Source organism: Cucumis melo, chromosome 5 (genome assembly GCF_025177605.1).
Source record: "Cucumis melo cultivar AY chromosome 5, USDA_Cmelo_AY_1.0, whole genome shotgun sequence".
NCBI classification, from domain to species: domain Eukaryota; kingdom Viridiplantae; phylum Streptophyta; class Magnoliopsida; order Cucurbitales; family Cucurbitaceae; genus Cucumis; species Cucumis melo.
In genome coordinates this window covers 13,233,902-13,378,080 of record NC_066861.1, presented here as the reverse complement: position 1 = coordinate 13,378,080, position 144,179 = coordinate 13,233,902, and the positions used below count along the sequence as shown (strand labels likewise).

General features: G+C 33.9%; 5 protein-coding genes and 3 long non-coding RNA genes across 16 annotated transcripts; 3 read left to right on the top strand and 5 right to left on the bottom strand.

Annotated features, from left to right (window-relative positions):
• Window positions 1–19,075: 19,075 nt before the first annotated feature.
• On the bottom strand, window positions 19,076–23,340 carry LOC103485766 (uncharacterized). Of its 4 annotated transcripts, none has more exons than XM_008443467.3 (11): window positions 23,154–23,340; window positions 22,946–23,069; window positions 22,236–22,602; window positions 21,757–21,843; window positions 21,355–21,669; window positions 21,112–21,247; window positions 20,836–20,998; window positions 20,483–20,611; window positions 20,067–20,261; window positions 19,851–19,973; window positions 19,076–19,490 (listed from the first exon to the last, which is right to left on the bottom strand). In XM_008443467.3, exons 3-11 carry the CDS (start codon window positions 22,516–22,518, stop codon window positions 19,386–19,388), a joined length of 1,536 nt encoding a protein of 511 aa, XP_008441689.2. In that variant the 5' UTR covers window positions 22,519–22,602; window positions 22,946–23,069; window positions 23,154–23,340; the 3' UTR covers window positions 19,076–19,385. The 4 variants fall into 4 exon arrangements, with proteins under 4 accessions (XP_008441689.2, XP_050940463.1, XP_050940464.1 ...); XM_051084506.1 differs by lacking the exon at window positions 19,076–19,490 and adding an exon at window positions 22,781–22,841 and having other exon boundaries at window positions 19,685–19,973; window positions 23,154–23,302; XM_051084507.1 differs by lacking the exon at window positions 19,076–19,490 and adding an exon at window positions 22,781–22,834 and having other exon boundaries at window positions 19,685–19,973; window positions 23,154–23,302.
• A 22,035-nt stretch (window positions 23,341–45,375) lies between these two features.
• On the top strand, window positions 45,376–46,449 carry LOC127149543 (uncharacterized mitochondrial protein AtMg00810-like). Its single transcript, XM_051085324.1, has one exon. It carries the CDS (start codon window positions 45,376–45,378, stop codon window positions 46,447–46,449), a length of 1,074 nt encoding a protein of 357 aa, XP_050941281.1.
• A 1,883-nt stretch (window positions 46,450–48,332) lies between these two features.
• On the bottom strand, window positions 48,333–54,835 carry LOC103485765 (ribulose-1,5 bisphosphate carboxylase/oxygenase large subunit N-methyltransferase, chloroplastic). Its single transcript, XM_008443466.3, has 6 exons — window positions 54,202–54,835; window positions 54,067–54,095; window positions 53,535–53,746; window positions 52,838–52,963; window positions 51,509–51,913; window positions 48,333–48,845 (listed from the first exon to the last, which is right to left on the bottom strand). The coding sequence occupies exons 1-6, from the start codon at window positions 54,690–54,692 to the stop codon at window positions 48,633–48,635; spliced, it is 1,476 nt and encodes a 491-aa protein (XP_008441688.1). The 5' UTR covers window positions 54,693–54,835; the 3' UTR covers window positions 48,333–48,632.
• A 21,169-nt stretch (window positions 54,836–76,004) lies between these two features.
• LOC127149323 (uncharacterized) lies at window positions 76,005–80,032 on the top strand. Its single transcript, XR_007820792.1, has 3 exons — window positions 76,005–76,291; window positions 76,779–76,828; window positions 79,679–80,032. It is a non-coding gene; the product is annotated as an uncharacterized LOC127149323 (long non-coding RNA).
• Window positions 77,714–79,553, bottom strand: LOC127149322 (uncharacterized). 5 transcript variants are annotated; one of them, XR_007820791.1, is made up of 4 exons: window positions 78,836–79,553; window positions 78,446–78,520; window positions 78,219–78,289; window positions 77,714–78,067 (listed from the first exon to the last, which is right to left on the bottom strand). XR_007820791.1 is itself a non-coding variant. In XM_051084504.1 (3 exons), exons 1-3 carry the CDS (start codon window positions 79,047–79,049, stop codon window positions 78,060–78,062), a joined length of 297 nt encoding a protein of 98 aa, XP_050940461.1. In that variant the 5' UTR covers window positions 79,050–79,553; the 3' UTR covers window positions 77,714–78,059. The 5 variants fall into 5 exon arrangements, 3 of the variants coding, with proteins under 3 accessions (XP_050940461.1, XP_050940459.1, XP_050940460.1); XR_007820790.1 differs by having other exon boundaries at window positions 78,154–78,289; window positions 78,836–79,539; XM_051084504.1 differs by lacking the exon at window positions 78,219–78,289.
• Window positions 80,033–92,338: 12,306 nt separating the features above from the next.
• Window positions 92,339–94,796, top strand: LOC103485764 (uncharacterized). 2 transcript variants are annotated; one of them, XR_536923.2, is made up of 6 exons: window positions 92,339–92,784; window positions 92,861–93,099; window positions 93,197–93,271; window positions 93,357–93,421; window positions 93,524–93,599; window positions 94,523–94,796. It is a non-coding gene; the product is annotated as an uncharacterized LOC103485764 (long non-coding RNA). The 2 variants fall into 2 exon arrangements; XR_536924.2 differs by having other exon boundaries at window positions 93,180–93,271.
• A 7,247-nt stretch (window positions 94,797–102,043) lies between these two features.
• Window positions 102,044–118,726, bottom strand: LOC103485763 (uncharacterized). The gene is made up of 3 exons (XR_007820789.1): window positions 118,417–118,726; window positions 102,369–102,833; window positions 102,044–102,272 (listed from the first exon to the last, which is right to left on the bottom strand). It is a non-coding gene; the product is annotated as an uncharacterized LOC103485763 (long non-coding RNA).
• Window positions 118,727–119,688: 962 nt separating this feature from the next.
• Window positions 119,689–120,224, bottom strand: LOC127143770 (small polypeptide DEVIL 6-like). The gene has a single exon (XM_051084501.1). It carries the CDS (start codon window positions 120,131–120,133, stop codon window positions 119,981–119,983), a length of 153 nt encoding a protein of 50 aa, XP_050940458.1. The 5' UTR covers window positions 120,134–120,224; the 3' UTR covers window positions 119,689–119,980.
• Between the last annotated feature and the right edge of the window lie 23,955 nt (window positions 120,225–144,179).

Below are 144,179 nucleotides of genomic sequence, written 5' to 3'. Positions count from 1 at the left end.
TACATAGGAAAAACAAATTACAAAGTAATAGTTAGAGAACAGAATTTATAAATTGTCATGATAGTTTAGGGACTTAGGAATAGAGCAAAGTATGAGGTGGCCCCTAAAGACACTGTAATCTTATTTATAAATAGTTTTAAGTTCTTTATTTGGTTAGTTGGTGGAGATTTAGTCTTATTAAGCGAATGTTTGTTTAATCTCCATATTTATTTTCTCTTTTAATTATCTCAACAATACTTTTTGAACTAATTTAATTTACTTTATTTGTCAATAGATTTACAATTATGAATAAGTCATCTATGCACAAAAATAGAATATCCAAAGAATATGAGTTGGGTGTGGAAAATTTCATCAAATTTGGATTTTCGAATACAAGTACCTCCTATATTCGTTATCCTTGTTTGAAATGTGGGAATTGTGAAAAGCATAGTAGAAAGAGTGTTAGAGATCATTTATATATTAATGGTATTGATGAAAGTTATAAAATTTGGTTTTGGCATGGTGAAGAACTTTTCCTAACTCATCTTTCTATGGAGAATCTTTAAAGTTTGACACACATGCATGTGAAGAGAATGATGTTGGAAGTGTAAAAGAAATGATTGAAGTACGAGGAGTATTCAAAAGACTCAAATGGATTTGAGAAATTGCTTATTAATGCTGAAAAACCATTGTACGAAGGATGTAAAAAGTACACCAAATTTTCTACTCTAGTTAAATTGTATAATTTAAAAGTTAGATATGGATGGAGTGGTACCAGTTTTTCAGAATTATTTAAAACTTTGAAGGAAATTTTACCAACTACCAATGAACTCCCAAATTTATTGTACGAAGTAAAGAAAACATTAGGTGCATTAGGAATGGAATATGAAAAGATTCATGCATGTCCTAATAATTGTTGTCTCTATAGGAAAGAATTTGCTAATGCAACCGAATGTCCTGAATGTGGTCAATCGAGGTGGAAAAACGTTAAGGATAGAAATGAAGAGAGAAAGCAAATTCCCTCAAAAGTGATATGGTACTTCCCACCCATTCCACGATTTAAAAAGCTATTTAGAAGTATTGAATGTGTTGAAAACCAGACTTGGCATGCTAGTGAAAGAATTGAGGATGGTAAGTTACGACATCCAGTGGACTCTCCACCATGGAAGTTAGTAGACTTTAAATGGCCAGACTTTGGTTTTGAACCTAGAAATCTTCGTTTAACATTGTCAGCTGATGGAGTGAATCCTCATGGTGACATGAATTCTAAATACAGTTGTTGACCGATAGTGATGGTTATTTATAATCTTCCACCATGGTTGTGTATGAAAAGAAAGTACATGACGCTATCAATGCTAATTTCAGGACCAAAACAACCGGGGGATGATATAGGCACATACTTAGCACCACTAATTGAAGACTTAAAACTTTTATGGGAAAATGGTGTTGAATGTTTTGATGCTTATCGAGAAGAAGTTTCAACTTAAGGTCGGTTTTGTTGTGAACAATTAATGATTTTCCTGCATATGGTAACCTCAGTGGATGTTGGGTTAATGGGTATAAGGCATACCTAATTTGTGGAGATAATACAAATTCTATAAGGTTACGACATGGGAAGAAAATAGCATACCTAGGACATCGAAGATTTCTAGCACGCGATCATCTGTACCGACGACAAAAAAAGTCATTCAACGGTAAAAAAGAACTTGGAACAATTCAAGAACCACTTTCTAGGGAGGATGTGTACTTAAAATTGAAAGATCTTGAATTTCCTAAAGGAAAGAAGATCCATAAGAACTTATCGATGAACAGAAGTGAAAAGATTTGTTGGAATAGGTTATCTTCCTTTTTTGAGTTGTCATACTAGAAAGATCTTCATGTTAGACATTGTTTAGATGTGATGCACATCGAAAAAAATGTTTGCATGAATATCTTAGGTACGCTTCTTGATATTCCTGATAAAAGTAAGGATGGGTTGAATGCTAGATGTGATTTAGTTGATCTAAAACTTCGATCGGAGCTTGCCCCTATTAGTAGTGAGAAGAAAATATTCATTCCTCCTGCGTGTTATACTCTTACAAAGGAAGAAAAACGATGTGTTTTGAAGACTTTGTCAAGAATAAAGATTCCCAAAGGCTACTCTTCCAATATTGGAAACCTTGTGTCAATGACAGATTTAAGACTTAATAGTTTAAAATCTTATGACGGTCATGTGCTCATCAACAGTTGTTTCCCATTGCGATAAGATCGGTGCTACCAAAACATGTTCGTTATGCTAAACTAGGTTGTGCATCTTTTTCAATTTTGTATGCAACAAGGTGTTATATGCGCAACAATTAGACAAGTTGGAAGAAGATATTATGGTAACATTGTGTTTATCTAAAAAGTATTTTTCTCCTTCATTCTTCATAATCATGATTCATCTCATAGTACACATAGTTAGGGAAGTCAAACTTTGTGATCCTATATATCTTCAATGGATGTATCCCTTTGAAAGATTCATGAAAGTCATCAAAAACTCTATGAGGAATAGATATCGTTCAGAAGGTTGTATTGCTGAAAGTTATTTAATAGAAGAAGCTATTGAATTTTGTTCTGATTTCTTATCTAGAGTAGATCCCTTTGGGCTTGGGACTCGCCAGTCACAAGACCATTTAGACACTTCAAACATTGGTAGGTCGTTGTCCATGAGAGTTCCATTTAAACCTGAACAAGAACTTCTATGTCAAGCTCACACTAGAAGAAATATAGGCTTTAATGTCAGTTGGGAAAAATGAAAAAAGAACATTAATGTCGGTTTTGAAAAGGTGGACCTTTAATGTCGGTTTTCCACCGACATTAAAGACTAAGCTTTAATGTCGGTTTTAAAACGACATTAAAGGTCCGCCATTTTGAAAACCGACATTAAAGGTCCATTTAAATTTTAATTTTAATATTTTTATTTTGCGAAAAAATTAGACACTTTAATGTCGGTTTTCCACCGACATTAAAGGTCCATTTAATTTTTTAATAATTTTTTTTGTGAAAAAATAACATTCTCTCTCTTACTTTACTCTTTTCGACCATCTGCTATACGAACTCGATTTCTCCAAATCTATTCGATCGTCTCCAAATTATTTTTGCATCACTTGTCTTCTCCAAACGAATCCCCTCAATTTCTTCTCCGATGGCCGTTTCTTCTCCAAATAAGTGATCGACGCCACCATTTTTATCGCCGCCACCAATGTGCTTGTTGTCGCCACCATTGTTGTTCTGATCGCCCACCCTTGGAAACAAATTCGGCCACATTTCTCTCCTTCTAAACAAACTCGTCCGCATCTTCCTCTCACATTCTCATTCTCTCTCTCACATTCACAGCAACGATGGTAATTTCCATCTTCTTTCAAGTGGTTGCGATTTTTTTAATTTGGGGTTTAAGCTGCATGTTTTTTGATTTCGATTTAGATTGCAAACCACCCATCAATCTCAAAATTCAATTTGTTTCAGTATTTGAGTATCTGTTTATCTTGCTATCTTTATCAGTAAATGAAAAAAAACTACCTCAGTTTTTTAAGGGAGAGAAAATTGAAGTTGCAAGAGTGGATCTTTATTAGGTAGCTCTAGTAGCCTCTGAAAACATTACCGAATTGCTAACTATTTGCGTGCATTTCATGTTGTTTCTATAGAAGATCTTGAAATTTTACTTCGGTGTTATTCGAATCTAATTTAAGAAATAAACAATTGCTACAAGAGTAGGACATGAGATATGCTCTTGATCTATAACAAGTGGAATACTGCATTTGGAGATGGATGGAAAACCACCAGCTAGCCGCCATTCTTACGGAAATATTGAATGTTTAAGCTGAAAAAAGATTCGTACTTTTCATTCCTATTTGTAAACAAGAAACAGAATTTCCATTGATTATTGTAAGGAACATTATTGGGAGTGAAATTAACAAAACATAGGGAATAAAGAAATCTCTCAACTCATACTAATATCATTGGGAAGTAATTTGCAAGAAAAGAGGAAGAAAGTGCCGATGAAAAGGTTTAATCTTGACTATATCGAACTGTTTTTGCCAAGTTAGATGCTTATCTTAAAAAATCTTCTGATTTTGCTCAAGCCAAATTTAAAAATGATAGCATTGACAGCATTAACCCAAACCAGTTGAGATTTAGATTCAATAGAGGACCATATAGCAGCTGAGTGATGTTATATCTAGAGTTAACGTTAGGAACCAACTAAAAATTAAAGATTCTGAATAGGAGATGCAAACAATCCAATGAATAAGAGCAATGGAAGAACATATGATTTTGGTCCTCATCAGCCATCAATAAGTACTTTTTATTCCCGTTAACTATTAGTTTTAGGCATCAGTTTTCAGTAATATGAATGATTTGTACTTCTCTGTTAAACATTAATTTCAGTTACCACTCTTTCCTGTGAAAGTATGTAGAACTTAAGTATGCCTAGGATATGTAGAACTAAATTTGATTCTAATAGATATATCTTTTGTTATTATTTTTCGTCTTTTCATTTTACATGATTATAGTTAGAGACCTGATTGGAATACAAAGAATAACACTTCGAACGAAAAAAGTTTCATTACTTTTCTTTTCATATTCTTGTCTAAATGTCTACTTTTTATATACTAAATAATGGATTAAAATATGTCTACTTTTTAGAAAGTGGGATTTATATAATTTCTTTTTTCTTAATAATTTACTTACCAATGATACCAATAACTGTTCTAGCAAGCACCAAAGAAATTGTTTGATTGAATAGTTTGACTCTGCAAATGCTACCTTACAAACTTGAGCTTTTTATAAACTCAAATCTTCATTGCATGGGCATTTGATGGGTCCTACAAAACTTTTCATGACAATTATAGTTTATATGAATCTTAATTTTATTCATGCTTAGTCATGTCACCATTATTAAAGTATACTTTAAAACATTATAAGTTTAGTCATGGTAGAACTTTTGGATTTTTTTATCTCTTATGTATTATCATTTCTAAACTTCGAATATTTTGATAAATTCCATGGAGGTATGAATTAAAAGTTTAGAAACTTAGATTTTTTTCATTAAAATTTAAGTTAAACTTGGTAGTCATAACTTAATGTTAATCGATTAGTAGCTTATTTATTGTTTAACTTTGTGTATAACATATCAATTAGAGTTTTATATATGTCAAATATGTTCCTTACCTATTTGGCACAAAATCAAAAGTATAATAAATCTATAGACAACCCCAAAAATTGAGGGACTAAACTTGAAATTTTACTTAAATTACTTATACTATATTAGAAGGGGAAGAATTAGTACATTCCTTTTTTGTCCCTACATTGCTCGTAAATAAACACTTTGCTCTTCTTCTTCACATCATTGAATTGTTTGTTGATTTAATTCTTTTAGATTTTTCCTCTGTTAAGGTGTGAAGCGGTTTTTGGGGAAGTTTCTGTTTGGCTATCAAGGAAGAAAAATCTTGATTTTTCTTTGTGGTTTTCGTGTTGGTAGACAAAAGAAGTTTAATGTAAGTTTTTCTTTTGGTTTTGTGTAATGTTCATGTTTGTTATAAAGTTTTTTTTTAATGTTTTTAGGTTTTGTTTCCTAATTCATCGGATAGAATTCATTGGTTTTGTGTAGTGTTTTTTAGTGTTTTTAGGGATTTATTATCATGTGTGCATGGCAAGTGGTGGGGTGTGGTTCCATGAAGTTGTTATATATATTGTTTCGGACCTTATGCATTATATTGTATCGATCCCATAGTTGAGTTTTCATTCATATACTCTTTTTTTTCCCGTATTATTCTATCCCATAGTTGAGTTTTGTAATTGTTTGAGTGTATAATATAGAGGCTTTTGGTTTGGGTTATATAGAACTTGTTAGTTTTTGGAATGTGGATTCAGTTTAAGTTTACTTAATTTCGTTGTTTCTCGATTTTTTTTGTAGATTAAATTGCATCTTATATAATATGGATAAGTCATGGATGCAAAAGAATAGAACGTCATCTGAGTATGCTTATGGGGTTGAGATGTTTATTAAAAATGAGTTGAAGCATTCAAAGACATCGAATGTCATGGCCTGTCCTTGTTTAAAGTGCGTGAATGCAAAAACTTTAGATGTTAATACAATTTGAGATCACTTGTTTTTTAACGGCATCGATAAGAGTTATCAAGAATGGATTTTTCATGGTGAATCACTACCAATAAAGAGAAACAATGAAAGTGTCTTTAGTAGTGTAAAAGAAGAAATTGACGAGGATGATGTTGATGACACAATTGGAATGTTTGAGGCTGCACATAATTATTTTAATGACAAGTCAGAAAATTTTGAGGAACTAGTAGATGATGCCAAGAAACCATTATATCCTAATTGTACGAATTTTACCAAAATATTTACGTTGATAAAGTTATATAATTTGAAAGCTAAATTTGGATGGAGTGATAAGAGTTTCACTGAGTTATTACAATTAATTTGTGACATCTTACCTACTCTCAATGAATGCCCTACTTCTACTTACGAAGCAAAAAAAATTTTGTGTACTCTTGGAATGAAGTACGAGAAGATTCATGCCTGTAGGAATGATTGTTGCTTGTTTAGGAAAGAACTGTCTGATGCAAATGTATGCCCCTCTTGTGGTATGTCAAGATGGAAGATTCCTAAAAATTCAAAGAAGGAGGTTAAGAATGTTCTAGTGAAAGTCATGTGGTATTTCTCCCCAATTCCAAGATTTGAAAGAATGTTTCGAAGCAAAGAAACATCAAAATTATTGATGTGGCATGCCAGAAAAAGAGAAGTGAATGATCTATTACAACATCCAAAAGATGCATTATCATGGAAAAAAAATAGACAATTTATGGCCAGAGTTTGGGTCAGAACCTAGAAATCTACGTCTTGCTCTTTCCACAGATAGGGTAAATCTGCATGGAGATCTTAGCAGTAGATATAGTTGTTGGCCAGTTATGTTAGTGACATACAACTTACCTCCATGGTTGTGTATGAAGCGAAAATTTTTTATGTTGACCGCACTAATATCTGGTCCCAAACAACTGGGAAATGAAATAGATGTTTATTTAGCTCCGTTAGTTGATGATTTGAAAATACTTTGGCATGATGGGGTGGAATGTTACGATGCATATCAAGATCAATGTTTCAGGCTAAAAGCTATTTTATTATGGACCATTAATGAATTTCCTGCGTATGGCAACTTGTGTGGTTGTACAGTCAAAGGATATCATGCATGTCCAATTTGTGGGGAGAAAACTTCATCAATTTATTTGCCAAAAGGAAGGAAGATGGCATATATTAGGCATCGCAAGTTTCTACCACGTCATCATCCATATAGGAAACAAAAGAAAGTTTTCAATGGTGCACAAGAATTAGAATTGGCTCCAGAACCATTGAGTGGGGAAGAAATTTTCATACAAATAAGTAAGTACAAACACTCATTTGGTAAGAGAACTATCAACGAAAAGAACAGTGAAATGAGTTCTTCAGGAACTTATTGGAAGAAAAGATCTATTTTTTTTAATTAGAATATTGGAAGTTTCTTGATGTGCGACATTGTTTAGATGTGATGCACATTGAAAAGAATGTCTGTGCAAATCTCATTGGCACATTGCTTGATATTCCCGGTAAAACCAAAGATGGAGTAAAAAGTCGATTAGATTTGGTTGAATTGAACATTAGATCAGAGCTTGCCCCTCAAGTAGGAGAGAAAAAGATCTTTTTACCCCTGACATGTTATACATTATCTCGAGCAGAGAAGTTGAGTTTTTGTAAGACACTATCTGAACTGAAAGTACCAGAAGGCTATTCATCGAACATTCAAAGTTTAGTGTCACTCACAGATTTGAAACTGTATGGACTTAAGTCGCATGACCATCACGTTCTTATGCAACAATTGCTACCTGTGGTAATTCGTGGTATTTTACCGAAACATGTAAGACTTGCAATTATTCGGTTATGCTTCTTCTTTAATGCTATATGTAAGAAGACAATTGAAAGGAATGCAAGAAGATGTAGTTGTCACTTTATGTCTATTGGAGAAGTATTTTCCACCATCATTTTTCACTATAATGGTACACCTTGTAGTGCATCTCGTAAGAGAAATTGAGTTTTGTGGACCTATTCATCTAAGGTAGATGTATCCTTTTGAACGATATATGAAAGTCCTAAAAACTTATGTGCGAAATAGAAATCGACCAGAAGGATGTATGGTAGAAAATTATATTGTTGAAGAGGCTATAGAGTTCTGTTCTAAATTTATTGCTGGAGTTAGTTCTATTGGACTTAACTCATCTGTAATAAAAAAGAATTTAAACATGGATAGAGCATTATCAGCTTCTTCTTTTATCAGACCGAGTAAGGAGCAGTTAGATTAAGCTCATCTTTATGTCATTCAGAATGTAAATGATGTTCTACCATACGTCGAGTACGTGCTAAATCCTATCTATTCTCATTCTATATAAGTTGTTTATGTAATTACTTAATAACTTGTCATTTATGACAGACAACATATGAAGAGTTTGCGTAAGCTTAACTCTGGTAAAGCTCGAAGTAAAAAGTGGATTCAAAAAGAGCATAATTGCTCATTCAGTCGCTGGCTGTCCACACGAGTAATCACTATAATCATACTCTTTTATGTTTGTTTTGGATCTAACTAAATCCAATATATTGTGTAGGTTGCACTTACTCTCAAAGTACCTAAAAATTCTATCACGCCTTCTTTAAGATGGATAGCTCACGGACCTTCTCCAGATGTGGCCACTTATTCTGGTTACATAATTAATGGTTATTACTATCACACAAAAAGGCGTGATGATATTAGGAGAGTTCAAATAGTGGAGTTAGTATAACCGCTACTACGATGCAAGTCTCTAGTTCTAATGACAAAAACCCTGTCATGTCAGATATGACGTTTTATGGTGTAATACGAGAGATATGGGAGATTGAGTACCATCAATTATCTTTTATTTTATTTAAGTGTGATTGGGTTGACAATAGAAGTGGAGTCAAAGTGGACGAGCTTGGGTTTACCATCGTGGATCTCAAACGTATTGGACATAAATCAGACTCATTTATTTTAGCCACTCAAGCAAAACAAGTATTCTATGTCCAAGATTCTGCAAATCCTAAATGGTCAGTGTTTTAACATCTTCACAAAGAACTATTGAAGAAGATTTCTTTGAAGATGAAATAGGAGATATGATTCAAGAGTGTGGTTATGAAACCATTAAAAGGATGCCCAATGTTGATACACCTAATGAGACTGATGATACAAATTCAACTTATATTAGACATGATTGTGAGGGTAGATGGGTAGAGAAGGGTATGTCATTACTTTGCTTTATAATGTATTTATGTTTAGAGTTCGTAATATAATTGATATGCTTATGGTATCTTATTACTTTGCTTTATAATGTATTTATGTTTAAAGTTCGTAATATAACTGCTATATTTATGGTATGTCATTACTTTGCTTTATAATGTATTTATGTTTAAGTTCGTAACATAATTGTTATGCTTATGTATGTTGACTTTGCTTACTAATGTATTTTCATTTTTTGCAGATTCATAGATGGAGGATAGCAGTGAGGATGAAAGAGAAATGCTTCCAGAAGTACGAAAGAAATCATTTGTTCCACGTGGGCCAACTACTATGTCTGAGTTGGCCTTAGTGAGAAATTTTGGGCAAAAGTTGCCCATTCAATTTAATGAACACGAACAACCTGTTGGAGCCACGTCTAAGAAAATGCAAAGTTACATTGGTGTGTGCGTTCGACAACAGATTCATATCACATACAACTCTTGGAAAGAAGTTCCGAATGAGCTAAAAGATAAAATCTATGATTGTATATCGGTATGAGTTCTATTATTATGTTTTTCATATAATGTAGTTTGCTTTACACTCTAAGTTTAACTAAGCTTTTTTTTTTTTTTTTTTGTAGATGTCGTTCGATTTACAACCCAATGCTAAAAATTCTATACTTATGTCTGCATCAAGAAAGTTTCGAACGTTCAAGACCACATTAACTCAGAAGTATATACTTCCGTCTAAGGATCAACCATCACTCTTGCAGTTTCCTCCCAAAATCTATTCTCATATAAATCAAGAAGATTGGGAATCGTTTGTGGATGTTAGACTAAGTGAAGAATGAGAGGTAAATAAGTTTACATTTTCACTTTAATTTTGTTTTGATATCTACCTACAAACTAATACGTTGTACAGGATTATAGTCGTATTCAAAGGGAAAGAAGGTCGAAATGCGTATACAATCACCACATGTCACGTAAGGGATATGCTAATCTTGTCGATGAACTAGTGAGTATTTCTAATTAAATTGAAGAATTTATCTTAATATGTTGTTGTTAATTAAATATCTATCTTTTGTTGTAGAAAATTAGGCATGATGTTTCCTATCGTTCAACTCTTTGAAAAGAAGCACGGAAAGGAAGAAATAATGATTATTTTGATGATGCTACTCGAGATTGTGCCTTTCGGATTGTAAGTATACTTATGATTACAATAAATAATCTTTTGTAAACCTAACTGATGATGAAAATACTTGTATTGTTTTATAGGACGAATTAGTTGCAACAAATAAAAATGAGGACATCTTGACTGACGCATTGGGTTCCAAGGAGCACGATGGACGTGTAAGAGGCGTGGGTGGTTTTGTCTCTCAATCACAATATTTTAACAAAGTAAAAGGGAAGGAGAAAATGTGTCATAAAGAAGAGGATGACTCGAGATGCAAAAGTGACAAGAAGAGAAGTAATCACTCGAGGTCATCCATTGGAAGTATTAATATAGATCTTGATGCCGATGAGGACACACCTACCAATAAAGGAGTGGAGGTAATTGACTTTGTTGTCACTTTTAGTTTTTTAACGATATAGGATCAATTGTTCTTAACTATGCTTTTAATATTTGTAAAGGAAACCATGCCAATTGTCTATAGGATCCATTAATAATATTGTTGCAGTAGCCACGATAGTTGAGGATAACATTGGATGTCCCAATGTTAAAGTTCTAGTAGACGTGGTTACGGGAGAAAATTTGACTATACCCAATCCAGTGAAGGGAAAGATAGAGACTTTAAATCAAGCATTGGGTAACATTATAGAATGGCCTCGTCGGCTTGTTCTATGATCAATGACAAACAAGTGTGTATCTTTTTTTACTATTAAGTTTTGATTTTATTTGTATATATATTTTGAATTTAGAACCTTGGTTGTGATAGGAGCATTTAACTAGGAAGGATGTCGTATACCCTTCAAATTATACTAACGCTAACGGGATTATTAAACTTTTAAATAGACATGTCGTGAACAACATGAAGGATGTAGACATGATTCGCATCCCAATGAACGAGCTAATATTTGGAAGTGACAAATTTATTTATTTAGCTCGTGAAGATTTGTTGCATTACTGCGACATGGTTGAAATTGGCTATATGTGTATACTAGCGTATATTACGTAAGTATAAGACAACTTATACTCATCTTTATCTCCAATACCACTATTGTAGTTAGTTTGCTGATATTTTAACTATGGTTGCTTTTACTTAGATGTCTTTGGGATAAATGTGACTGTGCAAGGAATTTTTTTGTCATTGACCAATCAAAAATATCGTCACATATCAAAGATCGTGATCTTCGATCCAGAAATTTAGCCAACCAGCTAGAAGCAGTTAACTTGGAACAGAAAGTGCTAATTCCATATAATACCGGGTAAATAAAGAAGAGAAACACATTAATAAATTTCCATTGAGCTTAAATGTGTACTCACATTGAAGATGTTGTTTATTGTAATTTTCATTGGATGTTGCATGTTATCGATCTTCGTGAAAATTGCGTTTATGTTTTGGACTCTCTTCGGAGTAAAGTCAATGAAGACATTCATGGAATCATAAATGTGTAAGTGTATTCACTTTATTACTTTTTATTTAAATTTATTGTCTTCTAATGTTTCAAAATATTTAGAGGGTTGAAGACATGGCAAGCGAAACATGATCTACAACGCTATCGATCAACTCCAAAATGGAGACCTGTAAAGGTAATTTGCATTTACACGTAATTATTTTTTATGAAACATAAGATTAATTTGTATTCAATTTATATACATGCAGTGTCCTCGTCAATTGGATTCTGTACGGTGTGGGTACTACGTGCAAAAGTACATACATGAGATAGTGCATAATTCTAGTACTTCTATTACTAGCCTTGTAAGTTTCTACTTTAACTTTTTACATATTACAATTTATGATCTAAACTCATACTTTCCATATCTTTCTATTTGTGTGTAGTTCAATACCAAAAATGCATATAGGCAAGAGGAGATTGACGAGATTCGAACTGAATGGGCAGCTTTTGTTAGTAGATTTGTGTAAGATTTTAAATGTGTTTCTTGGTCGAGTTAAGTTAGTAGTTGCTTTTTGTAGTTAGGTTAGTAGTTGATTTTTGTAGTTAGGTTAGTAGTTGGTCGAGTTAAGTTTTTGTAGGGACAGGTAGTCCTATAGTTTTTTGAAGGGCAGGTGGTCCCGTACTAATTGTTGTTTGTTAGATAGTTTGTACGTATACTTTAGTTAGTGAAGGAACTTTTTATTGTACATATACATTGTTTATTAATCACGATCTTATATATTATCTTTATATTTTTTAGTTTTCACTTACAGTTGTTGGTTGTTTATTTAAATATGTGATTAGAAGTTGGATGATTTTATTTGTTGTAGTACTATGTAGAAGGGTGGAAAGGTGTGCTGATATTTTAGGTGTTGGATGATCGTATTTGCTGTAGTACTATATGGAAGTGTGAAAAAGTGTGCTCGTATTTTAGTGTTGGATCTTATGCATTGTAGGTGTTTATTATTGGTTTGCCATGGATGGCAGGATGTGTTGTTTGATATGTGTGATTATATATATAAGTGGATATATTGGAGGATTTGGAGTAGTTGGACTTATAGTGTTGAATATAGTTGTGTTTATTGATATGTGATTATATGTAGGTGTTGGATGATGTGTATTTGTTGTAGTTCTATATGGAAGTGTATGCTGGAATTTTAGGTATTATTGTGTGTATTGCAGGTGAACTAGTTATAAGGCATTGAGTAGTAGGCATTATAGCCAGTGTGCAAGCCATTTTTTATTTTTTACAATATACGATGACAAACATTTCTAGACGTAATTCGTACTTAAATAATATCGGTTTTGCCGTCATAAAAACTATTATAAATACGACATTAAATGTGTCTTTAACGTCGGTTTAAAAACGACATTAAATATGTCTTTAATGTCGGTTTAAAAACGACATTAAAAACAACTTTAATGTCGGTTAAAAAAAATTAAAGACCTCTTTAATGTCAGTGGAAAAACGACATTAAAGATGTATCATAAGCGACATTAAAGACATCTTTAATGTCGGTTTAAAAATGACATTAAAGACAGCTTTAATGTCGGTTATCCACCGACATTAAAGATGAACCGACATTAAAGACCTTCAATAACACTTCCAAAGATGTCGGTTTATAACCGACATAGAAGGCCTTTAACGTCGGTTTAAAACCGACATTAAAGCTGTCTTTAATGTCGGTTATACACCAACATTAAAGCCCAACCGACATTAAAGGCCTTTAATAACGCTTGCAAAGATGTCGGTCGCCAAGTGACATTAAAGGCCAAATTTCTTGTAGTGTCATCGATATGTGTTGGAAAATACAATTGATGTTCAACCATATATGGAGTAAGTTTATTCATTACTTTCTTCATCGTTTCATTGACTTTTATATAATTAATCTAACTATATTACAATGTTTGAATGATGACTACAAAGAAAACATATGAAAGGCTTTGCAACTACAATATCGAAATAAATCTAAAAATAAAAAATGACTTCAAGAGGAACATAATCGAACTTTTATACATTGGCTATGAGAAGAGGTATAGTGTTGAACCTTGTAATTTAGTTATACATGTTATGTTATGTGTTGAACTTAAAATAAGAATTCTTGTGGTAGGTATCAACTGAGCTTGAAGTTGGAAATAGTGGAGTTTCAGATAACTTAAGGTGGATTGCTGATGGCCCTCATCCTTTTGTTATTACATATAGTGGTTATGCAATAAACGGATGTCACTATCACACAAAATCTTGTGAGAAGAATCGAAGTGTACAAAACAGTGGAGTTAGCTTAGTTGAAAAAACAATGTAAGTGTCTAGTTCTAAAGATAAAAATCCCGTCATTGGAGATGTGTCATTCTATGGAGTGATACAAGAGATATGGGAACTCAATTATAATACGTTTAATGTTCCGGTGTTTAAATGCGATTGGGTTTAGAATAGTGGTGGTGTTCGGATCGATAAACTTGGTTATATTTTAGTTGATTTAAATAGAGTAGGACACAAGTTAGACTCATTTATACTAGCAAACCAAGCAAAGCAAGTGTTTTATGTTGAGGATCCAAGTGATGTTAGATGGTCAATTGTTGAAGAGATTGATACTAAAAATGAAACCCCAAAAGAGTTGAAGAGATTGATACTAAAAATGAAACCCCAAAAGAGTTGAAGCGACGACGAGGACCTACTATTATGTTTGATGTAACTCGCATTAGAAGTTTGGGAGACAAGTAGGTGGTGAGGTACAATGAAGACGGAGCACCTATTGGTGAGAACTGAGCCAAGTTAAAGTCTTTCGTAGGGTCTGCAACCCATTATCATGTCCCTATCACATATACGTCTTGGAAAAGTGTGCCTGCAGAACTGAAAGATAAGATATTCACTACAGTTGAGGTATATATAACTTTAAATGTGCTTATTATATTGATAATGTTCTTGTTGTATGGACACTTAATTAAGTACTTATAATTATTTAGGCTGCATTCGTCATTGATCCAAGATTTAGGAAAAACGTTCTCCAAACTGCAGGTATTTTGTTTCGTCAGTTTAAGAACTGGCTAACAACGAAATACATCATGCCGCATAAAGATGAACCACAATTGCTTCAAGTTCCACCTGAAAAGTATTCCTTCATTGAGCAAAATCACTGGGAAGAGTTTGTAAGGTCAAGGTTATCTGAGACCTTTCAGGTATGAATAACTTTTATAAATGAAAATCATTCAGAAGAATATTTACTACTTTCTCATTAACAAATACATTTGGATATAGGAAAAAAGACAATTACAACAAGATAGACGATCGAAGAACAAATACAATCATAGAATCTTAAGGAAAGGGTATGTCAATCTTAAGGAGGAAATGGTAAGATGTTTAGATGTTTAAGGAGGAAACTCTCATTTTTGTAGTTTGTTCTTTCTTTGTTCCCGAAGAAACTTTATAGAATTTGGGATGTCTATTTAATATTATTTCCTTCTTGTTTGGTTTGATATCTGGTGTAATGCTCCTCTTTGCTTGCGTGGTGGTAGGAGGGGGGGGGGGGGGGGTTGTTTGTTTATTGTAAGGCTTTGTCATTTGGGGGGGGGGGGTGTTTGTTTCTTGTAAGACTTTGTCATTTGGGGAGGGGGGTTGTTTGTTTCTTGTAAGGCTTTGTATATAGTCTGTGGAGTTGCATAAAAAGTTGTAAGTTTGTAAGTTTGTTTATTGTAAGACTTGTCGGGGGGGGGTTGTATAAAAAGTTGTGAGTTTGTTTCTTGTAAGGCTTTGTCATTTAGGGAGAATGGGGTTGCATAAAAAGTTGTAAGTTTATTTCTTGTAAGGCTTTGTATAGTTTGTGGAGTTGCATAAAAAGTTTTAACTTTGTTTATTGTAAGGCTTGGCATTTAGGGGGAGGGGGGAGGGTTTGTTTATTTCTTGTAAGGCTTTGTCTTGTTGTTTGTATAGTTTCTAGAGTTGCATAAAAAGTTGTAAGTTTGTTTATTGTAAGACTTTTCATTTAGGGGGGTTACATAAAAAGTTGTAAGTTTGCTTTATACCTAAAATGGAATACAAGCTAATATGTTTACCACCTGAACTCCATGTTCTCGAATGAAGGAGGGTTCAAATGAAGTTTATGTTGATCAAGCTAAAATGTGGAAGAAAGCTCGAGTTAACAAACAAGGACAGTACGACAACGACGACATTCAGCAAGTCGTCCATAAAATAGTAAGTCATTACATGTAAATCACACATTTCAATTATCCATTACATAAGCAATCATTTCTATAACTTACATTAATTTTGCTATCTTTTTAGTATGAGATATCAATGAATACAGATTCATCGTCTGTGAATAGACACTGTTCGAATGATGTGTTAACCCAAGCATTGGGTACAAAAGAGCACAATGGTCGTGTGCGTGGGGTTGGTGGATACGTTACTCCGACAACGTACTTTCATTCAGTTAAGAAAACATTAAAAGATGAGGCGAACATTCTAGTTGAGAATGAAGAACTCCGTAGGCGAGTTAGTGAATTAGAGCACAAATTTGCTCAAACTTGTCTACACCATTATCTGCACACGGGAGTTGTTCAAGACCAATAATGTTAGAGGGGATTGAAGAGAAGGATAAGAGAATAGAAGTGGAATCGTTAGACAAACCAAAAGAAAATGAAAAGAAAGGGAAGGAGGTGATGAAGGTGAATGAACTAGAGTTGGACGTCTTGAAGGTATGTCATCCACAATTAAACTGGAATGTCTAATATTGTACGTCTTACTGAATGTAGATGTTCTTGAATTAGGAGAGGGACTTAATAAAAATGCCTATAGAAAAAGAAGTTGTATGTGAATCGACATCAACTTTGCCATTAGCTTTGAAGTCGATTCTCAGATATGCTGAGAAGGTAATGGAGAAAGATTCCAACATCACTTTTTCACTACCCGCTGACCTTTTTGGCACTAGTCGAAATAGTTCTGTGCTTCGAGAGGATATCATTGATCTTTGTAACATGAACGAAGTCAAAACGTTTACATTGGTGGCCTATATGATATAAGTCAATTTCATTCCTTTGCATCTAAATTTATGTATCTCCTTTGCGAGTTTATATATTTTGTAGGTACTTGTATTCATCTGTTATTGGTTCGAAAGAAAATGTGCAGTATGTCTTCGTAGATCCGTCCCCAATCTCTTCTAGAAACACACAAGAATCTCGAATTCGAAACTTGTGTAGTAGATTGATGGTGTCAAAAGCAAACCAAGTAGTTCTTGCTCCTTTTAATCTTGGGTAAGTTTAGTTAGGGTATCGGTTGCATTGACAATAAAATAGTACTTACATTTTTGTATAATTAGGGGTCATTGGGCACTCTTGCCATAAATGCGTATGAGGATACAATGTTTTAACTTGACTCGCTAAGGATGACATCAAAAGCAACTACAAGATATGTAACCGACACGTAAGTTTAATCTTTTATATCATGTAGTGCTGTTAATTCTAATGCATGTACAATATTCTAAGATACGTGCAATCTTATCTTGCCAAAACAGAGCAATAGCGAAATTTCACTCGCAAAAAAACATTAATAAAAACATGAAACAAACTTTATGGCGAACAGTAAAGACAAGTATAAATATTTAAATTCATTGTATTTTTTAGATTACTAGCAATTAAGATTAATTTGTTATTCTAATTTATTGTTTTTATATTGTCCACTACAAGTCAGGAGCACTACGTGTGGATACTATGTCATGAAGTATATGAGAGAAATTGTAAATAGGGGAAGCATTGTCATCTCGGATACGGTATGTTATATTTCAAACTATTTCTTTTGTGGGTATAATAATTTTCATGAATACTAATTCATTTATTTTGCATGTCTACAGATTGATACACGAAAATCATACTCACAGGCCGAGTTAGATGAGGTGCGGGTTGGGTTGGTTGAGTTTTTGGGTTCGTACATATGATCTAGGACTTATTTGTCATCTCTAAAACAGAAAACTTTATTTTTTGTGCCTGATCTTTTGAAATGTTCATATGGAGGGGGAGGGGGAGAGGGGGGGTTGATTGATATACTTTTGAGACTTTGTTGAGGTTTAGAGTTTAGGTGAATTATTGATAGGTGAACTGTTCATATGTAGGGGGTTGCCATTATGAAACTTTATGTATTGGGGATGATATACTTTGGAGCTAGGTTAGTTAATTAGATGATGTTTAGTTCAATTTTTGGAAATCTGCTGAAATTGTTTATATATATAGGTTTTGTAAATGATATACGAATATGATGCAAAGTTTTAGAAATGATATGAATGGATGATGTTTATTTGTCATTTGATGTATATTTGTCGTTTATTTGTAGTTGAATTCTTAGACCAATGAGAGCATAATACATGAACAATAATATAAATAAATTACAGTTAAAAAAATGGAAAATTGCTTGACGGTTCTGAAGTGTCATGAACAATAAATTTCTTGACGGTTTGCAAATGTCATAAACAACGAAATTCTTGACGGTTCCAAAATGTCATTAAAAAGCACTCTTGACGGTTCCCAAATGTCATGAAAAAGAATAGTCTTGATGGATACAAAATGTCATAAACAATGACTTTCTTGACAGTTATTAAATGTCATAAAAAATGCACTCTTGACGGTTTTAAAATGTCATGAATATTCGTATTTTTGACGGTTTTTTGTCATTCGTAGTCCTATTCTTGACGGTTCTAAACTGTCATTAAAACTTACACTTTTGACGGTTATAAACTGTCATGAAAAATTGAATACTTGACGGTTATAAACTGTCAACGTTAACAATTCTTGACGTTTTTTACAACCGTCAAGAAAATGGCCTTTCTTGACACTGGATTCAACGACAGTTTTAAAATCGTCAAGAGAGTCAGTTTCTATAGTAGTGAATTGTTGTGAATTTTAGCTTAGTCACGCTTTAGATTTCTTATCTACGACTATCATGTTGGACCTACGTACTCTTTTGTATTCTATATTTATAATTAATAAAATTGTTTCTCTTTTGTTGAGTAAATCATTTTAATTATTATTGGTAATGCTTGTAATTTGCTGAGATTCAATTTGAGATTGAGAGATGAAAATTAAATTAGACTTCGAATGTTTTCGTCACAGGTAACATTAGTAAGGTAGAGATAATTAGGAATTATTGTGCAGAAATTTATGAACGATCTTTAGGTTTTTAATTTATAAATAAATACACGAAAAATATCTAGTGAATTCTTGCAAAATCCAACCATATGAATAGAATATATCTGTAATTTTGTTATAAAATCTTAGCATGAGTAGTTTTTTGGATATGAATATTTATATCCACAGCATAAGAAAACACAGATTTTGAAAGAAAAAAAAAACAATGGTATCAATAAAAATGAATCTCAAGCTTTGTTTCTAAGATCCTATCATTTTGCAAAGGCCTTGGGCTTATGTTTAAATAAATACACTTGTCTTCTATTGTCCCTTTTACTTCATTGGTGATGATAATGCACAGGAATGTTGGCTTTCCAATCATCTTCCAACACTCAAGTTTCACTTACGCACTCATAATTGTAGGTATCTGCCCATGGTTTACAAAATCGATCTTATTCAATCGTAGACAGCACAGCATTTGCTCAGGCAGTTCTTCAGGTTTTTGTGCCTGCCATAACTCGAAACAAATTACTCAGCTTCATTATTTCGTATTTACAACCTTAACAATATCATTTAAATCACTCCCCTAATTTGACTATTGTATTTATTTACTTAATTTTGCGGCTGAATTTTAGATTCTACTTTTACTTTATTTAATCTCTACCACTTCTACCATTAAAAGGATGCTGAGTTGGCACAATGTGTCAAAGAGTTGTACGGACTAATTAGCATGTTACATTAGTACATTTACACAATGTTCTTGAGAAGAACTAAATAGACCCATGTTGTGGCATTTCATTGATTGAAACTTTGGAAAGTTTACATACATACAAGTTGGTGTTACCAAGTTTGAATATAATAGAAGTACCTCGATTGTTAAACCAATGTCAAGTATCCCATGCCTCAGACGATCACGGAATGATTCGAGACCTTTCCTTGATATATAGCTGAATCTATGTATGTCCAAATCAATCTCAAAATAATTTTTTCCCTGAAATAACCATAATGCAAAAGTCAGTCATCAAGAAGCCTAGATCTCTAACATTACTATCAGAATGAACTCAAAAAATGGAAATCATTTTACCCTGAAAAAGTTGTGTTGAGGTCGTGAAAGCACTGGCTTTTCATTATAAGAACTAACTAGCTTTCTTTCAGTAGCACTTAATTGGAGATCTTCAGGATTAACCAACCCACCCACTATTTTCAACCTTTCTCTGAAAGGAACCAAGGATTCCCTTGTGAATCCTTTGACCTTTTCCATTTCATCTTCAATCAACCTCTGATGAAGAAAATCAGCTTTAGATCTTTTTTATTACTATTATGATTATCAGAGCTATCGTTGCAAGTAGCATAGTGGAATAAAAAGTACTTTTCAAATAGAAAGAAGAATGACGTATCATCATATTCATTTCGTTTTTTTGGAAATCTTCGTAGGTAGATCATACATTTTCAAATATCAAAAGTAAATATAAAATTCAAATTAAGTGGTAGAAAAGGAACCTTGATGGTGTCTTGAAAATGAAGAGATATCTCTTCGTCAAACTTGTCATTCAGTCTAAAATACAGTACCAGGCTCATCCCTTCTCCGTTGTAATCACCAGGGAACATGGAAGCTGGATATGTAGGCAGCTAAAACAAAAACAACAAAACGGAATCAAGAGTTCGGCTAATTATGTTTCAATTTGTAACATTCAGGTTTTGTCATCAATATAGCCCATTAAAATAATGAAGGCCAAAGATTTTTCAGAGTAGAACCCATGAAATTATCACATTGCTTTTCCATTTTTGTAATGGTAGACAAAAGCCTAATTCGAAAGCTCATTGAACAGTAAAAAGGTGATAATATAAAAGACCTGTAGGTTAACAATTAATATTGATGGTAGCTTTTCATGTGCTTTCGCATGTGGAAGTTCAATATGCTGAGCAATGTTATTTATCTTCTGCGGGCAGAGAAACAAGTCAACTCCAATTGGTACGTATGGGCTGAGATCTGGAGCAGGGTATTTCTGTTTGTCTCTATACAATAGGTGTCCAGAGTTAGAAAGGAGAAGAAACAAAGTTTAATTTTTACAAATTGAAAAGCCCCAAGATGTGCACACAATCAATGGACGTGAAACTCGTGAACATGCCTGAAATAGTTTTCTCCGCGAAGCTTAAAGACTGAAGGTGATATAGGGGACCAGGACGACGGAGTTAACTTTTCTCCCTTTGCACATGAAATTTGAAGTCCTGCTGTTGGGCGGTACAAAATTTTCTCTGACGTACCTGTGCATCAAAGAGTTATACTTGTATACAAGTTGAACCAACACATCAGTAATTTAAAATCTATAATTAATTAACACAAGTTCCCCACAGCAAGCATGTTTACGTACGAAACTCAGTCCGTTCATATCCGTCAACAGACTTTCTCTTAACAGAAAGCATGATAACTGCCGACTTCTTTTGATTTTCCGGTTGGGTATTAGAAGAACGATTCTTCTCATTGCAACTAGCTGGAGGAGGAAAACAAGGCAGGCAAGTATTCATATTGAGCTCCTGACTCTTATATTCAAAGTTCTGCGCACCCCCATCGATTTTGAGATAACTTTCATAGAAACCTTCATACATACATCCAGTGTCAATGAAGCACGATGTGCTTTCATACTGAAACAATTGAGCATTCGGGTCTCCAATTGAAGGAAAACAATCTGCGATCTCAAAACACATGGTAACAATTTGTGTAAGTAAAGTGTGAAAGAAATCGTTGGCTGTAGCGAAAGAAGTAAAGATTTTACCTCCATGAACACTGCTGAACTCCTCGTCATCAGAGTCAGAGTCCAAAATACTAGCAGAGTCGAACCATGGTTCATCTTGGTAAACTCCTGCAGGTGACACGATTTCAAAATTCACGATTTAGATGAATATATCCAACTTAATCAAAGTAGAATCTTATTTTCCATCCAAATCATCCAACATGGTGGTAGATGAGAGAGGAAAATGAAAAGAATTCCCTTAGGAATTTAAGATACACGGATTTTGTTAAAGTCCATAACTAGTCGAATACATGAGCAGACACGATGGCGGATATTCATGTATGATGAAGACTCGATGTATTTGTATTTATTTCATGAGGCAAGTGTGAAGACGATACGTTACTTGTTCGTTCAAATTCTTATGAGCGAAGAATGTCCACTGCAATAGTATGATTCTCTGTCATGGGATACCAAATAAAGTAATATTTTTTATTCAATGATTGAGAGCAGAAGAAATATACCATTTGCATCAATTTGGCCATGGCTCCAATGCAGCTGCTTCAGATGAAATGTCATGTTAGAAACTTCAGACCTTGCACGGTTAGTCGCAGCTCCCTTCTCAAAATCGAGATGAACAAACTCATTGACCTTGAAACCTCCAGCATGTTTTCGTGAATCTCCGATCGCTTTGATATTAACGTCAGGAATGGTAGCTGAAATCTTACTACGTCGTTTTCCAAATCGTGATGAGTACTTCCTATATGCTTTGAGGTTTCGACTAAGTTTTGAAGTGCAACCACCCATTGTATTAGATTTAAAGTTCTAAACCTCTATGATGATTTAACGAAAGCACCAGGGCACTAAATGCCCACTCCACAAAGAAGAGACCTATAATATAGTCAAAGTCGCAAGTATTACCATTTTGTGGTGGTACATAACAGAAAAATTAATCACATTACGAATTTAGGAGTGTCTGACCAGGCGATGAAGACAGTTTCAATTTGCAATATTGTTTGGCATCATAAAAAAATTGCTAAATCAGTTGCAAATGCAGAAATAAACAGACCTCATTCATAAATCATAAGGACTAACTTGAATTGGGCATTGACGGCATGCTATTCTACATTCTCCATATAGAAATAAAATGAAACCAAAAGTAAAATCAGCCAAATTGACGAGTAGAATAGAGAATAATAGATTGCCATATCCCCATGGAATGGACAGAAGCTACCTTGTTCGACGACAATGGCATTAGAAAATTAACAGGCAACTTCCAGCGGCTGCCTGGAAGAGGATTTGACGTGAATTTAGATGTTACATTGGCATGTTACCGAGATCGTAACACCATTTTGGACCTGAAAAGCCACAGAAAACGTTGAAATTAGATAAAAGAGGTGGAGATGAAGATGATCTGAGATGGGGATTTGAGAGAGGCGTACGTGGAGAAACAGAAGAGCGATTGTCCTGCATAAATGAGGAATCGTCGTTCCCGTGGGAACTCAGATTCCTCCGTCTTGTGAACTCTATTCTGTGTGTTTCAGAAAGTGGAATGGAAGATTTTGGGAGAAGAAGAAGAGAAAGAAGAAAGATAAATGGTATGAAATAAGAACATATATTCCGTTGGATACGGATCTCCACTCTCAACTTTGCGCCAAACTAACTTTCCGCCAACCAACATCTCTTTAAATGACTATTCTATTTTTTAAAAATTTTAAATTTTAGAAGGTGTTTGAGTTTGGACGATAAATGTGATTTATAATAGTCTTGTTATTATAATAGTCTAGTATTATAATATCTGTGTTTACATCGAATATAATACACTTTTTTTTCTTAATTTTATTTTACTAAATATTATTAACTTTACTTTGATCTTCATTTAACTTTATGGATAATGAAGCTTAGCCGATTTTGGTAGACTTATCTACTAAAATTCTTTCCACTCTAAACCTTCAATACTTTAATTTAAGTTCCAAAATGTTAATTTTCAAATCTTTTATTTTTGTACTTGAACTTTAAATATATTTTTAATTTTTTTCTCAAATTTTTTGATAAAATATGAAAATAAATATAGTGAAAATGATATGTAGTCAACCATAATTAATATATAATACTCTCTTCTACACAAGTATGTATACATTATAAATGTTATCTTAGAACAAAATGTGGAACTTCGATTACATTAAAAATATATATAGTTTCAATTATAGTTTTATTTGAGATTGTGTCAACAATTGTAGTTGGGAGAAAAGAAAAAAAATCATTTTTTATTAACAAACTTTAATAAGTATGTAATATGATAACGGGCTAAGATTGTCCCGACAGGTCCCAAGTTTTCTCAAGAAAAATGTTGTTTGGTTTCTTTGTCTTTATTTCAAATTTAAATATAACGCAGTATCTACTGAGAGAGACCAAAATATTTCCTTCAAGTAGTTTTTTAAAATTTGGGAAGAATCTCGAGATCAATCCTAGTCGAGATTAGCCTGGGGTCAATGATATAATTGCTTATGTTCTTAAACTTGGGAACATCTCGATACAACTTTGACCCGGGATCAATTACATAATTGAATATGTTTTTAAGTTCGGAGCAACCTTAGTTTGAGATAATATTACATACATAATGCTTATGTTCTTTAGCTTGGAGCATCTTGGGGCAACCTTAGCTTAAGAGCATATTACACAATGCTTTTGTTCTTTAGCTCGAGGACATCTCAGAGTAATCTTAGTCCGAGATCATATTATATAATACTTCTTACATCCAAAAAGTATCCCATAAGATCTACAACAAAACAAAAAAGCTATCCTGTTGCTGTTTTCCACTGTCTTATAAGAAATAAGAAGTAAAAAAAAAAAAGAAGATAACAATCCAATAATAATCTATCTTGTTTCCTAAAAATGAAATGATTATCCCTTAATCAATCGAGGCTAGCTAGTAACGGAACAACGAAATCTGAAAGAAAAGAAAAAAGCGAAACATCCAAAACCAAAATCCACAGCCAGCACTCCTAAAATCTCTCATTTTTTCTTTCTTTATCTTCTATGATTTTTTTTTTTGGATGGCCACTCAGCTCTTCTTTATATCCTTTTCTTGTTTTCCATTTTTTTCTTTCATCATCTCCCTTTCGCAACTGCGCCTCACCAAGCGCGACGACTTTCGCGGCTTCCACTTCTTATCTAGTCCAAGCGGCCTTCTTTTTAGCGAGTTCGACGTTAAAGGGAAAGAGAGAAGGATGAAATTTTTTGATGATTTCCTTTTGCCTCAAGAATTTCAATCCGGCCAAAGAAGCAACCATTCCATAACTTCACAAATTCATTCCACAAATCCCACCAGAACAACCAATTCCTCCGGTAAATCAACCTTCCCATGAAAATCTCCCGCAAATCTCACCATTTCTTATTCGAGAGAGAGTTTTGACGAAGCGAAGAAAGTATTTTGATGTGTGAAGAGAGTAGGTAAGGGAGATGGAGGGAATCGAAGAATGGAAATGAAGGGAGAGGGAAGGAGAGGAGAACGTAAACAAAGAAAGAGAGAATGAGAGAAGGGGATTACGTGAAGGAGTTTTTGGGGATTATGAGGAGGATTACGTGAAGGAGTTTGGGGCATTACGAGAAGGATTTTGAGGGAGTGAAGGGTGTTTGAATAACCCTAATCCCCAAGGTCCAAACGTGGGTGGACTTTAATGGTTCACTTCACCCCACTCTACTATTTGGGCTAAAATGACCCTTAGTATTTAACAACTTTTAGTCTTTATATTTTAAAAGAGTTTATTTTTTATCTTACAATATCACTTCAAAATTAAGTTTCAATTTTTTTTTATGTAACCATCTAGGAGACATTTTTGTCCCAAGTACAATATTTTGATCCCATGTTAATTATAAAAGAAATGTAGTTGGTGACAATTTGAGTTTAGAAATTTACAAGCTTGTCATACTTTTTTTTTTTCATTTTACAGAGATGACAAAAAAATCGAATCCATATGATACATTTGATACATTGAATATACACATGATACACATTTATATATATAAATGTTAAAAATGATAAAAGGTTAGATTTTTTAAATTTAATGACAATTAAGTAAATATAAAGGTGAGATTTTCAAAGTAAATGGGTAGAAAGTGAAACTCTATTGTGGAGGCAAGATTGTTTAAGAGCTAGCCTCGATTGACCTGGCTAAGCTGAAATGAGAAATGCCCTGAGAAGTTCCTTGCACCCGAATGATTTGCCTACCAGGGATGCTTTCTTTTACCTTGTTTTCATTCATTTATGCACTAGGAGAGGGTTAACTTGAATGATCTAATGTCTCTGATGTGCCTATTTATGTGAAGTACCCGATTCTTAATGTTTGTAACTTAAAGTTCTCTTTCTGTGCGATGATTGTAATTTTTGATGATTCTCTCTCAAATTTTAATATGTTTCTTATAACCACACTTTCACAAAATATCGACCTATTTCCTATAAAAAATGAAAAAAATGTTAAACTAATTAACCTTAGGTGACGATACAATTTATCTTTATTATGAATTTAAGATGTTTAATTCATTTTATAACACTTATACGTTAGACAAAACTTATAACATGCCATGCTTTTATATTTCATGACTCTGAGTCAAGGAAAAATATAAACATACTTTTCTTAAATTAATATAACACCTTACACTAATACTATAGGAAATTCTACAAGTGCATACAATATATTATAACATTTATAATATACTATCAATGTATAAGAATGTTAATCATACGATGAGATTTTAAATCTACATAACATACTTTATGCACAAACAAAAATTAAACTACTTAAAACATACATTAACTGTCACACCCACCCCTAGCAACTTATCTAGCTATATATGCCGAGTTTCTTACTACACGTACCAACCTTCTAAACTTAAAACTTTACTTACTCAAAAGACATATTCAATAACGTTGAAGTAAAACTTCCTTCAAATAGCACAATCGAAAAACTTATAAGAACACGCTGTAATAAAACTCTAGTTTTAAAACAATTTAATTGTACTAAACTATTTAAAATTCTTTACCTCCTCTATTTTAACTCATAATATATAAGTCCACAAAGGACAATGACAACCCGAACTTAAACTGGACAACTGACAGTGATAGGTTCAGCTTTGGGTCACAATCATTACTTGAGAAATGAAAACATTTTGAAAACATTAGTTGAAAGGCTCTGTGTGACTAGCTTTAATAAAACATGAACAAAACTTTAGCTTAAACTTATTTCCGAGTTTCATAAAACATTCTCGTTCATTTATCTTGAAGTAAAGTTCTTAAATAGATTTCTCTTGTTCTTTACTTTACAACTTATTTGTTTTGCTTACTTTACTTTACAACTCATCTAACCACTTTTCGTAGAATTTAACTCGTCCAAACAATGATAGTCTTGATGAGTCATAGTTTCTAGCTAACTCTATTTTGGTAGAATTGAATCGATATAGACAATGACAGTCTTGCTGGAAACAAGGTATAATCAATACTATCGGTACTTAACTGGGTATGATAACTTCTTTTGTCCTTACTGAAGTGGACTTTAAGCACATGATTGCATAATTGAATCAATGCTACAATGCCCTCAAAACAGTGGACCAATTCCTCTGTGCACATGAAAATGATACTTCCTTAGGACATTCAAGTTTATCCCTGCTGTCACATTAAACTATCTTAGGATACTTATCCTTGCTGTCATTACCTTCCCAAAGGGTTCAAACTAATCTTTGTATGTCTAGGGTTTATGGTGATGCAATTCATGCTTATAACAAGTTTTCGTAATACTACTAATAAACATACATCAACTTTATCTAAAATATGCTTTAGTTCTTTACTTACTCATGCTTTAAGTAATCTTTTGCTATGCTTACACTTATGCTTATTCAATCTTAAACTTTGCTTAATTATTTACTTGAATTTACACTTAGATATGCTTAAGAATCACTTATTTTAGTACCATGTTACTTTTTCTTTACTGAAAACCTTTTGAAAACGTACTCTTTCTTTTGCCTTTCATTTAAACACTATTTTCAACTTGTACAAATCTTTAGTTTTTCTTAGGTAACTAATACTAAACTTGTACAAATCTTTAGTTTTTCTTAGGTAACTAATACTAAACTTGTACAAATCTTTAGTTTTTCTTAGGTAACTTACTAATACTAACTTTATAGTTCTACACTAGTTCTTATATACTTTAAAAACATACTTTTACTCATAAAAAATGCTAATTATTTTGCTTAAGTAAAACATCTTTTTTAGACTAATGCTCAAATCATCATCTAAACTTAATTTGTCACTCAAAGTTTTAAGCTATTGCATGTTGATTTTATCTTTCTCTTTATACAGAATTCGCGTGGATGTATCATGAGAAGTTCTAATAATTAATGCGATTAAACAGGTGTCCAGGTTAGGATTATGCAATAAAAGATGTATGTCCTACCTATGCTTTGCTAAATGCATACTATCAACATTTAGTACACATTTTCCTCGCACTTTCCCAAGTATAAGCGAAGCGAGAGGTTTGTTGGGTAAGCTAGGGTCGAACACAAGGAATTTTAAACATTGATATAAAGTTTACTTCTAATTCTAGGCGGTATAAATTCTATATAGTATAAGTATAAAAGTAAGCTAATCTAATTATTTACACAGAGGATTTTGTAGAGGAGAATGGAATGGGATGATTATGGAAAGTGAACTAACTTGCATTAAGAAGACGAATAAAAGTCTCTGCATTATAGGCGATTTAAACGCGAGATACGGTTTGATGCGATATAGGTCATTTGATCATTTTATATTTAAGTCGAGCAACCTCTTAGCGCTTAAACACCACACTTGTTCTCCTTTAGAGACACAAATGGTAAAGGTAATTCAAGCGATATATATCTAGACTTCCTTAGTTATAAGCTTCACATTTACCTCTCTATTTAAGGCGAGAAACCTTTCGGTGCCTAAACACGACAGTCGTTCTCCTTTTGGGACACAAATGATTGGGAGCAAAACACCAAAATAAAGTTTGTTTCCAGACTCCCTTCTACGCGTGTTTAGCTAGGTCTTTACTACTTACTCTCTCGAGCAGTTGGCGACGGGTGCTGTCCAAGCGATGAGGTAAGTTCAGGCTAAACATGATAAATCTTATACTTAAAGAACCCTTATCAAACATGTAATAATACATACCTAAACTACCTATAACTCTTTAACAAGATGAATAGTAACGAAGTGAGAGAAAGAAAACTGATAAACATATGCATTGTATTGATAATGTAGGCCTCTTTCCATGAGAATAAGAACATTCATACAGCACATTATAGAGAAAAAATGGAAAGTAAAAATATGTACCGAGCCGCAAAATGCATTGGTTTGCATTCCTTGGCTTTTTTACAAGTTAGTGAATGGAAGGTGAGCTTCTCTCTCTAATATTTCGCTAAGCTTTCGCTCAAATGTTGACCGGAGAAGAGGCGGAAGAAGAAATACAACTACAGATGGTGAAGGATAGCTTTCATTCCTTGTTATGTTGCACATTTGTACTTGCCTACAAATGTCAGTGCAAAATGTAGTTGTTTCTTGTCACATCATCTCCAACTACCACCCTTGTCTTCTAGCAACTCATCTCATGTAATTATATACTAGTATCTCGCCTTACAGCTCGCCAGACAACTTTTTCTCACTGAGTTCTTGCACACGATTCTTCTTGTGATTCGCTTCATTTCTTCTTTTCGCCATCCTACGTGTGAAAACACTTATGATGTGAGGCCCTGATCTGAAGAAAGAAAGTCTTGTCAAAAAGGATCCTCACTAGGAACTTAGTTCGGATAAAAGTAAGTATGGGACATCCTGAGAGAAAGGATGTGAAAAAGAGAAAATGCAACGTGAAGAGAAATGCTTAAGTTTAAGTTCTATCGCGTAAAGGTAAACGACACGATAAAAATAACTGGTGAGGAAGAAGCTTATGCTGGATGCCACGAGTTAAGCGTTTAAGCGTAGTAAAGCGAGGAGATGTATCTGCACTCAAGGAAATGAGACGAGGAAGTAGGTATCCTGTTGAGATTACTTAACAAGTTGATAAGGAAAGTAAATGTCTGTTGCTTCCTAAGAAGAGAAAAATAGAGCTAGACGATTAAAGAGTTTAGCTTTCCAAAGAGATAAGGTGTGCGTCTCAATGGAATGTCTAATTACCGCTGACGTTTAGCCTACGTGTCGAGTTTGGATTAACTGCATAGTGAGATAAATTAGTAAAGAGAGACGTGTAAAGCGTGGAAGTGACCCTTCGATGTGAAATGTCACTATAAATAGAGCCAAAGACCAAAGGAAAATAAGATAGTTTTGTCCAAAAATGTCGATAAAGATAACAAGGAGAAGTGATAAATTGTAGAAATACAAGTTATTATAGCCTTTTATGTAAAATAATGAAGTCTAAAACCATGATAATAGAAGAAAATAAGGGAAAAAGTAAGCGATTTGATAAATTTATGAATAACATGACACGAAAGAGCCTTATCCCTATTTTATTGCGTTTTAGAGCTCTTATTGTAGGAATTTTAGAAAAAGAAGTGAAGCTCGATGAAATAACGTTACCTTGGAAGATGTGTCCAACTAATACCAGAAGAAAGAAGCAAGCTAGGCATTTAAGGCACTAGCAAACAAAATTGGTTGGCGAAAAATTCAGAGAAAGGATAAAAGAACGTTTGTATCGCACCGTTGCAACTTTTCAGAGGCATTAATGAAGTGAGAGGTCTTGTCAACATCAACTCTCGCCTATAAATATAGCCTCTCACTTCATAACAAGGTGTGTGAAAATTGGTCGAAGAGCAAGTACTTACATCGTTCATCCTCTTCTTTTCCTTGAGTTTTAGGTGAGAGCCCATAACAAAAGAGAGAGAGAATTCTTCCCTTTCATCTTCCCCCTCATCAATAGGCAAAAATTAGAGTCAAAGAGTATGAGAAATCATACTTTGAAACTTAGCACCTTATTCTGTCTTCCATTTTGTATTTACATTGTTTTGTATTATAAAAAGCACTTCATGGCCGAGAGGCCTAAAGTTATTTATTCAATGCATTGCAATTTTCATTTCATTCTCCCGTATTTCTTCTTCTTGCTCTCTTTGATCTGTCTTAATAACATACTAGTAATAAAATGTGTTTTAATGCTTAGAGAATCATAATATCTATGTTTTAAGTTTTCCTGAGTTAAGAGTGGACATCAAGAACATTGTATATTCGAGCGAAGAACAATGGACTTGATTGTAATCATCTGACAAATGAGAACTCGCATTTAGCTATGCGATTGGCGAGACAGTTGTAGCAATTTTATCGTTAAGTTTTATCCTTTGCATTCATTGCAGAAACGAAAATGTGTGTGGCAAAAGCATCGAGAGGTTGCTTGCCTTAATCAAGGAGAAACAACTCAGAATACTTATAAAATGATTAGGTATAAATCATAGTTTAACTTTGTGTATTTAATTAGATCCCAAAAGGCGAGCAAGTATGTTGAAAGTACCGAGAGGCAGCTCGCCTTAATTGAGAGTTAAAGTATGCTTTGTATCGACTTGAATCATTAAGCACAATTTATTGCGTTTAGATAATTAGACTATTCCTTCCTTGCCATGTTTATATTGAGTTAGCAATTCATTTTTCTATTCCGCCATGTCCATCTTGCACCACTAAGCACCATAGTGTAAATACTCAGAATAAGAAATATATTGTTCATATCATTTACTATATATGATAACTTAGAAGCTTAACTTCCCTGTGTTTGACCCTGAACTTACTCGAAAACCTCTCTTTGCTTACACTTGGACGGTAAAGAGGAAAACTTGGACAATGATGTATATCTTACGCGATTTATCAACAGATGAATATGAGTGCACCTTTTAACGCATAGCCTATTTAGTCGTCATTCAGTCGCTCAATTAGAGCTCATCATGTCTAATCTACGAACATAATGCATGTATAAATTGAACATACACAATTACAAGCAAGAAGTTCTGAGTGCTGAACGGTTGGTTGAGAGAAGCGCTAGGCAAGAAGAGGAATCCAAAAGTAAAGAAGGAAATAGTTGACGCTAGGTATTTTCGTGAGTGATAAAACAATTTTTGAACGTTATTTCTGAATATTATTCGCAGTTAACTTTTTTCGATGCTTGAATGCGGTTTATGAATGATTCTTCATAAAGTAGAAAAGTGTTTTTGAACAGTTGTTGTAACGAAAACGTTTGAATTTACGATCTTTGCATTGGAAAGAAATGTTTTACAAATATGGTGTTACATGTATTCTTTTGTAACCTTGTGATTATGTCTATTGCATGACTTGATTATTTTTGTGATAATCTATGATAAGAGTAAGCTATGAGCTAATACTCCCTTGTTGTTAATTGTGTGGATTATGCTTTATGATGTGGTATGATCTATTACAAGACGTTGGTGGACATCCCAAGTAACTTGTGTAATGCTGGTTGATTATGAATCTCAAAACTCGGCGAGGGTAGAATCCCAAGTCTAACCAAGGTTGTCATGAGATGTTGGTTGAATGTGACTTCTAAGTCTGAGAAAGATTGAATGTGATAAGGCGTTGGTGGAAATCCCAAGTAACTCGTGTGATGCTGGTTGAGTGTGAGTCCCAAGTCCAGGTGAGGGGAGAATCCCAAGTCTTGGTGATGAGAATGATTTGCGAGATTATCTCTAAGTATGTGGGGCTTGCAGCGCTTCTTATATTGATGGTTGAATTGTTTATGACTTGATGCGATAAGATTTATATGTTGCCGTTTTAGCTTATGATTGTTGATTTTGTTTTGTTTTTCCAAAAAAGGTTTTCTTAAACTCATCACTCACTAAGTCTATTTGACTTATGTTTTAAGTTTTTTCCTCTCTAGGTTGTTAGGCATTGAGCCAAGCGAAGGATGGATCTTAAGCATTGTAGCCTAGTTAAGGAGAGAAGGCATAGTTACTCTGTAGTCTTATGCAGCATGTTGGCTGTGTCATCTTATCTTGCGTCTAAGAAGCCAGTTGGTAAGCACATTGCTCCTTAACGCGGATGACTCAGTTCAGAAGGAAAGTGAATGCAACACCTAGATTGGTTCAACCAAATCTAGGGAGCTAGAGAGCCAAAGAGTTGAGTCAGAGAAAGGAAGCTCTAAACGCTGGCTGTGAAATTTGGAGGTTAAGCGACCAAGGTGAAGAATGAAGTGATGCCTTTACACCTCTAGGTACCCTGCCACAAGGAGCAACATTTAGCGGTGAACAAAGAAAATGAGCCTTATACTCTTAAATACCTTGGTGAAAAGAAGGACGACGTGAAGACCAGTCGAGGTTTTATTTTATGCAAAGCAATGTTTAAGGATTGTATTTGTAAAAAATTATGGACCTTGTAAAAATGTTAAGTTAATAAAGAGAGGAAGTTTAATTTCTTTTTCCACTGTGTTTATCTTTGTGCTTATCCCCTACAAGTTGTTAAGTTTAAGTCATAAGAGCTGGGGCGACGAAGCTAAGTTTAAAAGTTGTTTTTCGCTGCAAAAAATTTTGAAAAAGGCTTTGCGAAGAGACCAGTGAAAGAGTTGCTCTACTTACGAGGTGATTGTGGTCATCTCGTAGAGAGGTACGCGATGGATGTCTAGGCAGCACGCCTTCATCTAGTCGCCTAAAGTGACATTTAGAGTGGGGCGTGACATATGATGACTTATATAAGGTGCATTCTCTTAATATTATAAATTTGTAGCGAAAGCTATGCATTTTGGTCCTTTATCTTGATTTTGACTTCATTGTTTTTCTCTAAAAGGTCACAATAACTTGTATTTCTACAAGTTATCACATTCCTAAATTTAAAACAATGCTTTCCTCAAGCATAGCTCTGCACCTAAACCTTACCTTCCTCATCGCATCCATTAAACTTGTCACACCCTCTTCCGGAATACCTGCTAGCATAGACCGAAAGATGGCGTGAAGCCGATGAACAACGCTTTTCTTTACCTGTATCTGTCGACTCTGCTTAAAACTTTTTAATGTGATGAACTTGCCAATCTAGTATATAAACTATTATACATGCAACGAAACACAGCGAATCCTAGGCTAGTCAAACACATACATGAAGTGTACCTCGAAATTAACTGATTTCATGAGTAAACCTAGAGACACCTTAATCAAAATATAAACAACAAAAATTTACACAACTGCAGCTCCTAAAGCTTATACAAACTGTGGAGTATCTATAACATACAAGGGTGTATATATATCATAACACAACAGACTCTATATCCAACTCAAAACACGTACTGACAATCGATAATGGAGTTTCAGTAGACTAAGGTAGTCTATCAGGCACCGGAAACTCGATCCCTACCTGGAAAATGGGTAAAACATTTTGGAAAGGGTGAGCTATAAAGCTTAGTGAGTGACTCAGTTTAAAACTATAAATTTAAAGATAAGAGCACGTGAAAACTTTACACATATAAATCTGTTTATACAAGTCGTAAATGTAAACGTGTAGTAGTAAGAATAGCTTTCTCAAATACTCAGCATGTTCGTCATTGAAATCTAGCAAGTTATATCAAGTATATCGAAGCATTTAACTAACATTACAATTCTACGTTATGTAGGGTACACCCAATACAATAACGTTAACAAGCTCTACGATGCAGTGGGGTCCGCCCAGCACTCCCATCGTCTTTGCCGTAGTGGGTCCGCCCAGCACTAACGGCAGCATCGTTGTTACGAAGTACACTCAACGTCAACAACAGAATCTAACCAGTGTGCACATGGTAATCTCTAGCCTCAGGCTCAAGATCTCAGTCATGTAGTTAATGAAAATTTCATAAATCATCTAAAAATATTAAAACATGCCTGATTATAAATCTTACACAGAGCTCAAACCTTACTCTGCTCTTTCGTGGAAAACTGTAGTTCTTAAAACAAAACTTCTTACTAATTCATGCTTTGCTTAAAACATAGTGGTTTAAATACTTTCCAAACATTTAATATCCACGTGCTAGCATAAATTTCATTAAGAAATCTAGTTTTCAAACGTATACTTAAAAATAGTCATGAAATTCAAATACCTTTCATGGCTTTGGAAATAAACATTCATCGCATTCAATCATAAATAATAGTTATAAAAAATATTTCAAAATTGGTTTTGCCACTCACAGTCTTGGGCTAGATCCTTGGTCTATAATCTCGATTTAATTCTTCTCGACCTGCCAACAACCCAACCGAGTATTAGAACTCCAAACATTCTGGTTTTCTAAAGATATACATAACATGTCGCACTAAAGATGACGCTCACGAAAACAAAACTTAAGAAATAAAATCCTATTTCAACAACTCCCTGAAATTTCTAGATTTCTAACATAAACTTCAAATGACTATAACTTCCTCAATACTTAACCACAATGAGTGTTCTTTATATCAAAATCTTTATTTTGAGATACTTTAAAACTTACCTGAAGACATGTAAATCTGATTCCCTGTGAATAAACTCAGATAACCCTCGAAATAGAACAACTTCAAGAATCGCGCGCACAGGATCTCTTTAACTTGTCCCTACAATTTAACTTACTTTTAGTCGTTTTTGGTTCACAAAGGGGGAGTATGAAGACATATTCAAGAAGATTCACTCATATGTTCAGGAGAGCATGAACTCATAAGTTATTAAGTACTTTAATATAGTCATATACTTGAGTTGAATATCACGTACTATGTTGATGTATATAGACTATTGTGAATCTTAATAATATTACTCATTTGAGCTATGCGCAGCATCCTAGATGTAGGTGGTATTTGTCGAACTGGGTTACCAAAGTTCTCTACGTTATTTTTCTTCTACTACTTACCTAGCTATTCCAGTTGTTATTTACATCAGAATTAACTAAAGGACTTTTGATTGTCTTATGTCATTTTCAATTGGTATCAGATCGGATTGACACTGGTTCATTGAGTCTTCAATGGCGTCGATCAGGGAAGGTGGATCAACAACTCGTCCTCCAGGTTTAGATAGCACAATTAATGCTTATTTGAAGGATATTGTTAAAACTGTTGTCAAATTAGATAGATCTTTAAAGTGCAGCGAATGTGAAGGATATGATCATTATCAAGCTGAATGTCCTAATTTCATGAAAAGATAGAAGAAAAGTTCTAATGCTACATTATCTTATGATGATATAGATGAAAGTGATGAAGAAGGTGAATGTACTAAAGCTTTTATTAGCATTTTATCTAAAGATAAAGTTAAAGATGCAAAAGAAGAAAGTGAAGACAACCCGTCCTTTGAACAATTGAAGATTAAATGGAAAGAAGATTCAAAAGCTAGAGCAATGTAGAAAGAAAAAATATATAATCTTATGGAAGAAAATGAATGGCTATTATCAGTCATATCTTCCTTAAAACAAAAAGTGAGAGAGATCCAGACAGAGTATAAATAGACTATGAAGTCAGTAAATTCAGGATAGTCTAGTTCAAACAGATGTGGTCTTGGTTTTAACTTATCTGAAAAAAGAATCAATCAGACTCATGGTATAAAATTTGTTCCTGCTACTGTAGGTGTAAATCCTGATCAACCAGTTAAAACTAAAGTTGTTAGCTCTTCATCAAAAGTAACTAGCTAGGTTTGCCATTACTATGGTAAGAGAGGTTATATTGGACCTTTCTGTTATTCGTTACAGAGAGACAAACTTCATCATCGAAAAGTAGTTATCGTCTACAGAAGCATAAAGCTAATTCCTTCGATCAAAATGGAAAGAGGAGTTATAAGGTTTGGAGAGTAAAGCAATCAGAAAAGTGTAGTATTGCTTTTACAATGATTCAGTCCTCAACAGATATATGGTATTTTGATAGTGGGTATACTAGACAAATGACAGGGAATCAATCTTTCTTCTTTGAGTTAACAAAAATGTTCATCTTGACATGTTACGTTTGGGGATGGTAAAGATAAATCAAGTGATATATATCTAGACTTTCTTAGTTATAATCTTCATATTTACCTCTCTATATCATGCGAGCAACCTCTCAACGTCTAAACATCATACTTGTTCTCCCATAGGGATACAAATGATTGAAGAAAAAACGCTAGAACGAAGTTTGTTTTCATACTCCCTTCTGTGCGTGTTTAGCTAGGTCTTTGCTACTTACTCTCTCAAATAGTTGGCGACAAGCGCTAGCCAAGCGATGAGTTAAGCTCAAACTAAACACGATGTATCTTATACTTAAAGAACCTTTATCAAACACATACTTAAACTACATATAACTCTTCAACAAGATGAATAGCAATAAAATAAGAGAAAGACAGTGGATAAACATATGAATTTGTATTGATAATGTAGGCCACTTAGCCATGAGAATAAGAACATTCATACAACACATTATAGAGTACAAAAAATGGAAACTAAAAAGATGTGTCGAGCCGCATAATGTACTAGTTTGCATTCCCTTGCTCTTTTACAAGTTAAGGAAATGGAGGGTGAGATTCTCTGTCTAATCTCTCTCTAAGCTTTCACTCAGATGTTGACCGGAGAAGAGGTGGAAGAATAAATTCAATTCTAGATGGTGAAGGAATTTTAATACTCGTCCTTTCACTAACCTCCTTATGGGATGACCTCCTCTTTTTTTGTTCATGGTGGAGTTGGAGTCTTTTATAAGCACACTTTAGGCGAAAAATTAATTGCGCTATGCTGCACATTCGTCCTTTGCTATGTTGCACATTTGTCCTTGCCTAAAAATGTTAGTGTAGAAAGTAGTCGTTTCTTGTCACATCATCTCCAAATTACCACTCTTGTCTTCTAGTGAATCATCTCGCATAATGATGTACTGGCATCTTGATCTACGACTTGCCAGACAGCTTCTTCTTGTTGAGTTCTTGCGATTCACTTCATTTCTCTTGTCGTTCTACGTGTAAAAACACTTAAAAGCACAACTAATCATGCATGATGACTTATGTAAGGTGCATTTTCTTAATATTATAAATTTGCAATAAAAGCTACATGTTTTGATCTTTTATCTCGTATTTTAATTTGCCTCCATTGTTTTAACTAAAAGGCTACAAGAACTTGTATTTCTACAAGTTATCAGTTATATCCCTTAAGTCTCGTGGACTTGCTCTTTATCTTCTTGACCTGTAATTAGAATAATAAATCCATAATTAGTCAACTTGATCCTTAAAAATTCCAAATTTTGCTAAAAAGTTCCAAAAGACACAAAAAATGACTAAAAAATGGTACATGGGTAAGGCTAGCGCATGGTTAGGGGCAGTCAAACTGCACGCGCGCATGCAGGCCCTATTAAGGTGCCAAACCACGTGCTAACCTCGCATGACACACATTGCGCACCCATCATAGCCGCGTGCTTGGCCCTGTCACATAATCCTGAGCACGACATGGATAGGACTTACTCATGTACTATAAAAAATGGAATAGATGATTTTGACCTCGTTGAGATTCAAAATCTCTTTTAGCTCAACCTCCCTCTTGACTGAATTCAATCTTCTTTGAGGTCGGGTTACCACTTTTGCTCCTTTATCAAGCATGATTCTATGAATGTAAAGAGAATGACTTATCCTTTTCATATCATCCAATATCCATCTCGTTGTCTTTTTGTTCACTTTTACCATCTATTGCGAAATAAGCTCTTGATTCGATGTAAACTCTCTAGAGATTAATACAGGAATTCTATTCTTTTCTCCTAAGAACACATTTAGGGTGGGGGGGGGGGGGGAGGAGAGCCTTGAGCTCAATCCCTTGCTCATGAGAAGAAAAAGAAATTTCATCATCATTCAAGTTGTCAAAATTAAAGTCAATAAAGAGAGTTAACAATCTCATCACAATTTTCATCTACATTCATTACTATCTCATCAACCAAATCATATATCTCAAACAAACATAAAGACAAATGCTCCTTTGAGAACTTCGTGGCATTAGAAATATTGAAAGAAAACAACATCACCATAATTCAACACTATGAGATCCTTGATCAACATTTATAATGGTTGTAGCGGTCTTAAGAAAATATATCCTTGGCAAGATGGTAGGTGATGGTCTAGTAGGTTGTCCATTCATTTGCAAAATATAAAAATCTATATAAGAAATATTACTTATTTTAATAAGCACATCTTCAACAATTCCAAGAGGAGTTATATATGATCTATCAACAAGTTGAATGCACACATTTTTCTTTTGCACATTGCAAATTGTTAAGATTTAGGTCTTGATACACAATAAAAGGCATAACATTTATGGAAGCACCTAAGTCTAACGTTGCATGAGAAATCATTCTATCATCAATAGTTTAATGTAAAGTAAACATGTCGGGGTCTTTACATTTTTTTTTGGGATATTTCTTTTTAAGGGAACCAAGACATTCCCACTTATTGTCACTTTTCTTTTTTCCTTAGCCTTCCTCTTGTTGGTGCAAACTATAAAGTTTTTCAAGAAACTTATCATACCTTGAGAATTGTTGAATAGCATTTAGGAGGAGAATGTTTATTAGCAACTTTCTAAATACCTCTAAAAGCTCTTCATCGTTGCTAGCCTCCTTTCTTTTCAGTGTCAATCTACTAGGAAAAGGGGGCTTTAGGCATATAATAAGGAACAATGGGTAAGGAGTTTTCACATATCTTTGTAGAGGACGGTGGGTCTTTTGTCTCGTTTTTCTCATCATTCTTTACCTTGTTTTTAATTTGAGAAGGATGAGGATTGGGGCTAAAATATGACATTGAAGTGGATGGAGATAAACTCTTTTCACTTCTAAGGAAAATTCTGGTACCGTTGGCGTGCTCTGGTTGGGTGGGTAGTTTACTTATGTTTTCAAGCTTGCTCACAACCGTCGCCAATTGTGTAAGTTGCCAAGATTTGTGAAGTTTGTCCTCGTCTCATTTTTTATTTGATATCTTAAGAAAGTTGTATAGAATCTTTTTGTAGTTGGTATATCTCCTGTTGGAATTTAAGAGAGTTGAGTTTTTACTATATCTTCAAGAGAAATACCTGATGAAGAAGAAGTTGGATTGGAAGGCCTTTGCTCATATTGTCTTTGATTTCCCTATCTCAAGTGGGGATGGTCTCTCCATCTGGCATTGTACATGTCACTGTGAGGACCATACTTCCTATTGAAGCCTCCTATCACATTGACCTCATTTGTGATCTCGGGAAACTTGTCCTTTGGGTGCCTAAGCACTCCACAAACACTTCAAACCATCACTTGTTGATTTACCCTCTTCGCCATCTATGTCAGAAGAGAAGTCAAATTAGATAATTGAGATCGAACTTTGTTTACCTTTGCAGAAGATGAAAAGTCTACATTGGTTGCTTTATTCCCAAAGTTTTGGAATTTTATGCCATAGTTGAGGTTAGATCATTTGCTTTCAACGACTTTCAATCCAAGACTAACAAAACGAAATAGAAATATTGAATCAAATTTTGATTCGAGATATGGTGATGTGGCAAGCTTTCACATAACTCTTCATATCTCTCTCAATATTTGAATAAAGATTCCCCACGACTTGTGGAATACTATAGATCTCTTTCATTATACGTGGGCTCTTGATGCAAGAAAGAACTTCTCTAGAAATTTCTTCTTTAGGTCATTCCATGTAGTGATTGATCTGGGCAGAAGGTTGAGCAAACTTTTCGCATAATCGGTCAAGGAAAACATGAGTCTAACTCAACTGACATCTGTTTGTTTCCGAGGATAAGAGGTCCTGAGTTCAAATCCCTCCACCTCCATCTTGTACTTATAAAGACCTTTTAAAAAATCGAGAAGCCTTCAAATTTAGTTGTTCTTCGATAACTCTCGAGCTCCCATGTCGTCACAAACCATATAAAAGTCTTTCAGATTTGTGTGGGTCATCTCCAAAACTCCCAATTATTCTCTTTTTGGATTTTTTTTTTCTCTTCTTTGGACTTCTTCCACTTCAAACTCTTCTTGTTGAAGCTTTTCTTGATCTTGATTTCGATGGAGTTTTGCTTCTCTTTTTTTCCCTTCAGATGTAGTCGCTCCTCTCGAGAAATATATATCTATTAAGCAATCGAACTCAAGACTCTTGAAGGAGAGGATCATACGCAAAAGGAATAATAATCACACACAATCTGTTATTGATTTTTTTTTTATAATTCAACATTTTGACTAAAGATTAGGAGCCTAGTACTAAGATTCTCTTGCAATGGCACCAATTTGTTAGTAGGACGAAAGGTATGCCGTTTTAAAAAGAAAATAAAAGGCTTAAAGATTCCTCCAATCACACCAACAAAAATGATTTGTAACCCAAACTTAATTTATCAAAGATACTATCAAAAAATTAGTAAAGAATAATTAAGGGGTCGAATCTTAGGAAAAATTTGTTTAGGATAACACAAATCTTGAAGTCAGAGAATTTAAGGGGTTTTTGTGAGAATTGCAAACAAAGCAAAGAAAACTTAGTAAATGTTTTGTGTGTTTGATGAAATGAGGGCACACAAGATGTTTCTGTCAATCAATTAAAAGTGAGAATGAATATTTCTAGCGAATCTTGCTATCATTGAACAAATAATAAAATTGCATTTAATTTTAAATCTACAATTAATTACTTCAAGAAACCAATTAATGCAATAGATTCATACTAACCTTATCAAATACACTTTCATTTTAGTAGTTTCCATGCAATTCTTTAAATTTGCATTAGGATCCTTGAATTCAATGTTGTAACATTCAAAAGTAAGAAAAGTCTCTATCTTAAAAATGATTAATTAATTGAATTCAAATTGGATAATTTAAGAAAATATTAAAATAAAAGACATGCTTTGAGAACAATATTATAAATTAAAAAGAGTTTGATGGTATTATGAGTGATCAATTCATTCAAACATGAACCTATATAAAAGCAAGATTGGAATTCAATTAAAAACTGAAATTAGAATGCAATTAAAACATAGCTCTCTAAGAAAGATTAACTAAAAACTTATTCCCAAGAAGGTACCTTTACTTCTTTATTGATCTTGGAGTAGCTTCAATAGAAAATTGGAACACAAAGAACATCTTCAAAGGACTGAAAGAGAGAATTTTATTTAAGAATTTTTTTCAAAGAAATTACAAGAATGAAATGATCCAACTTATTAATGTATATATATTTTACTGTAATTAAGAAGATATTATCTTATTTTGTATGATTTTGTATTATTTGTTACCTTTCTTACCTCATAGAACTTGTATTTATTTCCCTTTCTTCTTGATGTAAATACACAAGAAAATATTTCAATAATACTCTTACATGGTATCAGAGCCAAATTTAACCTAGGTTACTGCTCAAACCGCCACCGCCGCCGTAACTCATCCGACGCACGCGTTCGCCGCCGCCGACACCCATCCGACGCCCGCGTCTTCTCTACTCCTTCCAGATCTGTGAAGCCGAGCCAGTTTGTGCGCGTACGAGCCGGTCTTCGAGAAACCCACTCCCAGTCGAACACGCTCTAGTCTCTGACCTCCGTCGACGCTCCGATCACCGTGAAACCTGTCTCCAGCCGACCGAAGCCGAAAGTCGAAACCCATTCCACGAGATCTCTTCGTGTTTCGTCTTTACGTGCCTATCCGACCCGAAAGCCGAGTGTACGATACCGTCTCCTCACAGACCCGAAAGCCGAGCGTGCGACGCCGTCTCTTCACAGACCCGAAAGCCGAGCGTGCTCTCCATCTCTGTGAGACCCGAATCCGAAACCCGCTCCATCTCCTATTTTCCTTATGCCGAAACCCGACCCGAAAACATCTCCTGTTACCCAAACCCGAACCCAGCCCCAAAACGCGTCCAGTCACGCCAATACCCAAACCCGCCCCCAGCCCCTATCTAAAACCTGACCCGAAAACCCCCTCTTTTTTTATTTATTTAATTATTGTCGTTCGCTGACTTGGTTTCTTCTTGTGAGTAGATGGAGAAAAGTGAAATTGCTCGTCCAATTAGCACAATTCTTGATGGTTCTAATTATATTACATGGGCCAATCAAATAAAAAGTTTCTTAATTGGACGAAAATTATGGCGTATTGTCACAGGTGATATTGCCAAACCGACCAAACAAGACAAGGAAGATGATGGAAAATTTATCGAACGCCTTGAAGAATAGGACAGCATAAATCATCAGATTATCACCTGGCTTAGTAACACATCAATTCCTACTATCCATACACAATTTGATGCTTTTGAAAGTGCTAAGGAGTTATGGGATTTTCTGTCTACACGATTTAAGTTCGTCGGATTAGCGCATTACTATCAATTGCACAATAATCTTGCTAATCTTAATCAAGAAGCTGGACAATCAGTCAATGAGTATCTAGCCGTGCTTCAACCTATCTGGACTCAACTTGATCAAGCTAAAATCAGTAAAGATCATCTTCGTCTTATTAAAGTCCTTATGGGACTTCGTCCAGAATATGAATCTGTCAAGGCTGCCTTGTTGCACCGCAGTCCCTTGCCCTCATTGGATGCTGCTATCCAAGAAATATTATTTGAAGAAAAACGTCTTGGCATCAATCTCTCTAAACATTCTGATGTTGTTCTTGCCAGCACTTATTCACCACCTGGAGCATCAAGCACATTTTGTAAGAATTGTAAGCTCACTGGTCATAAATTTATTGATTGTCCTAAAATAGAATGCAGGTACTGCCATAAACGAGGTCATATTCTGAATAATTGTCCCATAAAACCACCTCGACCTTGAAGCTATTCTACAAGAGCAAAGAACTTCACTAAACCCAGGAACTCCTCTGTTGTTGCTGCTACTTTAGATAATCCTACCACCCTTCAGTTTAGATAAGTGATCTCCAAAGTTTGCTAAATCAGTTAATTTCATCATCTTCCTCTGCACTTGCCGTCTCATCAGGTAATCGATGGCTTCTTGACTCTGCATGTTGCAATCATATGACATCTAATTATTCTCTTATGAACACTCCTACTCCCGCTAAATCTTTACCTCTCATTTATGCTGCTGATGGCAATTGTATGAATATCACACACATTGGCACTGTTAATACTCCCAGTATGAATCTTCTCCATACTTACTGTGTCCCAAACATAACCTTTAATCTAGTATCTGTTGGTCAATTGTGCGACCTTGGCTTAACTGTCACTTTTTCTCCCAATGGTTGTCAGGTTCAGGATCCACAGACGATTGGGACGGGTCGCAAAGTAGGAAGATTGTTTGAGCTCCTATCACTTTAGGTCCCTTCTCCTTCCTCCATTTCTGCCCCTGTCACTGACTCTGATACATATCAGTGGCATCTTCGTCTTGGTCATGCCTCTCCAGAAAAGTTGCGTCATTTAATTTCTATTAACCATTTAAACAGTACTACCAAGTTTATCCCCTTTAATTGTTTAAATTGCAAACTTGCTAAGCAACCTGCTTTGTCTTTTTCTACATCCACTTCTATATCTGATAAATCTTTTGATTTAATCCATTCTGACATTTGGGGCCCTGCCCCTACCTCCACTGCCCATGGTTATCGCTATTATGTTTTATTTATTGATGACTTCTCTCGATTTACATGGATTTATTTTCTCAAACACCGTTCTGAATTATCTCGCACTTATATTGAGTTTGCTAATATGATTCGCACCCAATTCTCTTGTCCCATCAAAACCCTTCGCATCGACAATGCCTTGGAGTATAAAGACTCCACTCTTCTATCTTTTCTCTCCCAATAGGGCACTCTTGTTCAGCGCTCCTGCCCCCACACTTCTCAACAAAATGGACGAGCCGAGCGCAAACATCGCCACATTCTTGACTCAGTACGTGCCCTTCTTCTTTCTGCCTCATGCCCTGAGAAATTTTGGGGTGAAGCAGCTCTTACATCCGTCTATACTATCAATCGTCTTCCTTCCTCCGTTCTTTAGAACATCTCTCCATTCGAAAAACTATATGGTACTCCTCCCAACTATTCTAATTTAAAACCTTCGGTTGTGCCTGCTTTGTTCTTCTGCATCCTCATGAACACACTAAACTTGAACCACGTGTCCGCCTCTATTGTTTTCTTGGCTATGGCACAGAACATAAAGGTTTTCGTTGTTGGGATCCCCTTTCCAATAGACTTCGTATATCTCGCCATGTCACATTTTGGGAGCATACTATGTTCTCTCGTTTGTCCTCCTTCCACATCTCCTTCTCTAGTCCTCAACCTTTCTTCACTGACACATCTATTGACTTTTTTCCTCCCTCTGAGTCTCCTCTTGGTAATGAGCTTGCTCAATCTGCACCTACTTCGGCAATCTCGGACCAATCGTCCATCTCTGATGACAGTCCTGAACCTACTCCAGACACCCCTCCTCGTCGTTCTACTAGGGTAAGGGAACCTCTTATTCATCTCCAAGATTATCACTGTTTTTTCACTATTATTTCTCTTGTTGAACCTACCTCTTATCAAGAGGCTAGTACTGACCCTTTATGGCAGAAAGCGATGAATGATGAATTACAGGCTCTTGAAAAGACGCATATTTGGGACTATGTTGACTTACCTCCTGGTAAAAGACTCATTGGTTGTAAATGGATCTACAAAATCAAGACTCATTCTGATGGTACTATTGAGCGATATAAGGCTCGTCTTGTAGCAAAAGGGTATTCCCAAGAATATGGTATTGACTATGAAGAAACATTTGCTCCTGTGGCTCGAATGACGTCTGTTAGCAGTTTATTAGCTGTTGTTGCTGCCAAGCAGTGACCTCTTCTTCAGATGGATGTTAAAAATGCTTTTCTTAATGAGACTCTTTCTGAAGAAGTGTATATGAAGCCACTTCCTGGTACTTCTTCTCCTCCTCACAAGGTATGTCTCTTGCGTCGCGCACTATATGGCCTCAAACAGGCTCCACGAGCTTGGTTTGCCACATTTAGCTCTACCATCACTCAACTTGGTTTTACTTCTAGTCCTCATGACACTGCACTCTTTACTCGCCACACACCCCAGGGAATTGTTCTCCTTCTTCTCTATGTTGATGACATGATTATCACTGGTAATGATCCACAAGCTATATCTGATCTCCAACATTACCTTGGTCAACATTTTGAAATGAAAGACCTTGGATCTCTCAACTACTTTCTTGGCCTTGAAGTCTCTCGCCGCTCAGACGGGTATTTATTGTCCCAAACTAAATATGCCTCTGATCTTTTAGCTCGCTCAGGAATCACTGACTCTAACACCGCTTCAACGCCGTTAGATCCCAATGTTCATTTGACCCCTTATAATGGTGTTCCTCTTGAAGATGTCAGTCTGTATCGGCAACTAGTTGGCAGTCTCATCTATCTAACAGTGACTCGCCCAGACATTGCATATGCTGTTCACATTGTTAGCCAATTTATGGCTGCTCCTCGAACCATCCATTTTACTGCCGTACTACGTATCCTTCGCTATATCAAAGGGACTTTGGGGCATGGACTTCAGTTTTCTTCTCAATCCTCTCTTGTATTATCTGGCTATTCTGATGCAGATTGGGCTAGAGATCCCACTGATCGGCGTTTTACAACAGGCTACTGCTTCTACTTAGGCGATTCTCTCATTTCTTGGCGTAGTAAGAAACAAAGTGTTGTCTCTCGTTCTAGTACTGAATCAGAATATCGTGCTCTTGCTGATACTACCGCTGAACTGTTATGGCTTCGTTGGCTTCTTGCTGATATGGGTGTTCCCCAGCAAGGTACCACTCTTCTTTATTGTGATAATCGTAGTGCCATCCAAATTTCCCACAATGATGTTTCCATGAGCGTACAAAGCACATCGAAAATGATTGTCACTTCATTCGTCATCATCTCTTGAGTAACACTCTTCTTTTGCAACCTGTCTCCACCACTGAGCAACCAACTGATATCTTCACCAAAGTCTTACCATCTACTCGCTTCAATCAATTGCGTACCAAACTCAAGCTGACAGCTACTCTGCCACCTTGAGTTTGAGGGAGGGTATTAATGTATATATATTTTACTGTAATTAAGAAGATATTATCTTATTTTGTATGATTTTGTATTATTTGTTACCTTTCTTACCTCATAGAACTTGTATTTATTTCCCTTTCTCCTTGATGTAAATACACAAGAAAATATTTAAATAATACTCTTACACAACTAATGACAATTTGATGTGGATGTTGCATTATGAGAAAATACAAAAGAATGGGGATTTATAACAACTTGGGGAGGAAACGTGCGCGCTGGGACAATACAGTTGGGCGTTGCAGCAATTGGTGGTAGTGTTGTGGCCCTTGTATTGGTGTCACGAAGTTGCTAAAGCTCTCAGGTCTAAGGCGTCGTGGCACGACGCCAATGAAGCCGAAATTATCATTTTGCAACCGATCTTTATTTGACCTCTTTTCTTTTGTTTTAGCTCGAAATTAAGTCCTTTTTGCTCCGTTGACTCTTTAGTTTCCCTAGATCGACAAAATAAGAAAATTGATGCATAAATATGATTATCTTAAGAATTTTAACCTAGATGAACTAACTTATGTCTTCAATTACATATTGGGATACGAAAATCTTCGATTGAGAAATGACGTTGCAATTTGTGATTGGTTCAAAATTTCTCTTTCAACATTTGCAAAGAGGTGCATAATCATATTCTTAAATTATTAAATGTTAACAGTTGCAAATTCTTTTATTTAATATATACTTTTTTAAAAGAAAACTCAAACTGCCTTTACAAAACAGTGATAAGAAAAATGGGTTTTCTAAAAAACATAACAAATTGGTAAATTATTTACACTGTATAAAACAATTTCGAAAACGAAAAAACTCACAGGTCTACAATAAAAAATGCCAAAAATACCCGTCAACACGCGATTAATTGGCCGTAATATATTTGGTACATTTGAGCCCACTTGCGCACACAATATAGTGTAGAGGGAAGCTCACTCACATTTTCTCCTATTCTAGAATCTTTATTTCTCTCTTAAAACGAAAAAAAGCAGTTATCTAAACCTTTCATCCTACTCTCTTCCAAATTTCCCTCTCTCACAAGGACTCCCCCCAGTCTTTCATTTCAATGAGTCATAGCAAAGAAGGCCTACTGAAGTAGATAAACAATGGAGGAAGAGCGTTGCAGCAAAAGTATTTTCTGCAAAGGCATAATGTCTTTATTATCTTTTTCCTTAATGCTTGACTTCTAAATTGCAAATACATGATTTCTGTACTTTTGTTTCAACTTTTTCTGCATTTTATTTTGAATCGAACCAAAGCAACTTTTGCTGACGATTTGATTCCTTCATTTATAAATATGTAGTTATTTAAAATAAGTAATAAATAAATAGAAAATAAACTATTTAAATATTAAAAATTTAAAAAGAGAAAGGGGTTGTTGATATGTCTATGCTATATGAACACTATTTCAGTAAACAAAATCCGTTCCAGAAACAAACTAGAGAGTTCTTAAAACTTCTCCCTATTCTTCAAGTTAATATCAAAGTTGTATTCTAAATTGTTGTGCAGAGTAAATCATCCATTCATATCAATATCGTGAAAAAATACCATCAAGGATTATTATTGAGTTGAATCTCTCCAAACGAACCAGCATGGCCATAACTCAATCGACTAAACTTAGACATTTATTTGAATCCATCAACCCTCACATTGTTCAACCCAAAAACAAAAGAAAACAAAAAAAGAATAAACAAAAACAAAAAAACTGCATCATTAACGAAGGATGATAAATGCAAGTAAAAAGAAAAATACATAGTAACGTTAACTGAACTGTGCAACACGTAAGCTGTGATACGGATATAATAAAGGATATTTCATCACCAATTATTAATATAAATTAGTTAATTAAAATATGGAGACAATGTACCTAGCCTATTTGATTTTAGAAGAAACCAAATATTTACTCACAGATTAATTGAAACATCAGGTGGACAAGAACACGCCAATAATGGAACCCCATGTATTTAATTCCTGAAAAAGGATGTTTTGATGTTCTCTCAGCCTTTTTGTTAAGGCAGTAGAAGGGGCCTTCTATTTGGACTCCCAAAAGATTATTTCACCTTGCTCCCCACATAGCCCAAGATCCTTTAGCCTCCTTTCTTGGTAATATTCCAATTGATCCAATTCCAGCTCCCTGTCTCTGAAAATTTGGATTATCTGCTGCAATACCCTTTTCTCCCCTTCTCTTATTCCAACAGCAATCCTCAATCTTGAATCAAGATTTTCTTCTTTTAGCTTCTCATCCTGCAATTCATTGCCGTTGTCAAATGAGTGAGAGTCAGTAACACAACTGTGTCAAGGCAGCTAAGCTAGGTTGGTTAAAATTTAAATGTAGTCTTTTCAACTTTGATAATTGTGTCCATTTAGTTCGTTATTTGAACTTGCATTGTGGTTCTGTATAGTCTTCGTTGATAGCAACCATAAGATGACATGCCATATTGAACAATATTGACCGGCATAATAACGATAAATTAAAAAATAGTGACGGAGACTTCACAATTGGACAAAACAAAGTAGTAACTACCAATATTTGTTCAATAAGCACGTCATACTTGTGTTATCATTTAAATCACAAAAATGGTATAAAACCACAATCCAAAGTTCAGAAATCTAACTGAACTTGCTAAGATTTAGAGACTATGTCGACATCTATTTGAGTTCCTTTTTTCTTTTTCATATCTACGAGTGTTGAGGTAACTTGTGCACACTCAACTAATCTCATGAGACATACTATCGAACCCTACTAATTCAAACATCAAGAAAACTTGTACTATAACGTACTGCTCATCCCCATATAAACCAACATGATCGCAATTCTTTTTTAAAATTGACAGCAATAATTCAGACTACCAGCCCCCTTCCTTCAACTTTGTACATATTTGTTTTCTCTTCTCTTCAACTTTGGAGAGGTCATGGTCTTCAGCTAATTCATTTGGATCTAAATAGTAGATTGTATAGGAATAGAGTTGGGCACCTTAGATTGTATAGAAATAGAGTTGGGCACCTTAACCTAAATCGTTTATGTGCAGAAATATGAGTGGGGACATCCTACACAAAGAGTTTGCATAAGATCGGACCATGAAATATTCACTTTTATTTTATAACATTGTTTTCTGTTTAAAATTGACTATCTCGATTTTGATGACCTAGGTAACTCAACCTTAATCCTAAACTAACTATTAATCCTTGTTTATTCGGGATTATCATTAAATCTGCAATGGTGAGGGCAACACAATAACATTGATCCATTAGACCTTCCATTTTAGGATAAGACCGAGTAGATAGTTGGAGACATAAGGTACAAGACGTAATTCACTTTTACGTGCTTCCTGAGATAGTAGAGAAGTTGTTTCTTTATGTGTTGGCTCCGGACTTGACAAGGGGTCCCACCCTCTCACCGGCTCGAGAGGTATTTGATTTAATGGTTGGATCATAAACCAATTGTTCATTTAGAGGATCAACGAAACTTAAGGAACAAGAAGTAACGTCAGGGCGGTATTTTAACCCAACCAAGATTACAGACATGGTTATACCAAATGGATACAAATATATCTATTATGAGGAGAATGCAACTACGGGCTATTGTAGAAAGTCTCGTTAATTGACGAATGTTGGTTAGCCAAGTTAAAGAGTTTGTTGGTTAATCTTGAATCATTGGAGCTCGTGATTGGTAGGTCCATTAAGTCTACTAGCTCATTATGACATAAAATTTAGAACACTTCAATCGACAAATTCAAATCGTTCAAAATGGTCGATAGAATAAATTGCCATTAATATTTAATCATATCATAAATTACAAATTGAAAGATAAATGATATTTAAATAAGATTTAAATAAGATATCATTAATATTTAATCTTAAGCAAGATTTAAATATCGAAAATTTGAAAAAAAGTTTCAAATTAGATGAATCGGATTGATTGGGATTAAGTGGATTTTTAATTAATTAAATTCTTTAATTAATTTTTAATCAAAATTAACACATCAAGGACAAAGGAAATTTTTTATTTTTAGTCAAAAGTCAAAATGTTGACCTCGGAAATCTAAGGTTGGCTTTGACCTTGAGTTAGTGAAATTATCCCATCCTCTTTCCACCATATCCATGGTGTTTAAGCTAGGTGCTTGGTGTGTTGTTCTTCGTCAATTTTATCCACCAAATCAACTTTGTTAAAGATTGTTGAGTGTCAAGTTAAAATGCAAATAGGATTTGCATGTCTTTTTTACTATATAATATATAATTTGATTGTGTTAATAACTTGATGAAGCTTATTGAATTTTTCTGAGACAGGGAGATCCTCTCTCCTCTTTCCTCTTTATCTTGGTGGTGGGTGTTTTTTGTAGGCTGGTGAGTAAGTGAGTTGACGGTAAGATCTTTAAGCCCTTTGAAGTGTGAAAGGATAGGGTGTCTCCTTCAAATCTTCAATTCGCGAAGGACACTCTTGTTTTGCTCCAGTAATGTTAATTCGTTCCTCCTCTTGAACCGTCTTTTGGCTTTCTCCAAAAAGATGTCGAGGTTGAAAATTAATAGAGGAAAGTGTAGCGTCTTGGATATCAATACACAGGAAGAGAAGATCACGAGTTGGACTGAGTGGATTGGTTGCGAAAATGGGGAGCTTCTCCCTTCTCACCTGGGCCTTCCTCTTGGGAACAACCTGAGAAGTCTCTTTCTGTAACACTGTGGTGGATAAAGTATGCAGTAGGTTGGTGTCTCATTGAGCTTCAATATCAAAAGTTTTTGTAATTATCCTATGGACTTAATTTTGTGTAGTTGGAATCTCCGGTAGTGGGAATCCCCTTTTTTGTGGGCTTGTTTTTTTCGTCCGTTCGCGTATTCTTTTAATTTTTTGTCAATGAAAGTAGTTTAATGTTATGAAAAAATAACGTATAAATGAAGATTCGATGGTTTACCTCTTCAATGGTGGTATGGTAGCCGGAAAGAGCCACCTCACAAGCATTTCGGACCACTTGACATACAAGCTCTTCATTTGCTCGACTAACAGGCATTTCAAGATGACCCCAGATAGAGTTCCTAAACAGAGATTCCAAAAGGAATGCATCTGTACCTCCAAGAGCTAGCAGCCGTAGAAACGGAAGCATTGCAGGTGGAAAAGGACGCTCCAAAACAATGTCAAAGTACGCAGTCTGACCGAGACCATTTGTCTCAGCGATATCTAGCTTGTCAGCAAAGAAAAGATCCGACTCTGGTATCTCTAACGTTAGTGTGTATACATTGCGGTCGGACTTTTGCTCTATGAACCCATAGTCAAGAGCTAAGTCTGCATTGCTCTTTTTTAAGTCATATTGAATAAACACCTGTTGAATATACAGTCAAAAGAAGGTTAATCCACTTTCAAAATATCACTAATATTGGTTTTCCTGAAAACCTTGTCGTAAAGTATATTTTTAAGGCCAAATTACATTTTTAGCTATCTTAGGTGAAAAATAAGAAAAATGAATAGACATAGGACCCATATTATGTTTAATGCAACAACTAATGCATTTTGGAAGTTCTCCGACTTATTTTTGAGTTCAACTACGGATTTTATACTTTAAGTTTCTGGTATTGGGGTTTTGGCAAAATATTAGAATTCAGAAGTGCAGCAGTCTAATATATGAAAAGTTTAAGGGAGTCATGGAAACTAAGTACTATATGAAAAGTTTATATCTTTAGTTTCAATTCGTTCAACTCAGAAACATTTTAAGTTTAGGTATGCTAATTCAAGTCAAATTTCCTTTTGTATTCTCTAGTTTGGAAGTGGAAAATAAATTGTAAGTAGTCAAGAGCTTTGAGAGTAACTTTGTAATTGGGGTTTGGGGAGATATCTCTGTGTGATTGTAATATTTTTCATATAGTAGAATTTTTGGTATTTTTCTTCAGTTTGGTGCAACTCCAGTAATTTTTGTGCATCCAGTTTTATTGCCTTCCTTTAATTTCTCTATTTTATTTATTTATTTATTTATTTATTTATTTTTTGCTTATTTCATAGGTAAAAGTGGGAGGTTTTTACCAACAGGAGGTTGGGTAAGTTTTGATTACATGATTGAAACGAAAGGACATAAAAGCAATTTAATCATCATTTTACTCATGAAAAGATCAGATCAAAATGCCCCCTTATCTTGTCTTGTCCTGTTTTGTCTCATGTTTTATTCACTACACATAAATTATAGATTTGGAATAAAAACTTCAACAAGCGAAAACTCCAACTATTAGTCATTACGTAGAAATTAATACTTCACCTGGTCACCAGCCTTCACAGAAAGTGGGGAGCGGAGAGAGAATAGGACATCCCATGAAAAGAGACCTGCCGGTCCTTTAACCTCCCATGCATGTTCTTCTGAGGTTACGTTAGCACTATGGTTGACCTGATTAATTACGAGTTGTGTTGACAGAGTTAAAATTTAAATTACAAAAGGACTGAAAAACTTTTGTTATGTGCTAGATAATAAACCATTGAGTTATGATGTTCTTGTAAGATACTGGACTTAGTCCATGATGCTAGATTTAGGTAGGCAATTGATTCGTGGTCTTAAATTTTCATGCTTCATTCATGGTTGGAAATCCAGATTTTTGTTTTGTGTTCTAATCCTTTAGTGAAGATAGGTTTGACAAATGTGCTTTTGAAAATTGTTCCATGTTCTTGGAGTATCCATATTTTGAATTTGATATTTTAAAAGGCAGACTTATATTCAAGAAGATAACAACTTTAATAAATATAGTTGTATTTGAATGTAATAAACTTAAATATTTTTGTGAAAATTAATATAAATATAAACTATATATTGTAAAATAATTATTATAGAAATGTTTTAACATAAAACATATTTGTAAAGAAGTTACAATAATTTATAATCAACCAAATATTTTATGGCTTCTATTAAAAAGCTACTTAAAATTTCCATGCATGCCTAATAAAGTAAGAGTTTGAGATCTAACCAAGTCCGCAAAGGGGATCAAAACAAGGTTTTGGCCTCTGAGTCGTGAAAATGCCCTTGATCTGAGTATCCCAAAAGCCCAAAAGAAGTCATCCAGTGTGATTTGTGATGGAAATAGATCTTTGTGGCGGAGCAATATCTCTTCTTCAACCTTGAGAAATTCACTCTTAACATATTCTTTTACATTCAAAGTCGTACTCAGAAGTTGGGTTCCTGAAAAGTTCATGAAGCATTAATGCTATAATCAATTATTAAATGATAATGAATAGCACAAGGAAGAGTCGTCTTCAAGATTAAAGCACCACACTAATTAATTTACGGACCAGAGCCACATCCCTAATCCTAAATATTCATAAGAAATCCACACATCAAAAACCTAACTCGTTTCTCGTTCCTAAAGTTTTACATTGCCGTCAAATAAACCCAACTTTGTACTGATTTTAGTGTTCTAGCCTCAATCAATTGAGATTGGGAAAGCATGGTAGCTTGTTAAGAACATAAAAACCGGAGTTCCAAATCAATGACAGACGAACCTTGGATCTCTGCAAGCTCCTCCTCAGACCTGCACTGAAACATCAAAACAAGCACTCCATCAACTCCACAATTATGAAAACGCGTCATAAAAAGGACAAAAACAGATTAAACAGTAAGAATCAAGCCAAACCCACCAAAACACTGTGGAATCGGTTTCCTGGGGGAGAATATCGAGGTAGCGTCGCCAACGAGAGTCCCCGTTGAGATTTTCTCTAATCAGAAACAGAGCAACAGAAATCCATGGTTTCAACCCACTACACACATTGCCAATCACGGAATCATTAACGGCGTCGGGATTTATCCAGAATCGTTTAGGAACCTCCAAAACGACCTCGTTCTTGGATAGGTTTTTAGTGGTGGCCAGTCCGAGGCCTTCGGGGAAAATTGCAGGCTTCACGTGAGTCTTAGAGGAGACCACGCCTTCCTGGCGAAGCCATTGCCAGAAGGTGTGAACGTTTGAAGGCAACGATGGATCTAAATCTGGAGAGGCGAGAGAAGTAACAGAGAGCCGTGGCGGCCGCTTTGACGGGAGTAAGAGGTTTGCTGGAGTGCGAGGAAGGGAAAGGAAACTAGAGGATGAAGAAGCTAAGGCCATTCCCATGGGAGTTGTAATTGGAGTGGCCATTTCGAGGTCGGGAGTTTCAAGCTTCTAGTAGGCCATTGGAGAAGAAGTGGATAAAATTTTGACGATTATGCACACGTTGGACTGGTACGTGGCCTGCATATGGGATAGGCTTCAGAGTTTCCACATCGGATGCACTTTGAGATATTTATTAAATATAGTCTAATTCTAAATTATATAAGTGATATACATCATAGAATTCTATAGTGATGAAGTCAATATTAACTAGTTTTTAATCATTATTTCTACATAATAAAACAATATTTAGATACAGAAAATTAATAACTTCTAAGTTTATGAATGATCAAAGTTGGTAGACATCATCATCTATTAATGACATTTTGTTAAATTTATATTTTATGCATATTAAATAATCGTAAAAAATTTATTAGAAAATTTTCAAAACCAGAAAAATCCACGATGAAAAATATCAAAAGTGTCTAGTCAACAAGATTAATTGGTCACAAGCATGCGTAATTTTTAAATATTTTATATTTGGTCAACGATCTTGTAGCAATAGCATTTAGATTTATATTTGGTGACAGAATCGTTTAGATTTTGCTACATGATCATATACCAATGTCCAACAATTTTTTATCCAAGATCATGTACGATCTTTTATATTTAGTACACGATCTTGAACCGAATAACCTTTGAAGAAAAAAAATAATACATGATTTATGATTGATTGAAAACAAAGATAATGATTTTTCAAAAAAAAAATTATAAAAGAAAAATTGCAGAAGAAGAAGATAAGAAAGAAGATGGAAAGGAAGAAGGAAGACATCGAAGTCGCACGAAATTCAAAAGCAGCAAGGGTAAACCTGGAATATTTTAAAAAAATGGTCAGTTTCACGAGCTTTTTGATTTTGTTACATTGACCGTAAAATATTTTGGTGTTTTATTATATTTATAAAAATTAACCTCAAATAATTGTAATTTTTTATTATAGAAGAAGTAGATAAAAAACATAATCTAAACATGACACAGCGTAATGCTAAAGAAAGGAGAAAAAATAAAAGGATAGAAAAATCATATCCGCTGTCCAAAAGAAGTTATGGGAGAGAAACTTTTGTTTTTCCTATTTGCCTTTTTTAGTCAAGGAAATTACATAAGATGACAAAAAAATTTAAAAATAAATAGTCCATAACACCTCTTTTTTCCATATTACAAATATGACAAATATATAAGTAATTAGATATATCAGACGACTATCAGAGGGCTATTCGCTTTTAAATTTGCTACTTTTGTAATTTAAAAAATATAGTAACATGGGCCCTATTATCATAAATGTTTTTACTATTTTTGCGAACGTCCCTAGTCATTGGTTATATGATTATTCTATGTAATTTCACATTTTAAAACCCTTACATGTAGAATTGAATCAATCTTGTCAAAAAAAGATTAATAGATTTCGATATACAAGGGTAGGGAACAATTTTTAAAAAAAAAAATACTAAATTTTGATATATTCACGATTAAATTTAAAAATTTAAAACAAAAAGATTTTGATATATTCATGTTTAAATTTAAAAACATTCTCTTTTTTTTTTTTTAAATTGAGTTTTATGTTCTAAAGCCGTGTGATTTGTGAATGTTAAACTATTCTATTATTCGATAAAATAGTTACTGAAGTATTATTCAATAAGTTGTTATTGAATAAGGAATTTGGTTATTATAAATTCAAAATCCAATAAACAAGATTTCTTGACTATAATATGAGCATTTAAACTTTATGTAGTGATAGAAATGTGGATCAAATTCGAGTAATAGTTTAAATGGTCTATAATATAAAAATAAGGTTGGACGCCTTATTCTGGAGATACAATGGATGTAACCCACTTTGTCTTTAGTATAAGCGAAGTGATCTTAAGATGCTCATGTAGAGACATGTAAGTGGAACATCCTATGCAATGAGGTAGTCACTTTTACTTTATAACACCATTAATTAACTCATTAAAAATGACTTTCTGAATCGTAAGATAATTATGAACTTATGTGTACTCGGGATTATTATTAGATTTGCATAAGTGAGGTGTAAACCTTAACTTAACATTTCTTAAGAATTTTTATGTTTAGAAAGAAAGCTAAAATTAGTAGAAGTTGAAGTCAAATTGTTATTTGGTTAGGTGGCCGAAGGTTTGAGAGGTTGGAGGCCAAGTGAAAGGAAGAAAGGGTTTTAATGTTGATTTTAGGCTAAGTGTTGGTAACCGGCGTTCTGGACATGGCTAGGTGGCTAAAGGTGTCATATGAACCTCTAAAGACATGTTTTAAACATTTTGGAAGATAAGACAAGGCATTTGTGTGTGCTAGGCATTGAGAACCTTTTTGTACTAAAGATTGTGTGTCATAGCAAGCCAAGGGTGTTAAGACTTTCTTAGAAGGTTTTGTAAGTTGAGCATGGAAATGAGATGTTTTAAATTATCCTTAGGTGACCAAAGGTGGTCTGTGGAGTGGAAAACAAGTATCAAGGGATTGTTAAATGATGGATACGAAACATGCACAGCGGATAAAAGGATCGAGATTTTACCTTAATTGCAACTAAACTTAATTTAGTGATTAACATGCATTAAGCATAACCCTAATTACACTAAATTAGGGTTAAAAGAAACACTTACCTTCGAAGCTCCCGATGCTCCAAATCTTCTCACGATCACAGACCTCAGACTACTACTAAAGTTGACCCGCTATACTTCGGACTTAGAACCGAGTTATGGGACCTGTTCAATGAAGAAAATAAAGAAAGATGGATGGAAATTGGGGAAGGAATTTTAAGGTTTGAGATTTTGGGAGAGAGAAAAACTTTAGGTTAATTTGTAATTCAAAATAGCAAAATCTTCTTCAATTTAAAAATTGCCCCTTAAATACACTATTTATATGCAAAATTTGCATGTAACATCTCATAATCCACTAACCATTGGTGGATTTATTCATTATTCTTCAATTTAAAAATTGCCCCTTAAATACACTATTTATATGCAAAATTTGCATGTAACATCTCATAATCCACTAACCATTAGTGGATTTATTCATTATTCCATTTTCTCTTAGTGGGCTTCAAGTCAAAAGTCAACATTTTGACTTTTTACCATTTTATCCATCTTGACTAATTATGGACTTCCGAGCATGAATCCACATTTATTTTCCTGAAATTCAAATCACATTTGAATATAAAGTCGGTCAAAGTTGGACTTTTTAAAGTAAAAAAGTCAACATTTTGACTTTTCACAACTTTGACCATTTCCATCAATTTCGAGCTTCTGAATATGAATCCATATTCATATTTTTAACATTTAAATCACATTTAAACATAAAGCCTTATGGGATGGCTATATCACATATATTCGTCGGTTTCTCTCTCTCTACCTAATTCGAACAATTAGAATTATTCCAACATGTTGTTCTAAGTTAATTCCGTATGAGGTAGCAAGGGAACCTAATGGACCTATAGATCATGGGCTTCAACGTTCTAAGATTAATTGGCTAAACTCTTTTAGACCTAGTTAATCAATATTCATTGACTAACGAGTCATTCTACTAAAGTCTCGTAGTTGCACTCCCCTCACTATAGATATATTTGTGTCCATTTGATATAACCATGATCAGTGAGTTAATCCTTTATAGGTTGTTCATAACCTCGACTGGGTTAAAAATACTGTTTTACCCTCGAGACTATATCTTGTTTCTTAAGTCCCATTGATTCATTATTGAACATTTGATTTAAGGTCCAACCTATAAATTAAATCCTTCTCAGATCAATGAGAGAGTAGGATCCCTTGTGCAAGACTTGGATATAGTCCTTAAGGGAAAAACATATCTAGTAACCCTAAAGCGGGTAGGAGTGAAATCCATCTTGCACTCTATGTCCCTAGCCATCTACCTAATCTTACCCCTGAAATGGGAGGCTTATTGGACCAGCGCTATTGAGATGCCCTCACCTATGCAGATCTAAGGATAATTCTGATTAAACAGAAGTTCATAGTTAGCTCAGGATTAAGATTAAGTACCTAGGTTATCATAAACAAAATAGTCAGTTTATATAGTCAACGGTGTTATAACTTAAAAGTAACTATTTCATGGTTCTAGTCTTATGCAAACTCTTTACATAGGATGCCCCCACTCTCATGTCTCTACATGAACAATTTAGGATCACATCATTTGTACTAACTACATAGCAGGCCACATCCATAGTGTTCCCAAAAAAAGGTGTCTAACCTTATTCATACACTATAGACTGTTTGGGCTATAAACTCGAACTTGATCCACATTTATGTCTCTACATAAAGTTCAAGTCTACACTAGATAGCCTTGAGACCTTAGTTGATTGATTCAAGATTATAGTATTCTATTTTCACTAATAAATCCTCAATAATCACTTTATTGAATAGAATATAATTTTAACTACAAACTACGAGTTTTAGGACATAAATTCCAACAAACTCTCACTTGGACTAAAACTCCTAGTAAGAGAAAATAATGTTGAATTTAGCCGTGAGAGAATTACTCATATGAGTACAATAAACTAGGGCATACGCCCAAACATTCTCCTATTAGTCCTAGTGCACAAACTTCGTAGACCTAAGCTATTTAGGTGACCTTCAAATAATTTAGCCGTGAAGGACTTTGTAAACCAAACATCCACGAATTGCTCAATAAGTATCGAGGTTACTACAACGTCACTACGATGCATAATTACCCAGATATAGTACACTTTAACTTTACGCTTTTTCACACTACTGCTCATTCATTTGGAGTGAGTACTGATTTCCATGCAGACTTTCTTATATTTTTAAAAATCAGAATCAGTGTATCCAATAAGGATCAGATCCTTAGCACTATACACGAGCATATAGTCTTTTAAATTTCTAAACTATTTTAGAATATACTTAACGACAATCCAACCTTTTTGGAATTCTGCATTTTATATCTAGACAACATTTTGTCTATATAAGATGCTTGAGACTGGCTAGTATACTGTTCTTGTAGTTCTAAACAATTTGGATCTTGAGAACACATTTTGCATTTCCAAAATTCTTATTTGAAAGTGCATAGCTAGTCATTTCTAGACGTTAGATAGACAATCTACATCATTCATTGCTTTTCATAAAGTCAATAGATCTTCTTAAACCATCATCAAGTATGACGATTTGATTTTTGATAAAACCAAGTAACAGTTAGGCTGATGAAGAATCCTCTCACTACTTCGAGGCACTCTCAACTCTTGAGAAGGATGTTACTTACCAGATTCCCTTGTTTTATCAACTACTTTAGTGGATGAACTAGGTTTATCTATAACGTCTTTAGAAATCCTAATACTAATTCACTACTTGGTTTGGTGATTTATGATAGGGTTTTCCCCTAAGAATCTGGTATTTGTCTATACAAATTTTTTATTCTTTGAGGATCAAAGAGCAAAGCTCATCATAAAGCAAACCATGCCCAACAATGCTTAGTTTCTTCTTTCTAATACACCGTTCTGCTTAGACGTACTAGATGCAGAGAGTTTTGACTGGATTCCATGCTTTATTAAATAGTCACGAAATCATAAGTCCACATAATCTCCACCTCGATCTGATCAAAGTGTCTTTTTACAGTTTTATCTAATTGAATCTCAACTTCAGTCTTATATTCTCCGAACTTTTCAAGAGAATCAGATTTGTGATGCAATAAGACAATTAAATGATCGTGTAAGAAAGTATTAGACGATTGTATAAGAAGAAAACGATCATTTAAAGGAATAAACGATCACGTAAGAGGATTGAACGATCGTTTAGAAGAATAAGGTTCTCAAGGTTATAATTCTCAAATCAGTGAAGTGGATTCCATGTGTCTTAAGCATATTGCATGTATTTTGCTGCTAAGCAAGAGCATGCAAGATTATAAGAATTTAAGTAGTGATTAATCCAACTTAAGATTAATATAAATAAGAGAAGAGGACAAAAGGAAATGATTATTATTCTGTGATTTTACAAAGAGAAAAGCTAGAGATCGTTAGGTAAGAAGAAGGTTGGAGAAGAGTGTTGATCAAAGAGGGAAACTTAGTACAATGAGTGATTTTCTAAATGATTAGAGATTTCAAAAGCTTTTCTTTACAAGTCTTATGATTCATGTATCTCGACATGCACATTTATGATTTATGAAGACAACGTTAATGCTATGTTTAAAAGTTAAAGTTCATGTTTACTGGTATTGCATTGTATTGAGAGTAAACCATTAGTCATATTCCTATTAATGAGCTAGCTAATTATATGCACATAATGACTCAAGGCAACCATGGGATGAGAGGACCACATGGCAGTGAGAAGCTGGCTAATACGTTGAGATTAAGGAGCGTATTAAGCTTAGCGACCCAAGCAACGAGAAATGAACCAATGAAATCTCAAAAGATGCTAATGATCGTGAAAGGACATCACAGTAGTCTATATGAGGGATGGTTCATGTTCTTGGTGGAAAGGAATATGAATGACTAATGTGTACTTATGTGTTTTGAAATGCATAAATTAATTGAGGTATTGAGCCTATGTTTAAATGAAAATGATTTATGAATTGCATTCCAAAAGATTTTTTTTAAAACTTCACTCACTAAGTCTTTTACTTACGATTTAAGTTTTTCCTCCCCCAGGTTGTTAGAAAGCTAAGCAATCGTTTAGAAAGGTAAACGATCGAGTTGAAAGGTAAACCATTGGTGCTAAGCGATCACTTAGGTGGCTAAGCGATCGTGTTAAAAGGTAAGCGATCGGGGCTAGGCGATTGTATAAGGAGCTAACCAATCGTTGAAGGCTGAAGATTATGAAGACTTTTGACATTTCCTTGTTAAGCTCTTGTTTTGAGATTTGTATTTTATACTGTTATAGAACTCTTGAGCTTATATGATTAACAGTGAAGTTCTGTGTTATTTTTCCGTTGCATATGTTTGGTTATGGTTGTGTTATTTCTAAAGTTAAGTTAAGCAATGTTAAGTATATTGGAGCAAGGCGTGGCAATTTTGATGGCTAGATTAAATGTTGTAAGCTCTAGAAGTTTAGTGAAGTTTTATGAAACTTTTGCAGTATTTTTGGGCAAGGTTGAAGATGGCCAAGGCATCAGAATGTAAGGCTTAGGGCATGCGTGCATTTGAAGATAAGAGATTATCTTAGGCTTATAACATCTACACTACATGGCTAGCAGACAGTTAGGCGACGTGGAACACACGCCAAGGTTGTGAAGCAGGTCATGTGTGCCCAAAGGCATCAGGACATGGCATAGGCACATGACATGCCGAGCATAGGGTAAACATGCGACTAGGCACCCCTGAGGGCCTGTGTGTGCTCGCATGCTGCCTATTGCCCATGCTAGTGGTTAGATGTGTTATGACACCATTTTTGGGCTGTTTTGGTGTTTTTTAGACTTTTTTAGTTAAGTTTGATATTTTTCATTTTAGAGGATTAACTTGTACTTAAATTCTCTACCTTCAAGTCAAGAAAAGATAAGAGGAGTTTTAGTCCAAAAGGATTAGCTATAGTCTATGAGTGACAAAATGTGTTTTAAACTTAATTTCCAAACTTGTTTTACTAGGATTATGTGTTAAACATGCTTTGAGTAAAGGTATTTAAGTTATATTTTAGTTTTATATTAATAATTTTTAAAGCATGAGGATAATGTTTAGAAAGTATTGAAAAGTTTAAAGCATATTGATGAGATTTATAAAGAAAACATGCTTATGCTAGTTTCTGTTGGAATTTATGTTCTAAAACTCATGTTTGTAATTATATTATATTCAATAAAGTTATTATTGAGAAATTATTAGTGAAATTGAATACTATAATCTTAAATCCAATAAACTAAGGTCCTAAAGCTATGTTGAATAAACTTGAACTTTATGTAGAAATATAAACATGGATCAAGTTCGAGTATATATCCTAAATAGTCTATAGTATACAAATAAGGTTGGACATCTTATTTTGGCGACACTATCAATGTGACTCGCTTTGTAGTTAGTATAAACAATGTGATCATGAATCGTTCATGTAGAGACATGAAAGTGAGGGCATTCTATGTAAAGAGTTTACATAATACTGAACCATGAAATAGTCACATTTATGTTATAACGTTGTTTATTAATTAAAATTGACTATAATGACCTAGGTAACTTAATCTTAGTTTTAAACTAACTATGAACTCTTGTTCACACAAGATTATCCTTAGATTTGCATAGATGAGAGAAGCTTATAATTAGCACTAGCTCAATAAGCCTATCATTTCAAGGGTAAGACCGGATGAATAGCTAGGACATAGGTTGCAAGATGAAATTCGCTCCAACCTAATTTAAGATTAGTATCTAGGTTGTTCCCTTAAGGACTGAATCCAAGTCTTAAACAAGAGACACACTCCCATTGACTCGAGATGGATTTAGTTTATAGGTTGGACCTAAAACAATTGTTCAATAGTGGATCGGTGGGTCTTAAGGAGCAAGATGTAGTCTCGGGTGTAAAATAATTAATATTTTGACCCAATCAAGGTTACGAACAACCTGTGAAGGATTAACTTACTAATCATAGGTATATAAGATGGACACAAATATGTCTATAGTGAAGGGAGTGCAACTATGAGACTTTAGTGTAATAACTCGTTAGTTAACAAAAGTTGATTAGCTTGATCTAAAAGGGTTTTGCTAGTTATTTGAGATTATTGGAACTCATGATCTATAAGTCCATTAGGTTCCCCTGCTAGCTCATAAGAAATAAATTTAGAACAATATGATGGAATGATTCCAATTGTTTAAATTAGGCTAGGAGAAAGAAACCTACAAGTATATGTGATATAATTGTCAGTTATCAGATTAGAGATAGAGCTTTATGTTTAAATATGATTTAAATATAAAAGTATGAATACAAATTCATACTCTAAAGCTTAGAAATGATGGAAACAGTTAAAGTGGTAAAAAGTCAAAATTTTGATTTTTGACTTTAAAAAGTCAAACTTTGACTGGCTATATACTTAAATGTGATTTAAATTTAAAAAAAATGAAATCAAATTCATGCTCATGAGGTCAAAATTAGTCAAGATGGACAAAATGGTAAAAAATCAAAATGTTGGCTTTTGACTTGAAATAATCAAAGTTTGACTTTGACTTGAATGGTCAAATAACCATTTTGTCCTTTGACTAAAGTTAGTGGGAAAATCCAACATGTTGTTGGATAATTCATAGTGGGATATGTGGTTGCATAAGATGTTGACACCAAGCCCACTAAAGCTTATTAATGGTTAGTGGATTGTGAGGTGTTAGTCTTTGGCGATTTAATTACATGCAAACTTGAATGTAATTTGTTGATAAGAAGAAGATTTTTTTTTTAAAGAATAATAAACTTCTACCATTTTTGCTTGCATTTACTTAAAAGGAAATCACCAAGTTTTTTTCCAATATTTTACCATTCCTAAATTTCCATCTCTCTCTCACTCAAATCCTTCTTCTGTCGGGTCCCACAACTTAGTTCTACGTCAAGAGAATAGTGGGTCAACATTAGTGGTGGTCCGAGTTTGTGATTGGAGAAAATTTGATTGATTCATAAACTACAAAGGTAATTTCTTGTAAACTAGGGTTATTCATGTTAACTAGGGTTATGCAAGTTAACTAGGTGTAGTTAGGGTAACATATCGATTCTATTTTTGCTGTGCTTGTTTAAATTCCATCAGTTTACAGGATATTTGAGTTGAGAATGTTTTAGCAAAGCTTGTTTTGCAAAGATATAAATATTTTATTATGCAAAGAGTTATTTTGTGAGACTCGTGTCTTGTAAAGAAGGAATTTTGAAGAAGAAAACATTTTTAGGCATTTTGAAAGGCAGATCGCGTTAAGGCTAGGCGACGTGATAAGACTAGTATGTGTTGAAGCTCAACGACATAAAGTTAAGCGTTTTGGCGTTACTTCACAAAAGAAACAGGCGAAGGAGTTAGGAAAATTCAGAAAATTCTCTAATCGTGATTAGATAGTGGGCAACGTGTGGTGTTTAAGCTAAGTATTTTTAGGAAGGATATTAAACTCACAAACGTATAAAACTTCAAGTAGAAGTGAAAGGACCGAAGAAAAGAAGGTTACTCTAAAACTTTACTAAGAACAATTACTTAAGTGCTATCTTGTTGAAGAAGCCTCTAGGCGAGAAAAAGGGACTTGGAGTTGGGTGATTAAAGGAAAGAAACTTAGTATTTTTTTGAATGATTTTCTTAAAAGAACGAACATAGCTTTTTAAAGTTTTAATTTTAAGTCTCATGTTGTCTTTGTACTTGTTGAAATTTCTTAATGTTTATAAGAAAACTTGTTTATATAAAAAAGAAGTTCCTAAGCTAAAGTTTCTATTTGACGATTGAATGAAAAGTATGTATGTAAGTAAAAACTCTTAGCTTTATCCCTATCATAAGCTAGCTATTATTTATACATAATGAGTCAAGGCAACCATCGGGTGTACGAACTACATGGCAGTAAGAAGTTAGCTAATGCGTTAAAAGAAGCTTATTGAGTTAACAGCTTGAGCAACGAGAAATGAACCAAGAAATTCTCGAAGAGATGCTTGTGTTGATTGATAACTTGTAGAAATAAAATTAATTATCGCATTTTATGTAAAATAATGAAGTCTTATTGCATAGGAGTAGAAGAAAACAAAGAAAAAAGTAAGTAATTTGATTAACTTATGTATTGCATCTTGCAAAAGAGTTTCATCCCTGTTTTATTGTGTTTTACATGTTTTTATCACAGGATAATAGGCAAAAAGAAGTAAAGCTTGATGATAGAATACTACGCGAGGAGACACGTCCAACCAATGGGGTTACAAACAATCAAGCTAGGTGATTTGATACACTAGCAGACAATTTTAGTTGGTACGAATGTCAGAAAAAGGACAAAAGGACATCTGCGCGATGTTATTGCAGCTTTTCAGAAGCATTAATGATGCGTGGATGTCTTGTGAACATCACTTCTCACATATAAATAGAAGCCTCTACTTCAGAATTGAGTGTGCAATCTTTGGCTGGAGAGCAAGTTCATACTCATCCATTCTTTATCCCTTGAGTTTTAGATGAGAGCTTAGAATAAACAGAGAGGGAGTTTTTCCCCTTTACCATTTCTCCCTTACAATCAAGCAAAAATCAAAGCCAAGAAGTATGAGAAATCATACTATGAGGCTTGATACAGTTCCCTGAATCCCATTTTCTATTATTATTGTATTACTGTGTAATATGTACTCTATGGTTGAGAGGCCTAAAGATATGTTATTAATAGTAATGTATTTGTTCTACCATTCTCCCATTTCTCTTCTACTATCTATGTTCAATTTGCTTTAATTAGTTCATAAGTAATGAAATGTGTTTTTAACAATAGAGAATCTTATTGTTTGTTTTATAAGTTGTGTTTAGTTATACATGGATGTCAACATGTTATGCATTCGAGAGAAGGACAATGATATTGATCGTAATCACCTGACAAGTGAGAGCATGTAGTTAACTAAACAAGCAGCGAGGATATTGTAGTAATGCAATCTTGTAGTCGAATTTATCCTTCAAATAAGTTGTAGAGATGTTAACGTGTGCGGTGAAAGCACCCAAAAGGTTGCTCGCCTTAATTAAGGATAAATTATTGATGATGGAAACAAGATGATTAGATATAAATCACATATTAACTTGAAGTATTTGGAACCTGAAAGGCGAGCAAGTATGGCGAAGGCGACGATTGGTCGCTCGCCTTAGTTCTGAAGTTAATACATGATTTATATTGTCTTGAATTATTAATGAACAATTCATTATGATTAGTTGATTAAGCATTCCTTCCAACCATGCTTGCAAGCTGAGTTCATTTTCCATTTCATTCTTCGCCATGTTCACCTTGCACTACCAAAAGCACCTTAGTGTAAATAATTAAGGTTAAATTATACTATTCATATTAATACACTGTATAAATTATACCGCATGAGTTTAGTTGTGCGAGAAGATCATTAGGAGCATTAATTCCTTGTGTTTGACTCAGGACTTACTAGAAAACCTCTCTTTGCTTACACTTAGGTGATGGAGTGAAAAACTTGTATTGCACACATATCATTAGAAGTTTGACAATGCACAAATAGGACTGCATCTTTTATTGCATAATCCTATTTCAGTCTCCTAATAGTCACTCAATCAGAGCCTTAACCTGACATACCCATGAACTATTGCATATGCACATAAATTAACAAGCAATGATACGGTCATCACAACAGTCTATGCGTGTGGGAATGATTTATTTTCTTGGCGAAAAGAATAAGTAGAGGCTAATATGTGTTTTATGTTTTAAATGAGGCATCGTGAGCTTGTTATGAAAATTAGTACGTGTTGTATACCCAAAAAGAATTTCTAAAACCTCACTCATTAAGCATTTGACTTATGTTTTAAGTTTCCCTTCCCCATGTATCTAGGGTGTTAAGGCCAAGTTAAGAAAGAAAAAGGCCAAGTTAAGAAAGAAAAAGGCAAGTAGCCAGCCGTTTAGTTTTGGACTCTGAGAAGGCAGTACCAGAAATTGGAGGCCTAAAATCTTTGTTTTAGTTTTGTTTGTGAAGAAGATGTAATCTATACTGTTCGCATGCTAAGTTAATAAAAAAAAGTTTGTTTTTATTATCTTGTGTTACGAAGTTTGGCACCTAGTAGTTTAATATGAAGACCAAGTTAGGTGTTAAGATGAAAAGATAAAGATTTAAGTTGAGCGTTCTGGTGTTCCAATTAGAGGCACCAGGGCTGCTTAGGTCGTGTTCCATCCTGTAATGATTGATATTTTTTTAAAGCTTATGATTGAATAAGCATGTTTTAATCTACACTCGAGACTTATATTTATTATAACCTTATGAGGGAGGATATTATGTGTAAAGGATTATTGAGACGATGGTATCAAAGGATTTATTGAGATGATGGTCTCAGAGGATGAACTAGTAGCATTGATTGTGTTATGCTATTAGGATCGAGATTTAGGGTTATAGTATTGATTTAGCTTTGCCATGCCCAAGGATCAGTTTCAGAGTATAAAAAGGAGAAAGAAGACTTCAGTAATTGTTTTTAATATTTTGCTAAAACTTTGCTATTACTCATTGTTCTATAAAGTGTGTTTGTTAAAAAGAAGTCACTCATTAAGCTTTCTATTTTAATTTATGTCCTAAAACTCGTTGCTCGTAGTTTAAAATTATATTCTATTCAATAAAGTGGTTATCGAGGACTTATTAGTGAAAATTAAATACTATAATCTTAAAACCAATAAACTTATGTCCCAAGGCTATCTAGTTTAGACTTGAACTTTATGTAAAGACATAAACGTGGATCAAGTTTGAGTATATGGTCTAAACGGTCTATAATATATGAATAAAGTTGAGCACCTTATTCTGGAGACACTATGGATGTGACTCGCTTTGTAATTAGTACGAACGATGTGATCTTGAATCGTTCATGTAGAGACATGAAAGTGGAGAGATCCTTAGATCTGTATAGGTGAGAACCACTTAACAACATTGGCCTAATAGGCCTCTCAATTTAGGGGTAAGACTAGTTGGATGGCTAAGGACATAGGGTGCAAGAGAGAATTCACTCATACCCACTTTATGGTTAGTAGATAGGTTGTTTCTTTAAGGACTGAATTCAAGTTTTAAACAAGGGACCCCACCCTCTCATTGGTCGAAGAGGGATTCGGTTTATAGGTTGGACCCAAAACCAAATGTTCAATAGTAGATTAGTAGAACTTAAGGAGTAAGATGTATTCTCGGGAATAAAATGGTATTTTGACCCAGTCGAGGTTATGAACAACCTGTAAAAGATTAACTTACTGATCATGGTTATATCAAATGAACAAAAATATATCTATAGGTGAGGAGAATGGAACTACAAGACTTTATAGGAATGACCTGTTAGTTAATGAATGTTGATTAGCTCGACTCAAAAGAGTTTAGCCAGTTAATCGCAGATCATTAGAGCCATGATCTATAGGTCCATTAGGTTCCCTGCTAACTTATATGAATAAACTTAGAACAGTATGATGGAATAATTCTAATTGTTCGAATTAGGTAATGAAAGAGAAATTAGCAAATATATGTGGTATAGTCGTCAGTTATCAATTAGTGATAGAGCTTTATAGTTAAATGAGATTTAAATATTAAAAATATGAATCCAAATTCATATTCAAAAGCTCGAAAACACCATATTTTCCTTGGACTAAAGTTAGTAAAGAAATCCAACATTTTGTTGAATAATCTCGCTAACACTTAGTGGGACAAGTGCGTAAATCGGATGTAAATATTTAGTCCACTAAGAATGAGTGCAATGTGAGGTGTTGATCAAATGCAAAGGATTTACATGCATTTTGCATGTTATTTTTTTTATAAAATGTTTTGAAAAACCATTTTCAAAAAACTTTTGATAATATTTGAAATTATTCATTTTAAGTTCGTAAAAAGATTCCACCTCTCTCTCTTAATTCATTCACTTATTTGGTCCCATAATTCGGTTTTAATTTCGGAGAATAGTAGGTTAACACTAGTGGTGGTCTCAGAATCGTGTTTGTGAGGAGATTACGAGGATTGGAAAGCTTCAAAGGTATGACATTCTAATAACTCTAATTTTACTTAATTAGGGTAGTGTTGCATGTTAACTTCTAAATCGTTTAAATGCATTTAGGGTAAAATTGATGTATAATTCCACTGCAGATGTCTACTACTTTTCATCACTTTCTAGCTCACTCTCTCAAAATGTTTTCATTTCTTAGGTAAAGATCGTTGTCCGAGAGCCGAGCTTATTGCTGCTAGTTGTCCATTTTGTCCAGTAGGTTTAAGTAACTACTTTCTTTTGACGAATATGTGTGTCTATATGTTTGTTATTAAGTTAGGCTAAGTCCTAGATGTTGTTGACATTAGAGATCCAGTTACTTAGTTAAGGTTTGGTTGGTCAGTTTGTGTTGGTATACGTTGGCTTTACGCTATCTCTTATAACTAGAGAGGATGCTAGGGAGAGGGTATGATATAGGGTAGCTGAATAACGCTAGCCCAATAGATCTGATTTTATGAGTAAGACCGGATGGATAGTTGGGGACGTAGGGTGGAAAACGAAATTCATTTTTGCTTGCTTTTATGGTTAATAAATAGGTTGTTCCATTATGTGCAAACTTTAGGTCTTGAAAAAATTGTCTTGAGAGGGATTTGGTTAAACAAATTATTCATTAAAGGATTAGCTGAGGCTTAAGAATATGATGTAATCTCGGGAGGTAAAATGGTAAATTGACCTAGTCGACATTATGAATAATATGTGAATTGACCAAGTCAGTATAATGCCGACTAGGTCAATTTACCAATTATTCATTAAAGGATCAGTTGAGGCTTAAGGAACAAGATATAATCTCGGGTAAAAAGATAAATTGACCTAGTCGACATTATGACCAATCTGTAAAGGGTTCACTCACTAATCATGGTTATATCAAGTGGACACAAATATATCTACAGTAAGGATAGTGCAGCTACAGGCTATTGTGGATAGTATCAATTAGGTAATGAATCTTGATTAGCTTGGTTAAAAGAGTTTAGCCAATTAATCTTGGATCGTTAGAGCTCATGATCTGTAGGTCAATTAGCTCCTTCTACTAGCTCATTGTGGAATTAAACTTAGAGCGTAGTGATTGAGAAATTCAAATCATTTGAATTTATTAAAGATAAAATTGTTAATAATATTCGATATAATTAACAATTACGAACTAAGAGAGAAATGATATTTAAATAAGATTTAAATATTGAAAATTTGAATAGAGATTCGAATTAGATCAATTGAATTGGTTATGCTTGAGAGGAAAATAATTTATGAAAATTGTTTACTTAATTATTTAATTTCTATTTAATTGTTTAAAACTAAAATTAATTTTAAATTAATGCATCAAAGACAGAGAAATTTTTTGAATTCTAGTAAAAAAAAATCAAAAGTCAAAATTGACTTTTGACCCTTGAAAGCCAAATGTTGACTTTAATCTTATGTTAGTGGAAAATTGCACCCTTAGAGGAATTATCCCAATTTTGGTGAATAACCTATATGCTTGATGTGTTGCTCTTCAATCAAGTGATCGACCAAATTCACTTACTTAATAATCACTCGGTATCAAATTAATTTGCATGTGATTTGGCTATATAATTACACAACATGATTGTGAAAAAGGAGGATGAATTTGAGTGAATTTTGCTAAAATCACTTGTGTTCATTGATCTCTCACTTTAAACTTCATAAAATTAATCACTAAATTTGGTCTTACAACTAAGCTTTAAACCTAAAGGATAGTAGAAAAGACTTGGGCAATCTTTGGTATATTGGTGATCAACATCATTAAACAATTGTAGGTTTTGAGCTACGAAGATATTGACACTTGAACATTGAAGAAAGAAAATATTTTTAAAAAGCAATCCTATTTTAGCTCTAATATCTACTTCAAAATTTTTTATTTATATAAATCTATATATCTTAATTTTTTGGTAAAATATAGAATTAGAATATCAAATTTAACTTTCCTCCATAAAGAGTTATAGTTAAACCTTTGTTTTCTTCCGACATCTCATCTCCCTTTTCTTTTTCTTTTTTTCTTTTTTTTTTTTTTCCTGTCTATTTTTAGTTTTAATTTTGGTAACTTACTCTCTTTAATTTTTATGAATTTTTGTACCTTTAACTTTTGCCATCATCGCAGCATTTTGTATTTTTTAGGACTATAACACAATTCCATTCTTTTAAGGTATGCTATCTTTTTCAATTTTTTTTTTATAATTTAACGTGAATTATGTTTTTTGAAATTTAATGAGATTTAGTTTTATTTTGAATAGTACTTGTTTGTTTGTGTAACATATTATAGTTTTATCATAAATGTGACAATGTGGTTCTTAGTTTGCGACTAAGCTAGGCGACAAGGCTAAAATCATGCGATAAAATAGGTAGAATTAACCATTTTGTTGCTTAATTGTCACACCCCATCCCAGAGCCCCTCCTCATTAGGCCTAAGACGGTAGCATGAAACCAACCAACATCGTTCACCTTCTAATGATACCTGTCGACCCTACTTAACCTGAACTTAATCTACCTCTTTGTAAACATACACATTGTGGAAAGCATCTAAAACCTGAAAACATAATACTTCATAACATCTTCAAGGTATCCAATCAATGGACAACCTGTTTACTCAAGTCTTGAAATCAGAGTCACAACAACATAAGACTATAACTTTACAAACTCAACTTAAGTAGTTCTTACTAGTCTAGTACAAGCACAACAACTACGTTCAATACTAATCTTAATTACTGACCATCTCATGAACAAAATGGAATTAGTCATACTAAAAATCTTAAATCCAACTTTTAGCAGAGTAGTTGGCCTTTTGTCAGGCGTCAAACTATGATCTCTACATGCAAAGGAAAGAAAACATTGAAGGGTGAGCTATAAAGCCTTGTGAGTGATAACTTTTAAAAGCAAAACATCCTTTACTAAAACAAGTATGCAAACACTTAGGAAAAAAATCTTTACATAACACTTTCTCTAGGCAAGTATTTCTAGCAAAGCAACTAATGACTTAGGATCAATTAGCATGACATTACTATGTTATGGTAGGGCATGCATGCTCAATATCCCTAACGTCCTCCTTAATAACTTTAACTCTACGATATAGTAGGGCACACCCAGTACTCCGATCGTCCTTGTTGTAGTGGGGCACGCCTGACACTAACGACAACCTTGTTATTATGGAGTACACTGAATAATCGACAAGAGAATAATCTTCTCTATGCACATAATATCATCGTAGTCTTAGTCTAAAATCTCAGTCATGCTTGCAAGTGTAAATATTAGTAATATTAGAACATTTAATCATGCTTTGCTTTCAAGTATACTTGCTTAAATCTCAACTTAGCTTAACTTGTACTCAACTACTAGAGCTCTTTAACTCGTTGCTACTCTTGCATCATATGCTTGCTTAACCATATCTTTAACTTAGATATTTTCATAAACTTAACATTCAAATATTTTGCTTAGAAATCTCATGTTCAAAGGAACATGTTCAACTTGAAAGGTTTAAGACTTAGATCATGCATACTCATTTATAAATCTCATCAAAAAATTTCTAACTTGAAAGTCATGCTTTGTAAATCATTTATAACTAAAGTATAAATCAAATACTTTAACTCTAAGCATGCTATAAATATAACTTAGTAAAACAAGTTTAAAAATTCATTTGAAACTCAGTTTTGTCACTCACAAACTTTCGGCTAGTTCCTCGATCTATAGATTTTCCTATCTTTTTTTGCCCTGAAACAACAAGAAAACTCAAGTCAAACTTGGGTTCCAAATTATGAGAAATTTTCTTAACTTCTTCTCTTTCCCTCTGTCTACTTAAGGGAACCCTTTTCTTGCTCAAATTGATCTCTTTAGGGTCTTGGTGACCCTAGCTTGCCCCCAAACACTTCTACAAGACTTGTCCTAACTTAAAATCAAGCTTTATACAAGATTTAGAGTTTAAATCAAAAGCCCTAACTAGAAAACTTTGCACATAAGCTTCTTTAACAAAAAAGGAAAAGTTTGAACTTACTTGGATTAAACTTTCAAGCCTTAACTCTTCTCCTCCATCTTAAACTTGCCAAAACTCATACTTTGTGAATGCTTCTTGAAAGGAAACATGATTCTGATGCAGGCTCGACTTCTTTTATTTGCTTTGGTTCAAAACCCTCAAGAATCTTCTCACTTCTCCAGTTCTTCTCCTCTCTTTGAAGAAAATGATGTAAAATGAGAGGAAACTGGTTGGAAGAGGGATTTAGAAAAAATTTACGTGCAAAATATGTTAAAACCCTCAAAACAAAATTTTTTCAGAAATCCATCTATCACATGCTTTTTAATGATCTTAGTCGGGATCGACCCGAGGTCCTTTGGGATCCTTACCTTTCTCGTTCGAAAAGGCCCGAAATCAGCCAGAAAAACTTTAGTAAATTTCCTTTTTGTCTCTAGTCTCGGTCGAAATGCATCGAGATGTCACGAGAACACATCTCTAAAACCTTTCTATCTTTTGTCTTAGTCGGCAAGCATCAAGATGCTCATGCCTTGGCTTTGGGATTTCCCTTCTATCTTAAATCTTGTCTGATATCTCCCAAGACTATCCAAGATTGCTTTAACCAAAGCTCTCTATCTTTTCTCTCAATTGAACAGGATCGAGTCCTTGAGCCTCTACCTTAAGATGAACAATCCAAGACTTCAAAATGTTGTCTTGAGATGCTTGATATGGCTCGAGATTCTTTGGACAATACTTAACCCTTCCTCAACTCTTAGCAAGCAAATGGGATGGAAGATTCAAGTATTATATTAACTCTATGGATGTGTCAATTACGAATAAGTTTTCCTCTCTCTTGTCCAAATGTAAGCAAAAAGAGAGGTTTCCTAGGTAGGCTAAGATCAAACACAAGGATTTTTAGTAATTCTAGATTTTAACGCCTATAAAGCCTCATGCGTTATCTATACAGTAAATTAGATTTACATTATCATCTAATTAGTTCTACTATTATGTACACTAAAGGCATGTAGCGTAAGAGGGATGGAAGCGAAAGTTATGTATGATGTTGAACATAGCTTGTTATAGGCAAAGAATAATGACAGAAAATTCTTTACATTATGACACAACACAAGGAAAGTGTGCGGTTTCTTGAGACGATATAAATTTCATAACCAATTCCAAATCAAGGTGGGTGACCTCTCGATGTTTTCGCTATACTTGCTTGCCTTTTGAGATGCATATAATAAAATTGTGACGTGATTTATATCTAAGCCTTTCATCACGCATTATTTATCATCCATCCTTTATTAAGACAAGTAGCCTCTCGGTGCCTTGATGCCACGCACACTCACATTTCTAATATGCATGTTAATGTTCCATTGAAGTGATTTTAACGCTAAAATTTCTTGCTTGTTTAGTAAGATCTTAGTTACTTGCTCTCTCGAGTAGTTAACTCACTGACCTAACTCATTCTCTAGAATAGAATTAGGCATTGAATGATGCTCTGACTAAATAAGATAAATTTTACAAACTCACAAATTTTTCAAGAAACTAACTACTTCTTTATATCATTCATAATACAGAAAAATAATGAACACGACAAGTGAGATATGAAAGAGTGAAACTGAAATGATATTGCATTCATGATAAAAGGCTTTAGGCCTCTCAGCCATAAAGTTTATATTTTTAATACAACTAAAATATAAAAGTTACAAATGGTAAGGAAAAGAAATGTGTTAAGCCACAGACCATCATTTCCTGTGTTCTTTGGCTTTGTTTACACCTAATACAAATTGAGGAGAAATGGGGCATGAAGTTTCTAAATGGGGCATGAAGTTTCTTACAATTCTTACTCTAAGCTTCACCTAAAGCACAAAGAAGAAAGGTTAAGAATGAAGTTGGATTCCTTCACGGCTGATTGCACATGTTAAAATGATGGGGATGTCATCTTATTTATAGGAATTTTTGTGATAGGATTGCACAGGGTTTTTATTTTCCATTACTTCTCCTGATTTTTTAGCATTGCTCGACGATGTTAGTTTGCCCTTTTTGCTGACAATCTCACCAATTCACTCGTTCTCTAGGGATTCATATCTCCTGGTATCTTTTTGTATATCGCTTAGTTGGTTGACGCAAGCAATGGTCATCTAAGATGGTTCTTCATTTCGCATCCCACCTCTTTTTGATATAAACCTGCGTTAAAACATCAAGAATTTGTGATAAACAAACATTTTGTATGTTGTAACTTGTTGAAAAAAGCTTTTTGATAGGGTCGTTTAAAATATCAAAATATGCAAGAAATATAACTATTTTAATATGAATTAGTACAACATTAGAAAGAAAGATACAATAAATAAACTACAGAATGAGACAACTTAAAGAGATGAATAAAGAATTATTCACTACCAAGAACTCTTCAATCAAAGAAAAATACACAACTTACTACTCAATTGATAAGTAGAATAGAGCAAGTAGAGGTCGTGTAAACCCGATATTTTCTTGGTTTAATTTCTTTAAATATGAAAAAAAAAGAAAAGAAAATGGAAATTAAGTGTGTGTATATATATGTATATTTAATGTTTTTATTAGGTAAAATAAAGAAAAAAGAAAAGAAAGGATAAAAGGAAAAAAAGAGAAGAAAATTTTCAATTTTCTTTTCTTCTTCGAAAAATTTCATTTTTCTTTTCTTCTTCTTCTCTTCCCTTCACCGCCAAACTTTTTCTTCAAAAGGTTCTCATCCATCTACCATTTTTCCTTCTTCAATTTAGAGAGAAAATTTAAGAGAGAGTTTGGAAGGAAGAAGAAGAGGAATTTTACTAGAGTTTTGAGGTTGAAGAAGAGAAGGAGAACTCAAGCAAAGTGTATCCATGGCAGAATCTTGGTTCATTCTGCACCTCACTGATTTTTAATTTGGTTTGAACTTTTCAGAAGGAATTAAGATGTGAGGTTTACATTTACTGAAATTTAACTCATTTTCAAACAAATTTTATGAAGAAAGCTGGAGCAAATTCTGATATTCATTGGGTGCTTTTTGATGAAGAAAACAGGGTAGCTGGTTTTCACGCGAATTCAAGAGGTTTTTTGTTTTTCTTGTATTTCATAGTGCACCAGTGGAGTTAGGATTTATATTTGGTTTGGCTGGAAAGATTATTCAATTTACTACAACTTTTATGAAGAAATTGTGAGCTAAATATGATTTAAAGTAAGCTTAATTTCAAAAACAACTCAAGGGATAACATAAGACTCCATTTTTAAACTCTCTCTGTTTCGGGCCATTTCTGTAGCAATCTGATGGGAATTGTCTTTTCTTTCCTTCAGCTAAATTATAGAAGACATGAAAATGAAGATTTTATATAAAGAACACTCATTTTAGTTAAATATTGAAGGAGTTATAGTCATTTGAAGTTTATGTTAGAAATCTGGAAATTTCAAAGAGTTGTTGAAATAGGATTTTATATCTTAAGCTTTGTTTTCGTGAGCGTCATCTTTAGTATGATATGTTATATATATCTTTAGAAAACCAGAATGTTTAGAGTTCTAAAACTCGGTTGTGTTGTTGGCAGGTCGAGAAGAATTAAACCGAGCTTACAGACCAAGGATCTAGCCCAAGACTGTGAGTGACAAAACCAATTTTGAAATATTTTCCATAATTGTTATTTATGATTGAAAGCGATAAATGTTTATTTACGAAGCCATAAAAGGTATTTGAATTTCATGACTATTTTCAAGTATACATTTGGAGACTAGATTTCTTAATGAAATTTATGCTAGCACGTAGATATTAAATGTTTGGAAAGTATGTAAACCACAATGTTTTAAGCAAAGCATGAATTAGTAAGAAGTTTTGTTTTAAGAAGTACAGTTTTCCACGAAAAAGTTAAGTAAAGTTTGAGCTCTGTGTAAGATTTATAAGCAGACATGTTTTAATATTTTTAGATGATTTATGAAATTTTCATTAACTACATGACTGAGATCTTGAGCCTGAGGCTAGAGATTATTGTGTGCACACTGGTTAGATTTCGTTGTTGACGTTGAGTGAACTTCGTGACAACGATGCTGTCATGAGTGCTGGACAGGCCCCCACTACAAGAGACGTGGGTACTCCCGACGCACAAATACGTCGGCGAAAATACAAAGTACGTTGGGAAAGGATATCCCGACGTACAAAACGGCGTCGGGAAGAACGTCGGGAGAAATGCGTCGCGAGAGGCTTTCCCGACGCCGTACCAAATCGGCGTCGAGAAAACCTATTTTCCGACGTTTTTTTCCCGACGTAATGAACGTCGGGAAATATTTTCATATCGACACTAAAGATGCTTTTAATGTTGTTTCTAAACCGACATTAAAGATCTCTTTAATGTCAGTTTAAAAACGACATCTTTGCCTTGTTCTGGGCCCATTTTTTTAATTTTATTTTTATTAAAATGTTTCATTATTGTCCATTTTTTATAAACCGACATTGAGTCCATGTAGATAAATATTTTTTTACCCCAATAAATCAATAAAATTAATATTATTTTAGAAACTATAATATTTGTCTTTTACATTTGTATACACAAAATGGAATCTTATATTATGTTTATATATTCTACAACGGTACATGAAACAAGATCCTAATACAAAACTTAAATAAGAAATCTTAAAGCCTTCTCAAACCTTCAACGATCGTCTGACTTTCTACACAATCGCTTAGCTTTCAGTTTGATATGACTTCAATCATTCTACAAGCAATATCAAGAACACCCAACACGTGGATTTTGAATCTTCAACTGGCGCAACTATGATCAGCCCTGTTGTGGAACTTGGTTCAATTCGTAATAATTGCAATTTCCCCGACTACTGTATCAAACACCTACAACACCATTCAAACATTTTCTTTCACCAAACTGAATTCTCCTACTTAAACCATTAAAATCAATTTGCATAAGTAAATCTCACCCTCTATCAAACACTTTTAACTTTACCCAATTGAATTCCACTTTCATTAGAGCCAAACACTTTACCTATGGGTGAAAATGTAATGATATTCCCATTTTCTTTAAGAAATTATTCACTGCCTTTCCAACAATCCATACTGAATCATAGCCAAAAATCAAGGCAAATATTTAAAATAATGCAAGGAAATAACAGGAACCTTAAATTTTGCAACAAACTTAATCCAAAAGAAGTAAAACTTGCAGAAACTATAATCGACAATGAAAAGAAAAGAAAGAAAGAAGAAATTGCTCACCGCTCCAAGAACAAACCCAAGCAAACATAGAACCAGAACCAATATTTCTCGATACTTCATCTTCCTTTCCTATTTCTGCAACATTAACCACATAAATCTCAACCAGAAACAACATCCATGCAAACAATAAAATCATCAACAACGAAATAGAAAATCAAGCCAATTTTATAGCAATTGCAACAGAATAAAGAAGAGAAACTGCAGAACCTACTCACATTTTTAATTTGAACAATGTAAAACAGAGTTAATCCGATCATAGTATTTTTTGGTTAGCATGATCTAGCACACACCTAAACTAATTTTCATAAAAAAAAAACCCTAAACTAATTTTTATCAAAAAAAACCCTAAAACATAAAATTAAACTAAATAAATTTACATATTTCACTTACCTAAAGTGGCAGACGGCGACGAGGAACAACGGCGAGGGCGGTCGACGACGGACGGCGGCGGAACAAAAGGATTATGCACGGCGGCGACTTCTTCTTCTTCTCCTTTCTTTTTCTCCTCCTCTCGGTTTCGGTTCTGTGAATACAGAACTGAAACGAATTTAAAGGGGATTTCCCGACGCAGTGACGTGGCGTCGGGAAATCCCTCAAAATGCATCGGGAAAAGAGGAATTCCCGACGCTTATTAAACCCCTTTTCCCGACGTTTCACGCAGCGTCGGGAAAAACCCTATTCCCGACGCCTCTCCCGACGCACTGTTCACGGCGTCGGGAAAAGGGGTTTTTCCCGACGTATTCTTGTCGATGCCTTCGTGGTGCGTCGGGAAAGATGGTTTTCCCGACGCAGCTCCCGACGCGTTGTTGAGGGCGTCGGGAAAGCCCTTATTCCCAACGTTCTTTATGCCGACGTGATTTTCGGCGTCGGGAATGCTCCATTTTCTTGTAGTGCCCACTACGACAAAGACGATGAGAGTGTTGGGCGAGTCCCACTACATCGTAGAGCTTGTAAACGTTGTTGTACTGGGTGTACCCTACACAACGTAGATTTGTCATATTAGTTAAAATATTTAGATATACTTGATATGCCTTGCTAGATTTCAATGACGTACATGCTGAGTATTTGAGAAAGCTATTCTTACTACTACACGTTTACATTTAAGACTTGTATAAACAGATTTATATGTGTAAAGTTTTCACGTGCTCTTATCTTTAAATTTATAGTTTTAAACTAAGTCACTCACTGAGCTTTATAACTCACCCTTTCCAAAATGTTTTACCCATTTTCCAGGTAAAGATCGAGTTTCCGGTGTCTGGTAAACTGCCTTAGTCTGCTGAAGCTCTGTTATCGATTGCCAGTACGTGTTTCGAGTTGAAATAGAGTCTGTTGTGTTATGATGTATATACACCCTTGTATGTTATAGATACTCCACAGTTTGTATAAGCTTTAGGAGCTACAGTTGTGTAAATTTTTGTTGGTTATATTTCTATTAAGGTGTCTTTAGGTTTACTCGTGAAATCTGTTAATTTCGAGGTACACTTCATGTATGTGTTTGACTAGCCTAGGATCCGCTCTGTTTTGTTGCATGTATAATAGTTTATATACTAGATTGGCAAGTTCACCACATTAAAGTTTTAAGCAGATTCGACATATACAGGTAAAGAAAAATTGTTGTCGGTTGGCTTCACGCCGCCTTTCGGTCTAAGCTAGCAGGTAGTCCGGGAGGGGGTCTGACAGATCAAATGCTAAGAGAATTCAATGATAAGCTATAAATCAAGAAATAAAAAATGTTCAAAGATTTCTAGAATCAAGTACTATTGTAGCATGGGGGAATTGATGGTGGACAAGAAAAGAAAGAAAAAAAAATCAAATGCTTTTTTTATATATAGAATTATGTGTTTTCAATCAACAATTAAAAAAGTGCAAAGATATGGTTTCTCTCAAGAATTAAAAAGAGAGAATTGAGTGTTTTAGTCTAATTCTAATCATTGAATCAAAGATATAATTGCAATCAAGATTGAAAATCAATCAATTGGCCCTTAAAGGACCAATTGCTTTAGTTTATTGAACAAATGACAGACATCAAGATTCATACTAATTCAAGTGGTTATGTTTTCATCTTAGCGGTTTCCACATAATCAACAAGAATTACATAAACAACAAGGGTTTCTAATTGACACTTCTAAAAGTGGGATATCCTTTATCTTAGAGAAGATTATTTTGGGAGAATTTCAAATCAACAATTAGAGACAATTCAATAGGATGCTTTATCATGCTAAAGAATCAATAAATAAATCATCAATAATCATGCTTGAAAGATGCTTTTTCTATAGGCCATTTTAAAGAAATGAGTGCATATGTTCACACGACATTTTTGGAGAAATTTGATTCGCGGAGTTGAACTTGTGTTAATGTTGTGCTTGTGTTGATTTGATGTTATGTGGTTCGATCTCTAGCATTTGATCCTTTGATTCTTTATCGGCTGGATGCTTATGCTTGATTTGAGAAAGCGAAGCACGTAATGTTCTTGATGTTGGAGTTTTGGAAGAAAGCTTGTATCTTTAAAGGAACTTCAATCTTTAAGGGTGGTCGGCTTCAAGAGTTAGGGAGTCTTTTGGCTATTTGGAGAATTCTCACTAGATCTTCTAGTGTAAAAAATTTCCAACCCCCATAAAGGAAGAGAACTCCTCTATTTATAGAGTTCCCTGGTGGGCTTTTATGGATTTGGGCCTAGTTGGTCCATGGACCAGACTCATGGGTTCAATCACTTGGATTTGGGTCATATTAACTTTGAGTATACTTAATTTTAGCCAAAGTAAATAATATTTAATTGAACCAAAATAATTAATTTGATCCAGTTGTCATAATAAATACATGTGTCATAATAAAGACATGTGACATCTTTAGAATTGGCCAATTTGTCTTTAAATTTAATTTGGGACATATGCCAATTTTTAGTTAATCCCAAATGTAATTATTTTAGTAAATGACATGGCAATTTGTGATTGGTTCTAAAATATTTTATTCAACAAATGTCCCTTTTTGAGATTTATGCACGTGTATGAGTGGGTGAATCTGGAAAAAGATAAATTTGAAGTCTAAATACGAACATTTTTTTTTTTGCTCAATTTGACATATCAAATTAATCAAACTATGAATTTAGTACATGAATTTGATTTAAATTTGAAATAAAGGTTGGAATATAGTCAATCCTTAATTTGAGAAAAGTTTAAGCTTTTATCCTCAACTTACTTTGATTTGAGGATAAAAATTTAAATTTGATGTTTTTTTTTTGATAAAATTTAGAACCATAATTTAATTTGAGACAAGGATGAAGTTTCTACCATACCCTAATTTGTTATGAGGATGCACAAGAATTTGGATCAGACATCTTTGTTCTACTTCGCTGTCAGTGATTTGATTTCTACTAGGGGTAATCGAGCTTTTGCCGTCGGATCCAACTTCTAGTAGGAACGATCGAGCTTCTTCGTTTTGGTTTGTTGTTAATGATCCGATTTCTACTAAGGGTGTCAGGCTTTTGCCGCTGGATCCAACTCCTAGTAGAAACGATCGGACATCTTCGTTCTACTTTGCCGTCAGCAATTCGATTTCTACTAGGGGCGTCAGGCTTTTACTGTCGGATCCAACTCCTAGTAGAAACGATCACGTATCTTCATTTTGCTTCACTATCAGCGGTCCAATTTTTCTACTAGGGACAATCGGGCTTTTGCCGTCGGATCCAACTTCTAGTAGGAACGATTGAACACCTTATTCTTTTCTCTCTCTTTTTCTTTTCCTTCTTTGTTTGTTTTTTTTTATTATTTTTTTAACTGACCCTCGCCCCCTTTGTGCAAGTATTCTGCTTGCCGTGGTGCACTTTACCAAGTGTTCCGATTTTACTAAAAGGTGTTTAATTATCCTAAAGGATTCAAATCAATCCATAAAGAGTGGGGTCATTCTCCTAATGAGAGAAGAGGCATTCGAGAATATGTCGCACTTCCAATTACCAAAGGATAGTTTTTTTGCCTAAATGGTCTCAAGAACGATTCGTAAGCCTTAATTCATCTATAAAATCTTGGTTTCTCTAATCCTCGATCCACAACAAGGCTTCTAATGAGAATCCTCAATCAACATTAGGTCGTCGAATTATAAATGACCCAAAAATTCGTTGGGGCACTTGACTCAAAGTTCATGGAGAATTTTACTATCTTTCTCATTATTGGAAATGATTAGAGATTGTTGTTTCTTGAAATACGACGGTACTTAAGATGGCTTGCTTATTTAACGCTGTAATGGCCTCTATGTACACATATGACCGTAATGCCAATATTGTTCGAGCTTTCTGTGAGGCATGGTGTCCTTCAACGAACACCCTTCACACCTTATCTTGTGAGATGTCCATCTCCTTATGGGACCTATGGGTGCTAGGAGGACTCTTTATTAAAGGTAGATTTTGATAGATATTACCCTAATTGCAATTAATTAACAATAAACCCTAAATCGAAATAAGATCAAATATAGGATTTTATAAGAAAAATTTATGTTTGAAGCTTCAATTGATGCTTGAACCACCACTAGGGTTGACCTACTATCCTTTGGACTCAGAACCGGGTTGTAGGACTCGTTGAATGAAGGAAACCGGGAGAGAGAAAAAATAGAAAATATATGGAAAAGTGTTTGGGTTTTAATTTTGATTTTAAAAAACCAAATAGAAAATATAGCAGCCTAATTTTTTTTTTAGAAAAAAAATTTTCAAGCCCCAACCTTAAGGCCTCAAAAGCCCAATTTATAGAGAATTTATATGCCAGGTTGCATCTGCATGCAAACACATGAGCTAACAACACATAACCCACTAACCATTAGTGGGCTTAATGTCTTCATAGTTTTCTAACACCTAGCCCACTATAGTTAGTGAATTTATCCAACAAAATATTGGATTTTTCCACTAACTTTGGGCAAAGGGTAAAATTGTCATTTGGTCAAAGTCAAACTTTGACTTTTCAACCCAAAAAGTCAATATTTTGAATTTTTACAATTTTATCCGTCATGATTAATTTTGACCTTTCGAACATGAATCCGCATTTATTTTCTCAAGATTCAAATCACATTTGAATATATTGTCGGTCAAAGTTTGTCTTTTCAAAGTCAAAAGTCAACATTTTGACGTTTTACAACTTTGACTATTTTCATCTTTTTTGAGCTTCCGAATATGAATCCGCATTCATATCTTTAATATTTAAACCCAATTAAGCATAAAGCTCTATTAGTAATCTAAAAACCAAGGGCTATATCACATATAATTGTTGGTTTCTCTCTCCTCTCCAAAATCGAATAATTCGTCTCATTCCATAATATTGTTCTAGATTTATTCCATATGAGCTAGCAGGGAAACCTAATGGGCCTATAGATTATGGGCTTCAATGATTTGAGATTAACTGGCTGAACTCTTTTATACCGAGCTAATCAACATTCGTTAACTAACAGGTCATTCCACTAAAGTCCCGTAGTTACATTCCCCTCACTATAGATATATTTGTGTCCATTTGATATAACCATGATGAGTAAGTTAATCCTTCATAGGTTGTTCATAAGCTTAGCTGTGTCGAAAACTATTGTTTTGTCTGAAAGACTACATATTTCTCCTTAAGTCTCACTGATCCACTATTGAACAATTGGTTTTAAGGTTCAACCTATAAACCGAATCCCTCTCGAGCCAAAGAGAGGGTGAGTCCCCTTTGTTCAAGACTTTAATTCAGTCCTTAAGGGAACAACCTATCTACTAACCCTAAAGCGGGTAGGAGTGAATTCCGTCTTGCACCCTATGTTCTCAATTATCCATTCGATCTTACCCTTGAAATGGGAGGTTTATTGGGCCAACGCTAATGAGATGCCCTCACCTATGCAGATCTAAGGATAATTTGGAGTGAACAGGAGTTCACAGTTAGCTCAGAATTAAGATTAAGTTACCTAGGTCATCAATAATCAAGATAGTCACTTTTAAACAGTAAAGGTGTTATAATGTAAAAGTGACTATTTCATGGTTCTGTCTTATGTAAACCTTTTACATAGGATGCTTCCACTTTTATGTCTCTACATGAACGATTTAGAATTACCTCGTTTGTACTAACCACAAAGCGGGTCGCATCCATAGTATCTCTGAATAAGACGCCCAACCTTTATTCATATACTATAGACTATTTGGGCTACTTACTCAAACTTAATCCATGTTTATGTCTCTATATAAAGTTCAAGTTTACTCAAAATAGCCTTGGGGTCTTAGTTTATTGGATTTAAGATTATAGTATTCAATTTCTCAATAACGACTTTATTGAATAGAATATGATTACAAACTACGAGTTTTAGGACATAAATTGAAATAAATTTTACGATGAAAGCATTCCCTACCATCAAGAATTATTAGGATCGTTTGAAGCCAATGTAAAAAGCCAATTTAATTGCAGCCTACTATCACATTGCATCTAAACACATAAATCACTCTCGAATCCCCGTGAGCGAATGAATCTCTTTTTAGGTTACACCGTTTGAAGTAAAGTACCCGAAGCCACCAACTTGAAGCAAAAAAAAAAGTCTCGCCCTCGCTCAACTCATAATCCAGATGGAATTCCTATCAGACGACTTGACTGGTCTAAAGATAAACTTAATTTATTCTCTAATTTAAACGTGGCAGATGAACATAAGAACAAAACCTATCTAGTGACTTTTCTATCATGTTGGTTGTGTGTGTTTGTGTTTCCTGACAAACAAATTTCCTTTCGTCTAGAGGTATTTAAGGTTGCTAGCCTCATGCAAAAGGCTACACCTTTAGCCTTGCTTTCCCTGTTCTAGACAATATTTATAGTGGCCTACGCCAGATTCATGATTTTACTTCGTCTCTTGGTTAGTCAAATGCATGTTTTCCCCTACAATATGTTCATGGATGGCTTGCTCTTTACTCCAACACTCATTATAAGGTCTCTACGAGACTTAGAGGTCCATGTGTGGTTCACACACATATTTACAAGGGGAAGTATGTGTCATTGCACGAGTGCCTTCAGACAAAGGATAAAGATGAACTTTTAAAGGATGATGGAAATTTAATTTATTGGAATGTTGCCTTCTTTATAAGCATTCGCTCTTGCTTTCTATCCTCCCAATGTGGATCCTCCATAATTATTGAATCTTATAGTCCTTTTTCTTTAGTCGGTAACTTGGATTTTATCAAGACTGACTTAAATGAGAAACTTCCCAAAGTTGATTTTGCCAATGTACAATATTACTGAATGATTTGCATCTGCGAGAACACATTTTCCCAAGTATATCTTTCTGCACATGCCTCTAACCTAAACACCCATGTTACTTCGCACTATAAGGTATGGTGGCTTGCAAAACATGGTAATTACCTCCAAGAAAGAGTGCAACATTTGATGGATTGCTCTACTCCCCCTTATGTCAAATTCAAAACCACCAAGAAAACTGAGAATAATTTTGAAAGTGAAAGTAAAAAAGATAGGTTCTACTGAAGTCGAAGAACGACCCATTAGAAAAATTGAGAAAGGTACACAATGCTTGGTGGATGATTCGACCCCTTTTGCACAATTTGAACTTTCTGATAGAGATGGCACTGGCAATATGGGTAAAGACATCCGCATATTGATAACCGGCAAGCACCCTTTTGATCATACTGAAGAAAGTTAAAGCAGCAATGATGATCGTCATTGAAAGAGATGCAAGAGGCTTGACAAACAATCGATTGATGATGAAGAGCCTCCAATTGAAGTTTCCAATGTTACACAATTTTTTGACATCGCCTTCCCCATGGTTCCTTTTCACAATTTTTTTTTATCCTTTTACTCGCAATCTCATTTCTTATTGTTAACTTTACTTTTCAGTCCTCTTTAGATGACCGTGTCCTACACATCGGAGAATCCTCAAAGTCGATAGCGAACCCAGAAGGCTATGATTCTACACTTACTTATAGTAAAAACTCTAAGACATCCATAGGTGCAACTACTATGTTGACTCGTCCTCTTGTGATTAAGGAGTCCCTTCAATGAGTGGAAGGAACGAAGCCTATCATAGCTTCTGAGATTTCACATTTTTGTACAGACAACTGAATTTCTAATATTTGTTGACAAACTGCCATTACTTTATGGGAAATCCTATGACAAAAGATCATTCGTACCTCTTTTGAGCCAGTAAATATCCTTAAACCAGAATTGCATAATATCTTTGATGCAATTGCGACCAATGGCAGCAACAACCTTACCTTTTTAAAAGAGCTTATGGATGGTTACTTCCAAATTGTCGAGAACCATGATCAAATGCATTCTTCAATTTTACTCCAATCAACTAAGGATTCCTAGCTAATAGAGGCGAAAGGTTTCATGAAGACTCTACGACTTGATGAGAATTGTCTATTGGAGGAGACATGTAGCTTCCAACATCGGCTTGCACGACTATCTGCGAAGGAGGTTAAACTAGAAGCAAAGCTAAAAGCAGTACGCATAGAGTCCAATAAACTTTCTGGTTTAATTTCTAAAAACGACACAGAACTGAAGCAGAAGCAACATGATATTTTCAAGACTTGTGAAGAAATTGACAAACTAGAATATGCACTTATTGTTGATGATGTTGATGTTAAACTGTTGTTAGCCCTTCGTGAATCTTTAGAAAACACATTAAAGGAGTTGAAACACCTTAAATGGACTCCCTGATTTACAACCTCCTCTTATTTATCCTTTTTTGTTATCTTGACTTTTGAAACCAAAATTTGTAATAAAACGTTCATTCTTTGATCGTTCAACGTCTTATTTTCCTCATGTTGAATGCAATTTGTCATTGTATTTTCTGATTTAATTAGTATTCGTATACATTATTTGGTTGCCTTTGTGATGAATGATGCTCTAGTTACAACCTAGCTCAAAGGATAATTTTTTTTTTATAATATATGACTGAACTTAAATTTTTTTAAGCTACCTACGTACCCTTTATAATACAGGGTCAAGTCATAACATAGTTCAACTGATTTTTTGTACATAACGTCGTTAGTTATAAAATTTCTTTAGAAACTTGTCGTTGATTGGGACAATTTTTAATCCATCTCGATCAACAATCTTGTATACACCATTTATGTAAACTTCTTTGACAATGTAGGGTCCATCCCATTTAGGTATGAACTTATTTCTTGTATGCCTCGTTGTGATGATCGGTCGTCTTACAACAAGTACTAGATAACAAACCTGAAAGGAGCGAGGTTTAACATGCTTATCAAAAGCTTTAGACATTATCACTTGGTAACATTCCAATGCTTGTTGAGCCTCTAATCTCTTTTCATCAAGTGCTTCTAACTCTTGAAGATGTAACTTAACATTGTCTTCAGTAGTTGACCCCTCTTGCACTACCATTCTTTATGATGGGATTTCTCTTTCGAGGGGAAGGACAACCTCTACACAGTAAACAAGCAAATATGGCGTAACCTCTGTAGAAGTGTGATAAATGGTTCGATAAGCCTACAATGCTTCACCGTTCCTTTCTTGCCAATCCATATTTGACTTGGAAACAATTTTCTTCAGAAGATTGCATAATGTTTTGTTGAATGCTTCTGCTAAGCCATTCGCAACTGCGTTTGTACATGGATAACTTGTATTGCTTGAACTTGAATTTTTTCATAATTTGTCTATCATGCTATTGGAGAATTGTCTTCCATTATTTGTCACGATCCGGTGAGGTATACCGTATTAGTAGATGATGTGGGTACGAATAAAGTCTGCCACGTTCTCTTTTTTGGCCTCTCTCAAGGCAATGGCCTCAGCCACTTTGAGAAACAATATGTTGCTTCAAGGATATAAGAATGTCTTGTTGATGATTTTGGTGTAATAGGACCAGCCAAATGAAGTCCCCAAGCCTCAAACGGTCAGGAAGCCACAATTGAATGTAGAGGCTCTGGAGGTTGATGTATGAAGTTTGCATGGTATTGACAAGCCTCACACTTCTTTACATAGTCCATTGAATCTTGAACCATCTTAGGCCAATAATAGCCTATTCTTCTCAACTAAAATTGAAGCTTTGGTCTCGATTGATGTGCTTTACAGACGCCTGCATGCACTTCCTTTAGAGCTTTTATCGGCTCTTCTTTTCCAAGACATCGAAGGAAGAGTCCTTCAAGAGAACGACAATATAAGGTTCCCTTGTAATAAATGAAGTGTACAGCCTCTTCGTACCTCAATTTTATGATGAGAATCCTTTGGAAGCATTCCATATTCAAGATACTTTATGTAGATTGACTCCAATCTTCTTCATCAATCAAATGAGATGTCGCTATGTTCGCTTCCTAAAATTCAGACAAAATTGGAGGCATAATCCATCATTGACAAAGTAGTATATTTAGTGTTATATACTTCAGCATCGTCAAAGTAGTGGCCAAATTTGCTAATGCGTCCGCTCTCTTGTTTTCTATTCTAGGGACATGCTCCAACATCACATTGTTGAACTTTTCCATCAATTGTCGAGCATAAGTGAAGTATGGGTTCTAATCTTCATGTTTCACATTACTGAAGCGAAAACTGATTGATTATTAACTTTGAATCACTGTAAATTTCTATGAATGATACTCCGATCTCTAATGTCATTTGAAGGCCAATTATCAAGGCTTGATATTCAGCCACATTGTTCGAGCACAGTTCAGCAAGCGCAAAGCTATAAGGCAACACATGTTTCTCAGGAGAAATGAGGACGATGCCTGTCCTGCACCACTTCTTCGCGTTGCGCCATCAAAATACATAGTCCAAGGTTCCATAACTTCTGTGAAGAAAACTTCATCATCTAGCAAGTCTTCACATAACTTCTAATCTAAATGAATTGGGTGGCCTTGCCTTTCGGGGAATAGACAATGTCATATTGCTGGAGTAAAACCACCCATTTGGCTAAGTGTCTAGAGATAATCATCCTAGACAGAACATACTTTATAAGGTCCACATTTGCTAATAGATGAATCGTGAAGGCCTGCATATAATGCCTAAACTTATTGATGGCAAAGAAAACTGCAAGGTACATTTTCTCAATGGGAGAATAGTTAATTTTGGCCCCAACTAAGGTTCTGCTTAGATAGTAGAGAGCACGTTCCTTTCCCTTCTCCTTCCCTTATATCAATAATGCGCCTATAGACTTTTCCTATATAGCAATGTACAGTATTAATGGCTTCCCAGGTACTGGAGCTCCTAATACTAGAGGATTAAGCAAGTATTTCTTTATGCTATCAAAAGCATTTTGACAAGCCTCATCCCACACAAAATTCTCCTTTTTCTCATTAACTTTTGAAAAGGTTGGCACCATCAGCCAGGTTGGAGATGAACCTTCGAATGTAAGTCAATCATCCCTAAAGACTTCTTAGGTCATTCAAACTCTTTGGCCTTGGCATCCTCTTAATGACATCAATCTTGGACTGGTCTATCTCAATCCTTCGTTACCTTATAATGAAGTCAAGAAACTTTCCTGAAGTCTCATCGAATGCGCACTTAGGAGGGTCTATCCTCATTTGATATTTTTGCAAGTAGTCAAACACAACTTTTAGATCCTTTAAATGGTCTTGTCGTCTCTTGGATATGACCACAAGGTCATCAATATAGCACTCAACATACTTATGTAGTATATCGTCAAACACTTGTTGCATAGCACGTTGATAAGTGGCACCAACATTTTTAAATCCAAAGGGCATCACCTTGTAACAATATATTCCCTTTGGAGTTCTAAAACTTGTCATTTATTCATCAGAAAGGACCATTCGTATTTGGTTATATCCAGACGACCCATCCATAAAGGATAGCACCTCGTGTTCGTATTTGCATCAATCATGATTTCTATGATAGGCAAAGGAAAATCATCTTTAGAGCATGCATTATTTAGGTCACGAAAGGCTACACGAACGTGAAACTACTCGTTCTTTTTTCTGACAAGGACAATGTTTGCTATCCATGTTGGATATTTGACCTCGCGAATGAATCCTGCTTCAATCAACTTGTTGACTTCAACTTCGATCTGGGGAATAAACTTTGATAAAAAAACGTCGTTGCACTTGCTTAACTGGTTGATACCCTAGTTTCATTGCAAGATGATGGGCTGCTACTTTTGGATCAAATCCTAGCATCTCCTTGTACAACCAAGCAAAGATATCCATGTACTCGGTGAGCAAACTCATGTACTTATCCTCCTCTTCACTAGAGAGACATGCACTAATGAAAGTTTTGTGTGGTTCCTCTATTGTATTTTAACTCATCTACGGTAGATTGGTCACCATCCTCTAAACTTTGTAGGACATCTTCCACATTTTTCAATCTCTGATTCTTCAATAATAGTGATGTGATGACATGAGGTTTCACCTCTTCCTTATTATGAGACTTCCTCTTCAGGATTAGTTAGTATAATATCATGTCTTTTCACCTTCAACGAACCTTGATTTGTATTGAGAGTAACAAAAGTTTTTCTTTTCATTCGGGAAGGAACATTGCTATGAATTTCTCCCTCTCCCTTTGCCTCATAAGGAAGCTCCTTACAATGGAAATTCTCGACGTCTGTATGCTTAATTCGGTGCCAAACTGACGTGCGAGATGTTGATTCATTCTTCTTTGTATCTATGCAAGAATCAGTCTTGACATGTGGGCTTCCATCCCCAAGACGATTAAAAATTAGAGCACAGGGTGTTTGTACATTTTTCTTTTTAGCCATGCCTAGCCTTTCAAAGACTGATGGTCTTGTAGTCGTCGAGGTTTGACATGTGCTTTTATCTTTTCTAAAGGTCATAGTTAGCCTTTGAAAGTCCAAACATCGGTCAAGGCTAGATGTTGACTGGTGACCTTCTCTTTCTGTCTCCGTCATGCTTAGCCTTTCAAATACTAGGGCGCATGAAACATGAGGTCTAATTCGGTTAAATGCTGAGGTTCTCTGACTGTCACCTTCTTTCTCTTCTATACTATCAACCTCCTCTATAGTTATGTGATTGCTGTCAACCACTCTGTCCTTCTCCTTCTAATTATACAGATTTACTCTGGTGACTTGCATCCGAGTCCTTTTTTTTTTTTTTGACACATGTATAACATGTTCTTCCCATAATAGCTTCCTTTGGGTTGAGGAACGCTCAGGTTGTTCATGAATTTTCAAGTTTTTGAACTCGGTGTGAGCTGTGAAGTCATAACCTGCTTTCGCCATCAATTTGTAAGCCTTAGGGTCAAATTCATCTTTTGTTCGCCTTTGAGGCAAGCTTGATTCCATCAAGTGTACCTTTATTTCTTGCTTAACTATTTTGGTAAGCGATGTAGTGAAGCTTTCTTTTAGGACTTCAATATCACCAACCTCCATGTCTTTTGGAGACTCTATGAATGATGCACTACTAGAAAAAAGAGTCTTTCTTGACAGTTATGTTTTTAATTTCTAGACGATTTTTGGAAAAAAAAAACGTCAAGAAAGGGATGATTTAAAAGGAAAACCATCAAGAATTTTAATGAAAAGGTGGAGGGTAGTCATTTTTCAGCTTTCTTGACGGTTTTAAATTGTCAAGTAATATGCACTTTTCCTTCATGGTTTAAAACCGTCAAGTATTATCTACTAAATTCTTGACATTTTTAAAACGTCAAGATTTTTTTATAAATTCGACATTATTGACGTTTTTTAAACGTCAAATAATATGTAGTTATCCTTGACGTTTTAAAAATGTCAAGTAATATCGATTAAACTCTTGACGTTTTAAATGTGAAAATTTTTTATGAAAAGGTTGAGGGAAGTAATTTTTAAAATTTCTTGACATTTTTGAAACATCAAGTAAGATAATTTTCATTGACGTTTCAAAAATGTCAAGAATTACTAAATAATCGAAAAAAATAAGAGCCTAATTTATTTTTTTTAAAAAACCTAATTTCTTTTTACATTTTAAATAAAAAACTAGTTTTCTTTTAAAAAAACCTAAAACCCAATTTCTCTTTCTTCACAAACAATGACCCCTCGCTGCCACACTCATCTCTCGCAACTGACCTAACGCCGCCTGCGCCGAAGAACGTCAAAGAAAACCGTCGAATCTGCTACCTTTGGAACGCCGATGAACTTGCTACCATTGGAACGCCGTCGAACCTGCAACCATTGGAAATGACCCAATTTCCCTTTCTTCACAACCCACAACCTCCTCGCCACACTCCCATTTCTCGCAACTGACCCAACGCCGCCAGCGTTGAAGAAGCCCCTGCGCCGACGAACCTGCTACTACTGGAACGCCGAACGTTATGGCTTTATAAAAACCTTCATTTTCTTGTGGCAGGCTACTTTCAGATATATCAAGATTAGAGACCAAAGTTGAGAGGCTAGAGTCGGTAGTACAAGCTAAAGATAGGGAGATTGCAACAATTACACGAACAGTACAATCTTGAGACTTGTCTAAATTCTATTATTTCTCTCTATTTAGTACTGAACAAGGAAATTATTTTCCATTAGGAAGCAAAAGCTAAGGCTGCTTTCAAAGCTCAAATTGACAAGCTACTGCAGGAAAAGGATGAATTTCAAAGAATGGTTATTGGAAATTAGGTTATGGTAGTTGGATGCTGTGAGATACATACTGGTTTCTATCTAATAATTTTAGTACTAATGTTGTCTTCTGTTTGTGTGCAAAGCAAGTAAGAACTCAACAAATACTTGAGATGAAGAAGAAAGAAAAGGAGTACATCAAATTGCAGGTGAGATATCTTTGAGTTATTTTTCAGTTCTAGGCTCAGGTTGGATTCTGTTGGAGGAGTTTATTATTTACAGATAGCAGTTGTTGTATGTTTGTAGGAAAGGCTAAACCAAGTCTTAATGGATAAAAAGAAGGAATCTTGATCAGGAATGGAGATAATGAATTTGCTACAGGTATATCTTAGTTATTTATTAATGTTCTATAGATAATGGATCATTCCAGTCATTTAGTGGCTTTTATAATTTATGATATGAGCAGAAAGAAGTCGACAATGGGGAACTTGGAATGGCAAGAAGACTGATAACGATTTCTATAAAAAGATAGTATGTTAACAACTCTACTTAAAATATTATGTGCATGAGCTTGATTTTTAGTATTTTTTCTAATGGTTAAATAAAATATTCTCACAATTGTCTCATGGTCAGGTGGATGCTTATGAAGTAAAAAATCAAGAATTGATGTCATATAATGCTAATTTAAAGATTGTTACGGTCAATGCAGGTTTGCAACCATTTTGTTACTGTCTGTGCTATAAGTTTACTGAAATTTTTTATCCAATAAATCTCGGAAGGGGTGGGCATGCAATAAAATAAGTTTGCAGAATGCATCTATTCCGTTATAGTGGATTTTATAATGTCAAGGTTTTCTGCCATTCTTTTACTAAATTATTTTTGTGAATTTTAATTCTTGAAGTTCATTGTTTTATTGGTTTATTTTAGAGACAAGAAAACCCCTAAATTTGGATGGGGATATGCTTTTGGTAATTTGTTTTCTTAAGAGTCATCACTTCCATTTTGTTTAATTAATTATTCCTTGTTTAGTATAATTTTTAGACTTTTTAGACTTTTTTGAATTATTTGTTTTTTTTTTAATTTTTATTTTTGAATTGAAAAGATCCAAATCTTTTAACTTTGTTTCATTGAATGATGAATGAATGAGAATAGAGGAAGGCCGTGGTAGTTCACAGACCAAGAAATGTAAGTGACACGGTTATGCATGTTCAACACTACTATTGCATTGTTGATACCAGAAACTGACAAACATAGGTTTTATTATAATGGACTTGAGAATGCCTCTTTTTGGAAACATTACAATTTTTTAGTCTGTTATGCAAGTATGACTGGTATTTTTTAATCTCATTAGTCTATTCGTACAACATTTGAACCTTCTGGATGTTTATAATGGTAGTTTGTGTTCACTCCATTTATTTCATTTGATTTCGACAATATTTGTACAATTTGGATTTTGTTTCTTCCTTATTAAACATAATCTGTTACTTATTTCTTGAATTCTTGACCTATATCTTTTTGGTTGCTTAAGCTCATATATAGTCTGTTTTTGTTGTATGATTGATTTTTGCTTTTACTGTACTTTTGATGTTTATGCCAATGAGCGTTCAGTTCAGCTTGTACCATGATTTGCAGGTTGACATGCAGGATTTCTTAAATGCTCTTAATGGACTACCTAAGCAACCACTCACAACATTAATTGTTGATAGGTGAATTGTTCATATGTAGGGGTTGACATTATGAAAATTTATGTATAGAGATGATATACTTTTGGGCTAAGTTACTTAATTAGATGATGTTTAGTTGAATTCTTGGAAATCTGATGAAATTGTTTATATTGATTTTGTAAATGATACGAATATGATGCAAAGTTTTGGAAATGATATGAATAGATGATATTGAGTTGTCATTTGATGAATATTTGTCGTTTATATGTATTTAAAATAGAACAATTGTTGGACCACTATATAGGATCAATGGGAGCATAATACATGAACAAAAATATAAATAAATTATAATTAAAAAATGAAAAATTGTTGGACGGTTTTGAAATGTCATGAACGACATTCTTGACGGTTCCTAAATGTCATGAAAAAGCATACTCTTAACGGTTACAAAATGTCATAAACAATCACTTTCTTTTCTTGACGGTTAATAAATGTCATGAAAAAATGTACTCTTGACAGTTTTAAAATGTCATAAATATTTGTATCTTGATGGTTTAATGACGATTTTAAAAGTGTCAAGAATAATCATTTTTTATAGTTTAAAATCGTCAAGAGAGTTTTTGTAGTAGTGGTGACTCACCTTTCTTGTGTCTCGATAGAGGGACAAAGCGTAAAATCGATGGATTTGAAGTCTTTTCATCCATCAAGGTCATACTTATTGTGGTGCTCGTGGATTCCTCACCCTTTCCAGAGTTAAAGGTTCCTGTACTTTTACGTGGTTTCCTACTTGCAAGTGATTTCAACTGTTAATTATCTTCTCTGTTTAAAAGAGAAATTTTTACATGCACGACTTTTGGGCTATTGTCATTCTTCAAATAAAGCTTTGCATCTGCAAAGTGAGACTCAACCTCTGAGAACGGGTTAGAGTCGGCTTCAACATTCTTTACGCTATCTTGATAAAATTTAAAACACTGATGCAGTGTCGAAGTTACTACTCCATTTTCATGAATCCAAGAACAATTGAGTAACAACTTATAAGTGGTCCTCGAGTCTATAACATGAAACAATGCACTAACCTTTAGGTCACAAATTGTGAGTTTTAAGCATATCATACCTATTACTCTTTGGCTGCCCTAGTTGAAACCTTGGATTGCCAGCTTGCTATTTGAGAGAGATCGTTCATAAAGATGCCTAATTGCTTCATAGTCGACTTCGACATTATGTTGACAGTCGATCCATTATCAATGAGTATCCGACCAACTTTCTGTTCTCAAATATATCCAGGAATATACAAGGATCTATTGTGAAGTTTAGATCCCAAAAGTAAATCTTCATCTGAAAAGTCTATAGACATGCAATAAGGAGTACTCTCGTATATCGCAGTTGGAGCACTCGAACTTGATGCTCCTGAATTTAACAATGCATTAATAAGGATGGTTTTGGTTTCTTGAGGAAGTGATAACAGATCATCCACATTGAAGCTCGATAGGTCTTTTGACACTCCCTCCTCCTTTAGTTATCTTGGCGGGATGTTTTCTTCCTCCGTTTCATTAATAGCATGACACCCAATGACTTCTAGGTTTTCATCCTGATGATCACAAAGGAATCTTGTTAGAAAGAAGTTTGCCAAGGTTACTAAGCGCTAAGGTCGAGGGAAATCCTTGTCTTCCTCGTGCACTAGTTTAGACTTGATAGAATTGCACAACTATAGGCTCGAAAGTCTCAAACTAGACCAAGCTTTCCCTTTGCTAAAAAATCAATCTTGACAAGGAGCCTCTAACATTATTGTCACTACATCATGGTTTGTTTGAGCTACCTCCTCCAAGTCTAGCTCGATCTTCTTCTCACGAGCTAACCTTTGAATTTGCTCCTTCAACACAAAACATTTCTCGATTGGGTGACTAATAACTTGATGATACATACAGTAGTTGGGATCATCTACCTTTTCTGCTTGTTTAGGTCGCTTACATTTTGACAGCTGGATCAGCTGCTTCTCCAGTAGTAGCTCTAGCATGTCTGCAGTATATGAATCAGGAAATGGGTAAACTTTTTCCTGTATTTCTTTTAAAGTCAGACGTCGTCTCTCGCTTCCATCATCCTTCTTTTCAACTTTCACTTCTTTTCTTTTGGAGAACTTCAATGGGGACATGCTTACGACCATAGATTCCTTCACGATGCTTTTCACTATCTTTTTAGCACCCTTCGTCTCTTTCCTATCTTTTCTTACTTCAGGAATAGGAAAGTCCTTAGCTCCTCTACTAGCGATGCTTAACTCCATATCATGAGCACATGTTGCTAACTCTTCAAATGTGTGTGGCTTTATTCCTTGTAGAATGTAAAGGAGTTCCTAATGCATGCCTTGGGTGCACATTTCTACCATCGACAGTTCGATGAGTCATTCTTAGCAGTCAAGACTCAAAGCCCTCCATTGGTTGATGTAGTCGATAACTGGCTCTCTCTTTCGTTGTTTCGTGTTTGTAAACTGCATCATGCTTACAGTGCGTCTGGTGCTGTAGAAAGGGTTAAGGAACTTCTTTTCTAACTATTCCCTAGTTGTTCCCAGCTATCAATGACTTTCGGCTCCAAATCGATGTACCATTTGAAAGCATTTTCTTTCAAATTCGAATGAACTACCTGACAAGCTGGTCTTCTTTTGATCCTGCATTCTTACATGTTTTGACGAAGTGGGCGATGTGCTGCTTTGGATTGCCTTTTCCCTCAAACTGCTGGAATTTCAAACGTTGGTACCCAAGCGGCATTCTCAAGTTATCGATTTCCTTGATGTACGACTTAGAGTACATGAAAGAAGTTTGCGGCGTTCCTCTATACTGAGCTTTAATGGAATTCGTGATCATATTCAGTAGTTGTTGAATTGAGAGAGAAGCAACAGAAGCTGATTGTTGTTGTGGTTGGTTTTCTTACACTACATTCTTCCCTTTATCACTAGCTCTGACAATAAAAGTTTGACTCGACTCAGTAGTTTCACGAATCTGCATATGCTCTTTCAAAGTTGTGATTTCATGGTCTCATTTCTCCACAACTTTCATCAGGAGGTTAATTTTCCTCTTCATCTCTACCATGGCAGCCTCGGTCGTTATATCAACCATGATGACAGACATCATGTCAGGGTGTGCTTCCTTCTATGACTTGCTAAAGACAGAATCAGTATTATCATACGAAGAATTTTCCTTAATGTCAATCCCACCTTTAGGAGACTCCATCAATTGCTTAAGAATGCTTTGCGCGATGACACAACCTTGATCCTACTCCTGGGTGATTCCCTTATAACAACTGCGGGTGATGGGTCCTGTGTAAATGTCGCTTGCAACAGAAGATTTGGATGCGATCTTCTTTGATGCCATTAATTTTCTTGTAAATTTGGATGACGAGAGAGAGATGGGAGGTAGAGATATCCCACTAGACATGCCAATTTGTTCACATGAGATTTCCAAAGAAATTTGATTGGTGGAGTTGAACTTGTGTTGATGTTGTGCTTGTCTTGATTTGATGCTATGCGGTTCGATCTCTAGAATATGATCCTCTACTTCTCTCTTAACTGGATGCTTATGCTTGATTTGAGGAAGCGGAGCACATGATGTTCTTAATGTTGGAGTCTTTGAAGAAAGCTTGTATCTTCAAAAGAACTTCAATCTTCAAGGGTGGTCGGCTTCTGGAGTTATGGAGTCTTCTGGCTCTTTAGAGAATTCTCTCTAGTCTGGAGTAAAAAATTTCCATCTCCTACAAATGAAGAAAACTCCTCAATTTCTAGAGTTCCCTGGTGGGCTTTTATGGACTTGAGTTTAGTTGATCCATGGACCAGACCCATGAGCTCAATCACATGGATTTGAGCCATATTTAACTTTGGGCTAAATTAAGCTCATTTTTTGGCTCAATTGAATTTTAGCCCAAATAAAAAATATTTAATTGAACCAAAATAATTAATTTGTTCCAATTAATAATTAATAATTAATAATTAATAATTAATTAATAGTTATAATAAAGACATGTGATATCATTAGAATTGATCAATTTATTTTTAAATTTAATTTGGGACACATGCCAAATTTTAGTTAATCCCAAATGCAATTATTTTAGTAAATGACGTGGCAATTTGTGATTGGTTCCAAAATTTCTTATTTAACATCATCCAAGAACAAGTAACTATTGCACAAAAGATTGTCAAATGAATATAACAATATACAAAAATATTTTACAATTGGGTATAAAAGAATATCTCTACCTAAAAAGCCCTTCAAAAAATTTTTACCCAACTTACTTAACATGATTGCAAGTAGTGTACCGAAAGTTGGGGTCGTGTCTTAAGAGAGTTCTTGAGAAGCACTTGGAACCTAAAAATCAAAGAAATTAGTAATTTCAAGAATCTAAAATAATAATAGTAGTAAAAACGTAGGGAGAGGAGGGTTGATTGTGACAAATTGGAACAAAAAAAAATGAAAAAAAGAAAAGAAAAAGTCCTAATCTTTGGGAAATGATCAATTGAATTGTAAGCAAGAAATCAAGACATAGAAAGTAAATGTTTCTCTCTCAGTTAAAAACTGTAGGGAATTAGGTGATTCACCTTAATTCTAATCATGGAAACAAAAGTATATTTTGCATTCAACTTGATCCTTAATAATAGGTTTTTTTAGGATCAACTGCCCTACTTTAACGAACAATGTAAAAGAATAAGATTCATTCTAATTCATGCAATTAGGTATCCATCTTAGTAGTTTCAACAAAATCACATTGAATTGCATTAAGATCAAGAGTTTCAAATTGAGACCTTTTAAAGGGGGATATTCTCAAATTAACAATCACGGGCAAATTCAAAAAGATGTTACGTGATGCTAGATAATTTATTCCAAGATAACATTCAAGTTCTAACAATGAGTTTATCACCTCAAGAAATTAAGGTTAAATTCTAAAATTATAGGATGGTCTTTTAAAGAATCCTTTATTAAAAAGCAAAAAAAGGAAAAATGCTCCAAGATCATATTGAAATGCAAAATTAGACAAAGAATCTTATGAAATTAAAGTAAAAGGACTCAAATTTGCAAGAATTACCTTAGCCCATCATTGAAATTGAACATACAAAAGAGATTTTGAGCGAGAAATTAAGCCTTTGCAGCAAAAATTGGAGAATTTTATTGAGTAATAGAGAAAGGTTTTACACTAATTTTGAGAGAGAACTTTAGAATCTAAAAAATGATTAAGAGATACACATAGTGAAGTGAAATGGGGTTTTAAAAGGCTAAATGGAAATTAATTGGGCTCCGTGCATCAAAATCTTCGAAGTGTTGCAATACTCGGAGAGAATGCTGCGATGCTTGAGAGAATGTTGCGACGCTTAACCATTTTTCTCACGAGCTTTGCAGCGCTCAATCAGTTGCACATGTTAGCCTTCAAGCGTCGTTTCGTGGCGCTCCACAGTGCTGGGAGCGATGCACCTCTTTGAAAAAATTATAAAAATGATCTTAGTCTCTTTTTGACTCGTTCTTATTCTTTTTAAGCAATTCTCTTTGCGTTGGGTTCATTGTGATGTTTAAATTATGATTCTCTATAAAGAGATAAACTTAATGAATATATGTAATGATGCAAGAAGAGTTAGATACTAAAAATCACTACAAATATAGTCCTAACAAAATACCCAAACTTTAATCTTGATCATCCCAAGCAAGCAAAAATAAAATATGCTAATATTCAGTCTTACACCATGCAAGGGAATCATACATTGTTGCGAGAATTGAAACTCAAGCATTTGTGCATAGGTTGGTTTTCAAAAGAGATGCTATGATTGAATCTCAAATCTTAACGTTTCGCTCATGCATAGGCTTAAGATCAATCAAATATTCTAAAAAGCAAGAAAATTGATTAGGAATCTTTTAAAAGGACTTTTATTTAAGCTAAATCATGTTTTATTGAATGCAAGGTCTTGCTTCTTTGACATACTAGGCATGCTTCAAAAGAATTAAAACGTATCCTAGGCTTGTTTTCCCTCTACTCTAGTTCGGGAAGGATTTCTCCTTGTAGAATTAGAAATCTATCAAATCCTTCATGCTACTTAGGAACACTGGATTAGGGTTGTACTTGTTTTAATAAGTTAAAAGAAAAGTTTCCTCCGTAGGGGTTTGTACCTCACTAACATCAAATAACCCTAACTCATTACGAAGGAAATTTAAACTTTCAACTCAACCGTAGAAAATACTCTCATATTTTTTTTAGCTTTTATATTTTTTTTCTTGTTTAGTCAAACCTCACCTTTTGATCTAAAAGAAAACATTTTGCTTTGCCACTTTTCTCTTACTTTGGATATTTTCTTTTCTTGTTTCTTTCATGGTAGCAAGCTTTATATATATATATATATATATGGTTGAGCTTTTAATAATCTAGGATTCATTTAGGTAGACTCGGTGGTTTGACCGACTTTTCAGGGTGGCAACAAGCAAATTTAAGCACAAGTACTATTTTATAAAGGATTGTAGGTTCATCGTGACTTAGCAAAGAATTCATTAATGAATGAGATAACGAGAGAATTTTTTTTAAAAGGACCTCAAAATTATTATGATCTTTTTCCTATTCAAGATCAGGTAAGCTTAGGATAGGATAAGTGTACCATAGACTATGATAGAATGATACCTAGCAAACAAGAAAGAACATCCATGCATTTTTTCTTACATGCAATCAAAAAATCAACACAATCATCACTACTACAAAAATCAGATTACTTGACGTTAAGACAGTGTCAAGTAAACATTTACTTGATGTTTTTAAAAGCGTCAAGTAATCGATTGGCAAGTATAGTCTGATTACTTGACACTAAAACACCGTCAAGTATGCGTATACTTGACACTACAACACCGTCAAGTATAAGTATACTTGACACTTAAAAACCATCAAGTATACGTCTACGTGACACTAAAACACCGTCAAGTATACGTTTACTTGACACTAAAACACCGTCAAGTATCCGTTTACTTGACACTAAAAAACCATCAAGTATACGTTTACTTGACACTGTATTAACGTCAAGTAATTCATCAAAGTTCACCTTTTATGTGTCAAGTAATGTTGTATAGTTGACGCCTTCTACGTGTCAAGTAAACATATACTTGACGTTTTTACATGTAAAGGAATATCGTATACTTGACATATATTTAAACGTTATGTATAGTACTGTTTATTAATATATATTAAATATACAAATTTTCATTTTCTGGTTCTTGCATTAGGTACATTTGTTTCAATAAAACATATCCATCAACAAAATAAAATTTTCAGAACTAGTATAGTTACGCAACAAGAAAATGACAAAATAATTAAGTAAACCAACAATAATTTCATTTGTTCTCACCAATGTCATCAACGATTACATAATTCCAATCCAAATATAGCCAACTAAAATTTTCTGTCTGTGGCCTATTCCAAAATCAACAATAATAATAGCTACCTCTTATATAACCAATAATAATAGCTATTTTGTATACCAAAACTAAAGTCTCTATCCCTTTGCATCTATTACATCATCTATAAGTATAATGGCTATGAACAAAACGTTTACACAAAAAATGTTATGGGCATTCTCCTATGTTAGCCATTTACAAAATTAAGAAGAAGATCATATCTAGGTGTATCTATCATATGTACCGGGATAAAAATTCAGCCCACTCCACTCGTACTTCATCCAATTCAAGCTGTGAGTACGAGTTTCTTGTATCAATCTATAAAACATAAAAAGTCAAGTAGACATTTTGTTAAAAAAAATAGTCATATTATAGTATTTATAACGTTACAATGTAAGTAGTTTAAAAACATACCGCATCAGTAATAATGCTTGTGTCCTTGCTCACGGTTTCGCGCATGTATCTAATGACTCTGTGCAGTAACCAAGTAGAGGCACCACGTGACAATGATTCAGACTTGATAACAATTGTATTTGAACGACAAAATATGGAAGAAAATAAGATAACAATATTATTCTGCCAGAGATATTAGGAAAAATGTGTCAACTGATGATAAAGGGATCGGTGGAACTGATACTTCTGTTAAGAACAAGTAGTCTACATCTGGTCCTCCTTGAATATTGAGCCGCTTTACTGCCACTATTCTACCATCCCTCAATTCACCACGATAGACAAAGCTACTTCCCCCACGCCCAACAAGATGGGAGCTCGAAAACTTTTCTGTTGCATTTTCCAACTCTGAGTACGAGAATTGGATAATGATCCCACACAAACTTCTAGATTTAGTTCTCAACAAGCATTGGTTCATGAAAAAGCACTCTACAAATTGACAAGGGTAGCAGCTAAGTGAAGTATAGACGAACAATTAAATGAAAATTGCATTATCACTTATGAGATACTAACAAAATGAGAAATATGGCAGACCAATTCTTATCTAAAAAAATTAAAGATAACCATATACCCGACCAATTAGGTTAGTCAAGCTGTTGTAGCTCATTTGCTTATCTAACGAAATTATTGGAGTTCCAACACGGCACTTGTCCCTTTGACAAAGATAGCAAACCACTAAGATGAAGAATGCTAGTGTTATGATTATTACTCATCAAACAACTTAGGATGTCTATTTATTGGATTTCGGTTATTAAGACAAAACTAAAAATCAATAACACTTTATTGACATTACAAAAATGACACTTTATTAATGAAAATCAACGGATTATATTTACTATCTAAGAGTTTACGAACACAAACCCAATAGGGAGTTTATTTAGTTGATGAATAATGTAATGAATGTAATGCAGGAAATGGAAAATGGGAAATGGGAAATGTAAAAAGAGTCTGTTAAGATATGGTAGGCCTGTAGTATTTGTTAAACAAACAGTGCAAGATATATCACATGTGAAAAATAGAGAAAAAGATTCTTTTTTTGTCATATGGTTGTAGTTATCGGTTTTCTTGGAGAATAAGAATAATATATGTGGATTATTCAGTCCTTTGTGGGGGATATGATTAGTGTGATCGGATAGGTGCGTGTAAACGAAAACCATTTATATAGAGAAGTGTAATGTTGGATTTGTTGCTACTGAAATTATTTCTTGTAGGTGAAGAATTGTTTGCTACTGAAACCAGCTGTGCGTTGCTTGTAAGTGCACACTAGTAAATATCTTTCTCAATATGTTATGCGTTTGTGCATGAATGAAAAAGGCAGCAACATATCATCCAAATGAAGATCGCGTATAACTCTTTCACATACATATCCCTGATCAGATGATTGATGAGAAAATAGATCAAGGGGGAGATCTTCATCTTTGTATTACTTAATCAGGCAATAGTGATTAAGAAGGAGGTTTTGATTAGATAGAATCAAACATAGACTTAATAAATAAAATGTTTGTGGATTATTTTGTCACGTATACTCACTATATAGAGAACGCTTTGAACTATAAGCTCTGTACTAAACATCATGAAAGACACTTCTGTCACTTATGGTCTGCAGTTGTTCGTAATAAAATGTCCTATATCGGGTCAAGAACCCCCCCCAGACGTAGATGTAATGTCATCGAACTAGGTTAACAAATGTCTACTATCTCTATTCTCACTACTATATGTGCTAGTTACTGTTCCTACTGTGTTAAGAGCATTGAAATATCTTCAAATATAGTTATTGATCCGTTCATTGTTTTTTCAATTGGTATTAAAACAAGTTCTTCAATGGAGTCTGTACGAGAAGGGACATTAACGACTAAACCTCTGATGCTAGAAGGAACGAATTATGGCTACTAGAAAACAAGATGGTTTCCTTCCTCAAATCCATGGATAGTCGATGTTGGAAAGCAGTGTTAACTGGATGGAAACCACCTTTTACACAAGCTGCTGCTGGTAAGACCGTGATAAAGCCAGAAATCACCTAGACTAAGGAAGAAGATGAAGAGTCTCTCGAAAACTCTAGAGCCTTAAATGCCCTGTATTGTGTAGACCACAAAGTATTTAAACTCATAAATACATGCACTTCAACTAAATAAGCCTAGAATATTATAGAAGTTGCATATATAGGAACCACCAAAGTGAAAGTGTTGAAGATTTTGTCTAAAAGATGTTATGAGATTATTCTTTTAAAAGATAAGATAATTAAAGGATAAAAAGATTTTGTCTAAAAGATATTATGAGATTATTCTTTTAAAAGATAAGATAATTAAAGGATAAAAGATCATCCATTATTTTAGGAATCTTGCTAATTATCTTTGAAGAAATAAGATTTATACATATAAATGTTATATGTATAAATAGGACTTTTGAATACAGGGTTCGTGTACCGAAAAATATTAAAAAGATTATTTACGGTTGAAGGTTAACGAAGAACTGATTGCAGAAGGTGCAGGAATGAAAAGACAGTATGATCTTATGTCTATAAGATCAACATGTTGATCTAAGTTGATATTGTTGATGAGTAATGAAAAGGAGGAGACAGTGGTTTGCGTGATCACAGTAATCTTTAAAAGTATATAAAGATATCGTCGAAGACATTCACTCATGCATTCAGGGGGAGCCTGGAGTCTGACATCATTGAGGAAAGTTACTCATGTATTTAGGGGGAGCCTGAAGTCTGAAGCCGAGACACATGTTATATAGTCATATAGTTGAATAGAGTACAAATGTTGTATCGATGTATATTGACTAAAGTGAATCTTAATGAAATTACTCATCAGGGCTGTGCGCAGCTCCCCAAACATAGGCAACATTGGTCGAACTGGGTTACCAAAGTTCCTTGTGTTATTCTCTTTTGCTGTCCCTCTAGCTACTACAACTGTTATTAGCTTTAGTATTAATTGAAGGTTTAATTGATTATCTCACTATTTTTTCAATTGGTATCAGAGCGGGTTGCAAGATCATAGAGATAATCAAAGAGGGACCTTCAGTTTTTCGTCCTCCTGTACTGGATGGTAAAAATTACTCATATTGGAAGCCTCGTATGATATTTTTTTATTAAAACATTAGATGGGAGAGCTTGGAGAGCTCTTGTGGCTGGATATGAGCCTCCGATGACTACTGTGGATGGTGTATTAGTTCCAAAACCTGAGTTTAAATGGACAGATGCTGAAGAACAAGCATCAATTTGGAATGCTAGAGCTTTAAATGCAATATTCAATGGTGTGGATCTAAATGTGTTCAAACTTATAAACTCGTACAGTACAGCTAAAAAAACATGGAGAATATTGGAAGTTGCTTATGAAGGGACTTCTAAAGTCAAAATATCCATACTGCAGTTGATAAAATCGAAATTTGAAGCTTTTAAAATGTCTGAAGATGAATCAGTTTCAGAGTACAATGAGAGAGTTCTGGAGATTCCTAATGAATCACTGCTGCTTGGTGAAAAAATTCTTGATTCTAAGATTGTGCGAAAGATATTGCGATCTCTACCAAGAAAACTTGACATGAAGGTCACTGTAATAGAGGAAGCACATGATATAACCAAATTAAAATTAGATCAATTTTTTGGGTCCCTGCTTACTTTTGAGATGGCTATATCTCACAGAGAAAACAAGAAAGGCAAGGGCATCGCTTTCAAGTTAATATATGAAGACGAGAGTACGGTAAATCAGTTTGATAAGGAAGCAATTATGAACAAATCAATAGACCTCCTGATCAAACAGTTCTCTAATGTGATCAAGAAATTCAAAAACTTGAATACCACAGGATCAAACGCTCAAAATCTGATTAACTATCAAAGAAAAGATGGTGAGAACAATACGAGAAAGTTTAATGAAAATTCAAATAGGAGGAATAGTGATTATGGACGAAAAAAAGGGCGAAAGAAGAGTTTTCAGATGTAGAGAATGTGAGGGAGTTGGCCATTATCAGGCTGAATGTCCCACGTTTTTAAGAAGACAAAAGAAAAGCTTTCAAAAAAATTTTTGTGATACATTGTCAGATGAGGACACTGATGATAAAGAAGAAGATAATGGCATGATTGCATTCACTATACACGTTACAAAAACTGATTCTGATGATGAAAGTGAAAGTTCTGAAGAAAATTGTGATAATGAGTTGACATTTGACAAGCTCAAAGTACTGGAAAGAAGATACTGAAGCCAGAGTTATACAAAAAGAAAGAATTCAAGACCTTATGGAAGAAAATGAACGATTAATGTCTGTCATATCATCTCTAAAGTTGAAATTGAAAGAAGTTCAGAAAGACTACAATCAGACGATAAAGTCTATGAAGATTTAAATTCAGGAACTGAAAATTTAGACTTAATACTAAATTCAGGACAAAATAGTTCAAGTAAATATGGTCTTGGTTTTGATGCTTCAGAGAGAAGTATTAAACCTACAACTGAAACAAAGTTTATTCCTGCTTTAGTAAAAGACGAAACTGAAACAGTTCCTACAATGACAGTTGTTAATCCTTCAGCTAAAACTAAAAGATGGACTTGTTATTACTGTGGTAAAAAAGGTCATATTAGACCTTTTTGTTTTAAACTACAAAGAGACAAATGGTGGCAGCGGGAGGCAGAGTATGGCAGTTTAAAGCATAAATCAACTTTCAAAAATTGGAACAAAGGAAAAAGAAGTCGTATGATCTGGAGAGTTAAACCGTCCGAACACTACAATATTGCATTTACAACAGTTTAATCTTCAACTGATGCTTGGAATCTTGATAGCGGTTGTTCTAAACACATGACTGGAAATAGATCCTTCTTTTCCGAACTAAAAGAATGTATATCTTGACATGTTATGCTTGGAGATGGTGCAAAAGGAAGAATCCTTGCAAAAGGAAATATTGAGAAATATAATCTATCATGTCTAAATGATGTACGATATGTTGAAGGGCTCAAGGCAAACCTAATTAGTGTCAGTCAACTATGTGATCAAGGTTATACTATTAATTTTAGCAAGGAAAAAGGTATTGTGACTGATATTAATAAAAATGTTCTTTTGAATGGCACCAGACAGATTGATAACTGCTATCACTGGGTGTCTAATAATAATCATTCATGTCATTTATCTAAAGAAGATCAGACACATTCTGATGAAGTGAATGTATCAAATGAACATCACTCATGTTTGAGTATCATGGATTTCTGGGAATCACTATGGTGGAAAGCTCTTAGTCTTTGCATCTATCTATTGATGTTTTGGCTTCTGTCTTATCTCGAGGAACATTGACAGTTTGGCCAGTGAATGAGATTTCTACTGTATCCCTTAGTGTTAAATAGGGGGAGAAGTGTTTTGTGCAAAAAGTTGTTTTAGATGGGCCACCTAAAGGAGATGCTAAAATTTGTTGTTTTTATGGAGTTTATATGATTATTATTAATGTTGATTGAAGAGTTTTGTGCATATTTTGTTTTTGATGGATTAAAGGGTTTGTGGTAGATGTGCTTATTCTGTTTTGGATCAAAAAGAGCAGTATATTTTGTTTCTATGATGTTCCCTATGTTTTGATGCTTCTAGTGATGCTATTTCTGGTGAAGTATGTTTTGACTTCTACAATGGCTTCAGTTTTGACTACTGTCAATTTGATGGCTTTTATTGAGTTCTTATTGATATATGCCTCTGGAAGTCTCTGCATCTCAAGATGGTTTTATATCAATTATTTGATTTCCTATTGATGATATTTTATTATGTGGCATCTAGTTGAACATAAAAATAATTCTTCTCTTTTTGACAAAAAAGGGGAGTTTATTGGGATTTGGGATTTTTGTCAAAACGAATTAATGAGATTAAAAAGAAGGTTAAAAGGATATTTGTTTTAAAAGATAAAAGATAAAACATAAAATATCTTCCTCATAAATATGAATCTTTTATCCATATCTTTTAAATAAGATCTCGAAGATCTAATAGAGTGGTTATGTATTATGCTTGAAATGGTGTGGGTATTACAGAACATTCAACTTGAAAGCATTATCCTTCTACCCCGTTTCTTCTCAAGTCTTCTGGTTCATCTAAATGCTGATACCCTAACTCTAAATAATGGTTGTGTTATTGAATATTGAATATGCTGATATCCTGAAGTTATTTATGTTAAAGCTGTATAGTTTAGATGTTCAATATCCTGAAGCTGTTTATATTGCTGTTTTTGTTGAAGTTGTGCAGTTCAGATATTGTTTTGAAGTCTGTTGCAGGCCAATATCTTGAAGCTGTTTATGTTGATGTTTCTGTTGAAGTTGTGCAGTTCATATGCTGTTTTGAATACTAGCTACAAGGTAGACAAATGAAATGATGATTGTGTTAACTGCTGTGTTAATTATGTGGTGAATATGGATGTTTGCTGACTGTTCTCTTATGAAAAGTCTCTGAGATGCATTGTTTTGAACCAGAAAAGAAATTCCTTTTAGACAAAAGGGGAGTTTGTTGGAGATTTTGTCTAAAAGATATTATGAGATTATCCTTTTAAAAGATAAGATAATTAAAGGATAAAAAGATTTTGTCTAAAAGATATTATGAGATTATTCTTTTAAAAGATAAGATAATTAAAGGATAAAAGATCCTCCCTTATTTTAGGAATCTTGCTAATTATCTTTGAAGAAATAAGATTTATACATATAAATTTTATATGTATAAATAGGACTTTCGAATACAGGGATTGTATGCGGAAAAATATTAAAAAGATTATTCACGGTTGAAGGTTAACGAAGAACTTATTGCAGAAGCTGCAGGAACGAAAAGACAGTATGATCTTATGTCTATAAAATCAGCATGTGTATCTAAGTTGATATTGTTGATGAGTAATAAAAAGGATGAGACAGTGGCTTACATGATCACAGTAATCTTTAGAAGTATATAAAGATATCGTCGAAGACATTCGCTCATGCATTCAGGGGGAGCCTAAAGTCTGAAGCCGAGACACATGTTATATAGTCATATAGTTGAACAGAATACAAATGTTGTATCGATGTATATTGACTAAAGTGAATCTTAATAAAATTACTCATCAGGACTGTGCGCAACTCCCCAGACGTAGGCAACATTGGCCGAACTGGGTTACCAAAGTTCCTTATGTTATTCTCTTCTGTTGTCCCTCTAGCCACTACAACTGTTATTAGCTTTAGTATTAACTGACGGTTTAATTGATTATCGCACTGTTTTTTCAGAAAGTATCGAGGTTGCGGATTCTGACCTCACGTTTCAAAGCACTTAAGATGAATGATGAGGAAACCATTACTGACTTTAATGTCCGGGTGTTGGACTTTGCAAATAAATCATTCGCTCTTGGTGAGAAAATCTTTGAAGTGAAGAAGATGGTTCAAAAAGTTCGAAGATCTCTTAAAGTAAGATTCAATATGAAAGTGACTGCTATTGAGGAAGCTAATGACATAATTTCGATGAAGCTAGATAAATTATTTGGATCCTTACGAACGTTTGAGCTATGATTTGAAGATTAAGGTCAGAAAAAGAAGAATGACATCACTTTTCAAGGGGAGTGCGAAGAATCCTCGAAACTTAGCTGGAAAGATCCAACTAATGAAAATCTTGCAGAAGCGGTGGCTCTACTATCATGATGTTTTACAAAGTTCAAGAATAAATTTTACAAAAAGGCAGGAGGATATGGATCGCAAACAAATCGAGACAATGACAGCACGAACTATTTCAGTTCCAGTGCAACAAACGCAGTAACTCCGACTAGAAGAAGAGATCATGATCGCAATACTCTATCAAATGAGAGAACTGACAAGATGATGAAATGTCATGAATGTGAAGGGCATGGATATTTCCAAGCAGAGTGTGCAACCTACTTGAAATGGAAGAAAAAGGGACTCACAATTACCCTGTCTAATGAAGATACATCCTTAAAGAGTGATTAAAAAATGTTACGATCAAGCATTAATGCGTTGTAAAGTTGAAGAAATCTTTAAACAACATGGTGTTAATATATCTCACGACCACAGGGTACCTAAGATAGATCCACCTGAAGCGGTGGTTAAAGAGACTAGGGATGCGAAGCCCAAGTTTTCTCCCTTTATTTTGAAGAACTACTTTGTCTGTGGAAAGAGGATCAAGAACTACTAAAACAATACTGAGAAAGATTCTTGACTCTATACAATGATAATCATCGTCAGATGACCACTGTATGTGATCTAAAGAGTGAGTTAAGAAAGGTGTCTGGTGAATATGAAACTCTGATGAAATTCGTCAGATTGCTCTCACCTAGGACACAGAGTCTCGACAATGTACTTCGTATTGGAAAACAAAAAATGATCAGGAAGGTTTAGGATACCATAGAGGCCAAGTGTTAGCCAAAGGAAAGTCTCCTGCATTTTGTTTGAGTGTATGATCAATAGTACCTAGATGAGGATGTAGGAACCTTGACAATTGAAGCTGAAAAGAAAAATGGTGTAATGACTCGGAAATGGATATGCCACTTTTACGGCGAACCTGGACCGCAGTGCTACAAACTTCATCAGAGGAAAAAATTAGGTCATTAGTTTAGTAGAAGAGCCTTAATTAATTCTAAGCCAAAGAAGATGGAGTAGAGAGCTAAAGGAATTGTCAAGTGTTATGTAGCCTTTACCACCGTTCTTACGAAAAGTCCTAAATACTGGTACTTTGATAGCGGCTGCTTTAGACATATGACAGGTAACTCACTATTGTTTACTGAATTACATGAGTTCAGGATAGGTCGAGTCACTTTTGGTGATGGAGTCAAAGGAAATGTGACTGGCAAAGGAAACATTGATCTGCCTAGCGTGGCAAAATTAAACAACGTCAAACTGGTTGAAGGTCTGTCAGCAAATCTGATTAGCATTAGTCAATTGTGTGATGAAGGATATTCTGTAAAGTTCTCCAAAGAGAAATGTGAAGTTCTAAATAGCGAATAGACAACGGTTATGTCAGGGACCAGACTTTTGGATAATTGTTAGCATTGGGATAATGCGAGTCAAGAAATGAAATGCAATCTGTCTCGATCTATAAAGAAAATGCTTTGGCATAAGAAACTCGGGCACATTAGTATGGCCAAGATTTACAAGACTCAGAAGGCAGAGGCGGTACTAGGATTACCTCGACTAAAGCAGTGCGCTGATATGTTTTACACAGAATGCCCAGTAAGAAAACAAATAAAGACTTCACACAAGGCTACTGAACAGGGATCATCCACACATGTGCTAGAATTATTACATCTTGACTTGATGGGGATAATGCAGGTTGATAGTCTTGGGGGAAAAAGGTATGTTCTCGTTACTGTAGATGATTACTCTCGGTATACGTGGATATGATTCATTAGAGAAAAGTTAGACACCTTCAAGACCTTCAGAATCTATGCTTACAACTTCAACATTAGAAAGATCATAATGAACCCAGGATTAGAACTGATCATGGTCGAGGGTTTGAAAATCAACATTTTACTGAGTTCTATCAATCCGAAGGAATATTTCACAAGTTCTTTGCTCTGATGACTCCTCAGTAGAATGGTGTAGTAGAAAGGAAGAATTGAATGTTGTAGGAAATGGCTAAAGTAATGCTTCATGCAAAGTCCTTACCTGTGTACTTTTGGGTAGAAGTGGTGAACACGACATGCCATTTACACAATTGTATTGCATTGCATCCTAGAACTACTTTAAAAAATTATCAACTGTGGAAGGATGAAAACCAAACATAAAATACTTCCATATATTTGGTTGTACTACTAAAAGTGGATGATTATTACTAAAAGTGGGACTCAAAATTTGATGAGGGAATCTTTCTTGGGTACTCTATTCATAGCAAATCCTATCGAGTATTTAACAAAAGGACAAACTCTATGGTCGAATCTATAAATATTTGAATTCCTGATACTGAGGATATGAATGCAAGAAACCTATTTGATAATGAAGATGTTGCCTATACGAAAGCCTGGGATAGTAGGACTAAAAGATCAGAAACAGACGAGTCTGGAGTAGTATAAGTTACTCCTGTAGCTGTAGTAGAAGGAGCGTCGGATCAGACTTATAAAATTGATCAACATACGTGTTCAGTAGAATGGATAACATCTGATCGTGTAGAAGAGTCAACAGTTGACATAAGTATTCAACCACTTGCACCCTCAACTCATGTGAAAAAGAATCATCCTGTCAGTAGTGTAATTGGAGACACTACCAGGGGATTACTACAAGAAAGAAAACTCGATCAGATTATTCCAAGATGATTGTCGATGTATGTTTTACTTCCACTATCGAACCCACTAGTGTCACCAAGGCATTGAAGGATGAGCACAATATCAAGGCTATGTAGGAAGAACTTATACTAAGGCCTGCAGATGTTAACATTATGGGTACAAATGGATTTTTAAGAATAAAACTAACGAGAAAGGCAATGTGACTCGAAATAAAGCTCGGCCGATTGCACAAGATTATTCTCAGACTGAAGGAATTGATTTTAGAGAAACGTTTGCACCTGTAGCTCATCTAGAATCTTTTCCTTTGCTATTATGTCTTGCCTGTTTCTGTTGAATTATTCTACATCAGATGGATGTGAAGAGCGTCTTCTTGAATGGATCCATCGCGAAGGAAGTATATGTAGCATAACCAAAAGGATTTGAAGATTTTGCCTAATTGGATCAAGTGTATAGGTTGAAGAAGGCTCTATATGGACTGAAACGAGCTCCTCGTGCCTAGTATGATCAATTATCTTTTTTTTTTTTTTTTGGTTAGAACAGGGGTTTGTTTGTGGTGGTACTGACAAAATGATGTTCATCAAGAAAAGGAAAGATAAATTCTTAGTTGCTCAGGTATACGTAGATGACATTGTTTTTTGAGGTTATCCAAATTCCTTAATCATCGCCTTCGTATAGCAAATGAAGGCTAAGTTTGAAATGAGTATGGTTGGTAAACTGACCTTCTTTCGGAGATTTCAAATAAAATAGAGAGATTCATGAATATTCATTTCACAGGAGAAGTATGCTCGAAATTTGATTTAGAAGTTCAATCTTGAACAGGCTAAGGTAAAGTGAACTCCGACAGCCACGCACATCAAAGTCTTCAAAGATAATGATGGAAAGAAGATGGATGAAAGCTTATATCGCAGTAGCATAGGAAGCTTGTTGTATCTCACTGTCAGTCGTCTTGATATAACTTATACCATAGGTGTGTGTGCTTGCTACCAGGCTGATCCTAGAGAATCTCACCTTCGGTGTGCTAAATGTATCCTGAAATATGTTATGGGTATTGTTGAGTTCGAGATATGGTATTCCTTTAACACTACAATTTGTTTGTTGGATATTGTGACGCTAATTGGGTTAGATGTGTCGAAGACAGAAAGAGTACCTCTGATGGATGTTTCTTTTTGGGTAATAACATAATTGCATGGTTTAGTAAGAAACAAAACATCATTTCCCTTTCCATTGTTGAAGCAGAGTATATAGCCGCTAGAATTAGTTGCATTCAGCTGTTGAATGAAATAAATGCTGACCGAATATGATATTCAGCAAGATATGATGACTTTGTACTGTGATAATATGAGTGCCATCAATATTTCAAAGAATCTCGTTCAACATAGCAGAATAAAGCATATAGACATTCGTCATCACTTCATTCAAGAACTGGTTTAAATAAAGATCATTTTCTTAGAGCATGTGTGGAGCTCAATTCAATTAGCTGATATTTTGACAAAGCCGTTGGAAGCATCCATATTTGAAAGTCTTAAAGCAGGTTTACGTGTGTTCAAGTTAATGGCATACCAATTATTGGGAGTTGGGCTTTCTAAATTAAATATGTGGGCCCACTTGGCGTTAGTCAATACTTTGTGTAAGTTGAAGTCTAACAGTTGAAATTTACTTATGATCTATCTTCTTCCGTGTGTGGTTCATCTTTCACTTCTAAAACATCACATTTGGGTCAGCTGCATATCCTCCTATTCTTCGAAGATGGTTTCAAAAAGACACAAGAAGTACTTCTCTCCAGTTCACAAAATGAATCCATCTTCGTGTGCTAATCAATAAGTCAAGGCTCCAAGAATCAAGATGATTTCGGCCCTCTCCGAAGACTACGACATCTTCAGGAAATCAGTGATCATCCTCTACTGCTCAGTCAATGTCTGAGAATGTCGTTCAAGAGACTGTGTCAGATGCGTATGTTCCTCCTCCCTCTCTTTTACGTTCTTCCAATGTCAAAAGTGAAACATCTCGATAACCTCTAAAGCGTAAGTTCAAGGCACCTGTGATCGAATCGGTTGAGACTGTAATGGTCAAGTCTGATTCCAATGATGATATCGCTCTAGCTGACATTATGCGACGAAGATTCAAGGTGGGTACCGCAATTGATGCCTGTGTAGGAGAATCGTCAAAGAACCCTCAACCAAACAGAGTGTCTGCTGCGAAGCCGTCTATCGTCAGCTGTTTGACTCTTCGCCACAACTCTCTGCTACCCCACGAGTAACTTTTGATCGAGGCGGGGGAAAGCGAACTACGAATTTAGTTATTCATGAGTTATTCAAGGAGTTTGGTACCCATGTAACTCATGGGGATAATTCTCCTCCTCGTTTTACTTCACCGATTCAAACTCATGATTCGCCTCCTCCTACTCTAGTGCACCCTAAAACTGGATGTAATGCTGGTCCATCCACTATGCCGCCTTCCATGCTAGAGCAGCTTGTTCAAGATAGCTCTATTTCACCAATTGAGCCTGTCAGGCTTGTTTTCGTTAGCCGTCCAAGGAGCAATGTGTGGTGACCACTAAGGCAGGTCATCGCAAACTACCTTCAAATGTGCTTTTTGTACCAATTGACACGATCCCTTTTCATTCAAAAGAATGTATGTTTAAATGGAAGTACGTAATGAAGCGTCAGATTGCCGATGAGTTCGTTATATCTGATCAACATCGCTCGTGTGCTGACATTATCGAGATGGTTGAGAAGGCAAGAATGATGTGCACGATCAATAATCTTGGTGTGTTTTATCCCAAATTGGTTTGGGATTTTATTGTTACTCTTTTTGTTGATTTTAACGAATCTGAAACACTTGATTTTTCAAAGTGCATGTACGGGGTACGTGTGTTCATGTCTCTCCTTCTCTGTTAAATGATTATTTGAATGTTGTTGTGCCTACTGGTCCAGTTGTATGTCAGCTCGCCTCTAAATAGCTTGCCTTAGAACTTTCTCGTGGGATGGTACGTTCATGTCCCATTGACGAGCAATTTCTTGTTGTTAAGCTGAGTGTGAAGTACGTGATTCTTCACAAGATAACGGTGGCGAATTGGTTTCCATCAACTCATATGACAACGATATCTACAGCTCTAGTGTAACTTATCTTTCAAATTGGTATTGGACGACCTATCGACGTAGGGGAGTTCATTTTTCAGCATATCCTTCGCCATGTCGACACCTATGCGATCAACATTCCAATCTATTTTCCTCGTCTAATTACTGGCTTTCCGTTGTCCAAACACCCAAAAGTGCTTGCTGATGGTGAAGTAGTGGGTCCTGCTCCTCAGACTATCTCTCTCAACTATAAATTGTTCCAGGGCTCCCATGTGTCTAACCTTCCTACTACATTTCATCTTCCCCATTGGGGCTCTAGCTCATCGGGTGTAGATTTGCAAGTCCCAATCACTGGCTTGCATTTATCTCATGACTTGGTAGTACGAGTTGTGCATCTTCTGACTGACGAATCTCAAGCTCTCAATGTCACCCTAGAGGAAATTCATCAGGTTCAGGCTACACTTACTAGTCGTCACACAGTTATGGACGCAGTGCTTAATGCTCTTAAAGCCAGGATCGCTGAATCTCAGGAGTCCTTGGATCCATAAGTAAATCTTTTCATCTACAAGGGGGAGTATGATTAACTTTTTGGGTTGTTTTGTGGAGAGATTGGGTGATGGGGTGATGGGTTGCCAATTCTTTTTGCTTGACAATGTTTGTCGTTCTTTTTTATCTCTGGTTGTATGGTTGAAGAATTGGACTATATTTTTTTTTTTTTTTGCTTCTATCAGTTTTTGTTTCTTTGTCTATGAATGATAGTTGAGATATTGGTTTCTATCTTCTATCTCTGACTTTTCTATACAATTGGTTATGTGGAATGTTTATTGACTATTCTTCTTATGTTGATCTGGTGCATTTTTTATCAAATAACTCCCAGACCCAAAGGGGAGTTTGTTAAGATATGGTGGGTCCGTAGTGTCACACCCCCTTCCTAACTACCTACTAGCTTAGCTCGAAAGACAGCGTGAAGTCGACTGACATCTCTCTCCTCTAACGATATCTATTAACTTTATTGAACTCTTGAACCTGATAAACATGCTAATCTTGTTTATAAACTAGTTTACATGCTACACAACACAACGGAACCTAGACAAATCATAGACATACATGAAGTGCAGCTCTGAAATAACTAATTTAACAAGTACACATGATGGAGACACCTTAACCAAAAACATAACCAACAAAGGTTTATACAACTACATCACCTAGAACTTACACAAACTGTAGAGTATCTAGCAAGGCATATCAAGATAAGAGCACATGAGTAAAACATTTTGGAAGGGTAAGCTATAAAACTTAATGAGTGACTCATCTTGGAAGGGTAAGCTATAAAGCTCAGTGAGTGACAACTCAGTTTAAAACTGTAAATATAAAGATAAGAGCACATGAAAACTTTACACATATAAATCTCTTTAATCAAGCTGTAAATATGAACATATAATAATAAGAATAGCTTTTTCAAATACTCAGCATGTACGTCGTTGAAATCTAGTAAGGTATATCAAGTATATCAAAATATTTTAACTAACATGACAAATCTACGTTGTGTAGGGCACGCCCAATACAACTAACGTTTATAAGCTCTACGATGTAATAGGGCCTGCCCAACACTCACGACAACATCGTCGCTTCGAAGTATACTCAACGTCAACAGCGAAATCTAACTTGAACATGGTACAATATAGCCTCAGGCTCAACATCTCAGTCATGTAGTCAATAGAAACATAAAAAAAATCATCAAAATATGTATGCTATCTTTATCTTTCGTAAAGCTCAAGCTTCCTAAGATTGTTCGTGGAAAGCTAAAAATCTAAAAACAATACTTGCTTAAAATGATATGGTTTCAACTAATTTTCAGACCGTCGATAATAACGTGCTCATGTACTATTCATAAAAATAGAAATCGTTAATAACTAATTTTATCATAAAACTTATGCTTGAAATCGTTAATAGAAATCATGTACTATTCATAAAAATATAATCATAGACAACAATTTAGAAATCTGTTTTGAATTCTGTTTTGTCACTCACAGCCTTAGGCTAGTTCCCTAGTGTGTAGACTCGACTTATTTTCTCTTTGCCTGTCAAACAAACCAAAACTGAGCATCAAAACCTTATATAGTATGATATCTTTATACTAACTTTTGATGACGCACAAAACGATGACCTTCAACTATTGTAAACTTAGGCATGAAAGAGTATTTCTCCTATTTCCCTACAATTTTCCAGATTTAACAACTTAACTTCAAACATTTATAACTTTCTCAATACTTCACCAACATTAATGTGCTTATATCAAACTCTTCATTTTTAACTCCTCTGCAACTTACTTGAAGGAAGGAAAAAGATTTCCAACAAATTGCTATAGAAATTCCCTAAAACAGAGACAGTAAAAAATCGAGTCTTCTACTATCCCCTAACTTGCTCCTGAAATTAAGCTTACTTCCAATCATTTGTAGCTCACGCTTTCTTCATAAACGTTGCAGGAAATTTCATAAAATTTTAAACCATACCTAAAAGAGCTTTTAACACCCTCTGTATGATCTAAAAGACTTGAAAAACCAAAGCATTCATGACTTGTTAGAATTTGCTTTTAAGACCAAAGCATTTAAGACCTCAATGCCTTTTTGAAAAACACCAATCTAAAATCAGAATTTGCTCATGCTTCCTTCATAAGACTTGTTAGAAATTGAATGAAATTTCTAAAAAAAAAAAAAAAAAGAACAAACCTCACCTTTTAATTCTTTTTTAGGAGTTCAAACTGATGCAAAAACCAGAAGATGTCTGTGAACACCGAGCTTCTGCCATGGCTGTCTATCCCTTCATGATTTCTTCATCTCTTTCACCTTAATTCATACCCCTTTCCTCTTCTTCTTCTTCCTCAAATTCAACCTCAACATCGACAAGTTAAGTTATCATACACCAAACAATAAACACAAGTAAACATTTTAAATACTCGAGTGTATCAGACATCAATCAGTAAATACTTGAAGTAACCTTTCAAGTGCATTAAAAATATATGAAAGTATCAACAGTTATATATAACAAATAATCAACATTTCAAATACATCAACAATATATCTTACAATAACTTAACAACAACTTATAACAATCAACATTCAATCAATAAATTATTTTGGAGTAAAAGTAGACGTGTTACAATTTAAGGTATCAGGTGTATCAAATGTTCATCAAGAGCATATCAAATGTATCTAGGCCCAAGGGTTATCTGTATCGAGAAGAATCAAGTGTAACAAGAAGTATTAGGTGTATCAAGGTCCAAAGGGTATCAAGAAATATCAAATGTATCATGTGTATCAATAGGTATTAGGTGCATTAGGTGCGTCAAATGTATATCAATAACGAGAGCATTTGTGACATTTTACATCTTTGTGGGCTTAGTTTTGTTTTCTTTTCCATTTTTACAAATAATAAATGTGTGTACCATGAGCTTAATTATTATAACTTATTTTATTTTATTGCAGGTGCCAAAAAAATAAAGCAGAGAGAAATGATTATGGCTAGAAGTGGGGAGTCTGTGAAATGCCTTATTGTAAGTAAAGTTAAGCTGAGAAATGAAAATGGAAAGAAAAAACTAATGGATTCAAAACATCCCTTTTTGGCCCTTTTTCCTTCGTTCTCATTCTGTTGTGCAATTGAGAAAATATTCATCAAAAGTCAATTTTATTCTCAGTTTTTTTAGTTCAGAAATAGTTGTTAAATATTAAATTTCTCAGTTAAACCTTTAAAGGATTGATGATTTAAAGATACACTAAAACATTGGTCTGTGAATCATCATCAATGTAAGGATTTCGTATCCCATTCACAGAACTAGCTAGATCTACAGATAAAGAGAGAACAAGGCCCATTAATTAATATGTGGTTTCATTTTGATCAAGTGGGCAAAGTCAAAACACTCCAAATGCTCAATACTCAAGGACAGGAAAGAAAGAGACAAGAAGGAAAACATATCCAAATTCACTTTAGAAAGAAAAAGAAAGAGATGAAATCAAAAAGTAGATCCAAAGTTGATAATTAAGAGTTTCCTTTTTCCCTCTAATATTTTTACACATCTTGTGACCCAGAACAAGGCCAAATTAAATCTACCAAAAATCTGTCGTGGAAAAAGAAAAAAACTCTTCCATCCATGTCGTCTTTCTCTTCCTAGCTACCCTCTATTTACACTCCAAAATAATTAAATAAAAACAATAATTTGGAAAAAAAAAAAAAGAAAAAAAAAAGAAGAAGAAGAAAAACCTATTGTGTTAATTTTGTTGATCTTCAATAACACCATCTAATTAATCATGCCAACAAAGAAGCATAACAACACATCTTCTAATAATGTAAAGCTTAGCCCTTTGCTCTCTAAGAACTCCTCCAAATCCTCTACTTGGAGATGATGAAAGCCTTCTCTTGGAGCTTCCACTACTCGACATCATCATGATCTTCATTTTAATTTGTGTGTGACGTTGTTTGTTTTGTTGTGTCAATTGGATTGCTTTGGTTGAAGAAATGTTTAGGGGAAAGAAGGATTCTGCTTCTTATATATATATAGAGAAAAGAGAAGGTCTCAGCGGGAATTGGACCATCAAACCCCTCTGCCTTTGTCCCCTTAACCCACCAGACAAACTCCCATTTTCATAGACCCCACTTGGGAGTGCCACCCCCTTCATTCAAAATTAATTTATTCAATTCCCTTCCCAAATAATTATTTCTCTAATTCCCTTTACTTTATTGGTTGTGTGTAGCCATCATCCACCACCTAATGGGTCACCCTGTAGCAGTAGTATAATAATAATAATAATAATAATAATAATAATAATAATAATAATAATAATAATACATATATAAAAATTAGAAGAGGGGTTTTTGTTTTTTTTTTCAATTGTTATTTATGCATTTATGTGTGCATTATTTTCAACATGAACATGATAAGGTTATTATTATTATTCACCTTATTTAATTGGTGGTCCTTTTTTTGTTTCTCCTTTTTTGGTTGGATCCTACTAAACAAGCAATACAAAACTGATTTTTATGGGTTTCGTCTCACAATTAGTAAAAGAGAATTTTAAAATTGATGATGTTACCTTATCTTTTAACAAGTTTCATGCATTTGTTTGGCCTCCATAATTACAATTGTTTGTTGAATTCATAATTAAATTAATACAAACGAGTAACATTTTTTTTAATCACAAATATAATCTGTGTTTAGTTTTATATTACATCATATATTCCATTCGTATGAATTTTGAATAAAAGTCATATCAATTCTTTTCCTTTTATTAACCATATAACTTCATTGAATTGTTATTATAAGTGTAATCAATATATATATATATATATATGTAAGTCTACAAAGTCAGAGAAAAATGAAAAATGAAAAATGATCGATGTGTACCATGTGTGAGGATGAAAATTTGGATGGAAGAAAAAAATCAGGATAAATGAATAGAAAAGAAAAGAAAAGAAAAGAACACAAACATATAGAGACACAAAGACAAAAGGGTGGCATTAAGATGATTCTAATATGAAAGAAGAGAATGTTTTGAAGAGGTTATCGTTTTGAGTAGAGTTGGCAATCTGACATGTAGCCTGACCTACCTCAGCTTAACTCTTTCTATACCCACCGTATAAAGTTCCATACATTTTCAACCATGTAATTTAAATCATAATTAATAATTCCACTTTTTATATCTTCAAATTTTCATATAAATATAATTCGACCATTTTACCAGATTTTAGCAATGCTTCACACGTTATTTTGAGATTATGTATATATTTTTTTTAAATGTCATTTTCCAAATATTTTAATTTAATAATAAATTTAAAAAAAAAAAAAAAAAAACCTTGCCTAAGTAGAACAGAGCTAATAATACGTTTTTTTTTTTTTTTTTTTATATATATGGTTGGCTCTAAGACTCGGTGTTGGGTATAAAATATATGAAAAAAGCAAAGAATTTTCGTTGTTATGAAGAGAAGAAAAAGGAAAGAAAAGAAAAGATGTGGGTATTGAATTGAATTGAATTTTTAAAATTATTGGATTCGAATAAAAAGATTAGGTCCTCCAAAACAAACACAATTAAATTCTATATGGTTAATGCTGACAAGCAGTGAGTAAAGAAATGGATGATGTGATGTAAATGAATGACCAAGATTCCATTTGACACAAATTTAATTAATTAGATGTAAAGTTAATTAGTGCCGTTGAACTATGTTTATATATTTAGTTAAAGCTTCAGTACTTTAGCAAATGCAAAGCAACACACCCAAGTAGCTTCTTCTTGTGTTCCTCCCCTTTAAATTTAATATCATTGATTCTCTTCTTCGAGAATCGTGAATATGATCTATAAATTTCTTTACAAATAATGTAAATTCTAATCTCCTTCATATTTGTTTATTTAATTAACACATTCAATCGGTACTAGTAGAGACAAATTTATTAAACGATAAATGGGACACTCGTTTCTCTTACTTTATCGATTTTTCTATTATAATATTAATTTTGAAGGGTCCAATTATAATATATATTAAATAATACTTTATATTTTTTAAATTATGGTTATGGTGCATTGATTGTGCCTCCACCTTCTAACAATTAAGTCATAGCTTCAAATTTTTTGTATTTTAATTATTTTTATAAAATATTTTTTATTCCAAATATCAATAATTTTGTTTCCCAAATATTAAATTTGTTGCTATATTGTACAAAATATATTTTATTCCAAACATCATTAATTCTTTTTCCCAAAAACTAAATATTTTTCCAAATCTCAATAATTTTATTCTTCCAAAAAATAGTTTTTATTTAAAATATCAATAATTTTCTTTTCCCAAATATCAAATTTCTTCCTAAATTGTCACAAAATATATTTTATTCCAAACATCATTAATTTTCTTTCTCCAAATATCAAATATCTTTCCAAATTTCAATAATTTTATTTCTTTAAAATGTCAATTTTATTGACAAATTTCAATAATATCATAAAAGGAAAAAAATTTATTAATAAGAGAAAAAAAACCCAACTAACATAAAACCTAAACTTATTTTCTAGCAACCGTTATTTGTTATCTAACAAAGGTTTAGAAAAAAAAATGCAACAAAGTTGGTGATTTAAACTTTCACTCTCTCAACAATATTCCATGGAAAATGTATTATTCTTTTTTTTTTTTCTTTTTTGAGGTAATTTTTACATTTATATTACTTAGACATATATTTATTTAATTTAATTTTAGAATTAAAGGGTACAGGATATTTTTTTTCCGTTCATTGTTAAAATATACGTACCATATCAATTTGTCAATAAATTCAAATTCTTCTTAATATTTTTAGTTTTAATACTTTTCCAATATATGTGATAACTCATAATACTTATATAGTTTAATACTAATTTTGTAGAGTTAATATATCAATATAGAGAGATATTATATAGTGCCCCTATACAAAATTTATGGATCCGTCACTAGGGTACAAGTGTGTGATGATACATATTAATTTATTTTTATCAATCTAATTTATTCATTTACTTAACCTAATATCATAAATTTGATTCTCTATTCCAATTAATTTTCTTTCCATTTAATGCGAATGAGAATAATGTAGAATAATGTAGAATGATATAACTTTCTCATTGAAAAGTATTTTAAGGAGAGCCTCTAGATTATTATGAAGAAGTTTGCTTGCAACCATAAAAAGTAAGTAAAGTTAAACATTCACTACAGAAAAGAGACCGTAGAAAAGGTAAAATATCTTCCTCACAAACAATTGAGTAATTAAAGTTTATATCTAAATTTAATATATAGTAACTAATTCATGTGTGTCTAAGAGTACTTTTTATTATAATATGCTGTAATGTGGGATTCAAACTTTAAAAAAGTAACTAATATCTGTTTAACGTAACTCGTCAAATTGCCATAAAATATATAATGGAAAAGCTTGTAATGTGTACGGTTTTTCGAAAGGGAAAGGAATTGCCTTGTAAGTCTAAAGAGTTGAGTTGAGGCATTTTTCTATACACAAAAAGGAGTAAATAAATGTTGGACAAACGACAAACAGCTGGCTAATATCAAACTTTGACTCAAACACCCTACTGACACCACACCACAAAAGCCTTCAAACACAAAGTTCAAGAAGCATATTAGGAAGACGTATTGTAAAATGTGGCATGTTCCCAACTTCAAACATATGCAAAAACCATCTATATTCAACTTCACTTTACCTTGATCACAAAATCCTATCTAACACATTAGCTGAATGATTAGAAACATTTAATCTGAACAATATAAACATGTGTTTCCTAACAAACTTAACGCACACAATTTCATTATAGAAACTAAATTTTAAAATAAAAAACTTGGTCGGATTTAGTTGTTGGGATTGTTTTGTACTTGGCAGCAGAGAGTAATTATGAAATAATAAACTCCAGAACATGAACATGAACATGAACATGATGATTAATTTAATTGGGATAATTAGAACAAAAAAGAGGAGACAAAGCATTGGGAATTAAGTAATTGATAATATTTAGGAGATGGGCAATGGGAAATGTGAATGACAGGAACCAAAGGTTAGAAGGTGGGGACTTTTTTTGTGATAAACAAAAGAATGGTGGGGTTGAAATGAAGAAGCAAACAATTCAGAGTTGCACGTGAACTTCTCGTGTTTTGGCAATGTCTTTGTCTCTCTATATGTACTTGCTTTACTCAACCAAACACCACTTTTTCTTTTTTTCTTTCTTTTTTTAATATTATCTCCAACCTCTAAATCCTCCATATTTCTTGTTTTCCTTTTTTTTTTTCTTTTTTTTTTTAATATACATCATTATATATATTGATTTTTTTCATAACCATAACACCTTGTTTTTATTATTTTCTAAAGCGTGTCTCTGTCATTTCCCATTCTCTATAAATATTAGTTAATTAACAAAATTTAGAAAGGATGGCTAAATTAGCAATCTTCAAATTAGTTGTACTTGTTTGGTTTTAGGGGATAGTTTTTGTATTCATTGTAAATATGTGTGTTTATTTATCAATGTTTTTGAATTCCGTCCATATTTTCATACCATTCTAAACACATAGTTATTTTGTTTAATACTTCAACTTCAACATGAATTAATAGAAATACATTTTATTGTATTGCAAGATATCAGCAAAATACAAGAAAATTATGAATATCGGTATAAAACAATTCTCAATATATTTGTTAATAGTATATTGCTATTTCTATCCATCTTTGACATTTTAGTTAATTTGGAACATTGATTGATATGCATTGTGGGTATATGAGTTTTCTTCAAAAATAAAACAAAGCGAGAAAATATAAATATCATATAGAATAAATTTGAAAAAGGAAAAAGCCTACAATACTATAATGTGAAAAAATGATTTTCTGCGTCCAATCTAAACGATTTTGTATCTTTGTACCCAACTTAAACGATTTTGTACCAAACTTAAACGATTGTACTACACAATCTTGTATCCTTGTACTAAGTCTAAACAATCTTGTACTATTGTACCAAATCTAAACAATCTTATACCTTTGTACCCAATCTAAACGATCTTGTATCCAGTTTAAACAATTTTGTACCAAATCTAAACGATCTATTAATGATAGTGGTATATCTCTGTCTATTTAGGATAGATAACTGATCGTTTAGATATTGGTATACGATTTTTTATATCATGCACCAATATCGTTTAGATCGTGTACCAAGAAAAAAAAGATGAGAGAAGAAGAAGGAAGAAATTCTTGAAGAGGAATGAAGAAATTGCAAACAAGAAGAAGTGGAAATATGAAGAAGGAGAAGTAATAATATGAAGAAATTAAGAATATGAAGAGGAGAATAATAAATCACAAAGAAGAAAAAGAAGTAAATAATGCTTACGCAATATTCAAAACCAACAAATAGCAAATCTGAAATTTATAAAAAGGATAATTGTAGTTTTATAGGTTTTAATAAATTGTTACGTTGGTCGTAAATATTTTTTAGTTTTGTTACATGTATATAAATTATCTTATATTTTAATATTTATTACTTTTTATTTTTTTCTTCGTTTTTTTAAAATGAAAACCATGGCTTTTGTAAAACCATCAATCAAGGTCGGCATTTCATATTTCAAGATTTTGATGACATTAGTGTTATTGTTGTCATATTTTTTGGTATTTATCAAAATCTCAAATCTCAAATTGATTTTATACATTTGTTGGATGAGAAATTTTTTCTGCTAAAAATCACTATTGACATTTATCAAATTAATGACAAAACTATGAATGATCATAAATTTGGAACCAGTATATTAAAACACTTACTATATATCTCAAGTTGACATTAAAGACAAGAGTTGACGGTAATATTATATATTTTTATCATGATCGTTGGATCAAACATACAAATTTGGTCAAATATTTGATTCAATAGAGATAAAAAAAAGAAAATTGATTTGACACAAAGGTCGACCAAGGTTGACCAATCTCAAGGGTCACGTCCATGAACCTACCAAATCCTACCCTTCAAAGCTCACATGAGAATTAATCTATAAGTTGAAGTTCCTCTTCATTTAAATGGTTAAATTTTAGACAGTAGAAAAGTTACAGATGGAAGTTAAAATAGCATGGTAGAAAAAAGTTATAGATGAAAGTTAAAATAGCATGGTAGCAAAAGAGAGTAAAACTAAAACACTCTAAATTTTATGAATTTTGAGGATTAACTAAGCATGTTAAAACCATTTGAAAAAATTATTATTTTATAACTTACCCTTGAAGTTTAAAATTTTCTCGAACAACTACGGAAGTATTCTTTACATATACTTTCAAGGCTTAGAGCTTGATTGTAGAATCAAGTGTGACTGATTTTGTGAGTTGATGAGAAATGAGTTTAGGAACACTACATGAGTTTTTCAAAAATCAACAAGAATCATCGTCTCTAAAAACACAATCAAATTGTGTATTAAATAGAAAACGTACATGCAAAACCATTTTAAAAATCAATCAATTATGAGTGAGATTTATGGTAAAGTGTGGAATGAACTGAACCACTCAAAACCAAGCACTTTGTCCATGTAGCACTATTTGTTGGATAATTCCACTTATGAAAGTCAACTGACTTGACTCCAAAGAAAAAGATTTTCATTTGATTAAATGATTTTTACAATTAATCTAATTAATTTTGAAAATTCTAATTTAAATAAAATATAACTTAATAATTAACTAAACTATGTAATTAATTGATATTTTAATTATTTTTTAATCACAAATCTCAATCAATTTGATTGATCTAATTCAAATTCCTATCAAATTTTTGGTATTTAAATATCATTTCTCTGTCAATTTGTAATCATTAATTATATTAAATATTACTAACTACTCCTTTTCTCAACAAATTTGAATAATTTGAATTTCTCAATCACTCATTTCTTTAAATTCATAAAAAGCTAGGAGAGAGACCTACTGGACCTACAAATCACGAGCTCCAACGATCCAAGATTAACTGCTAAACTTTTTTAATTAGTTAATCAACATTTCTTAACTAATCGGGATTGTCCACTATAGCATGTAATTGTACTTTCCTCACTATAATATATTTGTGTCCACATGATATAACGAGAATTAGTAAGTCAATTCTTCACAAGTTGTTCGCAATCTTCGTTGAGTCAATTTACCATTTTATCCCTGAGACTACTTCTTGTCCCTTAAGCCTCAACTGGTCCTCTGATGAACAATTTGTTTAAGGTCCAATTTATAAAACGAATCCTTCTCGGGTCAATAAAAGGGTAGGGCCCCTTTGTTTAAGACGTGAAGTTAACGCTTAAGGGAACAACTAATAACTTGTAGCAATACAAGTTATAATGGGCTTTTATTTAAAATAATGAAGTCTTATCACATAAGAATAGAAGAAAACAAAGAAAAAAGTAAGTGGTTTGATTAACTTGTGTATCGCTTCTTGCAAAAGAACTTTATTCCTATTTTATCGCATTTTACATGTTTTATTGCAGGATAATAGGAAAAAAGAAGTAGAGCTTGGTGATAGAATGTTACGTGAGGAGACGCATCCAACCAGTGACAAGCAATTAAGGTAGGCAATCTAATGCACTAGCAGACAAATTTTGTTGGCACGAATGTCAAAGAAAGGAGAAAAGAACATTCGCGCGACCCCGATGAAACTTTTTAAGAGCATTAATGATGCATGGATGTCATGTCAACATCATTCCTCATATATAATTAGAGGCCTCTACTTCAGAATCAAGTGTGCAATCTTTAATTTGGCTGGAGAGAAAGTTCATAACGTCAATTCTTTCTTCTTCCTTTTAGTTTTAGATGAGAGCTTAGAACAAAGAGAGATAAAGTTCTTCCCTCTCCAATTTCCCCCTCAAGAACAGGCAAAAATCAGAGCCAATGAGTATGAGAAATCATACTTTGAGGCTCGACGCATTTCTTTGTGTTCCATTTTCTATTTATCTTATATTGCTTTGTAAAATGTACTCTACGGCCGAAAGGCCTAAAGTTATGTTTATAATAGTAATGAATTTCTTCTTTCATTCTTTCATTTCTCTTATACTATCCATGTTCAATCCGTTTAATTAGTTCATGAGTGATGGAATGTGTTTTTAATACATGAGAATCTTATTGTTTGTTTTATAATTTTTGTTTAGTTAAATGCGGATGTCAATACGTTGTGTATTCAAGAGAAAGACAATGATATTGATCCCAATCACCCAACAAGTGAGAACATGTTGTTAACTAAGCAAGCGACAAGGAGATTGTAGTAATGAAATCTTGTGGCCTTGTAGAGATGTTAACGTGTGCGGTGAAAGAACTGAAAGGTTGGTCCCCCTTAATTAAGGATAAATTACTAATAATGCAAACAAGACGATTATATATAAATCATAGCTTAATTTTCAAAAGGCGAGCAAATATGGTGAAGGGCCCGAAAGGTCACTCGCCTTAATTCTAAAGCTAATACATGGTTTGTATCACCTCGAACAATTAAAGCACAATCCATTGCGATTAGTTAATTAAGCATTTTGTCCTTCCATGCTTGTAAAGCGAGTTCGTTTTCCATCTTATCTCACCGACATGCTCACCTTGCACCACTAAAGGCACCTTCTTGAAAATAAGTATGATAAATGATATTGTTTATATTAATGCACTATATAGAGTATACCACATGAGTTTAGTTCCACGTTAAGATCATTAGGAGTATTAATTCCATGTGTTCGACCCTAGACTTACTAGGAAACCTCTCTTCACTTGCACTTGGGCGATAGAGAGAAACTTGTATTGCACACATATCATTAGAAGTTTTGCAATGCATGAATAAGATTGTACCTTTCATCGCATAATCCTACTTTAGTAATTTTATAGTCGCTCAATTAAAGCCTTAATATGACATACTCACAAGCTATTGCATATGCACATAATTTCACAAGTAAGATTTTGCTACCTGGGAAGTAATGAATTTTCCTTTTTGAATTTAAATTGTGTGCTACTCTTATGCAGAAGTTCTGTTTCAGCTGAATCGCACGCTTTAGTCGAAGAGTGTGTGAACAAGTTTATGAATAATAATTTGTAGAAATACAAGTTATTGTAGCCTTTTATGTAAAATATTGAATTCTAAATGCATGAGAGTATAAGAAAATAAGGGAAAAGTAGGCGATTTGATTAACTTATGAATACCATGACACGAAAGAACCTTATCCCTGTTTTAATGCGTTTTTAGAGCTCTTATCACAGGATTTTTAGGTAAAAGAAGTGAAACTCAATGAAATAACTTTAGGCGAGAAGACGCGTTTAACCAACGCGAGAAAGAAGAAGCAAGCTAGGCGTTAAGGCACTAGCAGACAAAATTAGTTAGCACAAAAAGGACGAAAGGATGGTCTTTGAGAACCTGATCAACCCTATTCAACCAACAGATTTCACTCCTGGCGAACCTGATCCTTGCCCAGAGAACTAAATTTGGGGGTGATGTTTTTGAATTTATATTATTTTGCCTTTTCAATTTCAGCTCTTTTGTATTATGCATATTCAATTAAGTTAATCATATTTCTCTTCTTAAGTGCTTATGTCTTCTAGTTTTTGCGATTTACTTTTTTTGTCGCTTATTTCATTTATGGATTCTTTTCATGCTTTCTTTTATTCTTTGCAAAGATAATTTTCATGATGAAATATATGCTCAATTAATCTAGCTTTTACCTAGCGATGACTCTTTTCCTAGCGAAATGAACTTAGTAAATATTTCTTGTAGTCTTTGGACGAGCAAAGCTTCACCTCAAAGCCTCTTTTGTAAATTTTTCTAAGTTCATCTTATCGTTCACTTTTTTGCAATGAGGACCTTTCGAGACTCTAAATTTGAGGGTGTGTGAGGTCCGAGTTAAAGCATTCGAAAAACAAGGAACCTTTTCTTTTTCGAGCTTTTATTTAAAAAAGAACCAACTTATTCTTTTATTCTAAATTCAATTGAAATAAGAACTTCTATGTTGCCGCCTCTTACCAAATAAATAAGAAGCAAAGCTTCATAAAAAATCTGAGAATAAGTAAATAAGTGGCAATAAGAGTTATAGTTGAGGAGAGGAACAAACTCATAGAGTACCTATGATTTCCCACTCAACGCCTAACGTAAATAAATAAATCTACCTAATAAAAGTGTTGCAAGAAAAAGAAAGGAACCAATAATTTTTTAAACAACTATTTCACAAAAAAGGAAAATAAGATTTTCTTGATGTGAACAAGGAAATTTTGAGACTTAAGATTGACACATTTAGAATATAGAAATATTTTCAAGATTAGAATAGGCAAAGAAAAAAAATGCTAGAATGCAGGATAGATTAGAAATGCATTATGAATGGTTTAGTGATGTACACAAGAAAACCATGCTTAGAATCCTGAGATGATGCTTGAGGAAAAACATTATTTTAAATTGGGAGTGTGATAACTTGTAAAAATATAAGTTATTATAGTCTTTTATGTAACATGACACGAAAGAGTCTTATCCATGTTTTATTGCATTTTTAGTGCTTTTATCTTAGGATTTTTAGGTAAAAGAAGTGAAGCTCGACAAAATAACGTCTACACAAGAAGATGCGTTCAACCAACACGAGAAAGAAAAAGCAAGCTAGGCGTTAAGACAATAACAGACAAAATTAGTTAGCGTAAAAAGGATGAAATGACGGTCTGCACGGCGCGTTGCAGCTTTTCTGAAGCATTAATAACGTGTGGCCTCCTGTCAACTTCAACTCACGCCTATAAAAGGAGCCTTTCACTTCAGAACAAGGGTGCAAATATTTGGACGTAGAGCAAGTTTCTACATCGTCCATCTTCTTCTTTTTCCTGAGTTTTAGGTGAGAGCCCAAAACAAAAGAGAGAGAGAGAGAGAGAGAGAAAGAGAGTTCTTCCCCTTTATCTTTCCCCTCATCAATAGGCAAAAATCAGAGCCAAAGAACATGAGAAATCATACTTTGAGTTGTAACACTTTCTTCTATCTTCCATTTTGTATTTATATGTATTATGTTGTAATATGCACCTCATGTCCGAGAGGCCTAAAGTTATTTTATTCAATGCACTTTTTATTTCATTCTCTCTTACTTTTGTTTCTTGCTTTCTTTGATCTGTCTGACTATCTTGCTGGTAACAAAATGTGTTTTAATGGCTAGAGAATCATAGTAAGTGCGTTTTAAGTTTTGTTGAGTTAAGAGCGATTGTCATGAACAATGTATATTCGAGAGGAACAATGGATTTCACTGTTATCATCTGACAAATGAGAACAGGCATTTAGCTACGCGATTGGTGAAGAGGTTGTAGCAATATAATCTTAACGTCGAGTAATTTGTCCTTCACATGCATCATAGAAATGACAATGTGCGTGGCAAAAGCACCAAGAGGTTGCTCATCTTAATCAAGAAGAAACAACTTAGAATACTTATAAAATGATTAGGTATAAATCATAGTTTAACTTTGTGTATTTGGATCCTGAAAGGCGAGCAAGTATGACGAAAGTGCCAAGAGGCAACTCCCCTTAATTCAGAGTTAAAGTATGCTTTGTATCGTCTCGAATCATTTAAACACAATTTATTGCATTTAGATAATTAGACTATTCCTTCCTTACCATGCCTATAATGAGTTTATAATCCACTATCGAGATCGGTAGCTCAAGTAATAATTAATTAGTATAAACTCACTATAATGAGTTTCTAGTAACTAGATAATTACAAGGTGGACTCATTATAGGCATGTAATGCCTATAATGTAATGCCTATAATGAATTACTAGATAATTCGACCTTGAAATTACTAGAAAACCTCTCTTCACTTACACGATAGAGAGGAAACTTGCACGATAATGTGTATCTTTAGCGATTTAGCAATGCATGAATAGGAGTGCACCTTCCAAAACCCTATTTAGTCGCTTGACAGTTACTCAATTAGAGCCCATCATGTCAAATCTATGAACATAATACCAGTAAAAATAGAACACACATGTAATCAAGCAAGTTTTGGCACCATTGTTGGGGAATTTAATGTTTTTCTTTTTAACTTAATTGTACGCTGATATTATGCAGAAGTTTTGTTGCAGCTGAATCACATGCTTTAGCCAAAGAGTACGCAACTTAGTTTATGAGTGAAGGTGAACAACCTACATTCAAACTTGACCCTGAGATAGAGCGAACATTTCAGAGAAACAAAAGAGAAAGGCAGAGGTTGAATAGAGCAAACGACATGGAGAACCAAAACAACCAGCATAACCCTATCAACCAAAATGCCCAAACTTGTATGGCTTCAATCTTGGTATCGCCTACCCAGCTTTTGGTGAGAATTCAAGGTTTGAGATTAAACTTGTCATACTCCAGATAATACAGAACACTGGACAATTTGGAGGACATACACGCGAGGATCCTCATGATCACATCCGCAACTTTTACTCTATCTACGACTCTTTTGATATGCGTGGAACCTTGCAAGATGAGCTGTGTTTCACGTTATTTCTATTGACTTTACGTGATGAGGCCAAGCGATGGCCAAACTCTTTATAACAAGGAGAGGTTTCAACATGGGATGATCTAATTGAGAAGGTTATAAAGAAGTTTTGTCCACCCTTTGTGAATGCAAGGAGAAGAAAGAACCTAATTACCTTCTAATAGAGAGATAGAGAAAATTTGATTGACGCACGGAAACAGTTTATGAGGATGATAAAAGGATGCCCCTATCACTGCATTCTGGAATATGTTCTAACGGAACAATTTTATTTTGGACTAAGTAAGGATACACAGTAGTCTGTTGATGTTCTATTCGTTGGAGGGATGTTAAAATCTTCTTACAACCATATTAAAACAACGCTGAACCCTATGGCCAACAATAGTCAAGAGTGGAGAGATAATGGATTTGGATCGCAACTAATAGAGGGACCAGAGGAAACAAAGAAAGGATAGAGGATGGAGTAGATAGAAATACAACGGTGTAACTGGCTGATCTGGGTTGCGTAGGATGCGAAGGTCCCCATACTACTGACGCATGCCCAATAAACACTGAAACTATTGTCTATGTCAAGAATCTCTATTCAGAAACGAATAATAAAGGGTGGAGACCACACCTAAATTTTAGTTGGGGGTCAAGAGAATATTGCTCCAAGGCAGTAAGGTGGTTAAGGCAATAATTAGCACAACGAAGCACTTGGCTATCGCCAAAGACAATATAATGATAGGCCACACCATTCGACTCAACACCACCAACAAAACAACCCTACCTCATCTTCATCCCAATCAATGGAAGCCTTACTTAATGAGTATATGCAGAAGAATGATACCCTTCTGTACATGGAACTACAGTTGGGGCAATTGGCGAGGATCTCTCCTGAGCAACACATAAATGTCTAACCAGGCGAGAGGATCTGACAAAGAAAAGCAAGCTGTGACACTTAGAATCGGAAGGAATTTGACCATCTGTGAACCTGACGTCGAACGTAGAAATTCTACTTCTACCTCTACTATCAAGATTGGTAGCTCAAGTAATAATTCCAGTCCTTTAAATTTCTCTTTAACTAATGATTCTTATTCCTTACAGAATAATAACGAACCAAACAAGGAAGTAGAGAGCATGAGGCGTGAAGAACAATGAGGCGTCTAACCAAGTGAAAAGCTCCAATCCTTTATCGCCTCCTCCATTTCCTAATCGTCTGAAGAAGAAAAGCAACAATCAATAGTTTTACAAATTTTTGGACATTTTGAAGTAGTTTCACATCAACATCCTGTTTGTTGATGCGTTAGATCAAATCCCTTCCTATGTCAAGTTCCTGAAAGTTATCTAGGTTAAGAAGAAAAGGATAAATGATTGTGAAACAGTGGATCTAATGTAGACAACAAGTGACGTCTTAACAAATTGGGTACCCAAGAAGATGACAGACCTTGGAAGTTTCAGAATGCCTTACTCGATAGGCGGGATAGATCTAGGTCGTGCTCTATGTGACCTTGGGGTGACCATTAAGTTGATGTCTGTATCTATATTCAAGAAGTTGAAGATATGAGAGGTATAACTAAATCACATGAGGCTCCAACTTGCTGATAGATCTATTGCCAAGTCTGAGGGAAAAATTGAAAACGTTTTGGTAAAGGTGGACAAATATTTTTTCCCCGTAGATTCATCATTCTAGACTAAAAAGCTGATTGAGATGTTTCTATCATCTTGGGACGGCCATTCCTGTCAACTAATTGTGCCCTCATAGATGTCCTCCAAGGGGAGTTGCACTGCATTTTAATGACGAGGAAATTAAATTCAATGTTGTCAACACGATGAAGTTCTCTGCTGATGATGAAAGTTGCAACGTAATAGAGTCCCTAGGGTGGGACTATTGCGAGGAAGAAGTCTATCATGAACTGTTCAGCCTTGAAGAATTCTTTAAGGAAGAGAACCCTAAGTATGTACTAGAATAAGTTAACGTCGTGTCTGACGCAAGGATATTAGGCTGGAAGAAGTACATGAGGGCACCATTCAATTTTAGACACAATTAAACACCACAATGAAAGAAGTCGTCAAGAAAGAGATTATCAAGTGGTGGGGTCATCTATCCAATTGCAGACAGTGAAGGGTTAGCCTAGTCCAATGCATTCCAAAGAAAGGAGGAATGACTGTAGTGGAGAATGAAAATAATGAGCTAATCCTAACACGAATAGTCATGAGGTAGAGGATTTGCATGGATTACCGCAAACTGAATGCATCGACAAATAAAGACCATTTCCCTCACTTTCATTGATCAGACATTGGACTGGCTTGGACGAAGAAAATTCTACTGTTTTTTTTATGGTTATTTTGGCTACAACCAAATCACTATTATACAAGAAGATCAACATAAAACCACATTTACATGTCCCTATGGCACGTTTGCATTTCACTGCATGCCTTTTAGCTTATGCAATGCGCCAGGGACATTCTAGAGGTACATGATGGCTATCTTCTCAAACTTCCTGGAGGGATTAATTGAGATCTTTATAGATGACTTCCCAGTTTTTGGGGACTCTTTTAAAAAATTTCTGGGCAGTTTGAAAAAAGTAATAAAGAGATGTGAAGAGACACGTCTAATGTTTAATTGGGAGAAGTGTTACTTCATGGTCACAAAGGGAATTGTGCTTGGGCACAGGATTTCTAAGGCGAGATTAGAAGTGGACCCCGAGAAGATTGATGTAGTTAGTAAATTGCCACTGCCTTCAGATGTTAAGTTGTTGAGGAACTTTTTAGGACATGTTGTGTTTTATAGAAGATTCATCAAAGGATTTTTCCAAATTGTCAAACCTCTTAGTAACCTATTATGTGTCGATCAACCCTTTAACTTCGATGAGAAATGCAACAAGGCATTCTAGACCTTAAAAGATGCATTGACCTCAACGTCTATCCTCATCACTCTTGATTGGTTACAACCTTTGAACTCATGTGTGATAGAAGTGATATGGCGATAGGGTCCATGTTGGGTGAAAAGAAGGATAAAGTGATCCACCTTATATACTATGCGAGCAAAACTCTCAATGATGCCCAAGAGAATTATACAATTACAGAGAAGAAATTGCTCGCAGTAGTCTTTGCGATAGAAAGTTTAGGAGTTACATTGTTGGCTCCAAAGTTACGATATACTCTGATAACTCTGCGATCAGATATCTCATGGAGAAAAAGGATGCCAAACCGCGATTGATCAAATGGGTGTTATTGCTCTAAGTGTTTAATGTGGAGATTGTAAATCGCAAAGGTACCGAGAACCAAGTGGCGGATCACTTATCACGTTTGAACAATGAACCATTCCAACGTGAGAAAAAGGAGATTGAAGATGGTTTTCTTGATGAAAAACTCTTCCACGTTGAAGTAAATAAGTCCAGGTATGCGAACTAGTCAATTACATAGTTTGCAAAGCATGGTCGCATGACATCAACATCCAGCAAAGAAAGAAGTTGTTTCATGAATATCGTTTCTATAGATGGCATGAACCCTTTCCTTTACAAGTTGGGGCCAGGCCAGATATTGAGAATGTGTGTCCCTGAATATGAAACTACTGAAATAATCGTCAGATGTTGCGATGGTCTTGCAGAGTGGGTACTTTTGACCTACTTTATTTCAACATGTGAGGAACTTTGTGACAACTATAACCGATGCCAAAGAATGAGAAATATGTCTTATCGCAACGAAATGCCTCAAAAACCCATCCTGAAATTGAACTCTTTAATGTATAGGGAATTAACTTTATTGGACCGTTTCCTCAATCTGGTGGCCACTTATACATCTTGTTGGTTGTGGATGACGTTACGAAGTGGGTTGAAGCTATCTTCTGCACGAAGAATAATGTGATAATAGTCGGTAAATTTTTTATGAAGAACATCTTCACGTGATTAGAGACACCTAGAGCCCTTATCAGCGATGAAGGTTCTCATTTCAATAATTGCATTGTGGCTAAACTGCTCCAAAGAACAACATTAACCATTAAGTTTCCACCGCCTACCACCCTCAGACAAATGGTTAGGTAGAGCTTTTCAGTAGAGAAATCAAGAAGATATAAGAAAAAGTGGTAAATTAATCCCACAAGGACTAAGCTGATCACCTGGACTCAGCATTATAGGATTATCACACCGCATACAAGACACCTATTGGAATGTCTCCCTACGCGTTAGTCTTCGGGAAAGCTTGTCATTTACCATTAGAGTTGGAACAAAAAGCTTTATGGGCGTGCAAAAATTTTTAAACTTCGACAATCACACCACAGGAGAAGCAAGGTTACTACAACTGCATGAACTTCAAGAGTGGTGTTCTCAAGCCTATGAGAACGCCAAGATTTACAAGCAAAAGACAAAAGCATGGCTTGACAACAACATCCGTAAATGCAAATTGCACATTGGACAGAAGGTATTAGTCTTCAATTCGCGTTTATGTCTATTTTCGAGTAAGCTTCGTTCGTCTAACAATTTCTTCCGTAGTCACTTCATGTCGCGTAACAATTTCATCACGTAGCCCCTTCTCATCATTATAGTTAGAACGCGACACGTAGTTTCTTTGCAATGCTTTAGTCACCAACTCTCATTACACATGGTCTCGTTGCATAACCGGTCTTGTCACCTATACTCTCAACGCGTTGCTTCAAGATGCAGTCAGGGTCTCACAATATCTATAGTATAAAACATTTTTAGTCACTAAAATGACCAAATTATTAAGTGTTCTATAGATATTAAATTAAAGTTGCGTTAATTTAATTATTAATGTTTGCAATTGTTTTATTGTAATATATCTATGTTATGAATAATTTGTTAGTCACCAAAATGGCCAAATTAGTAAGTCTTATGGATATTTCATTAGTGTTTTGCAAATTAAGGAGATAAATCATTTATGATTATTTTAATATGATGTCTATATTATGAATAATTTGTTAGTCACCGAAGCTAACTCAATTATCATATTTATGTGATGCTAATGAATGATATGATATTATAAAACACATAAAGATATTATCATGAGTATATTGATTTTCATTATTATAAAACATTTAAATTGCCGAAATGTTGATTAGTAGTAATATAATTTTGAACCTTATTGTGGTTAATTGAGGTGTTTAATTAGATAATTTTAGTATATCCAAAGATAACTAATATATCTAATTTGAGCATTTAAATTATCAATTATGTGAAATCAAATCTAACATCAGTTAAGTATAAATATTGTACATTGTTGTGTCTTCCAAAGAAGAACTTTAATGTATAATTCAATGATTATTATATTATCTGAATCAATGTTGTATCTTTAAGTTTATTTCTCAAAACAAGAATATATAAGCATATTTATTTTGTAATTGCAACATATGTGCTCCTGTTTCTCTTCATATGCAATATTAGCTCAATCTATTTAATCTATCCCAAGTTTTATAGAAAGATCTATACCCATCACTGCTGGTAGAAGTAAGTGTAATAGGTTTTTCACTTAAGAGTGACAAATCAAGATCCAAAATTCCAAGAGGGAATTGGATTTGTTCGCACCAATAAGAGAAATTGTATCCATTAAACTTGATAATAGACGTAGTCGATATTGCAATTACAAAATAAATATGAAGAGAAATGGAAGGCGATGTTGCAATTATAAAATAAATATACTTATACATTATTGCTTTGAGAAATAAACTTAAAGATACAACATAAAATTCAAAAAATATTAAATAATCATTAACTTATACGTTGAAGTTCTTCTTGGAAAGACACGATACTGTACAATATTTATACTTGACTGACTTAATTTCACATAATTGGTAATTTAAATACTCAAATTAGATACATGAGTTATCTTTGGATACACAAAATATTTAACCAAACATTCCTCAATTAATCACAATAAGGTTCAAAATTATAAAACTACCAATCTACCTTTGGGCAATTTAAATGTTTTATAATAACGAACATCAATACACTTATGAGAAAATCATTAATGTTTCATAATATCATTTCATTCATTAGCATCAAATAAACATGAATAATTGAATTAACTTTAATTTGATGTCTAAAGGTTTACCAATTTCGCCACTTTTGTGATCACTAACAACCTATTCATAATATAGGCATCATAACAAAACGATCCCAAGTGATTTACATCACAATTATTTGTGATTGGATATTGCAATAATTTCATCACAACTTCATACAATCTTACGTTATTCTCAAAATTTAATTGTATAATTTAAATTCAAAGTTCAGTGGGTACTTTAAACCATCCTTTATGTTATCCTCATACTATATACCTAAAACATAAAATATAATTAATATATAATCATCAATTTAAACATAAACTAAATATATGTTCCAAAGATCATTATTAAAAACTTCAATTTTAACCAAAAATATATGCATAAATATGAACATAAACTAAACATATGTGCTCATGGTTTTTTTTTTTTTTAGTCTAGGAATATAGAGAGAGTTTGTTTTCTTTTTTTTTTTTTTTTTTTTTTCCTTTTCTTTTTCATTTTTTCCCCTTAGGTTGTGGACACCGTGTACAAAATTTAAGAGTATCGAGGAGGTTGATATGGATGTGGGTTTACAAGTTTTTGTACCATCAATAATTAAAAATAAAAATGAAAAGGAACCATTAATTATCTTGACATATAATTAACGAGTCTTTTGATATATTTAATCTCATTATTTTAAATATGTAACGAACAAATCTTTAACACTGATATTACAATTTGATTGTCTTTTAATTATCCTTGAATAATAATTAGAAAGCAATCAATAAACAGTCAGAAGACAACATTAATATAAACGATAACTATGTGTCAAAGAATTTATTTATCATATAACGACTAGAAGGCAATTAAAGAACAATGCAAAAAACTAGTAACTATATGTCAAAGAATAACAGGTAACCAAGGACAATCAAACACTAGATAAAAATAGTAATTAGATGACAATTAGATTATTAACGCAAACATATAATTAACTGAAAAAAAACAAAAGATAATTATGCAGCAATCATGTAGAAATTACATTCCAACATGAGTTAGTGGATTAGTGATAGCATTTTTTTTACTTTTTAGTTCCAATGAGTTACTAGATTGAATGATTTTGTTATTTTGTAAAAAGAGTAATGATAAATAAACAGTTACTTTTGGGCCACGTGTCCAATATTTATGAAGCATTTTATTGTTCTCGTCATTTCTACAAATTTCCAGAAAAGAAAAAAAAAAAGAAATCTAGTATGATTAATTGTTTAAAAAATACAAAATTTAAAATAAAACACAAAACATTAGAATTTGAATGTATAGCACGAAATAAATTTAAATATTTTAAAATATAATAAAAAATCACGAACCATTAGTGATAGATATCAATAGATTATCGTATTTAAAAATAATTTTAATAGTTTTGCAACATAAATATATATATAATAAAAATTTGCATGGGTATTTGGATTAGAGCAGAGGTGGGGGACAAAGGTGTGAAAAAAAATTGAGATAGATTTGAATAAAATAACAAAAACCAAATAAAGATTAGAACAGAGAATAATTAAAATGAAAACATGGACATAAGAAATTTCCCATGTGGAGAAATGATTGAGAAATGGTGCAAATGGTACGTATAGTTCAAGAACATTTGGGGCAACTACAGTTGTTATTGTAATACATGTTGGGTGTTGGGGATGTTTGAGATTTGGACAGCCTTTGCTCATGAACACAAATTAAACCATAAAAAAAAAAAAAAAAAAAAAAAAAAAACATTCTTTAATAATCATCATACCATCTTCTTCTCTTTTATTTTGCAGTGTCCATATACACAGCCTTTAGTTTCCTTTGCCTTCATTTTTATTTCTATTTTTTTTAAAAAAATGTTTGTGTGTGTTCTTTTTAAGTTGTCTCCCAACAACTTTGTTGGTTCTTTCTAAAAAAAGCGAACATAGGGATCTTATTTATTTCATGAAAGGGAAAAGTTATTATATTGCAAAAGATAATTAAAAAAACCCCTTTTTAGTTGTATTGTAAATGAGTGCAAAGATTGTTGTGTATTGATGAATGGATCCGGATCAAAGTTAACACACACTATGCATAAAAGTTATTGTGAGAAAGTATTGTTAAGAGTGTTCAGGTTATTATATATAGAGGGCCGATTTGGATTGCAATCCCAATTGAACATACCATATAAATATTCCATACATCATTTTATTAACCTATTATGTAATTAATATTTCTCAAATGTTCCGAGTTTATCTTCCTACTTTTAATCATTTTTAAATGGCCCGTGAAACAAAAACGAAATGCCCATAAAGTTGGTGAAATATTTTCACAAATTTCATATTTGCTCTTGACATTTCGGAAGATTTGTCACTACTCTTTCTTCTTTTACTTTGTAATTTATTCTTGATCTTCTCTACCACATTTATTCGACTTCTCTTTCAATTATCTTTCTTCTATTTTTATTTTTCTTTTCCTTTCTTTCAGCTCCTCTTCCAAAATTGTTTACCTAGTCAACACGATCAACACAATTGTTTTGCATGGTCAACACGATCTTTTAGATTTGAAGTCATTTTTCCATCATTTAAAAAGAATTACACGATTGTGTGGATATAATCTAAATGAACGCTTACCTCAGTACGATCGTTTAGCGTGGTCAAGACAATCATTTAGATTTGAAGCATTTTTTTCCATCGTAAAAAAAAGTACATGATCGTATTCATACTTAACCTACACGATCGCATATCATGATCGTTTAGAAGAAAAATTATATGTGCACGTGTGGCCGATTAATCGAGTGTTGACTGATGCACTTTTGGTATTTTTTATTGTCGAGTGGTGGGTTTTTTTCGTTTTTAAAATTATTCTATACAGTATAAATATTTTGTCGGTTTAGTATATTTTAAAAAAATTAACCGGTAAAGATTCTATGTTTTGAAATTTCATCCATTACATTATTATATTTTTTCTTTTAATGTAATACATTAAACATGCGACATTCCATGATACAAAATTAGGCTAATTTTGAATTAAATTACATCTTTGAATATCTTTCGACTTGTTAATTCTAAATCAATGACAGTCCTCCATTGTCTATTCTCATTTGGAAAATTAGAATTTCAGTTTACCAAAACTAATTATAAATTTCTTAAAATCCTGGAAAAGATGAATAATTTTTTTTTATTAAATTCTTTCAATTAAATTTTAATTTTTGGTTTCAATACTGGAATCTTATTTTCCAAATTTTTTTGCTCTCTAATGTCAATTTTTTTGTAAAAGAGAAATTTTTACTTGGAATTTAGAGGATATTATATTATACTTTTCTTTTTAAATTAGAAAAGAAAAGAAAGAAGTGAAAAAGAAACACTAGTTCCTCTCCCCCTCTTTTTCCTACCCCTGTAAATGTTATAGAGTGTGACAAATTATTTTAACAGACCGTTCGAGATCGTAAAAAATGCTGATCAAGAGAAGATTAACGGGTTCCATCAAAGGAAAAGCAATACGACGATAGAGTTTTTCCGATTCTTTATCTCTTTTCTAATTTAATGCTTGCAACTTTGTATGTAAGTATGTATTTGAGAGCTAAGAGTGGCTAGCTAAACTCTCTAGTTTAGGGTGTTGTGTAGTTACTACTTATGGATTTACATAATGTTCAGAATGGATATCGTTGATCTATTATGTTTTATTTTATTTCTATCGACTCTCAGTAAATCTTAAATTAAATGAAAATTGATATAGATATTGTATGTTCAATTGAGTCTATATCATTAAATTGTTTGTAATGAACGTTGCCAATGACTTTCTATTTAATGCAACGTTTCTTTATAAATTGGTTTTAAGAGATAAGTTGTATGAGAAAAAATTGTTTTTGGAAAAAAAAATAATTCAAATTGTTTATGCTTCTAGACTTAATTAGCATGAGGTAATTTGTACAAGTTTCCATGATCAACCAAAGTATGTTTTAAGGAAATGACTAATGAAATCAACTCCCTTAGAACATTATTTTTCTTGAATTTTTGCAAGGTTTTTTTTACTTCTTTTCCGTGTTTTCAAAATTTCATCCCAACTTGAATTTAAATTCTCAAATAAGGTGAATCAACTCTTGAATAGCTTATCACTAATCTTGATATGTTCTCGTACGAAATGATATTCAGTATCTTAGACCGCTGTCTACACTACTTAAAGGGTGTGTATGCACTTCTGTATTTGTCAGAAAGTAACAAGAAGCCATGTCATTATCGCGCTTTGGAGTTTGATATGTATACTATGCGGCATCAGAAAGTAGAGTGCGCAACACTCACTCGATGCTAAAAGCAAAGTCATCCAACTCACAATTTCTATAAATAAAAACCTTTAATTTTAGGGTACATGAGTGGGAGGCTTAGGTGATTTTCAAAGCATTGGGTTTGACCTTGGCCATTTTTTGTCCAAAAAGTCGAGATTTTTTGTTCTTATGCTTTTTATTAGACTAGTAATCAAACACGTATGATTCACATTAAAAAATTATAAAGTAGAATTCTTTTTTTTTTATTGATTTTCAAGATTTCAACATTTTCTTAATTTCAATCTTTAATTCAAATCAAAACAAATTTTTTTCTTTAAATTTTCGTGATCTCTTTAATTTTTTTTATGTATAGATTTTTTTTTCCAATTTTGGTTTGTATGATTTTATGGTGTTTTGGAATTTTAATTTAAACAAAAATATTAATTTTCTATTTGAGTAACCCTAATAACTTATTTTTATTTATAGATTTAGTAGTTGTATTTTCTTAACTTAAAAATAAAAAAGTTATTTATGAAGATGAAAAACCCTAACATTAAATCTTATTACTTGTCTTGAACATGTGAATCCATAATGGATATTTACAACGAAATAATACAAAACAAAAAAAGTGCAATCACTAAATTGAACTCTCATTCCGCGTGCATTTATACTTACAAAATTGAAAACTGATTTTAAAAAGGTACCTTATAAATTCACTAAATGGCTTAAATCTCAAGAACAATAATCTTCTACTTCTCCTCACTAATCAATGATGGTCTTTTATGTTCGTACGTTACATTACACCTACAAAAGCATTTTAAAATGTTGCATTAAATCACATGGTTGTAAACTCGAATATATCTGTGTATTGCTTAAATAACCTTGAGAATCACCAAAAAGGAAGATGTGAGAATTTGAAGAAGAAAAAGTGGACCTTGTATATAGACATAAGAATATATATAAAATAGAATTATATTCAATTAGGGTTTTTTTTCTGACAAATATTAAAATAATTCCATAAACGAAAAATGTTCACAGGCTCATAATAGAAAATACCAAAAATGTCCCGTCAACCACGTCATCAACAATGCAGGTAATATATTTTGTACTCGAGCATATAAATTTTGCTATTATTTGATACGCGATCGTTTAGATTTGGATAGCCAAATCTAAACAATTTTTTTCAAGATTATCTCGAAACGATCGTTTAATTTGGTTACACGATTGTTTAATTTGGTACGCGATCGTTTATTTTGTTGTACATTAGATTTGGCTACTCAAATCTAAATGATTT

Bases quoted from the DNA above. Each gene is read 5' to 3' on its own strand.
- LOC103485766 (XM_051084506.1), bottom strand. From the start codon at position 22,518: ATGGGTGGTTGCACTTCAAAACTTAGTCGAAACCTCAAAGCATATAGG. The intron at 21,670-21,756 runs GTAAAATCTTTA...TTGAGATCGCAG, and splicing joins GTTCAGCAGTGTTCATGGAG to ATTGTTTTCCTTCAATTGGA. The intron at 20,612-20,835 runs GTCTTTTATATT...TTTTTGTTTTAG, and splicing joins TATTAATTGTTAACCTACAG to CTGCCTACATATCCAGCTTC.
- LOC127149543 (XM_051085324.1), top strand. From the start codon at position 45,376: ATGGATGTTAAAAATGCTTTTCTTAATGAGACTCTTTCTGAAGAAGTG.
- LOC103485765 (XM_008443466.3), bottom strand. From the start codon at position 54,692: ATGGCCACTCCAATTACAACTCCCATGGGAATGGCCTTAGCTTCTTCA. The intron at 52,964-53,534 runs GTTAGATCTCAA...GTAATTAATCAG, and splicing joins TGATCCCCTTTGCGGACTTG to GTCAACCATAGTGCTAACGT. The intron at 51,914-52,837 runs GTGAAGTATTAA...TATATTCAACAG, and splicing joins CTGTGAAGGCTGGTGACCAG to GTGTTTATTCAATATGACTT.
- LOC127149322 (XM_051084502.1), bottom strand. From the start codon at position 79,049: ATGCATTTTGAGGGATTTCCCGACGCCACGTCACTGCGTCGGGAAATC. The intron at 78,521-78,835 runs GTAAGTGAAATA...TTAATGTTGCAG, and splicing joins GTCGCCGTCTGCCACTTTAG to AAATAGGAAAGGAAGATGAA. The intron at 78,006-78,445 runs GTGAGCAATTTC...GTTCCACAACAG, and splicing joins TTGGGTTTGTTCTTGGAGCG to GGCTGATCATAGTTGCGCCA.
- LOC127143770 (XM_051084501.1), bottom strand. From the start codon at position 120,133: ATGAAGATCATGATGATGTCGAGTAGTGGAAGCTCCAAGAGAAGGCTT.